This window comes from Triticum aestivum, chromosome 2A (genome assembly GCF_018294505.1).
Source record: "Triticum aestivum cultivar Chinese Spring chromosome 2A, IWGSC CS RefSeq v2.1, whole genome shotgun sequence".
NCBI classification, from domain to species: Eukaryota; Viridiplantae; Streptophyta; class Magnoliopsida; order Poales; family Poaceae; genus Triticum; species Triticum aestivum.
In genome coordinates, this window is record NC_057797.1 from 327790235 (window position 1) to 327934413 (window position 144179).

The 144179-nt window shown below is 45.1% G+C and overlaps 1 protein-coding gene across 1 annotated transcript; it reads right to left on the reverse strand.

Annotated features, from left to right (window-relative positions):
- Positions 1–47325: 47325 nt before the first annotated feature.
- LOC123188617 (growth-regulating factor 11) lies at positions 47326–49830 on the reverse strand. The gene is made up of 3 exons (XM_044600790.1): positions 49438–49830; positions 48394–48618; positions 47326–48092 (listed from the first exon to the last, which is right to left on the reverse strand). The coding sequence occupies exons 1-3, from the start codon at positions 49691–49693 to the stop codon at positions 47776–47778; spliced, it is 798 nt and encodes a 265-aa protein (XP_044456725.1). The 5' UTR covers positions 49694–49830; the 3' UTR covers positions 47326–47775.
- Between the last annotated feature and the right edge of the window lie 94349 nt (positions 49831–144179).

The window sequence follows — 144179 nt, forward strand, 5'->3', positions numbered from 1 at the left end:
TTATTCAAGTATCCTTTTATCGATGGGAAGTCTCTCCATTCTTTTCCGTCAATGTTCTTATCCGGTGATTCTCAGGAAGATACTAACGGAGCTTCAAGTTCATCATTCTTCATTCTTTTCTTCTCCAGTGGATTCAATTCAAGCTTTCAGTGTTGATCATTCCTTTCATTGTTTCAAATGCTTCCCCATGCTGGTGCACCTCTTATTCATCCACTTCTCGCCATTTATTTGTTCAGGAGTGCTGAAGATATCCCAGAAGATTCAAGTTTTCATTCTTATTCCTTCCAAGCTATTTCAAGCTTGTTACCTCGTTAAAGACGTTCAAATCAACAGGTGCATTATCTCTTCCTAAGAAATTGTTCAACGGTGTATTCTAGAGTGGGCCCTAACCCACAGGTATTTTCCCAGGATCTTACCTGACTCTTCTAATTTTCCCGGAGTTACTCTCAAATTCTTCTCCAAGTTGACGTAAGAATGAATTATCATCAGTCATATGTCTTTCTCCAAGATCTTTCAAATTCTTTCCATCGTTTGGTTCAACCTTTCTAATTTTCATCCCGGAGTATCTCAACAATTCATGGTGGTGTTTCTCATCGTCATTCTCAACACTTGAAGACCGAAGAAGAGTTTCTTTCAAATCTTGGTCCGTTCTCTCGAAGATGCGTAGTTCAAGCTTGATGCCATCCTCTCATCATTGTTTTCGATTGTGAGAATTCTTTTCACCCATCCGAAACAATTCAGGAGTCTTTTCAGTTTGATCCTCCGAAGGCCATCATTTCAGGTTTATTCATTCTCAGCTTTCAGCTATTGTTCTCCAAATCTTACCGGTGCATCGTCCAAATATTCTCTAATTAGTTCATGATCTCTTCGTTCTCATTTATCTAAATCCGGTCAAGTGTCTTCATTCGTTCTCTAATTCTTCCCTGTGTTTCTTTATCTTTTCTTCGGTCATTTTTAATTCTTACGGCGGGTTGTTCAAGATTCCTCCTTCTATGTTCTCACAATAATTATTTTGTTCTTCTCAAACCCGACCGGTGGATCATTGAGGACCTTATTAAAGTTTGCACTATATCTATCTTAATCCTTTCTACGAGAATAAGTTGTATGCAATCCGCTTCTTGTCATCAATTTAAATTCGTGAAGGATGCGCATAACATAGTTCTTATTCTTCTTTCAGCCAAGTGATTAATTCCTTCTTCCGGAGTTTGTTCATGATGAATAAATTCTCGTTTTCAATTGTTTCATCTTTTCTTTTCTCGGAGTTCCAAGATCTCATCATCACAAAGATCCATCTAATCATTGCAAGGCTTTAACCTTATTCTTTTCATCCTTCATTTCGTTTGGTCTTTCTTTTATTACCGGAGTTCTTCATGGAGGATCTACATGGTGGTTCATCAAGGATTCCTTTCATTCTTCAATTGTTCGTCAAGATTTCTCTCGAAGCTATGATCCGCCAAGCTATACTTCAAGTATTCCTCATCTTGCATTCAAGTGCAATTATTTCTACCTTATCTTTTGAGGTGGTGTTATGTCATTCTTGACAATCTCCCTTCGTTGTTCATGATTCATAAGTTGTCCGGAATGACATATTTTAAACCCATCATTTTCAATTCGTTCATGAGATCCTTTGCAGCCCATCAATCTCTTCATTGGAGTTATCTTGGGTTATATTTCACCTAAAGCCTATCCTAAGGATGGTTGCGATTGTGGCGTTTATCAATGATCCAGTTTTCTCCTTCCTATCTCGGTGAAGAAGTTTTTCATCTCTTATTTGTTCCCGATCAATCATTATTTTTGGTGGTAGAACTTCACCTCAGTTTTGAGATGTTTTCCATAAGCCCACTACAAGGTTATTGGTTTCGTTGTTGGTCTTTCCAACAACTCCGTTTTAACCTTCTTGGAAGGATGCTTTCAAACTCATTCGACATAGAAGATGTTGTTTTCTTCTTCGTTACTTCCAGTCCGTTCTATCTTTTGTTCCGGAGGCATTATGATGTTGCACACTTCGATCCATCATCCCATTTTTGTCAAAGATCGTGTACTTTCCTTTGCTTATCCATTAACCGGAGTGTCGTGTTTTAATTCAAGCTCTCTCATCTTATGAAGTTTTACCTCCCTTCTCAACCGGAGTGCTTGCATGTACTTCTTGTCCATTGCAACCTTTTCGTATGTCTTTCAACATACAAGGTTCTAGTTATGTTCCTTGTTCCTCTTTTCTAACGGAGTGTTTTCAACTTTGTTCATCTTCGTCGTATTCTTTCTTTCAATTTGTTCAACCTCTCAAGGTTCTTTGGTTTCACTCGTTTGTCAAAGAAGCAGCTTAGTTTTACCTTTTCTCTTCCTCTTTTGTTTCATCCGGTGTGATCCTAGATCTCGAGACGAGATCCTCTCGTAGTGGTGGAGTGTTGTGACGCCCTAAGACCAATGCTCCAGATGCCTTCCATGTCTTGCGTGTCAGCTGTGTTATTTATTTGTTTGTTTGCATTCATCATGTCATCATTTGCATTGCATCGGCACTCGTTGTCGTCATTGTTTTTAAACTTGCATCCGCTCATAGCTGTCGCGTCCCCCCCTTGCTTTTGTTGATCGTTCGAAGACCAACCTTGTTCTTCGTTTTCCCTCTTGCCTAAACCAGAGTCTCTTTACACATTGCATCAACCCCTGCATTGTCTCTTTCTCAACTTCATCTTCTTCTACACCCACAACCATGCTTGATCATCTTCTTCTCCTTCTTCGTTAATCCATTTAAATTGTGGTATTCTATTTCCTGCACCAATTTAATGTTCATTATTTTCCTATAATTTTTGGACCATGCCACTTACCTCTCGGCCTAATCTCATCTTTTCTGAGTTGTTTTGGTTGGGTTCAAAAATGGCTCAAGTATGAATTTAATTCAAACTTGAATTATTTTTCTATCTCTAAAATGTCCAAAACATATTAATCAAATTGTGGATATTACCAGGACTCCATAAATATCTTCATCTCTGCCAAATTCCATCACTAACCCTCTCCTTCTATTTTTCTTCTTCTATCTATTTTCTTTTCTTTTAATGGTTAAGAGAAGAGAGTAGAGAGAGTAGAGAGAGAGCCCAGCCAACGAGGCCCAACCAACAACTCACCCATACCCGCAGGCCGCAAACCTGCAGCTGGGCCGGCCTTTAGGCCCAGCCACCCCACCTACACCTAACCCTAGCGAACCCCTAGGCCCGACCGAACCCTCGTTCCCTCGCGCCGCCTCCTACCCGATCGATCTCTCCCTCTCCCTCGTCTCCACCCCATCGCCAGGAGAGCGCACCCACATCGCTCATTCCCCTCCTTCTCTCTTCCACCTCGACCGCTCACTTTTCCCCTCATCCTCCCTCCAGCGCCATGCTGCGCCCGAACCCCTCGTCCTTCTCCTCCGGCCACTACAGCTTTCCTCGCGGCATCCCTTGCCGCCGCCTAACCTTGCCCGACCTGCTCCTCTCTGCTCCTTCGTGGGAGTCGTCCCGAGCTCGCCGCGCTGCCGCATCGCCAGGGACGCCGAGCGCCACCTCGCAACTCCGCCGGTGACTTCGACCTCCATGCCTCGTCCTCGGCGCCTCGTACCCGAGCTCCGAGTTGCCACCGCCTTGCTCCTCCCTCGCCGTCATCTCGCCGGTGAGTAGCACCAGTAGGTTGTCCTCGCCGCTGCCGCGACCAGTAGGAACTTGTCCGCCTCTGCCCCTCCTCTGTTCCCGCCTAAACGCCTCCACCGTCGCAGGACCTTCTCGCTGCCAGCAAGCATCCGCACCTCCGCCTCGTCGTCGCTCCTCCTCCCTCTCATCTCCGACGCCAGGAGCCCGAGCCCAGACCACCTGCGACCCTGCCTCCACTAAACGTCCCCAGATAGGAGCAATTTTGAACTACCAAGTACCCTTGGATTCGTCAAGACCGCCAAGTACCATGACCCGCAAGACCAACGACGCCCGAACGAGTGCTCCCAACCGAGACATTTGTGCTGCTACGTTTTGGACACGCCAAGTCCCTCGGGTCGGATGCATCAAGACCGCCCCGATTGTTGCGAAGTACCACGACGTCCGGAGTCCTCGGATCCATCAAGTTCCACTATGAGATGTACAACTACTGTCGACCCCGAAGACCTCGGATTCACCAAGTTCCCACTAGGACAAGTGTAACCCGTCGGACCTCCAAGTTCGGTTACCGTCGCAACCATGTACAACTACTTCCACGAGGATACCAGAACAACTACCGCTGTTGAAGGTCGTTGAGTGAACAAACTACCGACGACGTGTACGACTACTCCGTGAACGTGTACCACTACCGGCAGGATTGATAGTACCACTACTTCTATGATCATCGCGGAACGACTACTTCCTCTACTTCCCTCGACGAACTCGAACCCTCCCATTTGCACGCTTTGAAGGTATAACCGTGAGACGACGCCCGTGAATGAATGAATGCATGTTGTATGAGATGCACCCTTGTTCGCCTCAAGTCCGAACTATCAGTGCACGTTGCCCCTCTTTTGCCTTGCAACCGACATGTGGGACACCGGGTATCCGGGATCACTCCACGTCACTCTTGCACGTTTCGTGCACCCACACTTGCTCCTTTGCACCAGCATTTCAATTGAGTTGCCGGCTCACCGGAATGTTGCCATGTTAACATTTTCGTTTTGCCGTCGTGGCACCCCTTTTTCCTTCCCCCATGGCGACAAATGCCTCATATCTTATCATGTCAACATTTCCATAAAAGTTTCATAAACCTGCACATGTCATCCGCATCATGATAATAACATTTAAAATGTTTAAAATTGTTGTTGCATTAAATTGCTAATGCACATGAGGATTTGCCAGAATTTTTGTTTGATGCTTCCGGCCTCATTTAAAATGCCTAACTGTGTATTTTATTTATGCTTCATCTCTTGCCATGTTTAACAACATTTAATATTGATGAATACATAACCGAGAGAGAACTAAATAAGTCATGTGTTGTTTCGTCAATATGCAACTCGTTGCATATTGAGATCCACTTAACTTGTAGTTTTGCTTGTGCACTTTGCCATGCCATGCCTCATTAAACCGGACATGCATCATACTTGGTTGCGCATCATGCCATGTTATGTGATGGTTGTTTACTATGTTGCTTGCTTCTTTCCGTGTTGCTTCTCTCGTTAGCTTCGGTTTCGTTCTGGAGTTGTGAGGATTTGTTCGCCTACGTCTGTTTGTCTTCTTCATGGACTCGTTCTTCTTCCTTGCGGGATCTCAGGCAAGATGACCATACCCTCAAAATAACTTCTATCTTTGCTTGCTAGTTGTTCACTCTATCGCTATGTCACGCTACCTACCACTTGTTATATAATGCCTCCCATATTGTCATGTGCAGCCTCTAACCCTCCTTCCTAGCAAACCGTTGTTTGGCTAAGTTACCGCTTTTGCTCAGCCCCTCTTATAGCGTTGTTAGTTGCAGGTGAAGCTGAAGTTTGTTCCATGTTGGAACATGGATATGTTGGGATATCACAATATCTCTTATTTTAATTAATGCATCTATATACTTCATAAAGGGTGGAAGGCTCGGCCTTATGCCTGGTGTTTTGTTCCACTCTTGCCGCCCTAGTTTCAGTCATACCAGTGTTATGTTCCTTGATTTTGCGTCTCTTACGCGGTTGGGTCTTATGGGAACCCCTTGACAGTTTGCTTTGAATAAAACTCCTGCAGCAAGGCCCAACCTTGGTTTTACATTTTCCTAACAACCTAAGCCTTTTTCCCTTGGGTTTCCGGAGCCCGAGGGTCATCTTTATCCCCCCCCCCCCGGGGGGGGGGGGGCAGTGCTCCTCTGAGTGTTGGTTCAAAATAGAGCCCCTTGCAGCGCCACCTCGGGGGAACTTGAGGGTTGGTTTTAGTTGTACGGACTGCTCATCTGGTGTGCCCTGAGAACGAGATATGTGCAGTTCCTATCGGGATTTCTCGGCGCATACGGGCGGCTTTGCTGGTCTTGTTTTATCATTGTCAAAATGTCTTTTAACCGGAATTCCGAGTCTGATCGGGTCTTCCTAGGAGAAGGAATATCCTTCGTTGACCGTGAGAGCTTGTGATGGGCTAAGTTGGGACACCCCTACAGGGTTTGAACTTTTGAAAGCCGTCCCGCGGTTATGTGGCAGATGGGAATTTGTTAATATCCGATTGTAGAGAACTTAACACTTAACTTAATTAAAATGCATCAACCGCATGTGTAGCCGTGATGGTCTCTTCTCGGCGGAGTCCGGGAAGTGAACACGGTTCTTGTGTTATGCTTGAACGTAAGTAGCTTCAGGATCACTTCTTGATCACTTCTAGCTTCACGACCATTGCGTTGCTTCTCTCCTCACTCTTATTTGCGTATGTTAGCCACCATATATGCTTAGTGCTTGGTGTAGCTCCACCTCATTACCATTTTCCTACCCATAAGCTTAAATAGTCTTGATCTCGCGGGTGTGAGATTGCTGAGTCCTCGTGGCTCACAGATACTTCCAAACAATTGCAGGTGCCGATGATACCAGTGTAGGTGACGCAACCCAGCTCAAGTGGGAGCTCGATGAAGATCTTGATCGTTGTTTTGTTTCGTTTCTTGTTGATCAGTAGTGGAGCCCAGTTGGGACGATCGGGGATCTAGCATTTGGGGTTGTCTTCCTTTATTTTGGTTCCATAGTCGGACCTTGATTGTATTCTGGTTGATGTATGTTTAACTTGTATTTGTGTGAAGTGGCGATTGTAAGCCAAATCTTTATCCCTTTCTTATTCAGTACATGGGATTGTGTGAAGATTACCCCTCTTGCGACAAACCTACCATGCGGCTATGCCTCTAAGTCGTGCCCCGACACGTGGGAGATATAGCCGCATTGTGGGTGTCACACCCGTACGGCCCATCTTCACCAACAAGCATTCAAGACCCTTGCGAGGGGCCAAGCCTCGTGAGGCGGATAACACAAGACCTCCAGGCCGGCTCACGAGGGGCGGAGAGATCAAGGCCAGGCAAACCTCACAAGGTTACAATGATGTGAGCCATGACGATCGAGACCAGGCGGGTGCCAGGCAGGCGCCAGCGCTCACAGTGTCCTTGTTTCCTCTTTGGTGCTAAGGGAGCAAGCGCAGATGGAGAGTACCGAGGCGTCAAGCAAAGGTTTCCATATTGGTGCAGTGAGACCAAGACCAGTAGGATGGCAGGACGGAGGTCACCGTGGAGCCCAAGATGGCGTCACCACCAGAGCCTTTGGTAGGCGAAGACTACTTTTGTCAGGATAACTTGTACTAGTTGTACCCTTTCAAATTGGCCGGTGTTGGCTCCCTTCCCGCTCAATATTTGGGGAGAGGACCAGGGCCTCTATAAATAGGATTAGCCACCACCATAGGAAAGAAGAAGCTGAGAGAGATCCTAATCCACACACTAACCAAGCACAATAACACCTCACCTCAGGAGGTTGTTCTTCCCTTTGTATTGTTCATCATCAGCCCAAGAGACAATCCACCATACCACACTGGAGTAGGGTATTACACCGCAACGGTGGCCCGGACTAGTATAGATCTTGTGTCTTTTGTGTTGAGAGTTCGTCGAGCTAGGCTTAGAGATCGCGAAGTGCTTGAGGGCGTGGTCGGTGAGGGAGAGATCTTCACGCGCACCCCAGTGTTCGAACCTTAAGGGTTTTGCCCGAACCCGAAATCTGACATTTGGCGCGCCAGGTAGGGATGCGTCGAAGCCTTCTTCTTCGTCGACCCATGCTTTGTCACTATGCCAAGCTCATGGCCGGCGCTCGCCGAGCTCGTGCTGAGCGCCGGGCCGCCCTCGCCGCCAGTGTTGCTTAGACGGCTCCCATCGACGGGCCTCCCCATCGTTCTCCGTCACCCACCACCAACGCCATCACCGGTCCGGCGGCGAACGAGCAGCAAGCCTCTTCACTGCATCCCTCCGTGCGTCGGGACGGCCACACCGCCACCCCGTCACTGACTCAGGCCGGCTCGTCATTTCACGCTCGCCGCGCCTGCACGGACGCGCAGGCAGCGCTGCTCATGGCACGCGAGCTCCTGCGTTATCGCCCGGTCGACGACCTCTACGAGGACTGGCTAGACCGCATCGCCGAGCTCGTCAGCACCGCGGGAGGCTCTCCTGCACCATCCCTCTCGCTGCCTCACCCTCCGCCAGCTGCGGGCGACATGGCTCACGGGGCGCCTCTCCCTCCTCCACAACAAGATGGCGCCCTTGCGCTGAGGCGTGTGGCTCAAGGAGCACCTCAGCCTCCCCCGCGCCAGGGTGGCGTCATCGCTGCAAGATGCGCGGTCCAGCGGCGCGACCCGCTGCGCCACATGCCAGCGCACGAGGAAAGAAGCTGCCAAGAGATTCTCCATCCCCAAGGAAGTGCTCCACCAATCCCAGCTCCGCTACGCTAGGATTGCTTGCTACGACAGGGCCATGCGCCACGTGCCACGGCAGCGCAGGGGCACCACGACCAGGCTCCACCTCCAAGGCGAGCCCCGGTGACCACGGCCGGCTGCCGCGCCTTCACCCCCGAGTTGAGTAGCATCGCCTGGCCAGGCAAGTTCAAGCCAGACCTGTCTCCACGCTACGACGGCACCCCCGACTCCGCAGAGTTCTTACAGCTCTACGAGCTGAGCATCGAGGCGGCCAGCGGCGACGAGAAAGTCATGGCGAACTGGTTCCCCATGGCTCTCAAGGATGGTGCCCGCTCCTGGCTCCTGAACCTGCCTCATGGCTCCATCTCTTCCTGGACGAGATGCGCGACCGTTTCGTTGCCAACTTCCAGGGCACTCGCGACCGCCCCCCGGCCGTGGGTGACCTGCGCCGTGTCAAGCAACAACCAGGGGAGACCCTCCAGAAGTACATCCAGCGCTTCAACAACGTTCGTCTCAAGATCCCCAAGGTGACGCACGAGGCCATCATTTATGTGTTCTCCGATGGCATCCGTGACATCAAGATGAAGGAGGAGCTCGCCATCCATGAGGAGCTGTGCACATCCCTAGAGCTGTTCAACCTGGCGACCAAGTGCGCCCGGGCTGAGGAAGGACGCCTTTCTCTCCTCGAGCTCCTAGCTGCCGACTCGGAGGAGAAGAAAGCCAAGGCCAAGGAAGTGAAGCGCAAGGGAGTCGCCGTGCTTGCGGCAGAGCCTGACATGAAGCGCAGCAGGGACCAGCCTGAGTCATCCAAGGGCAGCCGACCGTTCTGCGCCTTCCACAACGTACACAGCCACAACACCAACGATTGCCAAGAGCTCAGAGCCATGTGTGACGGACGCTTCGGTCGACACCCCGAGCACAACGACTTAGGCTACGGCCGAGGAGGAGGACGCGGCGGAGGATGCTGGGATGACCGGGGCCCATGCCAGGAGTGGCACGACTGGCCTCATGAGGACCGCTGGCAGGATCAGCCTCGCGAAGGTGCCTGGAGGCCTCAGCCTCGCGAGGACCATCCTCAGGGCAATGCTGGGCTTCCTCCACTGTCGCCACCAAGAAGGAACGACCACCACCACCAAGACGAGGGGGATGGGGGCTTCCAGGAGCCGCGTGCTATCGCCTGCAACTTGGGCAGAGCTCAAGCCCCAGCCTCACAGCGTATCTTCAAGCAGTTTGCTCGTGAGGTGAACGCAGTCCTCCCCAAGATCGAGGCTACACGCCCACTCAGGTGGTCCAAGTGCACCATTACCTTCAGCTCAGTAGATCAGCTCAAGTGCGCGGCCACCGCCGGTTTCTCTCCCAATGCTTTGTTCACCCGTCATCAGCAACGTGCAAGTCACCAAGACCCTCATCGACGGCGGTGTAGGGCTCAACATCTTGTCCATTGAGACGTTTGACAACCTTTAAGTGCCATACAATCAGCTTCAGCCTACCAAACCTTTCTCGAGAGTGACCGACGGCTCCACCACGCCGATAGGTCAGGTCCGCCTCCTAGTCACCTTCGGAGAATGCAACAACTACCGCACCGAGCTCATCGACTTCGACGTCGCCCACATTCGTCTGCCATATAATGCCATCCTCGGGTATCCGGCCCTGGCCAAGTTCATGGCAGTGACGCACCATGGCTACAACGTCCTCAATATGCTAGGAAGCGGCGGGATCATCATAGTCCCCTGCAAAGAAAGATATGTGGTGTGCTCCCTCGAGCGTGCTTTCCAAGCAACGTCAATCGAAGACCCCGGCCACAATGCAGCTCGGTACACCCCTGAGGTCGTCCCCAAGAAGAAGAAGTGGCTACTCCGTTCTGGACCTTAGGAGGGCAGCGCCGCAAGTGGCACCTCGTCAGGATCAGCGCCCGCACCTGGGGCGGCTTCCTCTGTCGCATAGGAAGGCGCGCCCAGCGCCCTCCTCGGGTAGGGCTTGGGGGCTCTCTTCTAGAGGGCCTCGGACCTTGCCAACGTCACAAGGGAGGCGCTCGGGCACCACTTGGAGGTGTGTTTCGCGGCACGTCTCCCTCAGGAGGACACTGGGCAGGGAGCGCCCGGTGCTCAGAAGTTCATCACCAAGGTATCTCAGGAGCTTCAGGAAGCAAGAGCAATACACGGCGACCGCCGCCCACCTGGCGTTGCTCCCCACCCAGGCGAGGGTGGTGAGCTGCGTGTCTGCATCGACATACCATGGCTCAACCGACCCGCGTCTCAGGAGCGCTTCTAGCCTTCACGTGTTGGGCGCTATGAAGGTCCACCTCACAGCTACGTTCGCATGTTGTTTGGCCTACCGAGCGTGGCTGCTGCCTTCCAACGCAACCTACGGAGCGTCATGGAAGGTCAGGAGGCCAGGCACCACGCAGTCCTGGCGGAGATGGCGACGGTCCTCAAGGAACCGCCTGGACCCCCAGAGCCTCCAGAGGCTCTAGGCCCCGGTGGCTCGTGAGGAGCAACCCCTTCACCGCGTACCTTCAGCTACCTCAACACCCCTTCATCAACGGAACCAGGTGACATTTTTCAAGTTCATTTAGCTGGGAGCGCCCAGGGGGCTGCATTATTCCCAGGCCGTGTGGTTATGTCCATGTGGCATGTATCCCTTCTTTTTTATGCCTTTAGCTTACCTTGATGGGGGCGCCCCTCGGGCTACATCATCCCCAAGCCGCTTGGACCAGATCTAGTGGCGCATATCGTTCATGCGTTTACCTGAGCTAGTTTACCTTCCATGCTTAATCTATCTATGGTCATCACCTGCTTGATTGTCGCCCATTGCAGGAGCCGCGCGCCGGTCGTCTTTCTTCAAGACCCTTAGCGTGAGAGGGTTAGGCACGGCGTCTGTGCTTGGGTCCGTCCCTACAGCGTCGATAAATCCAACGGATGAGCTCTATCTTGCGGGCCGGCCCCGTTCACATCACCTCCTAGGGCCGTTGGTGCTTGGCTTTCTCACGTGATAACCTCAGGAGATTCGTTCGGTGCAGGTTGTCTGACCACCTCGGAGGACCGACACAGCGAACAAGAATCAAGACCAGGCGCAACCCGCCTTGAGGTAGGGCCTCGTGAATCCCGTGCTGGCTCGGAGTGCCCAGCCACACCTTGTCTAGCCCTGTCGTGCAAGCCATGTGTCAGGGCGGGGCTGTACACGCCCCGGGGGATCTCCGCAGTAGGGAGTCCCCTCCCACGTACCAGTGGAAGCACCATGCTCCGCGCTGGCAGTCGACACTGCCGAGGAGCGGCTATGCCCGTGCAAGTGCGGAAGCGCCATGGTCCGTCCTGGTGATTAACAACTGAGGGCGGCCTCGCGGCCGTATCCACCCCAGAGAGCGTCCGGGCTCGGTGTCTGGCCTCAACGCAACGCCTCCCCTTGGGAGAGCCGCGCGAGGGGGCTACGCTCGGGTCACGCCCAAGCGTACGCCACCCCGCCAGGTCCCTTAGACCTGTTCGTCGCATGCCTTCCCAAGCGGAGCCAAGGTATGAAGGTCATTTGAACGTCAAGGGGGACTCCTGAGCATCGCGACTCGGGACCCTAACTGATCACGTAGCCCCTCACTCCTTGGCCCGTCTTGGTGATCAGGTCGGACCAATGGCGGTTGAGGTATGCACGGGGTCGGGTCGTGCCGACGTAGAACACAAGACCTACCATCGCATCTCCTTTCCACAAGCTGTTTGCGCATCAAGGGGGACTCCTGAGCATCGCGACTCAGGAGCCTAATTGACCACGTAGCCCCTCACTCCTTGGACCATCCTGGTGATCCGGTTGGCCCAACGGCGGCTGACGTATGTGTGGGGACGGGCTCTGCCAACGTAGAACGTAAAGCAAATGGGATGGAAGTCGCAAAATCTCAAAGCAAATATTACAAGACGTATTGTTCTTCGAATATCAAACACGAGTTTAAACGCCTCCACGAGGCACGCTACATGCTGCAAGAGTTTCAACAAGAAAGGAGCTGCAAGCTAGTCATCCCTCGATACCGTCGGCACCTGCAAGAGGTGCCCCCTCCTGGGTGGCGTCGCCTTCAGCTGCACCACCAGTCGAAGGCGCGGGGGCGAAGACATGGAACTTCTCCAGCAGGGCTTCCACCTGACCTTTCACGGCTGCGCAGTGTTCATCAGCCACGGGCTCCACCAGCTCGTCAAGGCGGGTGGAAGGATCGCGAAGATGGAGGTGGCTAAAGACGCGCGTCAGCGCGACTGAAGAAAGGACGTGAGCCTCTACCTCTGCCATGGGGTCGATGCCGCGCACGACTTCCTCAAGCGCATCGACCAAGTAGGGAAGCAGCTGGGCGGGGCTGCCCTCATTGGTGGCCAGAGGCTTCTCCAGGCCCTTCTCATAGAGTGACTTCAGGGCCTAGCGAGACCTCTTCTCCAAAAGCGCGAAGGTTGCGCGGTCCTCGGCCAGAACCTTCGCCTTGGCATCGAGTTCAGCCTTTTCAGCCTGCACCTTTTGCTCCAACTCCTCTAGCCGGCCGCGCTCAGCAGCCTGCGCTTGCGCCAGTTGCTCCAGCTAGGCGTCGCGACCCTTGACGGCGTCCTCTCAGGCCTTCATCCTCTCTTCCTCCGCCTTATGGCCGCGGGCAGCTTCAGAACGCTCATCACGCAGGATCTTCAGCTCGGCCTCCAGCACCTGGCAGCGACCTTGGGCGGCCTCGGCATCCTTCAGTGCCGCCTCGCGAGTAGCTGCTGCCTGAGCTGCGGCTCGCTTCTCCCCCTCAGATGTCACCGCAACCTGGTGCAGCGCCGCCCGAACGGACACATCATAATGGAGCCAACCAGAGACCAGCTCCAGGCGACCAGCCGCCAGAAGGGGTTCGGCACTCTGGAGATCTTCTCGCAGCCGGGCCATCTCAGAAAGGGCCCGCTCCAGGACGTTGGGAGAAGCAGAGAAACCTGGGGTCAGCAACATGGCAGAAGAAGGACGAAGAGGCATCATCATCACCATCGCCTGGGAGGCAGGAAGCTCCTGAGCCTCCTGGACCTTAGCACCCGAGCCAGACGCTGGCACCTCCTGAGTCAGCGGCGCTTCGGGGGCTGACTCCTCCCAAGGCTACTCCACCTAGCCTTGCGAGGATGATTGGGCTGGAGAAGCACGAGCACCATCCCCACCTTTGCTCGTGCAAAGGGGCGCGGTCGCAGGAGGTGGCCCGGACTCAAGCGGCACCACCTCGCTCTCCCTTCTCCTCTTTGTCGCGGGCGTCAGCCTAGTTACACAACATGGAGAAAGAGTCGGAAACACGCATCAACAGCAAGAACAAGGCAGGACGGGGACACTTACTGATCTGCCGCGACATAGCCCCTCCGCTTCGGGAGCTTGAAGCCGGAGAGCTTCGCAACCCGAGGCACGGGCGCGCCAGCTCCGGAAGCAGAAACAAGTGCGGCAGCTGGGCCAGAAGCGGCTCCAGGCAGCATCGGAGCAGAAGCAGCGTCTCGGGAGAGCAACGTCGATCGGTCCCTCGTCGGGATGGCGGGCGGCTCTCCCTTCTCTGGGCGGGCGTCAGCCTCGTCGTTGTCAGGAAGGGTGCGGAGGATGTCAGCTTTGCTCAAGGGGGATATTTCCCCCGTCCCTTCAGGGGTCACCTCCGAGTCTTCCTCCTCCTCTTCCTCCCCGCGGGACTCACCAGAAGATAGCTCCACCGGTGTCGGTGCCGCAGGGGCCCCGGTGGGCGCCAGAGGCACCAGTCCACGCCCGTCAAAGGTCGGCTTGGAGGCCACGACCAGCGCCCCGTTCTTGAGGCGGAACAAGGGAATGAAGACATTCGGTGGGTACTCATGGTCGTCCCCGACCAGGATGCAGAGAGCCACAGCCAGCTCATCATCGGACAAGGCTTTCGGGCTCAGGCGAACCTTGTCCTCTTCATCCCCAAGCTCCCACAAGGGGCGTGTACGCTCCTGAAGCGGGGCTATGCACAGCATTGGGAGTTCCCTCAGGAGCATGGCCCCTGTCACCTTCACCGCCTTCGCGTTTCCCGGCTTCAGGTCGGTGTTCATCTGCTCCAGCACCAACATCGCCTGCTCGTCAGTGAGCTTCGCGCGAGACCACCCCTTGTCGGACTGGGGCACCTCCGTCGGCAGCATCAAGCGTGGGTGGGCACACTTGGCGTCCATCATGGCCCACTTGCTCCTAAAGTCATCGGCCTTCTTCCCCGTCTTCGAGATGGAGTTGGCTTGCCGGCTGCAATGAAATTGGCACACCCGGAGGTACGGCCATTGTTGATGTGGAGGAAGAAGAAGTGGCGTGGCAGAGCCACAGATGGCATCACGCTAAGGTACGCCTCACAGTAGTAGGCGAAGATCAACAAGAGAAGGATAGAGTTGGGATGAAGATGTAGCGCCTGAAGCATGTAGTGGTCGAGGACCTCGAAGAAGAAGTCAGAAAAGGGGGGAACCAGCCCCGCGATGATGCTACTCGTAAAGAAGGGGAAGAAGGTGCTTCCCTCGGGCTCCGGTGTGTCGGAGCCGGCCCGAAGCCCGGTCTTCCCCTTCTTGTTGCTTCCCCCCGCCGTCGGCAAGCACGTGACAGCGAGGTTCTTCTTCGAGACGTTGGGCGTCTCGAGGGCTGGCTCATACCAAGCCGGCGACGAGGCGGGCTTGACCCTCCGGGGTGCCATTGGTCGCTGATGCAGGAAAGGAAGGGAGTAGATCTGGAGATTTCGGAAGCAGGGTGCAAGAAGGGGGTCTATGCCAGCCTTTTGACAGTCGGGCAGTTGCCGAGGCTACGTGGGGAAGCGGAGACGCCCATGTCCAATCAACCGCCACGCGTCGACCAAGGCCGCATGCTATTGGGGCTCGCGACGCTCCGCACTTGCCCCTTGGCCTCGCCTCGAAGCGAAGCTCGAGTGTGCCTTGGGCCCGGGGGATACTGTCGGTCTTCTAGAAACGGGGGTCCCCAGACTTGCCTGCCTGCGGACCACGACGTGGCTCTGCCAGTGGGCCCGTACGGCCCATCTTCACCAACAAGCATTCAAGACCCTCACAAGGGGCCAAGCCTCGCGAGGCGGACGACACAAGACCTCCTCGGGAGCGGCCTCACCAGGCCGACTCACGAGGGGCGGAGAGATCAAGGCCAGGCAAACCTCGCGAGGTTACAATGACGTGAGCCATGACGATCGAGACCAAGCGGGTGACAGGCTCACAGTGTCCTTGTTTCATCTTTGGTGCTAAGGGAGCAAGCGCAGACGAAGAGTACCGAGGCGTCAAGCAAAGGCTTCCATATTGGTGCAACAAGACCAAGACCAGCAGGACGGCAAGACGGAGGTCACCGTGGAGCCCAAGACGGCGTCACCACCAGAGCCTTTGGCAGGCGAAGACTGCTTTTGTCAGGATAACTTGTACTAGTTGTCCCCTTTCAAATTGGCCATTGTTGGCTCCCTTCCCACTCAATATTTGGGGAGAGGACCAGGGCCTCTATAAATAGGATTAGCCACTGCCATAGGAAGGAAGAAGCTGAGAGAGATCCAAATCCACACACCAACCAAGCACAAGAACACCTCACCTCAGGAGGTTGTTCTTCCCTTTGTACTGTTCATCATCAGCACAAGAGGCAATCCACCACACCACACTGGAGTAGGGTATTACACCGCAACGGTGGCCCAAACCAGTATAAATCTTGTGTCTTTTGTGTTGAGAGTTCATCGAGCTAGCCTTAGAGATCGTGAAGTGCTTGAGGGCGTGATCAATGAGGGAGAGATCTTCGCACGCACCCCAGTGTTCGAACCTTAAGGGTTTTGCCGGAACCCGAGATCCAACAAAGTCGCTTGGCGAAGATGCCAAGGGAGATGGTGACATCGTTGAGCGGTTGTTGGTGTTGAGCTCTTGACCTTCACGTTCGTGGTGGTGATGGTGTCGATGCCGATGTGATCTTGCCGGAGATGGTAGCTCGGAAGGATGTGCACATGAGCGTCTCCGCGGAGATGAAGAATATCTCTTGTAGGACTTGATGAGGGCCTTGATCTCTTCCATTTGAGCTTGCATCTTGGCGTCGGTGGAGCTTTTCGTGGCATCGAACTCGTCATTGTTGTTGTAGATCGAAGGTGAAATGCCTTGCATATCCATCACAAGACTCGAGTAGAGGAGAGTAGGAAATGAGATAAACAATACCAAGTTACCTTTTCCCAAAGTTGAGGATGTATCCCGTTTCACTCAATGTGAGATGAAAGAATAGTGGAATTGTTACCGGACTTGTTCACTCACACCTACAGACTAAAGCTTATGGAGTAGCTCGGTGAGGATACCGGCACAAACATTTAATGCAAAATGCTAGCAAGACTCAATAATGTTGAAAGAGATTCACAAATTCGCAAGTGAAACAAGTAGACCAATAGCAAAGAATGGCACATGGAAACACACACACGGATAGATAAATGGGGTCATGCAACCAAGGAATGAGCACAAAATGTGGAATCCATGGAAAACGCTCGTGTTGCATGATACGTCTCCAACGTATCTATAATTTTTTATTGCTCCATGCTATATTATCTACTGTTTTAGGCAATATTGGGCATTATTTTCCACTTTTATATTATTTTTAGGACTAACCTATTAACCGGAGGACCGGCCCAGCTTTGCTGTTTTATGCCTATTTCAATGTTTCGAAGAAAAGCAATATCAAACGGAGTCAAAACGGAACGAAATCAACTGGAGAAGTTATTTTTGGAACGAAAGCCACCGAATAGACTTGGACTCCACGTCAGGGGAGACACGGGCTGCTCACGAGGGTGGGGGCACCCCCACCCCCCTAGGGCGCGCCCCCTGCCTCGTGGGGCCCTCGTGGCTCCCCTAACGTACCTCCTGCACCCATATATACCTACGTAACCTAAAACTTCCTGGACGAAGATTAGATCGGGAGTTCTGCCGCCATAAGCCTCTGTAGCCACCGAAAACCAATCTAGACCTGTTCCGGCACCCTGCCGGAGGGGGCAGTCCTTCTCCGGTGGCCATCTTCATCATCCCGGTGCTCTCCATGACGAGGAGGGAGTAGTTCTCCCTCGGGGCTGAGGGTATGTACCAGTAGCTATGTGTTTGATCTCTCTCTCTCTCTGTCTCGTGTTCTTGAGATGATATGATCTTGATGTATCACGAGCTTTGCTATTATAGTTGGATCCTATGTTTCTCCTCCCCCTCTTCTCTCTTGTAATGAATTGAGTTTCCCCTTTGAAGTAATCTTATCGGATTGAGTCTTTAAAGATTTGAGAACACTAGATGTATGTCTTGCCGTGGATATCTGTGGTGACAATGGGATATCACGTGACTAACTTGATGTATGTTTTGGTGATCAACTTGCGGGTTCCTCCCATGAACCTATGCATAGGGGTTGGCACACGTTTTCGCCGTGATTCTCCGGTAAGAACTTTGGGGCACTCTTTGAGGTCCTTTGTGTTGGTTGAATAGATGAATCTGAGATTGTGTGACGCATATCGTATAATCATACCCACAAATACTTGAGGTGACATTGGAGTATCTAGGTGACATTAGGGTTTTGATTGATTTTTGTCTTAAGGTGTTATTCTAGTACGAACTCTAGGGCTGTTTGTGACACTTATAGGAATAGCCCAACGGACTGATTGGAAAGAATAACTTTGAGGTGGTTTCGTACCCTACCATAATCTCTTCGTTCGTTCTCCGCTATTGGTGACTTTGGAGTGACTCTTTGTTGCATGTTGAGGGATAGTTATGTGATCCAATTATGTTAGTATTGTTGAGGGAACTTACACTAGCGAAAGTATGAACCCTAGGCCTTGTTTCAACGCATTTCAATACCGTTTACGCTCACTTTTATCACTTGCTACCTTGCTGTTTTTATAATTTCATATTACAAATACCGTTATCTACCATCCATATACCACTTGTATCACCATCTCTTCGCCGAACTAGTGCACCTATACAATTTACCATTGTATTGGGTGTGTTGGGGACACAAGAGACTCTTGGTTATTTGGTTGCAGGGTTGCTTGAGAGAGACCATCTTCATCCTACGCCTCCTACGGATTGATAAACCTTAGGTCATCCACTTGAGGGAAATTTTCTACAGTCCTACAAACCTCTGCACTTGGAGGCCCAACAACGTCTACAAGAAGAAGGTTGTGTAGTAGACATCAAACTCTTTTCTGGCGCCGTTGCCAGGGAGGTTAGTGCTTGAAGGTATATCTTTAGATCTTGCAATCGAGAAGAAAACTAAAAAAATGGAATTAAGTTTGTCTCATACGCTTCACCTTTTTAATATCTTTCGTGAGTATGATGGAAAGGATAATTGTGCTCAAGTGCTAGAAGAAGAAATATATAAAATGTTTGGCACTAAATATTTGAATGATGAGCATGATTGCAATGTTGTTAGTATGAATTCCTTGAAAATCCATCATGCTAATGATATGCAAAGCCACAAGCTTGGGGAAGCTATGTTTGATGAAGATGATATTTTTTGTCCCCCAAGTTTTGATGAGCAAATTTATTATGATGGAAGCATGCCTCCTATCTATGATGATTATTGTGATGACACGTATGCTTTAAAGAATAATGATAACCATGAAACTTGTCACCTTGATCTTAATTTTCAGTCACATGATAGTTATTTTGTTGAGTTTGCTCCCACTATTATTCATGAGAAGAATTTTTCTTATGTGGAGAGTAATAAAATTTCTATGCTTGTAGATCATGAAAAGAATGCTTTAGGTACTGGTTATATTGTTGAATTCATTCATGATGCTACTGAAAATTATTATGAGGGAGGAATATATACTTGTAGGAATTGCAATAATATCAAGTTTCCTCTCTATGTGCTTAAAGTTTTGAAGTTATGCTTGTTTTACCTTCCTATGCAAGTTGATTCTTATTCCCACAAGTTATTTGCTCACAAAATCCCTATGCATAGGAAGTGGGTTAGACTTAAATGTTCTAGTCATATTCTTCATGATGCTCTCTTTATGTTCAATTCTTATCCTTTATGTGAGCATCATTGAAATCATCATGCCTAGCTAGGGGCATTAAACGATAGCGCTCGTTGGGAGGCAACCCAATTTTATTTTAGATCCTTGCTTTTTATTCCTGTTTAATAATAAATAATCCATCTAGCCTCTGTTTATATGTGGTTTTATGTTTTTACTTAGTGTTTGTGCCAAGTAGAACCTTTGGGAAGACTCGGGGAAAGTCTTGTTGATCATGCTGTAAAAAACAGAAACTTTAGCGCTCACGAGAATTGCTGCCATTTTTATTTGGAGAGTGCTATTTAGTTAATTATTTTTTCAGATGATTAGTAGATAAACTCCTCAGGTCCAGCAATTTATTTGAGAATTTTATGAGTTCCAGAAGTATATGTTTGATCCAGATTACTACAGACTGTTCTGTTTTTGACAGATTCTGTTTTTCATGTGTTGTTTGCTTATTTTGATGAATCTATGGTTAGTAAAAGAGTTTATAAACCATAGAGAAGTTGGAATACAGTAGGTTTAACACCAATATAAATAAAGAATGAGTTCATTACAGTACCTAAGTGGTGATTTATTTTCTTATACTAACGGAGCTTACGAGTTTTCTGTTAAGTTTTGTGTTGTGAAGTTTTCAAGTTTTGGGTAAGGATTCGATGGACTATGGAATAAGGAGTGGCAAGAGCCTAATCTTGGGGATGCCCAAGGCACCCCAAGGTAATATTCAAGGATAGCCAAGAGCCTAAGCTTGGGGATGCCCCGGAAGGCATCCCCTCTTCCGTCTTCGTTCATCGGTAACTTTACTTGGAGCTATATTTTTATTCAGCACATGATATGTGTTTTGCTTGGAGCGTCAATTTATTTTGTTAGGATTTGCTTGATGCTATTCAGAACAATGTTTTGCATCTTTTATTTCAATAAAAGTGGCATTGATAGCCTTTACTATGCCTATGTTACAAGTATACATGTTGCTGTTTGAAAACAGAAAGTTTACCGCTGTTGCAATAATTCCCTAGAAAAGTCAGCATGTGATAAAATGTTGAAACATTTTGCATATTAAGCTCTGATAAATTTACTACAGTGGGAATTTTCTTTCATAATTTTTGGAGATAGGGAAGTATGGATGTTGCAGCATTCTTTATAGACTATCCTGTTTAGGCAGATTGCTGTTATGTTTGCATTGTTTGCATATGTTTGCTTCTTTAATGATTCTATTTGAGGACAGGACTATTAAATATGAAGAGGCATTTAGTATGCAATGTTGAATAATAATTTTAGTGATTTTCTACAGTAGAGTATGATAAGGTTTTTGCAATGGTTTATACTAACTTATCTCACGAGTCCTTGTTGAGTTTTGTGTGGATGAAGCTTTTGAGATTTAGGGAGACCGTGATATGAGAGGAATTAAGGAGACACAAAATCTCAAGTTTGGGGATGCCCAAGGCACCCCAAGATAATATTTCAATAAGTCTCGAGCGTCTAAGCTTGGGGATGCCCCGGTTGGCATCCCACCTTTCTTCTTCAACAACTATCGGTTAGTATCGGTTGATCCTAAGTTTTTGCTTCTTCACATGATGTTTGCTATTCTTAGAATGTCATTTTATTTTGCTTTGCTTGCTGTTTGAATATAATACCAAGATCTGAAATTATTAAATGTTATAGAGTCTTCACATAATTGCATAATTATTAAACTACTCATTGATCTTCACTTATATCTTTCGGAGTAGTTTGTCATTTGCTCTAGTGCTTCACTTATATCTTTTAGAGCATGGTGGTAGTTTTGTTTTGAAGAAATAGATGAACTCTCATGCTTCACTTAGATTATTTTGAGAGTCTTAAATAGCATGGTAATTTGCTTAAAATCCCAATATGCTAGGTATACAAGGTTAATAATAAAATTCTCTTATGAGTGTGTTGAGTACTAAGAGAAGTTTGATACTTGATGATTGTTTTGAGATATGAGGATTGTAATATTAGAGTCATGCTAGTTGAGTAGTTGTGAGTTTGAGAAATACTTGTGTTGAAGTTTGTGATTCCCGTAGCATGCACGTATGGTGAACCGTTATGTGATGAAGTCGGAGCATGATTTATTTATTGATTGCCTTCCTTATGAGTGGCGGTCGGGGACGAGCGATGGTATTTTCCTACCAATCTATCCCCCTAGGAGCATGCGCGTAATACTTTGCCTTGATAACTTGTAGATTTTTGCAATAAGTATATGAGTTCTTTATGACTAATGTTGAGTCCATGGATTATACGCACTCTCACCCTTCCACCATTGCTAGCCTCTCTAGTACCGTGCAACTTTCGCCGGTAACATAAACCCGCCATACGCCTTCCTCAAAACAGCCACCATACCTACCTATTATGGCATTTCCATAGCCATTCCGAGATATATTTCCATGCAACTTTCCACTGTTCCGTTTATGACACACTCCATCATTGTCATATTGCTTAGCATGATCATGTAGTTGACATTGTATTTGTGGCAAAGCCACCATTCATAATTCTTTCATACATGTCACTCTTGATTCATTGCATATCCCGGTACACCGCCGGAGGCATCCATATAGAGTCATACTTTGTTCTAGTATCGAGTTGTAATCATTGAGTTGTAAATAAATAGAAGTGTGATGATCATCATTCAATAGAGCATTGTCCCCAAAAAAAGGGCCATAAAAAAAGAAAGGCCAAATAAAAAAAGGGGAAAGACCAAATAAAAAATAAAAAATAAAAGGGACAATGCTACTATCCTTTTACCACACTTGTGCTTCAAAGTAGCACCATGATCTTCATGATAGAGAGTCTCCTATGTTGTCACTTTCATATACTAGTGGGAATCTTTCATTATAGAACTTGGCTCATATATTCCAATGATGGGCTTCCTCAAAATGCGCTAGGTCTTCGTGAGAAAGCGAGTTGGATGCACACCCACTACTTTATTTTGTTGAGCTTTCATACATTTATAGCTCTAGTGCATCCGTTGCATGGCAATCCCTACTCACTCACATTGATACGCCTAGTTGATACGCCTAGTTGATGTGAGACTATCTTCTCCCTTTTTGTCTTCTCCACAAACACCATTCTATTCCACCTATAGTGTTATGTCCATGGCTCACGCTCATGTATTGCGTGAATATTGAAAAAGTTTGAGAACATCAAAAGTATGAAACAATTGCTTGGCTTGTCATCGGGGTTGTGCATGATTTAAATATTTTGTGTGGTGAAGATGGAGCATAGCCAGACTATATGATTTTGTAGGGATAGCTCTCTTTGGCCATGTTATTTTGAGAAGACATAATTGCTTAGTTAGTATGCTTGAAGTATTATTATTTTTATGTCAATATGAAATTTTGTCTTGAATCTTATGGATCTGAATATTCATATCGCAAGTAAGAAGAATTACATTGAAATTATGCCAACTAGCATTCCACATCAAAAATTATCTTTTTATCATTTACCTACTCGAGGACGAGCAGGAATTAAGCTTGGGGATGCTTGATACGTTTCCAACGTATCTATAATTTTTGATTGCTCCATGCTATATTATCTACTGTTTTAGGCAACATTGGGCTTTATTTTCCACTTTTATATTATTTTTGGGACTAACCTATTAACTGGAGGCCCAGCCCAGATTTGTTGTTTTATGCCTATTTCAGTGTTTTGAAGAAAAGGAATATCAAACGGAGTCGAAACGGAACGAAATCAACTAGAGAAGTCATTTTTGGAACGAAAGCCACCGGATAGACTTGGACTCCACGTCAGGGGAGACACGGGCTGCTCACGAGGGTGGGGGCGCCCCCCTAGGGCGCGCCCCCCTGCCTCGTGGGGCCCTCGTGGCTCCCCTGACGTACCTCCTGCACCCATAAATACCTATGTAACCTAAAACTTCCAAAACAAAGATTAGATCGGGAGTTCCGCCGCCAGAAGCCTCCGTAGCCATCGAAAACCAATCTAGACCCGTTCCGGCACCCTACCGGAGGGGGCAATCCTTCTCCGGTGGCCATCTTCATCATCTCGGTGCTCTCCATGACGAGGAGGGAGTAGTTCTCCCTCGGGCTGAGGGTATGTACCAGTAGCTATGTGTTTGATCTCTCTCTCTCTCGTGTTCTTGAGATGATACGATCTTGATGTATCGCGAGCTTTGCTATTATAGTTGGATCCTATGTTTCTCCTCCCCCTCTTCTCTTTGTAATGAATTGAGTTTCCCCTTTGAAGTAATCTTATCGGATTGAGTCTTTAAAGATTTGAGAACACTTGATGTATGTCTTGCCGTGGATATCTGTGGTGGCAATGGGATATCACGTGATTAACTTGATGTATGCTTTGGTGATCCACTTGCGGGTTCCGCCCATGAACCTATGCATAGGGGTTGGCACACGTTTTCGTCGTGATTCTCCGGTAGGAACTTTGGGGCACTCTTTGAGGTCCTTTGTGTTGGTTGAATAGATGAATCTGAGATTGTGTGACGCATATCGTATAATCATACCCACGGATACTTGAGGTGACATTGGAGTATCTAGGTGACATTAGGGTTTTGATTGATTTGTGTCTTAAGGTGTTATTCTAGTACGAACTCTAGGGCTGTTTGTGACACTTATAGGAATAGCCCAATGGATTTATTGGAAAGAATAACTTTGAGGTGGTTTCGTACCCTACCATAATCTCTTCGTTCGTTCTCCGCTATTAGTGACTTTGGAGTGACTCTTTGTTGCATGTTGAGGGATAGTTATGTGATCCAATTATGTTAGTATTGTTGAGGGAACTTACACTAGCGAAAGTATGAACCCTAGGCCTTGTTTCAACGCATTGCAATACCGTTTACGCTCACTTTTATCACTTGCTACCTTGCTGTTTTTATAATTTCAGATTACAAATACCGTTATCTACCATCCATATACCACTTGTATCACCATCTCTTCGCCGAACTAGTGCACCTATACAATTTACCATTGTATTGGGTGTGTTGGGGACACAAGAGACTCTTTGTTATTTGGTTGCAGGGTTGCTTGAAAGAGACCATCTTCATCCTACGCCTCCTACGGATTGATAAACCTTAGGTCATCCACTTGAGGGAAATTTGCTACTGTCCTACAATCCTCTGCACTTGGAGGCCCAACAACGTCTACAAGAAGAAGGTTGTGTAGTAGACATCATTGCACAACTCAAGAGAGATGCTAGCACGATTGCTCAATAGGCGGATACGACACTTGTGCACAACCTATAAGATGCAAAATGGATAAACTTTCTATCCCAAGTATACTATTATGTATGGTTCCCGGTGTTTCGCACACGATGATCCAAGATGGTCAATATGGTAGTATGATATGAAATGTGGCGATGCTATGGCTATTGCTTAAAAGATATTTGTTTTCTCTTTGCTTAAAAGCTTATTCTCTTTTTTTGTATGGCCACTATGCAAAATGCACAAACCAAGATAGCAATTGTGTATATGCGGGAACAATCTTGTGACACAAGAGATGATATGATCATACCAAGGTGCGAATCACTAATGTGAACAAGTAAAGTTGCCGGCAATACTCAAATGGCTAGTCTTGATAGGCAAGTGATGCAAAATGGCTAGGGGTTAACAAAGCAATGGCAAGAAAGAATGTACAATGATGGGATTCCACGATACCAAGATGATATAGAGGTTACCGTTCTTGCTTACGGTTAGGGTGTCAAAATGGTGAAGGTGGACGATGTCGAATCCTTATTGAAGTTGAGCGGCGGTGTTGTCAAAGTTGAACCATTCCTAGTTAGCCGAAACACCCTAGGAAATGGAAAAACCGCAAACTCAAAATCTCCAACGGAAAATGTCAAATGGTGATAGCGGAATGTGATGGTGGTTCCGGAGTTGACAATGCGGAAGTGGTGGTAGTGGTTGATGAAGACGCAATCGTCCCTAAGTAGATGGAACACCTTAGGAGACTCAAGTCACCGCTCAAGCAACCACAAATGCTATATGGATCAAAATGGGTTAGGTTGAGGAAAGCTATGGTGGCTTTGCGGATGATATGGTGGAGGGCCTAGGCAAAGATGTCAAAATGTCAAAATTTTGATGGAGTCAAATGATGTTGGAACATATCTATATGTATGGGGGATGTCAATAGCTACTCAACGAGCTAAAGAACGTCAAAATCGGACTCCGAATGTGGAAGATATGACCGAAACAAGAAATCAGCTGAAGCCGTTTTTGAACTAGCGGACAGTCCGTTCCTGGGTAGCGGACAGTCCGGTCTTCATCTGAAAACTTTTTATTCGAGCGGACAGTCCGACATTGGGGAGCAGACAGTCCGGTCTATGAGCGATTTGCTCCTGATGCGAGCGGACAGTCCGGTACGGGGGTCCGGACAGTCCGGTGCGGGTTGGGAAGGCACAAAATTGAAATTTTTTGGGGCGGAAATGGATGATTTTGGGGGTCAAAATTGAGGAGATTTCATGGATGGAAGGTGGGGTAACTTGTGGGGAAGCTAGATCCACTCGAAACACAACAAATCCATGGGTCCAAATCAACAAAACATCATCAAACCAACAAATCACAAAAAAAATTGGGGCTATTTTTTGTGAGGATTTTCAGATTTAGGACGAAATCAAGCAAAACAAGGCTAGAAAACGGTGGGGAGACTCCAAATTTGTGATCAACATGGCTCGTGATACCAAGATGTTGTAGGGTGGAGACCCTAAGCGTAGATATTTCATGAATTGGAGGGGAATCCATGAAGAACACAAAGAACAAGAGGGGAAAACACAAGAGGAAAACACTCAAGAACAAGTCCAATCACACATCCACTAGACTCACAATCACACAAGATCCACAAAGGTACAACAAAGGGAAATATACAAGGTAAAGTTCATCCCGAATCCAAAGGAGATGAGGTCTTGATGATCCTATGATGGGGATCCTTCTCCAAGAGGAGGCCTTGTTATCCACAAGAGGATCTTCTCCAAGAGGAGGGCTTGATCTCCAAGAGGAGCTTCTCCAAGACGAGGTCTAGATCTCCAAGAGGAGGAAGATGAGCAAAGCTCTCTCTTTGTCTATCAAATACTTTGCTAACCCTAAAAACTGAGAGGACCATGGAATATATAGTCTAGGGGCGAAGGGGTATGGGCCTCGGTGGTTACATGGGCTTTTTAGCCCAATTCGTAGCGAAACTGGGCCTACCGGACAGTCTGGTGGTAAGGACCGGACAGTCCGGTGAGGACAGATGAATTTTCGCGTGCCACCGGACTGTCCGCTGTGGGGACCAGACTGTCTGGTAGTGCAATTTCAGTGTGACCGGACTGTCTGCTATGGGGACTGGACTGTCCGGTAGTGTAATTTCTGCACGCTTCCTTTGCTTCATCTTGATGCTTCCGGTCAGCTCTTGGGTCTTGGGGTCCTTCTCCTTGGCCTCCGGAAAGCTTCCTAGCTGCTTGGTGGTGGTTGCCTTTGTACCTAATGATGCACAACGTTCCATGGTGAGGTAGCACCCAAGTCCAATGGATATTCATGTAAATCTCAAAGAGGAGCGGGTTCACCTTAAGTCCGGTGGTCCACTTGGGACTTGAGGGACTATGAAGGTGTACATGGAGATCACCGTAGGATGCTCCGCATCAAGAGGACATTTTGCGAGAGAATGCAAATCTCAGCGTGTGATGATTGCTACTGAGGATGGTGGGTATGAGTCCTCTAATGACTATGATGAGGAGACTTTGGCTCTTATTACACATGAAGAACACGGTGGAGATAATTCTGATCATGAGACACAATACATGGCTGCTGAAGATGCTGACGGGTATGAATGTTTAGTTGCTCAACGTGTTTTGAGTCTGTAGGTTACACAAGCTGAGCAAAATCAGAGGCATAATTTGTTCCATACAAAGGGAGTTGTGAAGGAACGTTCTATTCGCGTCATCATAGATGGAGGGAGCTGCAACAACTTGCCTAGCATGGAGATGGTGATGCGGAGCATCCCACATTCATCCGCATGTACACTCCGACTACTCTCCAAACCCCAAGAGGACATATGACGAGACCTCGAATATACGCCATGGGACGCAAGGTGAACTCGCTCCTCTCTGAACCTTCACTTTCTACATGTGAGACATGGCTACTACCTCCAACTTGTGTGCTATGCATGATCAGGTACTTAGAGGAAAGCCACGGAGCCACCACATCCAACGAACGAGCTAGCGAGGACGCCAAGTACAAGGACCAAAGAAGCTGCCCGAAGTCTTCAGCCACCGGACAACCCTGGACGTCCGACGCTTGTACACTCAACCATCCAGGAGGGCCAGCCGACAGAAGCTACAGTGGCCGGACGACCGGCAAGTACCGGGCGTCCGACATACCCTAGGCCCCGGGCGACCGAGCGCCACCGGACGACCGGCGCCACGGCGACAGAACGATATCTACGGAAGTCCGAAGACTTTCGGACGTCCGGACCGTCCCGAGCCTCCGGATGTCCGACACCCACCGGACGTCCGACGCCTGTCTGTGCACAGAGATCGGGCCCGAGGCCCATGTATCCCCCACTTACCCCTTCGTGTCCCTAGACTATATATGCTCCTTCCCCTCATCCTTTCTAGGGTTAGCAAAGGATTAGCTCCTATTTGTGTGAGAGCTTTGCTCATCCACTTGGTTACCTTCTCCTCGGAGATCGTGCCTCCTCAGAGAAGATCCCCCAAGCGGATTCAAGACCCCTTTACGGGAAGAACCTCAAGACCTCCTCACGGAGAAGATCGTGCTATTTGTATCGTCCTTAGTTGATCGTGGACCGTGTGATCTCTATGTGTACTCGGATCTAGCATATGTGTGACTATTTCTTGTTGGTTTTAGTGATTCTCTCGTGTTCCCCTCATGATTTCCCTCGTTTTTTCCCTCGTGTTCCTCGTGTTCTTCGCGGGATCCGCTCCTTTCGTGAAACATCGGCCCCTAGGGTTTCCACCCTACATCATCTTGGTATCATGAGCCACGTTGATCACGATTTCGGAGTCTCCCCTTGTTGTTTTCTAGCCTAATTTTGTTGTGTTCTTCCCCAATTTTGAAAATCCCCACCAAAAATAGCCCCAATTTTTTTTGTGATTTGTTGGTTTGAGGAAGTTTTGTTGGATTTGATCCATGGATTTGCTTGGTTTCAAGTGGATCTCGCATTTCCCCAAGTTTCCCCATCTTTCATCCATGAAATGTCATCAATTTTGACCCCAAAATGTCCATTTTCCGCCCAAAATCGCGTCCCGGATCTTAAATCCCGCGTTGACCCTGATACACCGGACGACCGTCACTTTTACGGAAATCCGGAGCCCAGGAACGACCGGACGTCCGCAACCTTCCGGACAACCAGAACCCCCTAACCCGAGCAGAGTTTACGGATTTCCGAGCCCTCCGGACGTCCAGTCCCCAGACATCCATCCTTTTACGGACATCCGTAACCTGTAGTTTCAGACTTCGGCTGATTCTTATTTCGGCCATAACTAATTCATCCGAACTCCGATTTTGACGTTCTTTAGCTCATTTTGAAGCTCTTGACATCCCCCTACCCACAAAAATACCACCAACATAATTTGACTTCATCAAATGTTTGGAACTTTGGCATCTTTGCCTAGGGCTTCCATCACATCATCGGCTACACCACCATCGACTTCTGCAACCTAACCATTTTTGTTCCCCTTCGCACTAGTGGTTGTTTGAGTTGTGATTTGAGTCCCCTAAGTTGTTTCGGCTACTTTGGGACGGTTGCTTCCTCATCAACCACCACCACTACTTCCGTATAGGCTTACCCACCATACATTTCCACCTCCTCAATTAACCCAATTTTGTTTGTGTTGTGAGTTGTGTCTCCTAAGGTGTTTCGGCTACTTAGGGACCATGCTTCCAACTTCGACACCGTGTATAGTCCACCACCTTACCCTCCACTTCCGCATTGCGTCTTGAAACCCATCATTGCATTTCCGCAATTCCTTTGAGCTTCCACAACCACCACCGCATTCCCGCTACCACCATTTGACATTTGAGATTTTGAGTTCGTGGTTTTTCCGTTTCCTAAGGTGTTTGGCTACTTAGGGATGAGTCTCAATCATCTTGGTATCTCCATCAAGTTCACCGCCACTCATCATCGCCAAGGACGGTAACCTCCATATCATCTTGGTATCGTGGTATCCCTCCATTGTATATTCCCCTTGCCATTCCATTGATAACTCCTAGCCTATTTTGTGTCACTTGGCTATCGAGACTAGCCATTTGAGTATTGCCGGCAACGTTACTTGTGCACATTAGTGATCATCGAGCTACACCTGCCATTGCATACATACCATACCATATCGGTATCATCTTGGTATCAAATCATCTCGTGTGCCTCAAGTTTGTTCCGGCATATTTACAATTGCTATCTTGGTTTGTGCATTGTGCAAAAGTGGCCATACACAAAAAACAGAATAAGATTTTAAGCAAAAGAGAAAGAGGAAAGAAGCTTGTAAGCAAGTGCCATAGCATCATACCTTTGCATATAAGATTGTCATATCCGATCATCTTGGATCATACCACCAGAACATCATACACATAGCATACTTGGGATAGAAAGCTCATGCATTTTTGCATCTTATAGGTTGTGCACAAGTGTCATATCCGCCTATAGAGCAATCGTGCTAGCGTCTCTCTTGAGTTGTGCAACACGAGCGTTTTCCGTGGATTCCACATTTTGAGCTCATTCCTTGGTTGCACTTAGGGCTGCAAACGAGTCGAGTTCGAGCGAGTTGGACTAGGCTCAACTCAAATTATACTAAAATTCGAGCGAGCTCAAACTGAGTGAAGATCAAGGTCGAGCCGTAGAAAGTGGATCATGCTCAGCTTGTATCGATCTCGAGCTAGTTTCGAGCTAAATAATCAGATGATTTTATGAATAATCTAAGGCAATTTTTCAAACTTTATAGCCAGCAACACAACATAGAAAACCACTATAAAATTTGACATATTCTCTCTCAACTAAAGACTAGCACTTGACAAATAGGGATCAATGATCTAGAAAGATAAAAAATGAAGGTGCAACTGCTCTTAAACTTTGGCTGAGAATAATAGGATATTTGACACATGACTGACCACACACCATATTGAGGCTAAATTTCTCCTGCTTAATAGGCCTCATGTTTCCTACTAGGTAAAAATGAGAAAACTTGGACACAACATATATGGCAATAAATTATACTATTTTCTTTAAATATACATCAAGATTATTTAATATAATTATATGACATTGAGCTATCGAGCTAAAATCGAGCGAGCCAGTGTTGGCTCAAGATTAACTCGTTTCTCTATCGAGCTACATAAAGTGTTCATACTCAGCTCATTTCTTTTCGAGTCGATCTCAAGTCGAGTCAAAATACGAGTCGATCTCGAGCGGCGCACGAGCCTCGAGCTTTTCTTGCAGCCCTAGTTGCACTACCCCATTTATCTATCTGTGTGTGCGTTTCTGTGTGCCATTCATTGCTATTGGTCTACTTATTTCACTTGCGAATTTGTGAATCTCTTTCAACATTATTGACTCTTGCTAACATTTTGCATTAAATTGTTGTGCCACTATCCTCACCGAGCTCCACCATAAGCCTTATTTGTGTAGGTGTGAGAAACCGACAAGAATTGGTACCAATTGTGCTATTTCCTTGTTACATCATTGAGTGATCATTGATCCATCTTCAACATCGGTCAAGGTACATTTGGTATAGTTCTTCTCCTTTCTCCACTCATATTTGCTCGAGTATTGTGATGGATAGGCAAGGCATTTCATCTCCGGTCTTCGACAACAACGACGGCGTGAACAACTACATCACCAAAGCGTCAATCTTCGATCTACAATGACAAATGCAAGGCATACAATCAAGATTGAGATATGCATCGAGAATCTCTCCATTGACGTTCGCCACTTCGAAGCGAGGAAAAGGGACTACATCGACAACAAGCTTTCTGATGAGCACATCAATACCATTGTTACACCCACAGCCCCTGCCGCTATACATATTGGACCAATTACTAGAGCTCGCGCATGCCAATTGAATTATCAAGTACTTTCGTCTCTTGGTAAGATTCTAATGTTCATGAGAATATGATGCTGCCTAAATTGGATACATTTGTTTTGCTTACAAATGAAGGGCCTAGCTTGGACAAGAAAGATGAACCTTGGAACAAGTTCAAGCATGGAGATGATTTCAGGACTTTGAAGCCACCATAAGGAGTGCATGAAGCCTTGGACGAAATATACAAGATGCCACTTCATAAATTTAGTTCAGAGGCTATTTTAGTTGGACAAGAAAGATGAACCTTGGAACAAGTTCAAGCCTTGGACGAAATATACAAGATGCCACCTTATTATTGGGCCAGGCCCATGTATTTTTGAAATACTTAAGTATAGGCTGTTTTTAGAGTCCGTATGTGTGGGGAAACAAGAGTTAGGGTTGGTTTCGGACCCCTCCTCCAAGGGCCACGAAATCCCCCCTCTTCCTCCATATATACAACCCTTAGGGCGTCGTTTAGACTTTGGGTTTTGTTTAGATTAAAAGTTCGTCATAGCTGCAACTTCCCGTACTTCGTTTGTGTCCAACGACCAGACCAAGACGTCACAGAACCCCACCTTGATCAATAAATCTGTCATCTTGTATTCGCGATATCCATATTGTAATCTCAGTTTCTTGCTTGTTCTCCATTTGCTCGCAGGAAACAGACCCTCGTGGTCAGGTTGATCGTGCTCCGGCATGGTCCATAACCCCTCGGAAGTTGGTTTAGCGATTGCTAAGGCGCGGCGTCTCGCATGTTCGTAGTCGGATCGTCAAGGTCGACTCCCACAGAAACGATAGCCACCATCTCATCGAAACATCGGGACACCTTCGCCTCTATCAAGTGGTATCAGTTTTCAGGTTGCTCGGTGAGATTTTACAGTTTTTCGTAGTGTAGATCGAGTCTGTTCTTCATACCTACAGTCCACGAAAAAAGCCAAAAAATTAGGGTTAGTTCATCATATCCGAACCAATCTGAGCCTTTGCATAGTCTTTTCAGTATTTTGCTTTGTTGAATTTGTGGTTGCATCATCGTGTCTAGTTGCTGGTCTTAGAGTCTAGTCTTTTAGAGTTTCGAGTTCTGGTCATAAGTTGTCACGTCGCCGCCGCACCATCATCATCGCCCCTGCCATCTACCACCACCGCTTATCCGACATCGATCCGTCTCCATGTACCATCACCAATCCGTATCCATATACCACCACCAATCCGTCTCCATATAACATCACCAATCCGTATCCATATACCACCACCAATCCGTCTCCATATACCACCACCAATCCGTATCCATATACCACCACCAATCTGTATCCATATACCACCACCGCTGCCATATCCTACCATCATATATCCACCACCAATCCGAGTTCCTTTCATATTAGGTTTGTTTTGGAGGTCCGTCTAATTTCCGATTCGTGTTTCCTTGCCTGAGTAGGTTTTGAAAAAAAAAGTCTGGAGACCCCCGGGCAGTTTTTAGGCCAAAATTTTCACAGGCAAAAATATTTTTTCCCTATCCTATTTTTAGGCTTTTCTGAGTCTTTTGAGCCATGTGCCATCATAGTGATTTTTTGTCTCACTTTTTTGTCGTTGCTGCCCTGATTTTGGGAAAAAAAGTCAAAAAAAATCCGTGCCCATCTTGTCAGTTTGACGAGGAAAGAGTTATGAGACACTCGCCATTATAATGATTTTTCGCAAAAAAAAGAGGAGCGCAAAAAAAAGAGGAGCGCCAAAAAGAAGAGCGAAAAAAAAGTTCAGAGTGTGCTTTTCCCTTGTTTACGTGCAGCGCCGTGATTTTTGTTAGTGTTCTAGGCTCGCGTCTCTAGCACGATCTAGCCTACGACCAGCACAATACCGTCGTTGAACGTTTATTCAACTTTGCATCTCTGGATTGATTATTGCTGACCCTTTTTGCTATCATATTATAAGCCTTTCCATCTCCACATACATCTACATCGTGCGTTTGACTCTCCCTGGTAATCGCTCTAACCAAGCTTTGAGAGTTTTGACTACGACGGTTGCCGATCACCGCCTGTTGTTAGGTAAGAACTGGTAAGAATTTGAGATTTGCTTGACGAATATGTGACATCCACCACCACCTCTTGTTAGTAGTCTGTAGGATCATATTCTTGTGTGTTTCTATTGCTGCTAACCATGGCAGGATCACAAGCCGACGAGACTGACTGGGAGAACATGACAAATAAGGATTTCCATGATAAATTTCAGCAAATGATGAGTGAACAGGTGCAAGATGTGCTAAACAGATTTGAAGAGGCCATGGAGAAGATAGATGGCATGGAGAAGACGTTCGAAACAAAGCTCGATAAGAAGTTTAATGAATTGCTCGCGCGTCTTCCACCACCACCACCGGCTGCCCCTAACGCACCTCAACAACAACAACAACAACAACAACAACAACAACAACAACAACAACAACAACGTCGCTTTCCAAATCAAGTGGGACGAGCACAACGCGTTCCCATTGACCCTGGGCAAAATTCTGGTGCCGTCGTTGATGCTTCTGTCGCTCCTACTGCTACTGCAGAGGTGGAGGACCATTACGAGGATGAGGTTGACCAAAATCAGAACTACGTGCAACCACCAGCACCACCACCACCAGGTCGTCCTCATGCATATCATCGCAACGGTAGGGCTGCACCACCACCTGAGGTACATGACCATCTTCCTAAACTAAAATTGAATATTTCACCATTTGAGGGTAGATATGTTCCTGATATATATCTTACTTGGAGTTAGAAACTGAACAACGATTTACATGTTTACAATATCCTGAGGAGAGACGTGTTCCTGCAGCTGTTTGTGCTTCCACTAGCTTTGCATGTGTTTGGTGGTCTGAACATTGTACATTATATCCTATTCCAGCTACTTGGGCTGCTTTGAAAACTGCTATGCGTACTCGTTGGGTTCCACCATATTATCAACGTGAATTACTTCAAAAATTGCAGCGTTTAAGACAAGGAAAAAATTCTGTAGAAGAATATTATCAGGAATTACAAACTGGCATGATTAGATGTGGTATTGTTGAGGAGAATGAAGCTATGCTTGCACGTTTTATGGGTGGATTAAATAGAGAGATTCGAACCATTCTAGAGTATAAGGAGTATACTAATATCACTCGTTTATTCCATCTTGCTTGTAAAGCTGAACGTGAAGTGCAGGATCGACAGGCATTGACGCGAACTAACTTTTCTGCAGGTCGATCTTCATCATGGACACCACGTGCATCCTCTACTTCCACTCCACCAGCACCTCCATCAGGTGCCACCTCTAGCCGTGATTCAAGAAAGCAGGCACAACCACCACTATCTGCCAAGAGCACACCTGCCGGGCCTGCGCAGAGCTCTTCTTCTTCCATGGCATCAACAGGGCACACAAGTGATATTATTTGTCGTCGTTGTAAGGGAAGAGGACATTTTGCGAGAGAATGCCAATCTCAGCGTGTGATGATTGCTACTGAGAATGGTGGGTATGAGTCCGCTAGTGACTATGATGAGGAGAGTTTGGCTCTTATTACACATGAAGAACACGGTGGAGAGGATTTTTATCATGAGACGCAATACATGGCTGCTGAAGATGCTGACAGGTATGAATGTTTAGTTGCTCGACGTGTTTTGAGTGTGCAGGTTACACAAGTTGAGCAAAATCAGAGGCATAATCTGTTCCATACAAAGGGAGTTGTGAAGGAACGTTCTGTTCGCGTCATCATAGATGGAGGGAGCTGCAATAACTTGGCTAGCATGGAGATGGTGGAGAAGCTATCTCTAACCACAAGACCACATCAACATCCTTACTACATCCAATGGTTCAACAACAGCGGCAAGGTTAAGGTAACATGTATTGTTCATGTGCATTTTAGTATCTCTACATATGCTGATTATGTTGATTGTGATGTGGTACCTATGCAAGCATGTTCCTTATTACTTGGTAGACCATGGAAATTTGATAAAAATTCTGTACACCATGGTAGAAACAATCAGTATACTCTTGTTCATAAGGATAAAAATATTACTTTGCTTCCTATGACTTCTAATTCCATTTTGAAAGATGATATTAATAGAGCTAATAAAGCAAAACAGGAGAAAAATAAAAGTGAAAATCAGATTGTGGCAAAAGAATTTGAGCAACAAATGCAGCCTAATAATAAACCATCTAGTGCTGCTTCTGAAATTAAACTGAAAAGTGCATGTTTACTTGCCACCAAATCTGATATTGATAATTTAGATTTTAGCAAATCTGTTTGCTATGCTTTTGTGTGCAAAGAGGCATTATTTTCATTCGAGGACGTGCCTTCCTGTTTGCCTCCTACTGTCACTAACATTTTGTAGGAGTTCGCTGACGTCTTTCCACAAGACGTGCCACCGGGATTACCACCTATTCGAGGGATTGAGCATCAAATTGACTTAATTCCTGGTGCATCATTACCCAACCGTGCACCATACCGTACCAATCCAGAGGAGACGAAGGAGATTATGCGTCAAGTACAAGAACTGCTCGACAAAGGTTATATACGCGAATCCCTTAGTCCTTGTGTTGTTCCTATCATTTTAGTGCCGAAAAAGGATGGTACGTCGCGTATGTGCGTTGATTGTAGAGGCATTAATAATATTACTATTCGTTATCGTCATCCTATTCCTAGGCTAGATGATATGCTTGATGAATTGAGTGGCTCTACAATATTCTCCAAAGTTGATTTGCATAGTGGATACCATCAAATTCGTATGAAATTGGGAGATGAATGGAAAACAACATTTAAAACTAAGTTTGGATTATATGAGTGGTTAGTCATGCCTTTTGGGTTAAGTAATGCACCTAGTACTTTCATGAGGTTAATGAACGAAGTTTTACGTGCTTTCATTGGACGATTTGTGGTAGTTTACTTTGATGACATATTGATTTATAGCAAATCTTTGGAGGAACATTTACATGTTGTTTTTATTTCTCTACGTGATGCACGTTTGTTTGGTAATCTTGGAAAGTGCACCTTTTGCACCGACCGAGTATCTTTTCTTGGCTATGTTGTTACTCCACAGGGAATTGAAGTTGATAAAGCCAAGATTGAAGCTATTGAGAGTTGGCCGCAGCACAAAACGGTCACACAAGTGAGGAGTTACCTTGGCCTCGCTGGTTTCTATAGGCGTTTTGTGAGAGATTTCAGCACCATTGTTGCACCTCTCAACGAGCTTACAAAGAAGGATGTGCCTTTTGTTTGGGGTACCGTACAGGAAGAAGCCTTCACGGTATTGAAAGATAAGTTGACACATGCTCCTTTACTCCAACTTCCTGATTTTAATAAGACTTTTGAGCTTGAATGTGATGCTAGTGGAATTGGATTAGGAGGTGTGTTATTATAAGATGGCAAACCTGATGCATACTTTTTTAAAAAATTGAGTGGGCCTAGTCTGAACTATTCTACTTATGATAAAGAATTATATGCTCTTGTTCGGACCTTAGAAACATGGCAACATTATTTATGGCCAAAGGAATTTGTTATACATTCTGATCATGAATCTTTGAAACACATTAAAAGTCAAGCAAAACTAAACCATAGACATGCTAAATGGGTTGAATTCATTGAGACTTTCCCTTATGTCATTAAACACAAGAAGGGTAAAGAAAATGTTATTGCTGATGCATTGTCTCGTCGTTATACTATGCTTTCACAACTTGACTTTAAAATATTTGGATTGGAGACCATCAAAGATCAATATGTGCATGATGCTGAATTTAAAGATGTATTGCAGAATTGTAAGGAAGGGAGAACTTGGAACAATTTCGTTCTTAACGATGGATTTGTGTTTCGTGCTAACAAGCTATGCATTCCAGCTAGCTCCGTTCGTATTTTGTTGTTGCAGGAGGCGCATGGAGGAGGATTAATGGGACACTTTGGCGTCAAGAAGACGGAGGATATACTTTCTACACATTTCTTTCGGCCAAAGATGAGACGGGATGTTGAGCGTTTTGTTGCTCGCTGCACTACATGTCAAAAAGCTAAGTCATGACTCAATACTCATGGTTTATATATGCCTTTGCTTGCACCTAGTGTTCCTTGGGAGGATATATCTATGGACTTTGTTTTAGGTTTACCTCGAACAAAGAAAGGGAGGGATAGCATATTTGTTGTCGTGGATAGGTTCTCGAAAATGGCACACTTTATACCATGTCATAAAAGCGATGATGCTGTTAATGTTGCTGATTTGTTCTTTCGTGAAATTATTCGCTTGCATGGTGTGCCAAATACTATTGTTTCAGATCGTGATACTAAATTTCTTAGCCATTTTTGGAGATGTTTATGGGCTAAGTTGGGGACTAAGCTGCTTTTTAGTACTACTTGTCACCCCCAAACTGATGGAGAAACTAAAGTAGTCAATAGAACATTGTCTACTATGCTTAGGGTTGTTTTCAAGAATAACAAGAAAATGTGGGAAGAATGCTCGCCTCATATTGATTTTGCTTATAATCGTTCATTGCATTCTACTACTAAGATGTGCCCTTTTGAAATTGTGTATGGTTTCCTACCTCGTGCACCTATTGATTTGTTCCCTCTTCCATCTTCGGAGAAGGTTAATTTTGATGCTAACGAACGTGCTGAATTGATTTTAAAAATGCATAAGTTAACTAAGGAAAACATTGAGCGTATGAATGCTAAATATAAACTTGTTGGAGATGAGGGTAGAAAACATGTTGTGTTTGCACCTAGAGATCTTGTTTGGTTACATTTGCGTATGGATAGATTTCCTAATTTGCGCAAATCAAAGCTAATGCCACGTGCTGATGATCCTTTTAAGGTGTTAGAGAAAATAAATGATAATGCTTATAAACTTGAGCTGCATGTAGATTTTGGGGTTAGTCCCACTTTTAACATTGCAGATTTGAAGCCTTATTTGGGTGAGGACGATGAACTTTCGTCGAGGACGACTTCATTTTAAGAAGGGGATGATGATGAGGACATCAATACCATTGTTACACCCACAGCCCCTGCTGCTATACATACTGGACCAATTACTAGATCTCGCGCACGCCAATTGAATTATCAGGTACTTTTGTTTCTTGCTAACGATTCTAATGTTCATGAGAATATGATGCTGCCTAAATTGGATACATTTGTTTTGCTTACAAATTAAGGGCCTAGCTTGGACAAGAAAGATGAACCTTGGAACAAGTTCAAGCATGGAGATGATTTCAGGACTTTGAAGCCATCATAAGGAGTGCATGAAGCCTTGGACGAAATATACAAGATGCCACTTCATAAATTTCGTTCAGAGGCTATTTTAGGTGCTGCGCCACCTTATTATTGGGCCAGGCCCATGTATATTCGAAATACTTAAGTATAGGCTGTTTTTAGAGTCTGTATATGTGGGGAAACAAGAGTTAGGGTTGGTTTCGGACCCCTCCTCCAAGGGCCATGAAATCCCCCCACCCCTCTTCCTCCATATATATCAACCTTAGGGCGTCGTTTAGACTTTGGGTTTTGTTTAGATTAAAAGTTCGCCATAGCTGCAACTTCGCGTACTTTGTTTGTGTCCAACGACCAGACCAAGACGTCACAGAACCCCACCTTGATCAATAAATCTGTCATCTTATATTCGCGATATCCAGATTGCAATCTCAGTTTCTTGCTTGTTCTTTGTTTGCTCGCAGGAAACAAACCCTCGTGGTCAGGTTGATCATGCTCCGGCATGGTCAATAACCTCTCGGAAGTTGGTTTAGCGATTGCTAAGGCGCAACGTCTCGCACGTTCGTAGCCGGATTGTCAAGGCCGACTCCCACAAAAACGATAGCCACCATCTCACCGAAACATCGGGACACCTTCGCCTCTATCACTTTCCGCACAAAAGGAGGAGCAAGATGCAAGGATGGAGGAGATTCGGACAGTGTTGATCAATCGTTCTTCCCCTTCATCATCCTCAAGGCGGCGACGTTCAAGTCACAAGTCTTCGCAGCGCAAAAATGATGCAAGCGCAAGTCGTTCACGTCCACATCTCCATGGCGACCACCATCATGTTCGTGATCCACACCGTCATGAACAGCAAGTCACCTCCAAGCAACATGTGCACGACAACGACGAACGACATCTACTACGAGCTCAAGTGCGACAACGCCAACATCATCATGATGATGCTCACCAAGCGCAAATGCACAAGTCCCAACAAGCCCTACTTCACATCAAGGCCAACCTTCATGAGCATAAGACTGCGAGACGAGCACCACCAAGACAGAGCTACTCTACAACAACCACTTCGGCATCTTCGCTAAGTGCTATCAAGGCATCTTCACCTTTGGACGTGCGGCATCTTCGCCTACTTCCTGTGAATTCGCCTACATCGACATCATCAAGTACAAGGCGACCACCTACGAGCGAGGGCGACACTTCCATCTTCGGAAGCCCCCCAAGGAAGATGGCCGAGCATGGGACATTCCCTTCGGTCATGGAGACGAGCTACGAGGTGCCACATCATATGGGCCTCCAACAACAAGTCGGTGACAAGAAGATCAAGTAAGGGCCATCCCCTTCAACCATGGCGACGAGCATGAACCTCTTCAACAACATGAAGACGGCGCACATATTGGACTCATACTCTTTGTCAAGCTACGAGACCGCACATGAGACCTTATATTTGGTCTTCGAGGAGAGTGATGATGTGCCATCTTCGGACTTCATCCATAGCCACGACTACGACATGATTGACCATGGAGACATTTGCACCTACATCTCTCCAACACCCACATATCATGAGATGACACAATTGCCATGTAAGGAGAGCCACCACCCCATGAGTGAGATGAGTGACTCCATCATATGTGACATTGAGTGCATTTCCTATGAGAGGATGAGTGCGACCATCACTAGCCCAACACATGAGAGCATGCCACACACCCTATGTGAGGTTGAGAGCCATTTGAGTGACTCCACCAACCACACGAGTGAGAGCATCCAAGACGGAGTGAGTGATCCACAACACTTAGTGAGTGAGGTAGTTGACACAGCATGTGAGGCCACTATGATTTCTAACAGCATAACCTCTACTCCTAGTGTGTTTTCTTCTTTGGTGCTAGGTCTCCTACATGACGACATGTCTATCCTCGGCGAGTCCATACCTCCAATGGAGACGACAATGGTCATGGTGGACGATGATGCACCCCCCACATGGTTCCATCGAGATGAAGATGATCACGCCTTGGTCTTCGACACCTCACCTACAACACATGAGCGATGCTCTAAAGGTAATATAGGTGATGGTGCTTCTCTTGTCCCACTAGTGGACTAGCTCACCAATGATTGCTTGCATGATGTTGATCCACCTATTCCCATGCTTCATGCTAGTACGAATTCTTCATGTCATGACTTACCAATTTATGATGAATATGATGATGATCATGTTGATTTGCCTAGTTGTGATGCTATGCTCTATAGGATATCATGTGAAAATTCTATTGGTCACATCATGTTTGAAAATCCTTTGAACTTGTCATATGCTATGAGTGAGATCTCCCATATTGCATCATTTCAATCTCAACATAGTAGCTATGCATTCCCCATTAACATAAATCTCATTTGCACTTATGGCATAGGTGACGAGATGATGGTCATTGCTTTTGTTTTTCATGTGATGATATCGTCATGCTTCATTTACATGATTTGTGTGATTCATCTACTATGCCATGCCATGATCACATAGAACCAAATATGCATTGTTTTGGATGTTGTCAATATTCTCCATGTGATGTTTCCATTAATTCTCATGAGGAGACCCACATAGTTTTCTCATACATATTAGGAGATTTTGATGCATTCCATACTTTACATGATTCTCATAATTGCTTGCACCGTATGCATTCCACGCACAACAATGCTCTAGATATTTCTTGTGATGCATTACATAATTTGAGTCTCCATTATGCTATACATAACAACAAACCAATCATGATGGATGACATGTTTCTATATCATGCATCTCACTTATTTGAGCATTGGCTATTTTGTGCTAATCAACATTTGCACGTGCGCATCATGATGGATGATGTGTACATATACCACGCACACACAATTTTCCCTTTGTCTTTGATTTGTGTAGGTACTCGCGTATACCCGTCAACCTCTCAGTACCAAGAGTTGATGAAACGAGCTCTTGAGAGCGATGATTTGGGATCCCATGGACTATCCTTATCACCGTTCCTTTTGCGCAAGGACTACGCGCATCTCTTCTACTTGGTTCTCACATGGCTATGGGTTATATACTACTTGTTCATTTATACCCATCGTACCATGTTCACTTTGCATGTTATGCCTATTTCTATGTCTTTGCCATGCAATTGTGACCCTTGCTTGCACTTACCCATGATTCACCATTTTACTACTCCTATGTGTATTTGCATGCTTGGTTAAGATACTTGTTGCTATTGGCATGTTTATCATGTGCCTCATGCTATTGTTGCTTGTTGTGTTGGGAGAGTCTTGATGTCCCATTACTATTTTACAGCCTGAGATCGAGCCAACTGAAATGTGCCTGATCAACATGTTTGTAACAGTTCTCACCAGGTTTTTCGTAATTAACAAGCAACTCTTTTGTTTTTACTCCCTCCGTCCCGAAAAACATGTCGTGCCTGTAGTTCGTTGCTAATTTTGCAAAAAAGCCCTCATAGTTTCAAAACCGTCACAAACAAGTCCCTCCACCCTGTCTTCTTCCTCGGTCGTCGCCCGTGCGTCGCCAGGGGCTGTCACCGCCAAGCTGCGCGATTTGTCGCCCATCAGGAAGTGCTTCGCCGTCGTCGTGCCTCCATCGCCACGTACCTTCAACATCGCTGTTGTCGCCAAGTACCTGCTCCGCCACCGCCGCCCTGACCTGCCGCCGCCGCGATCCCCTCCCGCCACGACTACCTGTGGGCGTCTCCGGAATTTCCCACCACGATCCGGTGGAGCAGGAGCTCCCTCTCATCGTCCTCGAGCTACCGCGAGTCCTCCTCGAGCTCCCACGAGTCCACCTTGAGCTGCCTCCCATGCGCCACCGTGATCCCTCCCGCCGTGATCCCCTACGGGCATCGCCGGAACCAGCCTCCACGATCCGGTGGATAGGAGCTCGCACGCGTCCTCCTCTATCTCCCGCGAGTCCTCTTCAAGCTCCCACGCGCAGTTGTGCTCCTACTTCTCCTCTGCCCGCGTGCCCGCACGACTGTTTCTCCTCTGCTTCTCCCCTGTCGCCGGTGGAGCTGCTGCTGCTGCTGCTTTGCCCGTGTTGATGCTGCTGCTCCTCTGCCCGTGACCGTGTTGCTAATCCAACTGACCGTGCTACTGCTGCTGCTCCTCTGCCCGTGTTGATGCTGCTGATCCTCTGCCCGTGTTGTTGTTGCTGCTACTAATTGCAATCTGAAGAATTGCTACCTAAAAATTCAGAGACAATATCATCAGAGAAGGTATTCCATCAGAGTAAAATTGCTACCTGGAAATTTGTCAAATTGATTTACTGTTAACTGAATCAGTAGCATCACCCAACATCCATCAGTACATGCTACGGTGAGGTAATTATGTACTGTAGTGGGTTAGAGAGATTCAGTTAAACTGTAGGTACAGATCTTTTAACTTAGGACATTCTTCCTAAGATCAGCCTTAAAACTTCAACAGTGTTAAAACAGAGTCATCTCTCTTTTTTTTGCTTGTTGGTTGGTTGCAGACAGATTGTTGCTTTAGTTTGACTTCAGAAATCAAAATCTAGGAGGAAATCAAGAGGAGTTGGAGACTTTTGGCAGAACATGGACACCCGCACAAGGGCTTGTAACTAGTCAAGCTGTTTTCCATATAGGATGGTCAATCTCCACAAAATTCAATTTTCTGAGTAACAACATACAGTATATCCCCACTTGCCGATGGAACCCAAATGATGTCAGTGATGTCAGTGAAAACATCACCAGACTGTTAAAATTCAGTTAAAAGATCTGTACCTTGATGCAGACTAAAGGGAGTAGGTTAACTCATTTAGTCCTGTGGCTGGTCAAACTGTACCATGCCAAAGTATTTCCTGTAGAGAGAAAAAACAAAAATAAGCAAACATAAATTGATTGGAATGTGTTGTAGTTTCACTAGGAGTAGTTTATATGCAAAGGTAATAAATCAGTTTTGATTCTATTGACAGGAGTATATTTTTCTTGACACTTTTCTACCATAGGCATGGTACTATGAGCAAGTAAAATTCAGCAAAACTACTCTAACTAGAGTAAAATTATGTGAACTACTCTAACTAGAGAAAATGGCTTATGGTTAGAGCAAAGTGTTTGGCTGCCATGGCAGCCTTTCTATAAATGGTGCCATGGTAGCCATTTGTAGAAATGGTCCCATGGCACCATTTCTTGTTGGGTACCGTGGCAACCAAACTAGAAATGGTGCCATGGCACCTATTTCTTGTTTGACTTGCATACTCATTTTGTGTGTGTATATTCTTGTTATGGTACCATGGTGTACTCATCTTTTGTCATTGATGGTAGGAACACATAAATATGGATTTGAACTTGATGCCTCAAGAGGAAGAACATGAAACCATTGATTTGAACTTGATGCCTCAAGAGAAAGACGATGAAGGTATTAATTTGAATTTGATGCCTCAAGAGGAGGAACCTCAAGTGGCAGAGAATGTAGCTATGGATTTGAACTTGATGCCTCAAGAGGAAGACGATGAAGATATGAATTGGATGCCTCAAGAAGATGAAGGGAAAGAGGATGAAGCTCAAGAGGAAGAGGATGAAGTTATGAATTGGATACTTCAAGAGAAGAGAAGAGAATTGTTAGATAAGGAGAGGCATGGTGTTTACTTCGCCTTGCTGGTAATCGAGCTCAGAGATGGGTCTGTTCAACCAGACGACAAGCTGCTAGTCTCAAACCTGTTGGACATAAGTGTACGATCTGTTGAAAGAATCTGGGAAGACGCCAAAAAGCAAATTGCCGATGGCAAAGAAGTAGATGTCTCAAGCAAGAAGCCAGGAAGATCTGGCCGAAAGAGAAAGGAGCTGGATCTAGAGAGGACCTCAACAATCCCACTGAATAAAAGAAGAACAATTCGATCTCTGGCACGGTCTCTAGGTGTGGCCCGATCGACCCTACATAAGAGGTTCCAGTTGAATGAGCTCAACCGCATCACAAGCACCGTGAAGCCTCACCTCAAGCTAGAGAACAAGCTTGCGAGATTGAAATTTTGTATGTCCATGGTCGATGACAATTCGATCTCAACTTCTCGGGCTATGTTCAAACCAATGACGAATATGGTTCACATCGATGAGAAGTGGTTTGACATGACGAGAGTGAAGAATAGTTACTATGTACTTCCAGGAGAACCTGAACCGAAGCGCACCGTGTCAAACACTCACAGCATTGGGAAGGTAATGTTCCTAACAGCTGTTGCCAGGCCTCGATATAACAATGAGGGGGAGCTAACATTCGATGGGAAGATCGGCATTTGGGCATTCGTCGAAGAGATTGAGGCGAAGCGGACAAGTCAGAACAGAACAAAGGGAACAAAAGTGTTGACATCAGTGAAAGTAACCAGGCCCGTGTGCAGAGATTATCTAATCAATAAGGTTATCCCAACAATTCAGGATAAGTGGCCTGACGATGATGAGGGAGCAACAATATTCATCCAACAGGATAACGCAAAGCCTCATGTCCTTCCCAATGATGTAGCTTTTCGAGAAGCTGTGGAACAAACTGATCTTGACATCCGATTGCTACAACAGCCCCCAAATAGCCCTGAGTTAAATTGTTTGGACCTCTGCTTCCATAACTCTCTCCAGTCTCTAACCGACTGCAGGTCACCTACAAACATCCAGGAACTGGTACAGGGTGTGGAAGAGGAATTCGAGAACTACGATCCCGACAAGTTGCACAAAAGCTTTATCACATTAGAAGCAGTTATGTTTGAAGTTATGAAAGACAAAGGAGGAAATCAATATAAGTTGCCCCACTTGCACAAGGATCGCTTTCAGAATGCTGGAATGGAAATAACCAGTGTATATTGCGACAGTCGGGTAGTTGTTGATACTAGGGCCGTTATAGAAGAAATGGAAATTGCAATAGGAAAAGAAAATGAAAGGAAAGAATTAGCTAGAGAAGGTAAAAGAAAGAAAAGTAAAGGGAAGGGAAGGGAAGAAGTGGCCAAAGAAAGTAAAAGAATGTAGTCAAGAGGGGACAAAGAGGCCCTTATGTCATGTAGTTAGGTGCTCCTTGTGTATGTCTTGTGTAATCTTGTGTCAAGAGGGGACAAAGATGCCCTTATGTCATGTGTAATCTTGTGTCAAGAGGGGACAAAGAGGACCTTATGTCATGCCCTTGTGTATGCCTTGTCTAATCCTTGTATATAAACTCCTTGTTGGAATATATTGGAATTTGGGTTATTTGGAATTTGAATTGATTTGGATTAATTTAGTTATTTGAATTAATTTAAAATATTTGGATTAATTTGAATAATTTGGATTAAAACTGAATATTTGTGCTAACATAATGTTTGCCATTTTAGAAATGCACTAATTAAATTTCTAAAATGAAGCCATAGATATACAGTGTTCTGTTCTGACAGTAGCTAGGTACTGTAGATAGGATAGCTGAACTTTCAGAACTGAGGAGAAGGAAGAAGTAGGAAGAAGTAGGAGTATCTTTATGTTGCAATCCTTGGGTTTACGAAGGAGCAAATGGGACTTGAAGAGCACTTGCAGTAAGGGAAATTCAGTTAAAAAGGCCTTAAGTAAATTCAGTTAAAGATGCATTAACAACAAGGCCTTGAGTAAACTTAGACTTCCTAACAGCATGTTCTGATCCACTAAGAGCAAGTCTAAGCTTTTTCCTACACCACACACACATGTTTCAAAATTCCACAAAAATTGCCCAAAATGGAGTGATTCACATGTGAGTACAGTACTAAAATTTTCATTTTTGACATTTTGGGGATTCAGGCAAGCATCCTCACCTTCGCTCTGTAGTAGTGGATGAGGTTGACGGCCAGGTGGACAGTGGTGGTGGCTGCTGGGCGGCGAGGCAGCCATACGGCGAGGAGGGGGTCGACGAAGGGCAGTGCCAGCTCCGTCTCGCCACCCTCGGGGAAGGACGGCTCCGTCGAACGGAGCGCCGCTGGTGGAAGGCACCGTCTGCGGATTGGAGAAGGGACACCCGTGCTTCCCAGTGCTCGGGTCAACGGCGTCCATGGAGGGGCGAGCTTCATGGTCGACAGTGAGGAGGTGATTCACGACGAGCGCAGGCGGAAGGAGAGCGAGGATTGCAGACGGTGGTCTCCAAAATTGAACCTTCGCGGGCGGCGGGCGTAGGGGAACAAGGCGGCGGGCGTAGGGGAACGAGGCGGCGGTCGGAGGGGAGGGGAACAAGGCGCCGGTGTGGGGAGGCGGGAGGGAAGCAAGGCGGAGGCGGCGTGGGCGGGGCGACCAAATCGGCCGGCGTCGGAGAAGGCTGAGGAAGGACGAGGACAGCGAGTTTGGTCAGGAGAACGACAAGGACTAAACTGAAAAAATGACATCACGACATGTTTTTTGGGACGGAGGGAGTACTTAACAGATTGAGCCTAAGGTTCTGGAATAAAAATGAAATCTTTCAATGCAACCACATGTCTTGCCCCACGCGGCCATTTGGAAATCAAATCAGGCTTCATTACCTGGGAATCAACTAGTACCGGGCATAAAAATAGATCCTGATGATTCCATTAACTCTAGCGATCAATCTAAGAAAAAGAGTGATATCATATCATTTGATTATTAAGTATAAGAAAGCCTCCGAGGAATTCAACCATGCAAACTGAAATTCAAATGGCTCCACCGCCATTTGATTAGTACCCAGACATTATCCAATGATAGACCAAATACCAATCAGTGGAAGCATCAAAACATCCTTAGCAGTATCCATTAGCACATCATTACATCACACATGCATTCAAATCATATCAGAGCACCTCAGGTTGTTAGAACTTACATTAACAAATAGCATGTTGAAACTAAAGATATGTATTCTCATAACTGAATCTCCATAGGGTCTAAAATTGTATGGATCTTCCAATTGTTATGCAACTGACAAACAACACAATTGTGAAGGCCAATAAAAGCACACAACAAATAGTATCTACTCTCTGCAGATTCATCCACCAGTTTCTTGAGTCACAATGCGACTTATCAGTGAGGGAAGACTTATCCAATTATGCCGCATCACCTGCCCAAAGGCCGAAAGCACGACCAAGCTAATTCAAACTATACACCTAAACTGAAAGATTCAGTGACAGCTAAATAGGGGTTTTTGTGGCTTCTTCCGACAAGACATTTTGCTTGCTTAATGAGGTTATAGCTAGACAACACTAAAGTCTTTTGAGGATTACAATAACGGAACTCTAATTGCCATGGCGGTTACGCTCTTCTTGCACCTTCCAAATGCTGCATCATCAATCATGTAAACTCCACAGCAGCTGGTGCTGCCACTGCAAGCTTCTTGCTACTTGAACTCTTGTCGTCAGTCTTCTTGCCTCCTTCAGTGACTTTGCCAGATGACGATTTTGACCCTGATGCGGAATCAGGCTCGTCATCCTCAACAATAACCTGTACAGGACGCTTGCGACCACGATGCATATGGCGTTCACAATATTTCTCGTTTGGGATTGTTTTTCTCCAGCACCGCCACTTTTTTCCATCTGTTCGCCGGCACCTTCCTGGTTCTGGTTCTGGGCTCTTCCCGAAGTCCAAGCAGAGTGTTGCCAATCCCATCACTGCCCAGTCCAGCAATACAAATCAGTTAGAAAGCCTCAAATAGCTCTGAAAAATAAATGAATAAGAAATGTCCAACTTTTCAGGGGGTTCTTGATCATTCCCATCATTTCAACAGCTATTGCATGTCGTTGGAGCTTTTATTTGCTATAAAACCAACTAGGTATGACATCCAAGGACCTTACTGCACTGCCCTAGATACCGCAATCAACTAATATGAATATTTTCTGATATCTACCAAATATTCAATAAATTCTGACATCAAGGAACATATCAACGATGACACAGATTACAAGGGCATACATGTAGGGTAATTCTGCGCGCCTTCAGAGGATGCACCGGTAACACTCTTCCAGATGGGGAAGACGAGATGGGTAGGCACAGGCACACGGGCAGCCATATACTGGTATACACGAGACTGCTGCTCTAGCTCCTGCAGCTGCATCGCAGTAAATGATGCCCCAGCACCTTCAGGGACAGACGCGAAAAGCGCTCTCATTTCTTCCTGAAGTGCTGCAGTTGCTACCGCTGTCAACCAAACAAATACAAACAAATTAATGGGCTCAAGTAAGTATTATGTGCAGTACAGAAATCTACTCGACACTTACATAGCTCGGCCTTGTACATAAAGACAACAATGACAGCGAAGCAATGGTAAACCCAAAATCTAATGTTTTGTGCATCGTCAGTATTAAGAAAAGCTAGCATAACAATGAATAAATCAGATTTTCCATGCTTAAAGAACCCGACGTCAGATTTGTAGCGGAATCCTGAAAACATACAGTTTCTTGCTAAATTGTAAGTCAATGTACAATGCAAAGGAGTTAAGAACGACAGGAAGCAAAAAAAAAACATGCCTGACAATAAACTGGAAAATAAAAATATCTGACAAACAAGAAACCCCTCAAGCTTTATGTCATTTCTTTCTTCTTAGCAACTAAATAATTCTCTTCAAACAGCCATAAAGAAACAAAAATAAACTAAATCCCAAAATAACTAGCAAAAAAGAAAGGCACCCCTATGTGCGTAGTTAAATGAACAACGTATTATATATATACAGCGTGGAAAACTGAAGAGACACTATTTGTCCTTGTATAACAAAGCATCCTTTGTATAGTTAATTGTTAAATTAAAAATTAGCACCATCCGAAACCAGCTATACTGTTTCTTCTGCAACTATTCCTACGCAAAAACACCATAGAACTTCTATTGTATTATTGCATCTTACAGTTGAACACTACCAACAGTCAGCTAATAGAGCCAAATAACAGCACAGAAAAGTTTCTTGCGTGATTAACGATGGACGGAACAAGTTCTTGCATGCGACCGCCAGAGAAGTACAGGTACCTTCCTCTGGATCCTCGACCAGGACAGGGTCCTCTACCAGGACCAGATCTTTACACCCACTATCTTCCTTCCCAGCGTCGTCGCCGTTCCCCTCTCGATCTGCGCTCTCCTCCACCTCGCCCTCCAATTCTTGACCGGGCTCTTGCCCTACCGCCTGCAGAATCGCCTCCTCCGCCGCCTCCAGGGTGTTCTCGCCGCCGCCGCCGCCGCCTCCAACGGAATTAGCATCCTTCTTGTCCTCCCCTTCCGCCGCCATGGTAGCGAAAGGGCCGCGCAAGAGAAGAGGGCAAAAGGTATCTTTGGGATTGGATCGGGGGGGAGGCCGGCGATACGGAGCTTTCGCTTTGAGGGGGAAGGAGAAGGACGTGACAAAAGATTGGGGGGGGGGGGGGGGTATGTGTGTTATCGGGGACCAAGATAATTGAAATTGTGCCCTTAGTTGTGTCCCACTCGACTGATTTGCCCCTGAATTTGAAAAACTCATGGTCCTACCCAAGTGCGTTTGGTCCCCTTGTGTTTTCGTCCTTCCGTCCCAATTTCGTCCAGTCAAAGGCGTTTGACTGTTAGGGAGACATTTTTCTAGACCATTTTGCCCCTCCTTACAGGTTCAGTGAAAAATCAAAGAAAAAACAAGTTACACTTACATGTGGGACCCAATTAAATACAAAATAAAAGAAGCCTTCCCTCTTCATATCTTCTTCCTACCCAACTCATCCCCGACCTCCATCCTGGCCATGGCGCCCTACGCCCCACCGCTGACTACCAGTCCCTCCCCGACCTCCATCCGGCCGGATCCAGTCCAGCCGATGCCTCCCACGCCGGATCCGCCGTCTTTGTCGCGTCCCCAGGCCTCGCACCAATCCAGGCCTCCCCTGCATCACGTTGCCGCCCCCATGCCCCAGGATCAGTGCCGCCGTTGATCCCTCGATCTGCTTTGTCTTGGTGGCTCCGGCCGATTTGGCTGCAGGAGGCGCGGGCACTCCGGCCACCTACCTCGGCCACCTAGCTGGACGACGACCTTGACGGCATCGCATGATGCAGGGCTCCCGGTGTGGCTGCGAGGCAGAGAGGCAAAGGTGCGGGTGCTCCGGCGACCGGACCAGCGAGGCACTGCGGGGATGTGGATGTGGCCGAGGCAGGGTAGAAGATCCAGCGACGGAGGCGAATTCCAAGGGTGGCGGCAGCGGCGCTCTGCACATCCGAGGGAGAGAGAGGAGTTATGGGAGAGAGAGAACCCATGGGAGAGAGGAAGGAACCGGGCCGGGAGGGCCGGATCTGGGCCATGACAAGCCGATGTGGTGATGGTTGGCTGGGGAAGCACCAAGCTGCGAGGGCAAAAAGGTCCAGGAAAAAGTCCCCCTAGCAGTCAAACGCCTTTGACTAGACGGAATTGGGACAGAAGGGCAAAAACACAAGGGGACCAAACGCACTTGGGCAAGACCATATGTTTTTCAAAATTAGGGGCAAATCAATCGAGTGGGACACAACTAAGGGCACAATTTTAATTATCCCAAAAAAAATTATGGGACCCAAAGTTTTCTTTTTTAGGGACCCAAAGTTGTTATGTGCACCCAGGGCATCTCGGGCATGTGCTTGCATTATTCTTGGATTTATTTTAGGCCTTTTGGCAATGCGTTTTCAGTGGGAGAAAGTGTTCCCATCGACGACGAGGCATCTAAATGATTTCGTAAATCTAAAAATGATATATCGGCTCAGTCTCTCGAAGGAGCTCCTAGGGGTAGGGTGCGCGTTCATATGGGTGAGTGTATGCGCATATGTATGAGCGCTTTTGCATCTGTACTGTGTTAAGAAATAAAGACACGCTATGTGTCCGTGGACACACATATGCGATCCAGCCATCCAAACATTGCACTAAGTAAACCCAAATGTTGCGCCGTGCGTGTGCGTTATCAAGCGCGCTCGAGCGGCCGCACAAGAACCGTCCATCTATTGTAATATCGAGACACGTGGAGAGGTGGACCGACCAAGTGGACAGGAACGAGACAGTGGTTTTTTGTTGCTTCCCCTTGGAAATTTGGGAAGACACGCCCGGTTTTTTTCCAGTCCCCTCATTCCCCTTACCCACTCCCTCTCTGTCCGGCGACAAGAGGGGGAGAGAAATCCACAAATCCCTCATCCATAGAGCTTCACGGCGAGCGTGGCCGAGGTGACAGATTAAGCAGCGGAGAAGGTAACGGACCAACGGAGTGGCGGAGCGGCGGAGGCGGGAGGATTCGAGCAGTTTTGATGGGATAGGAGTCGCGCGCATGGACGGAAGGAGAAGGAAGTGAGGGAAGATGGTGGCTTGCGCGAGGCGAAGGACGACCGAAGAGGAGAGATCCCTCTCCATCAATGATTTGAGGTCAGTTTCTCCGACATTTTTTCGCTCGCACATCACGTGGTTAGTGGGGTTTCTTTGCCGACACCTCGTCGTCATCAACAGCCACGGGAGGACGCAAGGAATGGCGGTGGATGTAGACCACGAAGCAAATCATTTTCATGGGGGTACATGCACCAAATCGAGGCTATGCTCGCGGGGATTTTCAGTTCATAGGTTATTTGGGGGTAGTTGGATTTTCACCAAAGGATCCCAGGCAGTTGGGGTGGTGGTGCTCCAGAGTTTTTCACGGGGGGCTTGATAGAGGCAAGGGTCTCTCGATCTTTCGATGAGATGATAATGTGGAGATGACTTTGATGATCCGACTACAAACATGCACGACGTTGCGCCTTAGCAATCACTAAACCAACTTCAAGAGGTTATTGACCACACTGGAGCACAATCAACCTGACCACGAAGGTCTATTCCTGCAAGCAATCAAAGAGCAAGAAAGAATATGATAAAGCAATCTGAATATTGCAAATATCGATGAAGTATTGATAATGGCCAGGATCCGAAAGCGGTCCTGGTCTGGTCGTTGGACACAAACGAAATACACGAAGTTGCGTTGGCTAACTTTTAACTAAACAAATCCCAAGGAAAAAGCTACTAGATTGATCTACTTATATAGGAGCAAGGGGTGGCGGCCAAGGAGGTGGGAGGACGTCCCAAGGCAGCCTAAAACTAACCCTGGGTCGTACAAGGCCCATGGGCCCAAGTGAGATGATGCAACACTTTTGGACTTGTAGTTTGACTCGAATTCTCCTGCAGAGTCAGATTGTTTCGTCAATATCTCAACGCTCCGGACGAATATGAAGGTGAATCCAATTGGGTTGGAAATAGCACAAAATCTACTTTCCAAGAAAAAAAGAATCACCTAATTCAAAATCCGGATGAAAGAGATCTTGGCATTTTGAGTCAGGTATGTTTGTGCAGTCCAAATCTGAGTCCAGAACATGAGAGACTTGGACTCTATCTTCTCTTGGCCCAAAAATGACATGAGAGGACTTTTTGAACAACACCTAAACTTCTCTTTTTCCCTTATCTTCATATGTGGATTGTAGAAATGTCACATACACCTGCAATTAGGCATGACATAGAAGTCTGTGAAGTATTTTTGTTCTGCATAACATAAATAAATTATTACGACACAAAAGTCTATGAAGTATTTTTGTCCTGCATAACATAAATAAATTATTGCATAGTTTGCATTAGAAATCACCTCACAAATATGCATGTATGCAACATTTTTGGTCGTATTCAAGGTAGGCATATCCTTCTCATCCTCTCCTTCTTGAAAACAAAGCCGTCCTCGGCGAATGTGGACAACAAAAGAGCCAAGGTGTACATGTTATATATGTATATGTCATCCATTTTTACTTCCCTTGGTTGTTGCACATATGACACATGTATACATGAGTAACTTTCATAGTTTATAAAATATAAAGCCAAAATATTATCACAAGAAGTAGAAGGCATGGAAATATTGCAACTCAGTTTGCACATATAAGTGAAGCTCTTATTCATATTAAAAAATTGACAATGTTCATCATTAAACCATCCCAACATTGGTGAATAAACCTTAATTGCATCAAATTTACATGCTACAACATGCTTAAATCAGCAAACATGCAATAAGTCATTTGACACAGAATCATCACCAAGATTAGAGGTCATACCAAAATGATTAAACATTGGTTTTTTTGCATCAACAGTTAATTCAATGGGTCCACTCAAAATTGTTGATATTTCAGTTGTTTGATCACATGACGCATTCATGACAGTAACACGATTATCTAAAATATGTGGGGTGCTCAAATCAACAGGCAACTCAACACATGATGTACACGTGATGCATTCAAGTTAACTAGGCATGCATCATTCTCATGTGAAGTTATATCATCAATACCTTTATTGTTACCTTGTTGCAAATACGTAGCTGATGTAGGTATGAATGATGACAATGTACCATACACTTGAGATGTTGTCACGCTCACAATCTGAGGTGTGGCTGCTCTAGTAGGTACAATGGTGGAGGAACCAACCGATGCTGGTGTGCATGAACTGGAATAGTTGTTGTTGTAGTCAACCATTGCATCCTCCTGTATTTGTCTCTCAAAGGTACAAGCACGGACATACATACTAGTAATGCAACGAGGAATATACAGAAATCTTGTGCGAATATCATGGTTCAAATCACCAAAAAATCTATTCATTATATCTTCCTCAGATTCTTCTATGTCACAATGATGCATATAAGATTTGAACTCTTGGTAGTAAACATGAACATTGTTACTACCTTGTTTTAATTGTTCCAATTTGCAAAGCAATTCATGACGATAGTAAGGAGGAAAAAATTGTTGTCTCATTACAGCTTTCAAATCTTTCCAAGTTGTGGGTTGGTTATCAATGTTTTTCTTACAATGTACACTCCACCATACAGAAGAAAAACCAGTAAATGCACCAGTGGCAGCTCGTACTCTCTCAAGTTCAGAAAAATCATGGTGACTGAAAACTTGTTCTACTTCAAGCTCCCAAGGTAGATAAAAAGAAGGATTAAATCTACCCTCAAATGACGGTAAAGAGATAACCTGACCATGTGCTTGTGTGTGTTATCCCACCTCTCGTGATGGTGAAGATGTATCCGTCGTCCAAGAACATCTATTTCCGAAACCTGTCATGATTAGTAGAAACAAGAAACAAAATCCAAGTATAATGTTCCTATAAACTACTAGGATGTGGTAGTAAAGCACATACAGTAGAGCAAAAATCAATATCTTACAAGTTCTTACCATGAAGTAGGTGACGACAAGCAATCAGCGGTGTCAAATAACTCCAAACATTAAGTAAAGAGATTGCTAGGGGAACACACGTATACACAGTGTAGAAATATGTGGAGCGTGGAAGGCTTAAATATTTGGTAGCAAAATATTAGCAATAATCAATTTAGAGATGCAATATTGAATAAACACTCAACGACGGTATTGTGCTTGTCCTAGGCTAGACCGGACCAGAGACGCGAGCCTAGAACACTAATGTGGTCATGACGTAGCACAACTAGCATCAATAAAGGATATGAAGTAGCTCTGGACAGCAAGATATAAGTAAAGATCACAACGGCGATAAACATAATGGTGAGAAACAACTGCCAAGCAGGATATACCAACAACTCTCCCTCCAACTTTCCTTTGCAAAAGTTTGTGCCAATTTTCTGATAATTTTTCTACAAAATGCTACTGACTCAAACTTTCCAATGCAAAAAGAATTACTAGATTCCAAGTTGATATGAAGAGTCAAAAAGAATTCTAAAACCGGCCTAAAAACTGGAACAAGCTGTGTTTGCGAACTTCGGAGGGTAAAAAGTCCTATTTCGAAGCCAATTTTGAGGTGTGAAATAGCTTCTGCAACTATTCAGAAGTGGCTCATCGCTAGATTTAATTTGAGTACTCGTCGTGCCAAAACAGACTTCGTATGAGGAAGATATGCCTATTTTACTGAACAGTGCGCAAAACAGATTCAAATCTAAATTCAGGTACGAGATTGAGTCTAGATAGATCTGAATTTTGTTTTTTTCTCTTTTTTTCTCACACTTTTTTCTTTTATTTCTCTCCTTTTTCTCTCACTTTATTTTTTACCTTTTTCTCTTTTTTTCTCTCTCCCTCTTTCCAAGACAAACTAGATACGATGCAGATTGGATCAAGCGAAGATGTGAACGACCTCAACTATGATTATGACAACAAACGATGGGTAGCACGTGGTGGAAATTGATGGACGGGGTGGTGGACAGCAGAAGGGATAATAATGTAGCAGCGACGTGACTAATGTGAACAAAACTCGAAACTCTAAACGAGCTAGACACTAAGACCAGCAACTCGACACGACAAGACAATGCAACCGATAATTCAACTATGCAAACAGTGAAAAGAAAATTGCAACGGCTCAGACTGGCTTGGATAAAGGATGAATATATCTAACTTTTTATGGCTTTTTCTTGGACAGTACGTAAGAAAATAAAATCTAATCTACGGATAACTGGAAATTCTCACCGAGCAAACTGAAAACTGATACCACTTGATAGAGGCGAGGGTGTCCCGATCTTTCGATGAGATGATAACTATCGATTTAGTGGAGATTACTTTGATGATCCAACTACAAACATGCACGATGTTGCACCTTAGCAACCGCTAAACCAACTCCGAGAGGTTATTGACCACCACTACAAAAAAACCACTTCCATGATGATATGTGTTTGTCATAGTAGGTCACGTTTTGTGTCATGCATGTACATCCATGACGATTTTATGATAAAATCAAGATAGTCATGCATGTGCTGTCGTAGAAGTGTTCCATAACATTAGCAAAATTATCATCACGGAAGTGTCCACTTCCATGGCGATAAATGGCGCGTCATGGAAGTGCTTTCGTCAAGGGTAACCGACACGTGGCATCCACCGTAACGGGTCGCCCTTAAGCTATCGGGTCCGATTTTGGATCCGATTAACCCATTAACAGCCCGGACAAATAGGGATTTTCTACGTGTAAAATTCTCAATGGCCAAAGGAACCACGTGTCGGCTCACCATAGGGACAGATGTCATCCACTCATTGGACCGGAGGCGCCTATGATACGTCGACACGTGGCACGTCCCAACAGAGGCCCATTCCGGTGAAAAGGCCGACCCATTTGACTTGGTCAAATGGTAGTGGGCCGGCCCACGGAAAACCTGTTAACGGGCTATTCGCATATAGCCCATTTACAACCCGCTAACTCACAATCCGTTACGGCCTATCCGAATTAGGCCTAGTAGCGTCATCTAGGCCGTCCAATATGATTCTAGCCCGTTGTAACTTCCGGGCCATGTATGGCCCATGACGTCTTTCAGCCCATATGAGGCCCTTTGTAACTCTTGGCCCATTTAACGGCCGCCCGTAATGAACATTGTATCGCTTTATACCCATTAACGGCACATTATTCAATTGAGCCATTTCCAGCATGTGTTATCTTTTGGCCTTCTCAGGGCCCATTTATTCTTGGGCTCATTTCCAACATTCGGTTACGTACGGCCCGTTATTGGCCTTTTCTGCTTGTGGGCCAAATTCTGCTCGTGGTTATAGTCGGCCCGTTTGTGGCCCGCCATTGGGCGTTTTCGTAGCGTCATCAAATACGGCCAATTAATGACGGCCCGTTATGGGCAGCCCATGAACGGACGATTCCAACTCTAGCCCATTTTACAGCCCATAATGTGGTCCGTTATTGGCCCATGTTTGGCCAATCAACCATACGACCCGTAGAAGGCCCATTGATGCTACGGCCTATAGAAGGCCCATTGTTTCTACGGCCTGTAGGAGGCCCATGGTCACTACATTAAATATGGAGCCCATGGTTATTGTGGCCTAGTTTTAAAAAATAGGTTATTACGGCCACTAGCAAACCACGGAAAAAGAACTGCACTAACTACAAGCAAACAAATAAACAAGACAACAAGGAAATAAATAAGCAAGCAACTTATGCTTGGCTATCACGACTATTACACATATTACATCCACTGGGCATCAAAGTTCGCCACCAGGGAAAATATAGGGAACAAAGCAGTATATCACATACACAGGTTGTCAAAGTTGGCGACTAGTGCAAATAAACTCCGCAGCAAAACAAGTCCAGAACTGAAACCACTTTAGAAGATCTCAAGAAACAATATCTTGGGTACCCATAATGCTGGCAAGATGCTTAGCAAGCTTATTAACTTTCTCTTGTTTGGCTCTTAAATCTTCTAGCGCTTGATGTTGCACTAGAAAGTATGCATCTGAATTCTGCAGGGATTTCCTCAGTCCTTCGGCTTCATGTCGCAGAACATTTGATCAATTTATTTCAACTTGAAGTTGAGACTCAAGAAGCCGAACGGATTCAGGCAGCGAGTTCGAAGAGCTGGTGCCAGCAGTTGTGGCCAGTAACTCGAATACTACATCAAGATAGGACTTTGGGGTTGTCTCAGTGTCTTCAATATAGGTTTTATCATCTTTCTTGGAGACCAATAGGGATGTCTCACTATCTTGAACCTTATCTGCATTACTTCATTTACCATTGCATAACGGGTTAATCTTCTCCAATATTTTATCCGCATTCTAAAAGAGAAACAAACAGACACATCACAGGTTTACCATGTTGTATATGAAACTCATTTTGGTAAACCAGCTCAGTAGTAGGGTGGACATGATAACAACATGAAACAAACATATATCTATGTAGTATGATCATTGTATGGTCTATATCATTCTAGTTTATGTTGCCAAATCAAGATAGAGATAGTTCAAATCATATCTATTTAAGACAAAGCAACATAAACAGAATATAAGTGTGGGAAACTACACAACAATAACAACACTTGTAATGTGCATGGCATGAAAACATAACTATTTATTCAATTGAAACATAAATCAACATAGAGAAATTTGCAACAGCAAACACATTAAAGAAACAGGTTTAAAACATACCTGTTGCGCCATTGGAGTTTCAGTTGCATCCTTCAAATTTGAAATTAGTTGGTATGAGTAAATACAATGATGCAAGAGTAAAGGAGTATGAACCATAGCTATGGAACCTGATCTGAGAACAATCCTTCTTCTGCTTTAAGCGTTGACTTGGGGTTCAGAGTGGTGGTCCTCGTGTTTTGAGCACTGCAGTTGCCTTACTAATTGCTCGTGTTTGGGTGCTCTTTGGTGGAGACGGTGTTGTGTCAACTAGAACTGGGTTACTATCTGCTGGGGTTGGGGTTAGAAGGGGTGTAGATGGCTCTCTATCCAACTGGGTAGGGGTACAATCTGCATGAGTCTGGGTTATGTGTGGTGGGGCTGGTTCTTGGGCAAGTACAACCATGGTTCTATCTGCATCGACAGGTAGCATGATCATTTCTAAAGACCGTGTTTTTACTCCCATAGATACTGCCATCACCCCCTCCAATTCAAATGGATGATAAAGAAGAAAAGTAATTGAATGCACAAACATTGTAAGATAGACATGTGCAATGGATAGTAGGGAAGAAAACATGGCATGAAATAATTCACATTTATGTTGTCTAACCAAACAGAGTAGCGTGACATAATTCCACATATATGATGGCTAATTAAACAGGATAGCATGACACAATTTCACATGTATGATGGCTAACTAAACAGGACATATGACATACTTCAAAATATGATGACTATGTAAACATGATGACATGATATAACTATACGATGTGTCTATTAAAGTGGTTGGCATGCCACATGCCATCTATGGAAACATGATGGCATGATATAATTCACGGATAGAATGACATAATTCAAAATATGATGACTATATAAACATGATGAGATGATATAACTATATTATGTCTTTAGAAAATGGGTTGGCATGCCATAATTCAGATACATGCTGTCTATGTAAACATCATGGCATGATATAATTCAAATATATGATTTATACTAAGCAAAGTGAGCATAGGGCAATCACATATATGATGTGTCAACTAAGGAGATGGCATTCAATATTGTGTATATGATGTAAAAACTAAGCATTGCAAGACAACATATGCATGATATGAATAATATAACCCTGCCAAGTTTGAGCATACACCTCAGGGGGATAATAGGACTGGTCATCTGCCTCTGAATCCTCCTCTGAGAAGCTATCTGTAACCAGCAAGATATCTGCTTCAGCAGGTAACATTGTCTGCTCTGAAAACCTTGTTTTCACTCCAGATTTCTCCATCACCAATTCAAATGGCTGATGCACAGGAAGAGCAGTTGAATATACAAACATTGTCGACAAATGCAATGAGTAATACAAAAAAGGATGGCATGATATAATTCACATATATGACGCTTCGCTAAACAGCATGGCATTGCATAATTCACATACATAATGCTTTGCAACAAGATAGCATTGCATAATTCACATATATAATGTCTTGCAACAAGATGTCATTGCAAAATGATAGAGGCGAAGGTGTCCGATGCTTCGATGAGACAGTGGCTATCGTTTTCTGTGGGAGTCGACCTTGACGATCCGACTACGAACGTACGAGACGTCGTGCCTTAGCAATCGCTAAAGCAACTTCCGAGGGGTTATTGACCATGCCGGAGCATGATTAACTTGACCATGAGGGTATGTTTCATGTGAGCAAATGAAGAACAAACAAGAAACTGAGATTGCAATCTGGATATTGCGAATATAAGATGAAAGCTTTATTGATCAAGGTGGGGTTCTGTGACATCTTTGTCTAGTCATTGAACACAAACAAAGTACGTGAAGTTGCAGCTATGGCGAACTTTTAATCTAAACAAAACCCAAAGTCTAAACGATGCCCTAAGGGCTGTATATATGGAGGAGAGAGGGGGGAATTTCGTGGCCCTTGGAGGAGGAGTCCGAAACCAACCTCAACTCTTATTTCCCCACACATACGGACTCTAAAAACTGCCTATAATCAAGTATTTCGAAATTACATGGGCCTGGCCCAAAAATAAGGTGACGCAACACCTAGAATAGCCTCTGGACGAAATTTATGAAGTGGCATCTTGTATATTTCGTCCAAGGCTTCATGCACTCTTTATGGTGGCTTCAAAGTCCTGGAATCATCACTTGTAACTCCGTTCTTGTTCCCCTTGCGCATGCCATCATCTCCATGCTTGACCTTGCTCCAAGGTTCATCTTTCTTGTCCAAGCTAGGCCCCAAAACAAATGTATCCAATTTAGGCAGCATCATATTCTCATGAACATTACAATCGTTACCAAGAAACGAAAGTACCTGATAATTCAATTGGCATGCACGAGCTCTAGTAATTGGTCCAGTATGTATAGCAGCAGGGGCTGTGGGTGTAACAATGTTATTGATGTCCTCATCATCCTCCCCTTCTTGAAATGAAGTCGTCCTCGATGAAAGCTTATCTTCCTCACCCAAATAAGGTTTCAAATCTGCAATGTTAAAAGTGGGACTAACCCCAAAATCTGCAGGCAGCTCAAGTTTATATGCATTATCATTTATTTTCTCTAACACCTTAAAAGGACCATCAGCACGTGACATTAGCTTTGATTTGCGCAAATTAGGAAATCTATGTAACATCCCAAATTTTCAATTTGGAATGTTATACATTAGATCATCATTGCATATCATATTTTATTTTGCATTTTGGTTGATCCTAGAAATTTTACGCAACACAAGGACCCACGGAGAGAGTTGGGGATTTCGTTATTTTCATATTTGAGTTCTCTCAAATTTTGAGAATAGGATCATTTGATTTTATTTATTTTATCATCAATTATTTCTATTACAAAAATATGAGAGAGGGAGTAAAATGACTTTCCCAAAATAAAGAAATATTGAGTATTTAATAATAAAATCAAATAAGATTTTATTTCGGAGTTTTTCGGTATTTTATTTGAATTTAGGAAAAAAGTGCGTTTTTCAAAATTGCATTTAGGTCCCAAATAAATGTTCACCTTGTGCGGCTTGATTTTAGAAGCCCGTGAAAATTTATTTCGGAATTTTTGGACACCGTTTAGTATTTCTTTTTATTTTTCTTCCGAGCGTAATTATTTTAAAAAAACGAACCAACCTAACGGGCCGTGTCCGACTAGGACTCTCGCCCGACTAGGCAATATAAGCCGGCCCAGCCCCCGGGAGAAAACCCTAGCCAGCCCTGCCACCCGCGCCGCCGCCCGCCGCGCCGCCGGACGCCGCCGCTGCCGAGGTTCGCCGCCGCCTCGACTTCCGTGCCATCGGTTTTTTTTTTAAATTAGATCGGTTTTTTTAGATTCGGTTTTTTAAATAGATCGGTTTTTCCGGTTTATTTAAATAGCGAGCGTTCGTTCGTTCTAGCGAGCGTTCGTCGTTTTTCTTTTTCTCGGATTAAATCCGCGATTTTTCTGATCGCGATTCCTGATCCGATTTTCTTTTTAGTATAACTTTTCGCTCGTTTATCGGAATCAGGCGATTCAAGCGCCTAGAGTTTCTTCTCGAAACCCTCTATCCGTTTAACCAACTTAAACAAGATTTTTCTACTGTAAAATTTGCCCTAGATCCAGATTTGTAGAACGAAGTTGTTTTCTTTCGCCGTTTGACTTCGTTGCTTTGTTCGATTTGATTCTTTTTGCCAACCGGAGTTCTTAAGTTGAACCTTCTGGTTAGATCTCTTATTTGAGTTTTACCTGTGCATTAGATGAGTACTTATTGTATGCTTGTTTGTTTGTCTACGATAGAATACCCGGAGTGCGCCGCGTGTTACTTCGAATCTCTAGGTTTCGCGGATCATCAGCAAGGCAAGTAACACTTTGATCATACCTTTTCTACTACCCAGTTTTATTGCATTAGATCAATCCTCACACATTGCATGGTTAGGATCTAATTAAATTGTGGGATGGGAAGTAGTTGAGGTAGAACCTATTACCTGTTTATCAAACCTTTGGGAGTTACTTCTACGTTTGCTTATTATGCCATGCTATGCTAGTAGACGTGGATTGGGTGAGAGATATCCATGACAGATGTGAGTTTTGTTAATTAATGGTTTATCTAAGGTGGCAACTTAAACACACATCTGGGTGGATTGAGGCACCTGGGTATTCCAGGACTTGCCTGTTTTCTTTTGGACCGCCACCCAGGCTCAAAGAGATCATGAGACTATTCATACTAGAAACTTCCTTGTGCAGCCACAAGCTATTATGGGCTCTAGCATAGTTGACTAAGTTGTGCGAACTCTTACAGTGGTAGACTAGCAGATGTAGGGGATGTAGGTGGTACGGTCTACCCGATCGTAAGGTGCTAGCGCTTCTGAAAGACTATGTCTCGGTCATCCGTCTTCTCAAACACCATGTAGTGCGAGAAACCAAACGGAGGCGATCGAGTCTTGTGGGGAAAAGTGCGCAAACCTCTGCAGAGTGTAATAAACTAATCATGGTTAGCCGTGTCCCCGGTTATGGACATCTTGAGTATCTAGTACTTGGATTATCATGTGAATATCAACATGTTACTCTAAATTAATTTTGTTGGGTTATGTTTAATGATGATGAGTAATTGGGATTGAGAATGTTGTCAACCATTCTCAATGTTTAACAACTACCATGATAGTTAAATAAATTTTATTCCTTTGAAGTAGGGAAAAATTGGCTTTACGCAAAACTATAACCATAGAGCTTTCCACCAGCCAAATATGCATATAGTATAGCTGTTTCATTCCATTACTCTCTGTGTGTTACCTTGCCAGCATATTCCATGTGCTGACCCGTTTCGGGCTGCAACGTTAATGTTGCAGACTTTTTAGATGACGATTAAGGAGTTTTAGGTCGTGGTTCTATACTCAGTGATGCCGTTGGAGTTGATGGACTCACTTATCTTCCAAGCCTTTCGCTGTTATCGTTATTAGATGGCCTTAAGCCATATTTATTGTAATAAGTTCTCTTTTGAGACACTCGATGTAATAAGTGTGTGATTGCTACTCTGCTATAAATCCTCCGAGTACTGTGTGGTGTCAGCATTACTGATCCAGGGATGACACTGGAGCACAGAGATCAGACTGTTTGAGGTCTGGTCGCTACAGGGATGGTATCAGAGCACACGCTGACTGTAGGACACGACCACTAAGCTAAAAGACCTAGATCACTATTCACTCTCTTCTCTTCTGACCTCTCATCTTTTCTACTCTTTAGGATGGCGGATGCAAGGAACAAGTTCACGCAACCGGATGAAGATACACCCTTTGGACATCGCTTGAAGGAAGTCACTAGATACCTGAACATAGGAGTACCAAGCTTCACCGGAACCTACAACGCCACTTTACCTGAAGAGGAGCGCTGGATGATTCAAGTTCAAGTTCTAGGAAGGACGTTCATGCCAGTCACTGAACCCATAGAGTTTTCTTTTGATGCACCAACTTGGAGTCTAGGACAGAGCATGGCAGCTCACATCGCCATGGGACGCATTGGAGAAGTCTACCACAAGGATCTCAAGGATACTATCTACCAGATTTGTGGGCACCGAGATGAACACTGGGAGATGATCAACACCAGGAAAGATAGATCAATCGCAGCCTTTATCCAGGAGCTAAACCAGCACATTCGATGACAGGAGAACCAGATGTGCGCCGACATGATAGATCTGAAGAAGAACTCAAGGCTACACGTGAAGATTATGAAGAAAAAATTGAAGTATTGGTGGAGAAGAATGACGACCTGATCAAGAAGATTGGAATATTTATGGGAGGCCCTACGCCAGTAGATGAAGACGAAGAACCCAAGGAGATTAGCTCGGAAGACTACATCATCATCGACGACACCGATTCGGAACCAGATAGTAGCGATGATGACTATGTTGATGAAGCTGGAGCAGATATCATGGAGTCTACAACCGAAGAATATTTCTAGTAGACCACCTCATCAATAGTAGTAGTCCACCATGTAAATATAGTACTCCGAGCACTTTTGCGATAGATAGATCGATTGTATGCCCTTGTTTGATTGAATGAAGTGAATTGTTTGATTTTGCCTCATGTGCATATGGGTAGTGTTTTCTCTTTAGACCCCCTCTATTCTTACATCTCATCTTTTTTAAACCCTCAGATGCCTCCAAGACGTGACCCCGGATTTGCCTTTCCACCGGAGCTCACCCAGTTGATCCAGCAGCAGAACACATTGATGCAGTTGCTAGTCCAGAATCAGAATCAAGGGAACAACAACAACAACCCACCACCACCACCACCTATTGATCACTTAGCCCGTTTTCTTAGGATAAATCTGCTGGTGCTTTCCAGTAGCACCGAGCCGATAGTAGCAGATGATTGGCTCCGCAAGACCGCTAGGGAGTTGACCACAGCAGGATGCACAGATGCGGAGAAGGTGAAGTTTGCCGCACATCAGTTAGAAGGACCCACAACATCATGGTGGGAGAATTTCACAGCCACTTTCCCAGTCGACACTGTCAATGGGACCAGTTTCAGCACGCTTTTCGTACTGCACATGTTTCAGCAAGAGCTATGGCCATGAAGAAGCGTGAGTTTCGCAACTTACGCCAAGGAGGACGGACAGTTGGCCAGTATGTGGAGGAATTTAGTAAGTTAGCACGTTATGCCCCAGATGACGTCGCTACGGATGCAGCTAAGTAGGAGAAGTTTCTGGAAGGACTGAATGATGAGTTGAGCATGCAGTTGATGGTAGCAACCTTCAACAACTACCAGGAGTTGGTAGATCGTGCTCTTATGATTGAAGGGAAGCAGCAGCAAATTGAGAATCGCAAGAGGAAGTATGGACAAGGGAAGTACAATTCTGGATCTCAGCAGAAGCCACGTTTTACCCCTAGACCGGGAGGACATTTTAAGCATACCCATGGAGGAGGTAGCTCGCACAATCACAATGGCACTAAGAATGGTAATGGAAATGGAGGAAGCAACAGCTAGAACCGCACCAACCCATCAACCCCAGCCAAGAAGGACCTGAGCCAAGTCACTTGCTTTAAGTGTTTGAAGACCGGACATTATGCCAATGAATGTCCTGAAGGCCAAAATGGCAATGGAAGTTCTGGGAAGAAGCCAAACCCTTTCAACAGGGGACAGGTGAACCACGTTAGCGTGGAGGAGGTTGAAGCTCAGCCCGATGCAGTAATAGGTAAGTTTTTGGTTAAGTCATTTACTGCACTCATTCTTTTTGATACTGGTGCATCGCATTCATACATCTCAAGGGGATTTTTGGATAAGTATAACCTATCAACCCAAGCCCTTAGGTCACCCATGTTAGTAACCTCGCCTGGAGCAGAGTATGTGGCTAGTCTATGGTGTGATCGGTTACCATTAAGGATTGGTAACTATGTTTTTCCCTCAGACCTAATAGTATTGGAATCGCAAGGATTGGATGTGATATTAGGCATGGATTGGTTATCAAAGTATGAAGGTAATATTGAATGCGCTAGTAAGTCAACAATTTTGCTTACCACCCCAGAAGGGAGAAGGATCAAGTATGTATCCCGACATGTGCCGAAGAGGACTCAAGTAAATTGCTTAACAGGAGTTGTGCAGGAGGAAGTACCAGTGGTAAGGGATTTCCCTGAAGTATTTCCAGAGGAGTTGCCAGGCATGCCACCGGATAGAGATATTGAGTTTTTGATTGAGCTATTGCCAGGCACGGGGCCAATATCAAAGAGACCATATAGGATGCCAACAAAGGATTTGGTGGAAATTAAGAAGTAGATTAAGGAGTTACTGGATAAGGGATATATTCGCCCAAGTTCTTCGCCTTGGGGATCGCCAGTACTTCTAGTGGGGAAGAAGGATGGATCGTTAAGGATGGTTGTAGATTATCGGGGATTGAATGAAGTAACGATCAAGAACAAGTACCCACTACCAATGATCAATGATCTGTTTGATCGATTGCAAGGAGCTATGGTATTTTCCAAGATCGATCTGCGATCAGGATACCACCAGTTGAAGATTCGAGAACAGGATATTCCGAAGACAACTTTTACCACCAGGTATGGGCTGTATGAGTATACCATTATGTCATTTGGTCTGACTAACGCACCTGCCTATTTTATGAACATGATGAACAAAGTGTTTATGGAGTTTCTGGATAAGTTCGTCGTAGTGTTCATTGATGATATCCTGGTTTATTCGAAGAATGAGGAGGAGCATAAGGAGCATTTGCGTTTGGTACTTGGAAAGCTCATAGAACATCAATTATATGCCAAGTTCAGCAAATGTGAGTTTTGGTTGAAAGAAGTAGGATTCCTCGGACACGTTATATCTGGAGAAGGTATAGCAGTTGATCCCGCTAAAGTTGATACCGTGACCAAGTGGGAAGCCCCAACCACAGTTGGAGAGATCCAGAGTTTTCTTGGACTCGCAGGATACTACCGGAGATTTATTGAGAATTTCTCAAAGATTGCGAAGCCTATGACTGAGTTGTTGAAGAAGGATACCAAGTTCATATGGACGGAGGAATGTGAGGCTAGTTTCCAGGAGTTGAAGAAACGCTTGGTTACTTCACCAGTGTTGATTTTGCCAGATCAGACCAAAGATTATGAGGTGTATTGCGACGCTTCACGTCGAGGACTTGGAGCAGTGCTTATGAAGGAAGGGAGAGTTGTTTCATATGCCTCAAGACAACTGAAGCCTCATGAGTTGAATTATGCTACGCATGATTTGGAGTTAGCAGCCGTAGTGCATGTTTTGAAAACATGGAGGCATTTCCTCATCGGAAACCATTATGAGGTGTACACGGATCATAAGATCTTGAAGTACATTTTCACACAGAAGGAGTTGAATCTCAGACAAAGGAGATGGTTGGAGCTTATCAAGGATTATGATATGAAATTGCATTATCACCCCGGAAAGGATAATGTAGTAGCTGATGCATTAAGCCGTAAGAGCCATGTCAATACGTTAATGACGGGAGAAATACCCAAGGAGTTAGCAGAAAATCTTCGTGAACTATGTTTAGAAATAGTTCCGAGAGGCTATGTAGCAGCATTGGAGATTCAGTCAACTTTGATGGATAGAATCAGGGAAGCTTAGAAAACTGACAAAAAGATTGCCGCTATAAAGGAGAAACTGAGCAAAGGAAAAGCTAAAGGATTTCGTGAGGATGAGCACGACACCCTATGGTTTGAAGACCGTGTTTATGTGCCCAATAACCCGGAGATCAGGAAGTTGATTCTGCAAGAGGCACACGATTCACCATATTCAATTCACCCAGGAAATACCAAGATGTATTTGGATTTGAAGGATATTTTCTGGTGGACTGGAATGAAGAAGGATATTGCGGAGTATGTAGCAGTTTGTGATGTATGTTAGAGAGTAAAGGAAGAGCATCAGAAGCCAGTAGGAGTGTTACAACCATTGCCGATACCCAAATGGAAGTGGGATAAGCTAGGCATGGATTTTATCACGGGATTACCTAGGACTCATTCAGGCTATGACTCAATTTGGGTTGTAGTAGATCGATTGACAAAAGTAGCTCATTTCATCCCAGTAAAGACCACTTACACCAGTGCTAAGTTGGCCAAGATATACATGACAAGGATCGTATGTTTGCATGGAGTTCCGAGGAGTATTGTATCAGATAGAGGAACCCAGTTTACCTCAAAGTTCTGGAAGCAGTTGCACGAAACTTTGGGAACCAGGCTAGAATTCAGTACAACTTTTCATCCACAGACAGATGGACAAACCGAGAGAGTCAATCAGATTTTGGAGGATATGCTGAGAGCTTGTGCGCTAGATTACGGATCTAGTTGGGACGACAATTTGCCATATGAAGAGTTCTCTTACAACAACAGTTACCAAACCAGTTTAAAGATGGCCCCTTTCGAAGCCCTGTACGGAAGGAGGTGCAGGACACCGTTGTTATGGGACGAAGTTGGAGACTGCCAGTTGTTTGGACCTGACTTGATTAAAGAGTCTGAACAGAAGGTGAAGTTGATTCGCGATAGGCTCAAGGTAGCCCAGTCCAGACAGAAAAGTTATGAAGATTCCAAACGCAAGGAGACAGTTTACGAAGTTGGAGACAGAGCTTATCTTCGAGTATCTCCACTTCAGGGAACAAAGCATTTTGGAGTAAAAGGGAAGTTAGCACCACGATTTGTAGGACCGTATCGAGTTTTGGAGCGTATGGGAGAAGTGGCCTACAAGTTGGAAGTGCCTGAAGGATTGTCAGGAGTTCATGATGTGTTCCACGTTTCTCAGTTAAAGAAATGTCACGCGGAGATGGCTGACATACCATTGAGAGATACAGTGCCTTTGGAAACTATTCAGTTGGATAACGATTTGACGTACGAGGAGAAACCAATTAAGATTCTCAAGTTCGCCAGTCGAGTTACCCGCAGCAAGGTTATCAAGTTTTGCAAAGTTCAGTGGAGCCACCACACGGAGGATGAAGCCACCTGGGAATGAGAGGAAGATTTGCTCAAGGACCACCCTCACCTATTTTCTAGCCAACCCGAATCTCGAGGGCGAGATTCATCTTAAGGGGGGTAGGTTTGTAACATCCCAAATTTTCAATTTGGAATGTTATACATTAGATCATCATTGCATATCATATTTTATTTTGCATTTTGGTTGATCCTAGAAATTCTACGCAACTCAAGGACCCACGAAGAGAGTTGGGGATTTCGTTATTTTCATATTTTAGTTCTCTCAAATTTTGAGAATAGGATCATTTGATTTTATTTATTTTATCATCAATTATTTCTATTACAAAAATATGAGAGAGGGAATAAAATGACTTTCCCAAAATAAAGAAATATTGAGGATTTAATAATAAAATCAAATAAGATTTTATTTTGGAGTTTTTTAGTATTTTATTTGAATTTAGGAAAAAAGTGCGTTTTTCAAAATTGCATTTAGGTCCCAAATAAATGTTCACCTTGTGCGGCTTGATTTTAGAAGCCCGAGAAAATCTATTTCAGAATTTTTGAAGTCCGTTTAGTATTTTTTTTATTTTTCTTCCGAGCGTAATTATTTAAAAAAAACGAACCGACCTAACGGGCCGTGTCCGACTAGGACTCTGGCCCGACTAGGCGATATACGCCGGCCCAGCCCCCCGGGAGAAAACCCTAGCCAGCCCCGCCACCCGCGCCGCTGTCCCATGCCGCCCCGCCCGCGCCGCCGCCCCGCGCCGCCGGACGCCGCCGCCGCCGCCGAGGTTCGTCGCCGCCTCGACTTCCGTGCCATCATTTTTTAAAAAAAAATTAGATCGGTTTTTTAGATTCGGTTTTTTAAATAGATCGGTTTTTACGGTTTATTTAAATAGCGAGCATTCGTCCGTTCATTTGTTCTAGCGAGCGTTCGTCATTTTTCTTTTTCTCGGATTAAATCCGCGATTTTTCTGATCGCGATTCCTGATCCGATTTTCTTTTTGGTATAACTTTTCGCTCGTTTATCGGGATCAGGCGATTCAAGCGCCTAGAGTTTCGTCTCGAAACCCTCTATCCGTTTAACCAACTTAAACAAGATTTTGCTACTGTAAAATTTGCCCTAGATCCAGATTTGTAGAACGAAGTTGTTTTCTTTCGCCGTTTGACTTTCGTTGCTTTGTTCGATTTGATTCTTTTTGCCAACCGGAGTTCTTAAGTTGAACCTTCTGGTTAGATCTCTTATTTGAGTTTTACCTGTGCATTAGATGAGTACTTATTGTATGCTTGTTTGTTTGTCTGCGATAGAATACCCGGAGTGCGCCGCCTGTTACTTCGAATCTCTAGGTTTCGCGGATCGTCAGCAAGGCAAGTAACACTTTGATCATACCTTTTCTACTCCCCAGTTTTATTGCATCAGATCAATCCTCACACATTGCATCGTTAGGATCTAATTAAATTGTGGGATGGGAAGTAGTTGAGGTAGAACCTATTACCTGTTTATTATCAAACCTTTGGGAGTTACTTCTACGTTTGCTTATTATGCCATGCTATGCTAGTAGACATGGATTGGGTGAGTGATATCCATGACAGATGTGAGTTTTGTTAATTAATGGTTTATCTAAGGTGGCAACTTAAACACACATCTGGGTGGATTGAGGCACCTGGGTATTCCAGGACTTGCCTGTTTTCTTTTGGACCGCCACCCAGGCTCAAAGAGATCATGAGACTATTCATACTAGAAACTTCCGTGTGCAGCCACAAGATATTATGGGCTCTAGCATAGTTGACTAAGTTGTGCAAACTCTTACAGTGGTAGACTAGCAGATGTAGGGGATGTAGGTGGTATGGTCTACCCGATCGTAAGGTGCTAGCACTTCTGAAAGACTATGTCTCGGTCATCCGTCTTCTCAAACACCATGTAGTGCGAGAAACCAAACGGAGGCAATCGAGCCTTGTGGGGAAAAGTGCGCAAATCTCTGCAGAGTGTAATAAACTAATCATGGTTAGCCGTGTCCCCGGTTATGGACATCTTGAGTATCTAGTACTTGGATTATCATGTGAATCTCAACATGTTACTCTAAATTAACTTTGTTGGGTTATGTTTAATGATGATGAGTAATTGGGATTGAGAATGCTGTCAACCATTCTCAATGTTTAACAACTACCATGATAGTTAAATAAATTTTATTCCTTTGAAGTAGGGAAAAATTGGCTTTACGCAAAACTATAACCATAGAGCTTTCCACCAGCCAAATATGCATATAGTATAGCTGTTTCATTCCATTACTCTCTGTGTGTTACCTTGCCAGCATATTCCATGTGCTGACCCGTTTCGGGCTGCAATGTTAATGTTGCAGACTTTTCAGACGACGATTAAGGAGTTTTAGGTCGTGGTTCTATACTCAGTGATGCCGTTGGAGTTGATGGACTCACTTATCTTCCAAGCCTTCCGCTGTTATCGTTATTAGATGGCCTTAAGCCATATTTATTGTAATAAGTTCTCTTTTGAGACACTCGATGTAATAAGTGTGTGATTTCTACTCTGCTATAAATCCTCCGAGTACTGTGTGGTGTCAGCATTACTGATCCAGGGATGACACCGGAGGACAGAGATCAGACTGTTTGAGGTCTGGTCACTACAATCTATCCTTACGCAAATGTAACCAAACAAGTTCTCCAGGTGCAAACACAACATGTTTTCTACCCTTATCTACAACAAGTGTATATTTAGCATTCATACACTCGATGTTTTCCTTAGTTAACTCATGCATTTTTAAAATCAATTCAACATGTTCTTTAGCATCAAAATTAACCTTCTCCGAAGATGGAAGAGGCAACAAATCTATAGGTGCACGAGGTAGGAAACCATACACAATTTCAAAAGGGCATGTCTTAGTAGTAGAATGCAATGAACGATTATAAGCAAATTCAATATGAGGCAAGCATTCTTCCCACATTTTCTTATTATTCTTCAAAACAACCCTAAGCATAGTAGACAATGTTCTATTGACTACTTCAGTTTGTCCATCAGTTTGGGGGTGACAAGTAGTACTAAAAAGCAGTTTAGTCCCCAACTTAGCCCATAAACATCTCCAAAAGTGGCTGAGAAATTTAGTATCACGATCTAAAACAATAGTATTTGGCACACCATGCAAGCGAATAATTTCACGAAAGAACAAATCAGCAACATTAACATCATCATCGCTTTTATGACATGGTATAAAGTGTGCCATTTTTGAGAATCTATCCACGACAACAAATATGCTATACCTCCCCTTACTTGTTCGAGGTAAACCTAAAACAAAGTCCATAGATATATCCTCCCAAGGAACACCAGGTACATGCAAAGGCATATATAAACCATAAGGATTGAGTCGTGACTTAGCTTTTTGACATGTAGTGCAGCGAGCAACAAAACGCTCAACATCCCGTCTCATCTTGGGCCAAAAAGAAATGTGTAGCAAGTACGTCCTCCGTCTTCTTCACACCAAAGTGTCCCATTAATCCTCCTCCATGCGCCTCCTGCAACAACTAAAGACGAATGGAGCTAGCTGGAATGCATAGCTTGTTAGCACGGAACACAAATCCACCATTAACGACGAACTTGTTCCACATTCTTCCTTCTTTACAATTCTGCATTACATCTTTAAAATCAGCCTCATGCACATATTGATCTTTGATGGTATCCAAACCAAATATTTTGAAGTCAAGTTGTGAAAGCATAGTATAGCGACGAGACAATGCATTAGCAATAACATTTTCTTTACCCTTCTTGTGTTTAATGACATAAGGGAAAGTCTCAATGAATTCAACCCATTTAGCGTGTCTACGATTCAGTTTAGCTTGATTTTAATGTATTTCAAAGATTCATGATCAGAATGTATAACAAATTCTTTGGGCCATAAATAATGTTACCATGTTTCTAAGGTCCGAACAAGAGCATATAATTCTTTATCATAAGCAGAATAGTTCAGACTAGGCCCACTCAATTTTTCAGAAAAGTATGCAACAGGTTTGCCATCTTGTAATAACACACCTCCTAATCCAATTCCACTAGCATCACATTCAAGCTCAAAAGTCTTATTAAAATCAGGAAGTTGGAGTAAAGGAGCATGTGTCAACTTATCTTTCAAAATGGAATCAGGAGTTATAGGAAGCAAAGTAATATTTTTGTCCTTAAGAACAAGAGTATACTGATTGTTTCTACCATGGTGTACAGAATTTTTATCAAATTGCCATGGTCTACCAAGTAATAAGAAACATGCTTGCATAGGTACCACATCACAATCAACATAATCAGCATATGTAGAGATACTAAAATGCACACGAACATTACGTGTTACCTTAACCTTGTCTCTGTTATAGAACCATTGGATGTAGTAAGGATGTGGATGCGGTCTTGTGGTGAGAGATAGCTTCTCCACCATCTCCATGCTAGCAAAGTTGTTGCAGCTCCCTCCATCTATGATTACGCAAACAGAACATTCCTTCACAACTCCCTTTGTATGGAACAAATTATGCCTCTATTTTTCTCAGCTTGTGTAACATGCACACTCAAAACACGTTGAGCAACTAAACATTCATACCCGTCAGCATCTTCAGCAGCCATGTATTGCGTCTCATGATCAGAATCATCCCCACCCTGTTCTTCACTTGTAATAAGAGCCAAAGTCTCCTCATCATAGTCACTAGCGGACTCATATCAGTAACAATCATCACACGCTTAGATGGGCATTGTCTCGCATAATGACCTCCACCCTTGAAACGACGAGAAATAATATCATGTGTTTGCCCTGTTGATGCCATGGATGAAGAAGAGCTCTATGCAGGCCTAGAAGGTGTGCTCTTGGCAGATAGTGGTGGTTGTGCCTGCTTTCTTATATCATGGTTGGTGGTGGCAGCTGACAGAGGCGCCGGTGCAGCAGAACGCATGGAAGTAGAGGATGCATGCGGTGTCCATGATGAAGGTCGACCTGCAGAAAAGTTAGTTCGCGCCAATGCCTATCGATCCTGCACTTCACATTCAGCTTTGCAAGCAAGATGGAATAAACGAATGATATTATTATATTCCCTATACTCTAGAATGGTCTGAATCTCTTTATTTAATCCACCCATAAAATATGCAAGCATAGCTTCATTATCCTCAACAATACCACATCTAATCATACCAGTTTATAACTGATAATATTCTTCTACATAATTTTTTTCCTTGTCTCTAACGCTGCAATTTTGAAGCAATTCACGTTGATAATATGGTGGAACCCAACGAGTACGCATATCATTTTTCAAGGCAGCCCAAGTAGCTAGAATAGGATATAATCTACAATGTTCAGACCACCAAACACATGCAAAACTAGTGAAAACACATACAGCAGCAAGACCACGTCTCTCCTCGGGATATTGTAAACATGTAAAACGTTGTTCAGTTTCTAACTCCCAAGTAAGATATATATCAGGAACGTATCTACCCTCAAATGGTGGAATATTCAATTTTAGTTTAGGGAGATGGTCATGATCTCGTACCTGAGGGGGAGCCCTACCATTGCCATTATTTGCATGTGGACGACCTAGTGGTTGTGGTGCTGTTGGTTGCACATAGTTCTTATTTTGATCAACCTCATCCTCGTAATCTCCCGCATAATCATCCTCCTCCACATCAGCAGTAGGAGCCACAGAAGAATCACAGCAGCACCAACAGTTTGGCCAGGCTCAAGAGGGACACGGCTCGCTCGGTGGAGGGCTGTTTCGTGACGTGGAGGTAGTCATTGTTGTTGCAGAGGTGCGGCAGGTGCAGCAGGTGGTGGTTGTGGAAGATACGTAAGAAGTTCATTAAATTTGTTATCGAACATCTTCTCAAAGATAGTTATCTTATCCATGGCCCCTTCAAAATTGTTCAGCACATCTTGCACCTGTTCAGTCATCATTTGCTGAAATTTATCCTGTAACTCCTTATTCGTCATATTCTCCCAGTCAGTCTCATCACCTTGTGATCCTGCCATGGTTAGCAGCAATAGAAACACACAAGAATATGATCCTACACACTACTATAAAATGGCGGTGGTGGGGTGTCACAAATCCGTCAAGCAAATCTCAAATTGTTACCAGTTCTTACCCAACAACAGGTGGTGAACGGCAACCGTTGTAGTCAAAACTCTCAAAGCTTGGATAGAGCGATTACTAGGGAGAGTCAAACGCACAACGTAGATGTATGTGGAGCCGGGAAGGCTTATAATATGGTAGCAAAAGGGTCAGCAATAATCAATTCAAAGATGCAAAGTTGAATAAACGCTCAACGACGGTACTGTGCTGGTCCTAGGCTAGACCATGCTAGAGACGCGAGCCTAGAACACGAACAAAATCACGGCGCGACATGTAAACAAGGGAAAAGCACACTCTGGAATTTTTTCACTTTGTTTTTTTGCGCTCCTTTTTTTGCAAAACATCACTATAATGGCGAGTGTCTCAAAACTCATCCCAGGTCAAACTAATAGGATGGGCACAAAAATTTTTCGACTATTTTTTTCGGAAATCAGGGAAGCAGTGATGAAAAAATGCGACAAAAAATCACTATGATGGCACGTGGCTCAAAAGACTCAGAAACGCCTAAAAATAGGATAGGGAAAAAATATTTCCGGTCGCCGAAATTTTGGCCTCAAAACTGCCCGGGGGTCTCTAGACTCTTTTTTTCTAAAACCTATGCAGGCAAGGAAACACGAATCGGAAATTAGATGGATCTCGAAAACAAACCTAAGATGAAAGTAACTCAAATTGGTGGTGGATATATGGTGGTAGGATATGGCAGTGGTGTTTGTGATGAGGACATGACTACCTTGGATACGACCAAAAATATTGCATACATGCATATTTGTCAGGTGATTTCTAGTGCAAACTATTCAATAATCTATTTATGTTATCCAGAACAAAAATACTTCACACACTTTTGTGTTTTGTCTAATTGCTGGTGTATGGGATATTTGTACAATCCACATATGAAGATAAGGGAAAAGGAGAAGTTTAGGTTCTGTTCAAAAAGTCCTCTCACGTCACTTTTGGGACAAGAGAAGATAGAGTCCAAGTCTCTCACATTCTGGATTCAGATTCGGACTGCACAGACATACCTGACTCAAAACGCCAACAAAATTTTCATACGGACTCCGAATTAGGTGATTCTTTTTTTGTTGGGAAGTAGATTTTGTGATCTTTCCAACCCAATTGGATTCACCTTAAAATTCGTACGGAGTATTGAGATATCAATGAAACAATCTGACGCTGCAGCAGAATCCGAGTCAAACAACAAGTCCAAAGGTGTTGCATCACCTCCACTTGGGCCCATGATCCTTGTACAACCTAGGGTTAGTTTTAGTCTACCTTGGGATGTTCTTTCACCTCCTTGGCCGCCACCCCTTGCTCCTATATAAGTAGATCCATCTAGTAGCTTTTTCCTTGGGATTTGTTCAGTTAAAAGTTAGCCATTGCAACTTCATGTACTTCGTTTGTGTCCAACGACCAGACCAAGACCGCTTTCGGATCCCCACCTTTATAAATACTTCATCTATATTCGCAATATTCAGATTGCATTATCATATTCTTGCTTGTTCTTCGATTGCTTGCGGGAATAGACCTTCGTGGTCAGGCTGATCGTGCTTCCGGCATCGTCGGTAACCTCAGGAGATCGGTTTAGCGATTGCTAAGGCACAACGTCGTGCACATTTGTAGTCGGATCGTCAAAGTCGTCTCCACCAAATCGATAGTTATCATCTCATCGAAAGATAGGGACACCTTTGCCTCTATCAAGTGGTATGAGTTTTCAGGTTGCTCGATGAGAATCTCCAGTTTTTTCTAGATTAGATTTATTTTCTTACCTATTGTCCAAGAAAAAGCCACAAAAAAGTTAGATCTATTCATCCTTTGTCCAAGCCAGTCTGAGCCTTTGCAATTTTATTTTCATTGCTGGCATAGTTGAATTATCGGTTGCATCGTCATGTCGAGTTGCTGGTCTTAGTGTCTAGTTCGTTTAGAGTTTCGAGTTCTGTTCACATTAGTCACGTCGCCGCTGCATCGTTATCCCTTCTTCTATCCACCACCCATCCATTAATTTCCACCACGTGCCACCCATCGTTCATTGTCACAATCATAGTTGAGGTCGTTCACATCTTCTCTAGATCCAATCTGCATCTTATCTAGTTTGTCTTGGAAAGAGGGAGAGAGAAAAAAAGGCAGAGAAAAAAAGAGAAAAAGGAAAAAAAATGTCAGAGAAAAAAAGGAGAGAAAGAAAAAAAAGTGTGAGGAAAAAAAGAGAAAATAAAACAAGATTCAGATCTATCTAGACTCAATCTCGTAGTTGAATTCGGATTGGAATCTGTTTCGTGCACTGTTCAGTAAAACAACCATAACTTCCTCATACGAAGTCCGTTTTGGCTCCGCGAGTACTCAAATGAAAGCTAGCGACGAGCCACATCTAAATAGTTGCAGAGAAAATCTCAATATTTGGCACCTCAAATCGGCTTCTAAATAGGTCTTTCTGCCCTCCGAAGTTCGCAACACAGCTTGTTCCAGTTTTTCACGCCAGTTTTAGAATTTTTTGACTCCTCATATCAACTCGGAACTGAGTGATTCTTTTTGCATTTGAAAGCTTGAGTTAGTGCCATTCTTGAGAAAAATTACCAGAAAATTGGCACAAACTTTTCCAGAGAAAAGTTTGAGAGAAAGTTGTTGTATATCGTGCTTGGCAGTTGTTTTTCATCATTATCTTTACTGCCGTTGTGATCTTCACTTATATCTTGCTGTCCAGAGCTACTTAGTATCCTTCATTGATGCTAGTTGTGCTACACCATGACCTCATTAGTGTTCTAGGCTCACATCTCTAGTCCGTTCTAGCCTAGGACCAGCACAGTACTGTCGTTGAGCGTTTATTCAACATTGCATCTCTGAATTGATTATTGCTAATCTTTTGCTACCATATATAGCCAACCCAGCTCCGCATATTTCTACACCGTGTATACGTACGTTCCCCTGGCAATCGCTTTACACAATCTTCGGAGTTATTTGACACTGCTGGTTGCCTGTCACCACCTGCCGCATGGTAAGAACTTGTAAGATATTGATAGTTGCTTTACTGTGAGCACTTTACAACCACATCCTAGTAGTTCATAGGAACATTATTCTCAAATTTTGTTTCTTGTTTCTATTAATCATGATAGGTTCTAGAGATAGAAGTTCTTGGACGATGGACACATCTTCACCATCACGAGAGTTGGGACAACACACACAAGCACATGGTCAGGTTATCTCTTTACCGTCATTTGAGGGTAGATTTAAACCTGCTATTTATCTAGCTTGGGAGCTCAAAGTAGAACAAGTTTTTAGTCACCATGATTTTTCTGAACTTGAGAGAGTATAAGCTACCACTAGAACATTTACTGGTTTTGCTTCTATTTGGTGGAGTGTACATTGTAAGAAAAACATTAGTAACCAACCCACAACTTGGAAAGATTTGAAAGATGTAATGAGACAACATTTTTTTCCTCCTTACTACCATCGTGAATTGCTCTACAAATTGGAACAATTAAATCAAGGTGGTAACACTGTTCATGCTTACTACCAAGAGTTCAAATTTTATATGCATCAGTGTGACATAGAAGAATCCGAGGATGATACAATGAATAGATTTTTTGGTGGTTTGAACCATGATATTTATGCAAGATTTCAGTATATTCCTCATTGCATTACTGATATGTATGTTCACGCTTGTACCTTTGAGAGACAGATACAGGAGGATGCATTGGGTGACTACAACAACTACTATTCCAGTTCATGCTCACCACCTGATGAGGACATCAATACCATTGTTACACCCACAGCCCCTACTGCTATACATACTGGACCAATTACTAGAGCTCGTGCACGCCAATTGAATTATCAGGTACTTTCATTTCTTGGTAACGATTCTAATGTTCATGAGAATATGATGTTGCCTAAATTGGATACATTTGTTTTGCTTAAAAATGAAGGGCCTAACTTGGACAAGAAAGATGAACCTTGGAGCAAGTTCAAGCATGGAGATGATGGCATGCGCAAGGGGAACAAGAACGGAGTTACAAGTGATGACTCCAGGACTCTGAAGCCACCATAATGAGTGCATGAAGCATGGGACGAAATATACAAGATGACACTTCATAAATTTCGTCCAGAGGCTATTCTAGGTGCTGCGTCACCTTATTATTGGGCCAGGCCCATGTATTTTCGAAGTACTTAAGTATAGGCTGTTTTTAGAGTCCGTATGTGTGGGGAAACAAGAGTTAGGGTTGGTTTCGGACCCCTCCACCAAGGGCCACGAAATTCCCCCTCTTTCCTCCATATATACAGCCCTTAGGGCATCGTTTAGACTTTGGGTTTTGTTTAGATTAAAAGTTTGCCATAGCTGCAACTTCGCGTACTTCGTTTGTGTCCAACGACCAGACCAAGACGTCACAGAACCCCACCTTGATCAATAAAGCTTTCATCTTATATTCGCAATATCCAGATTGCAATCTTAGTTTCTTGCTTGTTCTTTGTTTGCTTGTAGGAAACAGACCCTCGTGGTCAGGTTGATCGTGCTCCGGCATGGTCAATAACCCCTTGGAAGTTGGTTTAGCGATTGCTAAGGCGCGACGTCTCGCACGTTCGTAGTCGGATCGTCAAGGTCGACTCCCACAGAAACGATAGCCACCATCTCATCGAAACATCGGGACACCTTAGCCTCTATCAAGTGGTATCATATTTCCAGGTTGCTCGGTGAGATTTTATAGTTTTTTGTAGTTTAGATCGAGTCTTTTCTTCGTACCTATAGTCCACGAAAAAGCCAAAAAAATTTAGGGTTAGTTCATCCTATTCGAACCAATCTGAGCCTTTGCATAATCTTTTCTGTATTTGCTTTGTTGGATTTGCGGTTGCATCGTCGTGTCAAGTTGCTAGCCTTAGCGTCTAGTCCTTTAGAGTTTCGAGTTCTGTTCACAGGTTGTCACGTCGCCGCTGCCATATATCACCACCGCATCATCATCATCGTTGCTGCCATATACCACCACCACACCAACTTCATCGTTGCTGCCATATTCACCACCACATATACACCACCAATCCGAGTCCATATACGCCACCACATATCCGCCGCCATCACGCCAATCCGAGTCCACCTGCAACATATATCCGCCACCAGTCCGATTTCCACCAGATTCATCGCCGCCACCAGTCCGAGATTCCACCAGATTCATCTCCGCCACCAGTCCTAGTCCGAGTCCAGTAATTGTTGCTTTGTTTTCGATTTCCAGATCACGCGATACTTCGAGTCGTGACAGAGTAGGACTCCTGAGATTCCGTGCTACCCGCAGAAGAAAAATAGTTCCAAACTAAAAAAACTAAGTCTGGAAAATTCTGGCTAGGCAGTTTTTAGACCATTTGTAGACTTTTTTCAAATTTTTTTTGTTGCGGAGCAAAAAAAGAGGAAAAAAAGTGCAAAAAAAGTGACAAAAAAAATTCAGAGCGTGCTCCTCCCTTGTTTACGTGCAACGCCGTGATTTTGTTAGTGTTCTAGGCTCGCGTCTCTAGTACGGTCTAGCCTAGCACCAGCACAGTACCGTCGTTGAGCGTTTAGTCAACTTTGCATCTCTGAATTGATTATTGCTGACCCTTTTTGCTACCATATTATAAGTCTTCCCAGCTCCACATACATCTACGTCGTGCGTTTGACTCTCCCTGGTAATCGCTCTATCCAAGCTTTGAGAATTTTGACTACGACGGTTGCCGATCACCCCCTGCTGCTGGGTAAGAACTGGTAAGAATTTGAGATTTGCTTGACGGATTTGTGACACTCCACCACCGCCATTTTCTAGTAGTCTGTAGGATCATATTCTTGTGTGTTTCTATTGCTGCTAACCATGGCAGGATCACAACCCGATGCGATTGACTGGGAGAACATGAAGAATAAAGAGTTACATGATAAGTTTCAGCAAATGATGAGTGGATAGGTGGAAGATGTGCTAAACAGATTTGAAGAGGCCATGGAGAAGATAGATGGCATTGAGAAGGCGTTCGAAACAAAGCTCGATAACAAGTTTAATGAATTGCTCGCGCGTCTTCCACCGCCCGCTGCACCTGTCGCACCTCTACAACAACAACAACATCGTCTTCCAAATCAAGTGGGACGAGCACAACGGTTCCCATTGAGCCTGGTCAAACTTCTGGTGCTGCTGTACCTACTGTTGGTGCTTCTGTCGCTCCTGCTGCTACTACAGAGGTGGAGGACCATTACGAGGATGAGGTTGATCAAAATCAGAACTACGTGCAACCACCAGCACCACCACCACCAGGTCGTCCTCATGCATATCATCGCAACGGTAGGGCTGCACCACCACCTGAGGTACATGACCATCTTCCTAAACTAAAATTGAATATTCCACCATTTGAGGGTAGATATGTTCCTGATATATATCTTACTTGGGAGTTAGAAACTGAACAACGATTTACATGTTTACAATATCCTGAGGAGAGACGTGTTCCTGCTGCTGTTTGTGCTTTCACTAGCTTTGCATGTGTTTGGTGGTCTGAACATTGTAGATTATATCCTATTCCAGCTACTTGGGCTGCTTTGAAAACTGCTATGCGTACTCGTTGGGTTCCACCATATTATCAACGTGAATTACTTCAAAAATTGCAGCGCTTAAGACAAGGAAAAAATTCTGTAGAAGAATATTATCAGGAATTACAAACTGGCATGATTAGATGTGGTATTGTTGAGGAGAATGAAGCTATGCTTGCACGTTTTATGGGTGGATTAAATAGAGAGATTCAGACCATTCTAGAGTATAAGGAGTATACTAATATCACTCGTTTATTCCATCTTGCTTGTAAAGCTGAACGTGAAGTGCAGGATCGACAGCATTGGCGCGAACTAACTTTTCTGCAGGTCGATCTTCATCATGGACACCACGTGCATCCTCTACTTCCACTCCACCAGCACCTCCATCAGGTGCCACCTCCAGCCGTGATACAAGAAAGCAGGCACAACCACCACTATCTGCCAAGAGCACACCTGCCGGACCTGCGCAGAGCTCTTCTTCTTCCATGGCATCAACAGGGCACACAAGTGATATTATTTGTCGTCGTTGTAAGGGAAGAGGACATTTTGCGAGAGAATGCCAATCTCAGCGTGTGATGATTGCTACTGAGGATGGTGGGTATGAGTCCGCTAGTGACTATGATGAGGAGACTTTGGCTCTTATTACACATGAAGAACACGGTGGAGAGGATTCTGATCATGAGACACAATACATGGCTGCTGAAGATGCTGACAGGTATGAATGTTTAGTTGCTCAACGTGTTTTGAGTGTGCAGGTTACACAAGCTGAGCAAAATCAGAGGCATAATTTGTTCCATACAAAGGGAGTTGTGAAGGAACGTTCTGTTCGCGTCATCATAGATGGAGGGAGCTGCAATAACTTGGCTAGCATGGAGATGGTGGAAAAGCTATCTCTCACCACAAGACCACATCCACATCCTTACTACATCCAATGGTTCAACAACAGCGGCAAGGTTAAGGTAACACGTATTGTTCGTGTGCATTTTAGTATCTCTACATATGTTGATTGTGATGTGGTACCTATGCAAGCATGTTCCTTATTACTTGGTAGACCATGGCAATTTGATAAAAATTCTGTACACCATGGTAGAAACAATCAGTATACTCTTGTTCATAAGGATAAAAATATTACTTTGCTTCCTATGACTCCTGATTCCATTTTGAAAGATGATATTAATAGAGCTAATAAAGCAAAACAGGAGAAAAATAAGAGTGAAAATCAGATTGTGGCAAAAGAATTTGAGCAACAAATGCAGCCTAATAATAAACCATCTAGTGTTGCTTCTGAAATTAAATTGAAAAGTGCATGTTTACTTGCCACCAAATCTGATATTGATGATTTAGATTTTAGCAAATCTGTTTGCTATGCTTTTGTGTGCAAAGAGGCATTATTTTCATTCGAGGACGTGCCTTCCTCTTTGCCTCCTGCTGTCACTAACATTTTGTAGGAGTTCGCTGACATCTTTCCACAAGACGTGCCACCGGGATTACCACCTATTCGAGGGATTGAGCATCAAATTGACTTAATTCCCGGTGCATCATTACCCAACCATGCACCATACCGTACCAATCCAGAGGAGACGAAGGAGATTATGCGTCAAGTACAAGAACTGCTCGACAAAGGTTATATACGTGAATCCCTTAGTCCTTGTGCTGTTCCTATCATTTTAGTGCCGAAAAAGGATGGTACGTCGCGTATGTGCGTTGATTGTAGAGGCATTAATAATATTACTATTCGTTATCGTCATCCTATTCCTAGGCTAGATGATATGCTTGATGAATTGAGTGGCTCTACAATATTCTCCAAAGTTGATTTGCGTAGTGGATACCATCAAATTCGTATGAAATTGGGAGATGAATGGAAAACAACATTTAAAACTAAGTTTGGATTATATGAGTGGTTAGTCATGCCTTTTGGGTTAACTAATGCACCTAGTACTTTCATGAGGTTAATGAACGAAGTTTTACGTGCTTTCATTGGACGATTTGTGGTAGTTTACTTTGATGACATATTGATTTATAGCAAATCTTTGGAGGAACATTTGGAACATTTACGTGCTGTTTTTATTGCTCTACGTGATGCACGTTTGTTTGGTAACCTTGGAAAGTGCACCTTTTGCACCGACCGAGTATCTTTTCTTGGCTATGTTGTTACTCCACAGGGAATTGAAGTTGATAAAGCCAAGATTGAAGCTATTGAGAGTTGGCCGCAGCCCAAAACGGTCACACAAGTGAGGAGTTTCCTTGGCCTCGCTGGTTTCTATAGGCATTTTGTGAGAGATTTCAGCACCATTGCTGCACCTCTCAACGAGCTTACAAAGAAGGATGTGCCTTTTGTTTGGGGTACCGCACAGGAAGAAGCCTTCACGGTATTGAAAGATAAGTTGACACATGCTCCTTTACTCCAACTTCCTGATTTTAATAAGACTTTTGAGCTTGAATGTGATGCTAGTGGAATTGGATTAGGAGGTGTGTTATTACAAGATGGCAAACCTGTTGCATACTTTTCTGAAAAATTGAGTGGGCCTAGTCTGAACTATTCTACTTATGATAAAGAATTATATGCTCTTGTTTGGACCTTAGAAACATGGCAACATTATTTATGGCCAAAGGAATTTGTTATACATTCTGATCATGAATCTTTGAAACACATTAAAAGTCAAGCAAAACTGAACCGTAGACATGCTAAATGGGTTGAATTCATTGAGACTTTCCCTTATGTCATTAAACACAAGAAGGGTAAAGAAAATGTTATTGCTGATGCATTGTCTCGTCGTTATACTATGCTTTCACAACTTGACTTTAAAATATTTGGTTTGGAGACCATCAAAGATCAATATGTGCATGATGCTGAATTTAAAGATGTATTGCAGAATTGTAAGGAAGGGAGAACTTGGAACAAGTTCGTTCTTAACGATGGATTTGTGTTTCGTGCTAACAAGCTATGCATTCCAGCTAGCTCCGTTCGTCTTTTGTTGTTGCAGGAGGTGCATGGAGGAGGATTAATGGGACACTTTGGCGTCAAGAAGACGGAGGATATACTTGCTACACATTTCTTTTGGCCAAAGATGAGACGGGATGTTGAGCGTTTTGTTGCTCGCTACACTACATGTCAAAAAGCTAAGTCACGACTCAATCCTCATGGTTTATATATGCCTTTGCCTGTACCTAGTGTTCCTTGGGAGGATATATCTATGGACTTTGTTTTAGGTTTACCTCGAACAAAGAAGGGGAGGGATAGCATATTTGTTGTCGTGGATAGGTTCTCAAAAATGGCACACTTTATACCATGTCATAAAAGCGATGATGCTGTTAATGTTGCTGATTTGTTCTTTCGTGAAATTATTCGCTTGCATGGTGTGCCAAACACTATTGTTTTAGATCGTGATACTAAATTTCTTAGCCACTTTTGGAGATGTTTATGGGCTAAGTTGGGGACTAAACTGCTTTTTAGTACTACTTGTCACCCCCAAACTGATGGACAAACTGAAGTAGTCAATAGAACATTGTCTACTATGCTTAGGGCTGTTTTGAAGAATAACAAGAAAATGTGGGAAGAATGCTTGCCTCATATTGAATTTGCTTATAATCGTTCATTGCATTCTACTACTAAGATGTGCCCTTTTGAAATTGTGTATGGTTTCCTACCTCGTGCACCTATTGATTTGTTGCCTCTTCCATCTTCGGAGAAGGTTAATTTTGATGCTAAAGATCATGCTGAATTGATTTTAAAAATGCATGAGTTAACTAAGGAAAACAATGAGTGTATGAATGCTAAATATAAACTTGTTGTAGATAAGGGTAGGAAACATGTTGTGTTTGCACCTGGAGATCTTGTTTGGTTACATTTGCGTAAGGATAGATTTCCTAATTTGTGCAAATCAAAGCTAATGTCACGTGCTGATGGTCTTTTTAAGGTGTTAGAGGAAATAAATGATAATGCATATAAACTTGAGCTGCCTGCAGATTTTGGGGTTAGTCCCACTTTTAACATTGCAGATTTGAAACCTTATTTGGGTGAGGAAGATAAGCTTTCATCGAGGACGACTTCATTTCAAGAAGGGGAGGATAATGAGGACATCAATAACGTTGTTACACCCACAACCCCTGCTGCTATACATACTGGACCAATTACTAGAGCTCACGCACGCCAATTGAATTATCAGGTACTTTCGTTTCTTGGTAACGATTCTAATGTTCATGAGAATATGATGCTGACTAAATTGGATACATTTGTTTTGCTTACAAATGAAGGGCCTAGCTTGGACAAGAAAGATGAACCTTGGAGCAAGTTCAAGCATGGAGATGATGGCATGCGCAAGGGGAACAAGAACGGAGTTACAAGTGATGACTCCAGGACTCTGAAGCCACCATAATGAGTGCATGAAGCATGGGACGAAATATACAAGATGACACTTCATAAATTTCGTCCAGAGGCTATTCTAGGTGCTGCGTCACCTTATTATTGGGCCAGGCCCATGTATTTTCGAAGTACTTAAGTATAGGTTGTTTTTAGAGTCCGTATGTGTGGGGAAACAAGAGTTAGGGTTGGTTTCGGACCCCTCCACCAAGGGCCACGAAATTCCCCCTCTCTCCTCCATATATACAACCCTTAGGGCATCGTTTAGACTTTGGGTTTTGTTTAGATTAAAAGTTCGCCATAGCTGCAACTTCGCGTACTTCGTTTGTGTCCAACGACCAGACCAAGACGTCACAGAACCCCACCTTGATCAATAAAGCTTTCATCTTATATTCGCAATATCCAGATTGCAATCTCAGTTTCTTGCTTGTTCTTCATTTGCTCGCAGGAAACAGACCCTCATGGTCAGGTTGATCGTGCTCCCGCGTGGTCAATAACCCCTCGGAAGTTGGTTTAGCAATTGCTAAGGAGCGACGTCTCGCACGTTCATAGTCGGATCATCAAGGTCGACTCCCACAGAAACGATAGCCACCATCTCATCGAAACATCGGGACACCTTAGCCTCTATCACCACCACTGGTTGGTTCCTCCACCGTTGCACCTACTAGAGCAGCCCCACCTCAGATTATGAGTGTGGCGGCATCATCTCAAGAGTATGGTACATTGTCATCATTCGTATCTACATTAGCTACGTCTTTACGACAAGGTAACAGTAAAGGTATTGACGATATAACTTCACATGAGAATGATGCATGCCTAATTAACTTAAATACATCATGTGTTGAGTTACCTGTTGATTTGAGAACGCCACCTATTTTAGAGAATCATGTTACTGTCATGAATGCATCATGTGATCGAACAACTGAAATACCAACAATTTTGAGTGCGCCCATTGAATCTGTTGATGTCAAAGAACCATGTGAATCAGGAAATAATCCAGATTTGGATCAAATACATTTTAAAATAATTGTGCCAATGTTTAATCATTTTGATATGAACTCTAATCTTGATGATCATTCTGTGTCAAATGACTTATTGCGTGTTTTCTTATTTAAGCATGTTGTAGCATGTAAATTTGATGCACGTAAGGTTTATTCACCAATGTTGGGATGGTTTAATGATGAATATTGTCAATCTTTTGATATGAATAAGAGCTTCACTTATATGTGCAAACTGAGTTGTAATATTTTCATGCCTTCTACTTATGATAATATTTTGGCTTTATATTTTATGATCTATGAAAGTTACTCACGTATACATGGGTCGTATGTGCAAAAATCAAGGGAAGTAAAAATGGATGACATATACATATACAACATGTACACCTTGTCTTTTTGTTAGCCACATTTCAGATTAAGCAACGCCGAGGACGGCTTTGTTTTCAAGAAGGGGAGGATGATGAGGACATGACTACCTTGGATACGACCAAAAATATTGCATACATGCATATTTGTGAGGTGATTTCTAGTCCAAACTATTCAATAATCAATTTATGTTATCCAGAACAAAAATACTTCACACACTTTTGTGTTTTGTCTAATTGCTGGTGTATGGGACATTTGTACAATCCATATATGAAGATAAGGGAAAAGGAGAAGTTTAGGTTCTGTTCAAAAAGTCCTCTCACGTCACTTTTGGGCCAAGAGAAGATCGAGTCCAAGTCTCTCACGTTCTGGATTCAGATTCGGACTGCATAAACATACCTGAGTCAAAATGCCAACAACTTTTTTCATACGGACTTCGAATTAGGTGATTCTTTTTTTGTTGGAAAGTAGATTTCGTGCTCTTTCTAACCCAATTGGATTCACCTTAAAATTCGTCCGGAGTATTGAAATATCGACGAAACAATCTGACGTTGCAGCAAAATCCGAGTCAAACAACAAGTCCAAAGGTGTTGCATCACCTCCACTTGGGCCCATGATCCTTGTATGACCTAGGGTTAGTTTTAGGCTGCCTTGGGGCATTCTTCCACCTTCTTTGTCATCACCCCTTGCTCCTATATAAGTAGATCCATCTAGTAGCTTTTTCCTCGGGATTTGTTTAGTTAAAAGTTAGCCATTGCAACTTCGTGTACTTCGTTTGTGTCCAACAACCAGACCAGGACCACTTTCGGATCCCCACCTTTATCAATACTTCATCTATATTCGCAATATTCAGATTGCATTATCATATTCTTGATTGTTCTTCAATTGCTTGCAGGAATAGACCTTCGTGGTTAGGCTGATCGTGCTTCCGGCATCGTCGGTAACCTCAGGAGATTGGCTTAGCGATTGCTAAGGCGCAACGTCGTGCACGTTTGTAGTCGGATCATCAAAGTCGTCTCCACCAAATCGATAGTAATCATCTCATCGAAAGATCGGGACACCTTTGCCTCTATCAGTTTGTATATGGCAGCGATGATGGTAGCGGTGGTGGTATATGGATACAGATCGGTGGTGGTATACAGATACAGATCGGTGGCGGATAAGCGGTGGTGGTAGATGGCAGGGGCAATGATGATGGTGCGGCGGCGACATGACAACTTATGACCAGAACTCGAAACTCTTAAAGACTAGACACTAAGACCAGCAACTAGACATGACGATGTAACCGCAAATTCAACAAAGCAAAACCCCTAAAAAGATTATGAAAAGGTTCAGATTGGTTCGGATATGATGAACTAACCCTATTTTTTGTGGCTTTTTCATGGACTGTAGGTATCATGAACAAACTCGATCCAAACTACGAAAAACTGTAAAATCTCACCGAGTAACCTAAAAATCTGATACCACTTAATAGAGGTGAAGGTGTCCCGATGTTTCGATGAGATGGTGGCTATAGTTTTCTGTGGGAGTCGACCTTGACGATCCGACTACGAACGTACGAGACGTCGTGCCTTAGAAATCGCTAAACCAACTTTTGAGGGGTTATTGACCACATCGGAGCATGATCAACCTGACCATGAGGGTCTGTTTCGTGCGAGCAAATGAAGAACAAGCAAGGAACTGAGATTGCAATCTGGATATTGCGAATATAAGATGAAAGCTTTATTGATCAAGGTGGGGTTCTGTGACGCCTTTGTCTAGTCGTTGAACACAAACGAAGTACGCGAAGTTGCATCTATGGCGAACTTTTAATATAAACAAAACCCGAAGTCTAAACGATTCCCTAAGGGCTGTATATATGGAGGAGAGAGGGGGGAATTTCGTGGCCCTTGGAGGAGGGGTCCGAAACCAACCCTAACTCTTGTTTCCCCACACATCCGGACTCTAAAAACTGCCTATAATCAAGTATTTCGAAATTACATGGGCCTGGCCCCAAAATAAGGTGAAGCAACACCTAGAATAGCCTCGGGACAAAATTTATGAAGTGGCATCTTGTATATTTCACCCAAGGCTTCATGCGCTCATTATGGTGGCTTCAAAGTCCCGGAATCATCACTTGTAACTCCGTTCTTGTTCCCCTTGAGCATGCCATTATCTCCATGCTTGAACTTGCTCCAAGGTTCATCTTTCTTGTCCAAGTTAGGCCCTTCATTTGTAAGCAAAACAAACGTATCCAATTTAGGCAGCTTCACATTCTCATGAACATTAGAATCTTTACTAGGAAACGGAAGTACCTGATAATTTAATTGGTGTGCGCGAGCTCTAGTAATTGGTCCAGTATGTATAGTAGCAGGGGCTGTGGGTATAACAATGGTATTGATGTCCTCATCACAAAATTCACATACATGGTAATTAGACACTAAACATGTGGCATTCACACAAAGCATGTCTAAACTAAGAAAATGACATGCCAATGCAAGACACCATATGCACGATATGAGCAATATAACCCTGCCAAGTTAGAGCATGCACCTCGGGGGGGGGGGGCTAGGACTGCTCATCTGTATCTGAATCCTCCTCTTAGGAGCTATCTGTAACTAGCAAGACACACGCTTTGTCAGATAGCATTGTCTGCTCTGAAGACCTTGTTTTCACTCCAAAATTTTCCATGTCTGTGTTGAATGGCTGATGCACAGGAAGAGTAATTGAATGTACTAAAATTATTGAAAAATTTAATACGTAATAAAAATGATGGCATGATATAATTCATAGATAAGATGACTGGCTTACCAGGGTGGCATTGAAAAATTCACATATATGATGCCTGGCTAAACAAGATGGCATTGCATGATTCACATATATGATATAGAAACTAAATAGATGGCATTCAGACAATGCATGTCTAAACTAAGTAGATGACATATTTTATGTATAAAGTAAGCAATGCAAGGCACCATATGCATGAGATGACCAATATCAGCATGCCATGTTAGATCAAAAGACCTCAGGGGGTAAATAGGAGTGGTCTTCTCCCTCGGAATCCCCCTCTGAACTATTATCTTCCTCTTGATTACAGTCTGGAATGGGGGGAGGGGGGATTGGTTTTGTGCCGACCATGGAGCCACATCTCCATGAAATTTTATTGCCATGCAAGGCTCGCCTCTTTTTCTCTACATGTTCAGTACTATTGTGTACAATAACTAACATGCATAGGAATAAAATATAGTGAGATTATGTAAGGAGTGCATGCACAAATCCAGAGTGATGGTAGCAAATTGTGGATAGACCCAAAACCAATGATAGCAGGCAGATAATAGCTTTAGTTAAAAAATACAGATAATGACTCCTTTAATGTCTGTTTCCACCTAACATGAAACTCATAGTAGACACCCAAGATTAACCAGATAGTATTGATTGTTTCCCCAATATGTACCCCACAACCATTTAAAAACTCAAGTTTGAGCATTAGTTTGGACTTGACTCAGAGTCTAATTGGTGAACAGGATGATAAAGTAGCATGTCATCATATTAAGCGATGCATAACGTAAGCAAACATGAAAGAGTGCGACCTCTCTTGCGGACCCGTGTAGTCCTCAAGGTCATCTGCTCAGTTGATGATGGTAATGCAGTTGTCGTGGGTGCCGACGGCGGGGAAGAAGATCCAAGGCGGTGAAAGATAGTCTGGAGGGCGGATCCCTGCTATGGTGAACCCTTTCGTTGTTGGAGCAGCTTAGCTGGGGTGGAACACAGTGCAACAGGAGCGGGACAAACCACACAAGTTTTTCTTTGACACATATCTGTAACAGAAGTAATTGTGTAAGGTCTTGTTTGAATTTGAGGTTTCTAACAATGCAGTGATAGGAAATACACAGGAATAGGATAGGAATGCACGTGCAAAACAGAGAACTGAAAACACAGGATTTCTGCCAATCTGGGTGTTTGGTTCACAAGAATTGGAAGATCACGGGACACAAAGAAGCATGGTGAGATTAAGTCAAAGCATAAGAAAATGTACGGTTATAGTGTTATTATGCTCCTATCTCTTAGTCTTATGCTTCATGAATAGGAATTTGAAAAGGAGGACAAGTGGATATTAAAATTCCTACGGTTTTTCTTTCAAGGAAACACTAAAGGAACAAATCCTACAGTTTTCCTTTGCTCCATTCCTTTGAACCAAATGCATGAATAGTATTACCATAGGAAACTTTCCAATTCCTATGTTTTTCCTTCACCTTTCCTTTCAAGCAGGCGATTCTAGTAGGCAGGCTTGAACAGGGAAAAGCCTACACTCAAAAAATGTTTTTGGACCCAGGCCACTGCCCTACTAGCTCAACTCTCAGGCCCGCCTACAAATGCACAGCTCAAACACGCAGAGATAAGTAATGATGGCGTTCAAGAGAGTCCATCACGGATAGCTAAGTTGCCTGGTACCTCACTTCTTGTCATATAGTAGGAGAAACTAATCATATATCACATTACTACGTGTGCTTAGTGGACAATATATCTAACATGTAGAGTAAAAAAACGACGCAACAAGTGTGCAACCTCTTTGGTGAAGCCATGTCGATCTCAGCGTGATTGAGTTGGTCGGTGAGGATGCTCCAGCTGATTTGGCTGTCGGAGGAGGGGAAGAAGATCTTAGGCGTCTGGAGATGGAGCCGGGGGTACTGCTCCGCTGTGATGGAGGGTTTCTTCATTGGAGTAGCTCCGGTGAGTTGTAAGATGGCGAGGCTGAAGCAGAACAAGAGAGACAACATTAACCTGAGTGGAATTCTAACATCATCTCCAATAGATGACGTAAAATACATAACCACAAAGTGCTAGATGTAAAATACATCAGCCGCTCAGCTCTGAACTTAACTCTCAAAATTGAATTTAACTATCAAAACTGAATTTTGCTCTAGAAACTGAATTTTACTGTCGAAATTGAACGCACTAGTGGCAAAAAGGCAGCAGCAGTAGGAGCGCCTGGAGCAGCAGCGCGTGCGAGAGCCGGGGTAACTGGTCATGTAGCAGCATCTCGAGTAGCAGCTGCAGGGGCTCGAGCGAGAGTAGGATCTGCTGCTCGTGCAGCAGCAGCGCGCGCAAGAGTAGAGCAGCAGCACAAGCAAGAGCAAGAGCAGACCAGGCAGGGGACCGAGAGTAAGAGAAGAGCAACAAAGCGAGTGAGAGCCAAAGCAACAACAACTCCTACTGATGTGGACGTCACCGCCGAGGGAGCGACGCTGTAGAGGAAGTGGCCCGCGATGCCGCCGTAGATGGAGTCGCGCCATGTTGGCTCGGGACCGAGCACCGGCAGCACCGTGAGATCGAATCAAAAAGAAAATGTTGTGATTAGTGTGGAACCTCTTTGGTGGCGCCGATTAGCCCTCAGCTTCATCTGACGAATTGGTGATGATGCTGCTCTTCCTGTGGTGCAGGTGAAGACGGCGGTGTGGGAATGGAGGTGGCGTGAAAGATGAGGTGTAACACCCCGGATGTAACTTTCCATATTTGTAACTCCGACTCTTGCCATTTTCGGCTATGTGATATGATATTCCCTTCGTGGTTGGGTTTTGTTTTCGTTTTGCATTTTGTTCATGTCATGATTTCTTCTAAGTCTGAAACCTGCTTCATATCTTTTACCATGTTTGCATGGGTGCTACATCATTTTCCATGCCTCTTAGGGTTATGATCAGTAAGGGAGTTTTGTTCTATGCATTTAGTAGAAGCAAGCCATGCCTTTGTTTGCTATGATATATTTCTATAGCATGTTGTTTGCTTTCTCTAAACATTGCTTCCTAATGCTGTTTTTGACGCTGTTTTTGACATGTTAGTATTTTCTCTAAGTCTGTGAAAGTGACATCTTTTGCACTTTTGCCATGCTTGTTTGAACCTGTTCTAGTGTGATTTAGCCGTACCTTAGTGTTCATGTTTTGTCAAGAATCTCTTGTACATCACTGACATATACTTTGTTGCTATGTTGGAGTGTAGTAGCTTAGTTTCTTGTTGCATTCTAAGTGCTATCATGCTGTTAATCGTAGATTTGCATCATCCTTGTATTGCTTGTCATTTGCAAACCGTGCATCCGTTTCCGGTGATCCTTGTATTGATTTCGACCGAAATCACCTCATCTTTCCAGCGACATACTTGGTTTGCCAAGTTGATGCCTTGATCATTCTTTCCCTTCCAGAGCACACATATTGATGCGGAGCATCCTACGATCATCCCCATGTCCACTTCGACCACTCCCCATGACCAAAGGATACATAAGACGAGACCTCGAACACACGCCATTGGACATAAGGTTAACTCGCTCCTCACCGAACCTTCACTTTCTACATGTGAGACATGGCTACTACCTCAAACGTGTGAGCTATGCATGTCTAGGAACCAGGAGGAAGGCCATGGATCAGCTAGGAGCATTGGACAAGACGGCGAGGACACCAAGCGCGAGGAATGAAAGAAATGGATGACAACAAGTCATACCACCGGGCGACTTGTCCTTACCGGACGTACGATGCCTGGAGGTTCAGCTTGCCAGAACAGCTATAGCCGAGGAACTCTTCAGCGACCGAACGACCGACCGAGACCGGACAATCGACTGAGACCGGACGTCCGACACCTCCCAGATCCCGGCGACCGAGCGCCACCAGACTATCGGTGCCACGGCGACAGAAGGAAAATAGCAAAAGTCCGAAGACTTCCAGACGACCAACCCTTCGTGAGCCTCCAGACTCCCGACACCCACCGGACGTCCAACGCCTGTCTGTGCACAGTGTGGCAAGCCGAAGTGTAACGCCCCGGACACACCCGCAGGTGGTCGTTACTCCTGGCGGGATCTAGACTGGCCCCATAGATAAATACTAGTCTTTTCTGCGCACCTTGTCCTCACTCGTGCGCACCCGGGAGCAACTTCCCGGTCGGTCACCCATCCTGACACTACTCCAAGCTGAGCACACTTAACTTTGGAGTTCTGTCCGAATGAGCTCCCGAAAAAGAAGGAATTCCTTATTGATATGAGTAGTCTATCATCCCTAATAAGCCAGGCCATCACATACACCCCCACTCAGAGGAACCGACATCCTCGTCGGGCCACAGGAACATTCCCTCTTGGCACATACGTCTGTGCATCCAGTCCGGTACATATGCCATGCCGGGTGCCATGACGGGTCACAAACATCATGAACAACATGACCGTGCACCTGTCCGCAAACATCCATGTAACCGCGATGGTCGGCTCTGATACCAACTTGTAACGCCCTGGACACACCCGCCGGTGGTCGTTACTCCTGACGGGATCTAGAGTGGCCCCACAGATCAATACTAGTCTTTTATGCGCACTTTGTCCTCACTCGTGCGCACCCAGGAGCAACATCCCGATTGGTCACCCATCCTGACACTACTCCAAGCTGAGCATGCTTAACTTTGGAGTTCTGTCCGAATGGGCTCCCAGAAAAGAAGGAATTCCTTATTGATATGAGTAGTCTATCATCCCTAATAAGCCAGGCCATCACACGAAGCCCATGTACCCCTCACTTACCCCTTCGTGTCCCTAGACTATATATACCCCTCCACCTCCTCCTAGTTAGGGTTAGCAAAGTAGTAGCTCATTTAGAGATAGAGCTTTTCTCATCCATTACGGATTTACTCCACGAGAGAGACCGCGGACCCTCTTCGGAGAAGATCCCCTTGGATTCAAGACCCCCTTTTGGGTGGCCCCCATTAAGACCTCCTTTGGAGAAGAACCGGTTACTGTGTATCGTCCCTTGTTGACCGTGGATCATGTATCTCCCTTTGTGTTCATGGAAATAGCGTATGTGTAACCGTTCTTGTTGGTTTGAGTGATTCTCTCGTGTTTCCTCTCGTGTTTCCCCTTGTGTTCTTCGTGTTCTTCGCGGGATCCACTCCTTTCGTGAAAGATCGGCCATCTAGGGCTCCACCCTACATCATCTTGGTATCATGATCCATGTTGATCATGATTTCAGAGCCTCCCCTCTTCGTTTTTAGCCTAATTTTGTTGTGTTCTTCCCTAAATTCGAAAATCCCCACCAAAAATAGCCCCAATTTTTTTGTGATTTGTTGGTTTGAGGAAGTTTTGTTGATTTTGATCCATGGATTTGCTTAGTTTTGAGTGGATCTACCATCTCCCAAAGTTTCCCCATCTTTCATCCATGAAATCTCATCAATTTTGACCCCAAAATCTCCATTTTCCGCCCAAAATCGCGCCACGGATCTCGCATCTCACGTTGATCCCGACCCATCGGACGATCGACGTTTTACGGATGCCCGGAGCCCAGGAAAGACCGGACATCGGCAACCTTCCGGACGACTGGAAACCCCTAACCCGAGCCAAATTTACAGATTTCTGAGCCCTCCGGACGTCCGGCCCCCGGACATCCGTCCTTTTACGGACGTTCGTAACCTGTAGTTTCAGACTTCGGCTGATTCTTGTTTCGGCCATAACTAATTCATCTGAACTCCGATTTTGACGTTCTTTAACTCGTTTTGAAACTCTTGACATCCCCCTTCCCACAAAAATACTACACCCATCATTTGATACCATCAAATTTTGTGAACTTTGGCATCTTTGCCTAGGTCTTCCACCACATCATCTGCTACACCACCACCGACTTCCGCAACCTAACCCATTGTGACCCATATAGCATTAGTGGTTGCTTGAGTAGTGATTTGAGTCTCCTAAGGTCTTTCGGCTACTTAGGGATGGTTGCTTCTTCATCAACCACCACCACCACTTCCGCATAGGCTTTCCCACCATACACTTCCACCACCCAACATAACCAAATTTTGTTTGACCTTGTTTGAGTTGTGTGTTGTGTCTCCTAAGGTGTTTCAGCTACTTAGGGACGGTGAAATCAACTTTGACATCGTGTATAGTACACCACCTTACCCTCCATTTCCGCATTGCCTACTCGCAAAACCCATCATTGCATTTCCGCAATCCCATTGAGCTTCCGCAACCACCACCGCATTCCCACTACCACCATTTGACATTGGTCTTTTGAGATTTTGAGTTCGTAGTTTTTCCGTTTCCTAAGGTGTTTCAGCTACTTAGGGACGAGTCTCCATCATCTTGGTATCTACATCAAGAACACCGCCACTCATCATCGCCAAGGACGGTAACCTCCATATCATCTTGGTATCGTGGTGTCCCTCCACTATATATTCCCTTGCCATTGCATTGTTAACCCCTAGCCCATTTAGAGTCACTTGCCTATCGAGACTAGCCATTTGAGTATTGCCGGCAACGTTACTTGTGCACATTAGTGATCATCGAGCTACACCTTCCATTGCATACATACCATACCATATCGGTATCATCTTGGTATCATATCATCTTGTGTGCCTCAAGTTTTTTCCCGCATATACACAATTACTATCTTGGTTTGTGCATTGTGCAAAAGTGGCCATACAAAAAAAAGAGTAAGCTTTTAAGCAAAAGATAAAGAGCAAATAAGCTTGTAAGCAATAGCCATAGCATCATACCACATTGCATATAAGATTGTCATATCTGATCATCTTGGATTATACCACCGGAACATCATACATAGCATACTTGGGATAGAAAGTTGATACATTTTGCATCTTATAGGTTGTGCAGAAGTGTTGTGTCCGCCTATAGAGCAATCGTGCTAGCATCTCTCTTGAGTTGTGCAACACGAGAGTTTTCCATGGTTTCCACATTTTGTGCTCATCCTTGGTTGCACGACCCCATTTATCTATCCGTGTGTGCATTTCCGTGTGCCATTCATTGCTATATGGTCTACTTGTTTCACTTGCGAATTTGTGAATCTCTTTCAACATTATTAACTCTTGCTAACATTTTGCATCAAATTTTTGTGCCACTATCCTCACCGAGCTCCACCATAAGCCTTATTTTGTGTAGGTGTGAGAAACCGATAAGAATTGGTACCAATTGTGCTATTTCCTTGTTACATCATTGAGTGATCATTGATACATCTTCAACATTGGTCAAGGTACATTTGGTATAGTTCTTCTCATTTCTCCAGTCATATTTGCTCAAGTATTGTGATGGATAGGCAAGGCATTTCATCTCTGGTCTTCCACAACAACGACGGCGTGAACAACTACATCACCAAAGCGTCAATCTTTGTTCTACAATGAGAAATGCAAGGCGCATAACCAAGATTGTGAGAGCGCATCGAGAACCTCTCCATTCACATTCGTCACTTCGAAGCAAGGAAAAGGGACTACATTGACAACAAGCTTTTCGTGCACAAGGAGGAGCAAGATGCAAGGATGGAGGAGATTCGGACTTTGTTGGCCAGACGTTCTTCCCCTTCATCATCCTTAAGGCGACGGCGAGCAAGTCAATCATCTTTGGAGCACCCAAACGATTCAAGCGCAAGTCATCCATGTCCACATTTCCATGGCGACCATCATCACGTTCGTGATCCACATCATCATGAAGGCGAGTCACCTCCAAGCAACATGTGCATGATGACGACGAACGACATCTACTACAAGCTCAAGTACGACAACGACACCATCATCATGAAGATGCTCACCAAGTGCAAACTTACAAGTCCCAACAAGCCCTACTTCACGCCAAGTCCAAACATCATGAGCATACGAGAAGACCGCGAGACGAGCACCACCAAGACGGAGCTACGGCTACAACAACCACTTCGGCATCTTCGCCAAGTGTTATCAAGGCATCTTCGCCTTTGGACGTATGTCATCTTCGCCTACTTCCCGTGAGTTTGCCTACATCGACATCATCAAGTACAAGGCGACCACCTACGAGCGAGGGTGACACTTCCATCTTCGGAAGCCCCCCAAGGAAGATGGCCGAACATGGGAAATTCCCTTTGGTCATGGAGATGAGCTACGAGGTGCCACATCATATGGGCCTCCTACAACAAGACGACAATAAGAAGGTCGAGCAAGGGCCATCCCTTTCGACCATGACGACGAGCACGAACCTCTTCAACAACATGAAGACGGCGCCCATATTGGACTCATACTCTCAGTCAAGCTACGAGACCGCACATGAGACCTTATCTTTGGTCTTAGAGGAGAGTGATGATGTGCCATCTTCGGCCTTCATCCACGGCTACGACTACGACATGATTGAGTATGGAGACATTTGCACCTACATCTCTCTGACGCCCACATATCACGAGATGCCCCAATTGCCATGTGAGGAGAGCCACCACCCCATGCGTGAGATGAGTGACTCCACCATACGTGATATTGAGAGCATTTCCTACGAGAGGATAAGTGTGACCACCACTAGCCCCACACATGAGAGCATTCCACATATCCTATGTGAGGTTGAGAGCCATTTGAGTGACTCCACCAACCATACGAGTGAGAGCATCCATGAGGGAGTGAGTGAGCCACAACACTTAGTGAGTGAGGTAGTTGACACAACATGTGAGGCCACTATGATTTCTAATGACTTAACCTCTACTCCTAGTGTGTTTTCTTCTTTGGTGCTAGGTCTCCTACATGACGACACGCCTATCCTCGACGAGTCCATACCTCCAATGGAGACGACGATGGCCATGGTGGACGATGATGCACCCCCACATGGTTCCATCAAGATGGAGTTAACCACGACTTGGTCTTCGACACCTCACCTACAACACACGAGCGATGCTCCAAAGGTAACATAGGTGATGGTGCTTCTCTTGTCCCACTAGTGGACTATCTCACCAATGATTTCTTGCATGGTGTTGATCCACCCATTCCCATGCTTCATGCTAGTGCGACTTCTTCATGTCATGACTTACCTATTTATGATGAATATGATGATGAGCATGTTGATTTGCCTAGTTGTGATGCTATGCTCCATAGGATATCTTGTGAAAATTCTATTGGTCACATCATGTTTGATAATCCTTTAAACTTGTCATATGCTATGATTGAGATCTCCCATATTGCATCATTTCAATCTCAACATAGTAACTATGCATGCCCCATTAAAATAAATCCCATTTGCACTTATGTCATAGATGACAAGATGATGGTCATTGGCTTTTGTTTTTCATGTGATGATATTGCCATGCTTCATTTACATGATTTGTGCAATTCATCTACTATGCCATGCCATGATCACATTGTTCCGAATATGCATTGTTTTGGATGTTTTCAATATTCTCCATGTGATGTTCCCCCATTAATGCTTATGAGGAGACCCCATAGTTTCCTCATACATAGTAGGAGATTTTGATGCATTCCATACATTGCATGATTCTCATAATTGCTTGCACCGTATGCATTCCATGAATAACAATGCTCTACATATTTCTTGTGATGCATTACACTTTGAGTCTCCATTATGCTATACATAACAACAAACATATCATGATGGATGACATGTTTCTATATCACGCATCTCATTTATTTGAGCATTGGATATTTTGTGCTAACCAACACAAACACGTGCGCATCATGATGGATGATGTGTACATCTACCACACACACACAATTTTCCCTTTGTCTTTGTTTTGTGTAGGTACTCACGTATACTCGTCAACCTCTCAATCCCAAGAGTTGGCGAAACGAGCTCTTGAGATAAACGACGATTTGGGATCCCGTGGATTGTCCTTCCCATCGCTCTCTTCGCACAACGACTACGAGCATATCTTTTACTTGACTCTCACACGACTATGGGCTATTTACCACTTGTCATCTTATGCACATTATATCGTGTTCACTTTGCATGTTATGCCTATTTCTATGTCTTCGCCATGCAATTGTGACCCTTGTTTGCATTTACCCATGAGTCACCATTATACTACTTCTATGTGTATGTGCATGCTTGGTTGAGATCCTTGTTGCTATTTCCATGTTTACCATGTGCCTCATGCTATTGTTGCTTGTTGTGTTGGGAGAGTCATGATGTCCCATTGCTATTTACATATGGCCTCTCACCAGTACATTGATGATATTTTGCTCATATCTTGCCTTCATGATTGTGATATGTCTTTTGCATTATTGATGACCACCATTTGCACACATGACATGCTTGACATGATTCCTTCTAGTACGTTGCATCTTCGCACTACTAGCTTTCTTGACTTGATCACTATGATTGCTTGCTTTGTCGCATCCCCCATGTTCCACTATTACTCGCTTTCTTGGGTTCATGACATATATGTTCATGCCCCTCACATGATATATCTTGTTCATTGTCACTTGCCTCCAATTATTGCATCTATGCTTATTAATCATGGAGACTTGGACATATTACTTGTGATGCATACTTCTTTGATTGAGCCTATTGTATTTGGTTGTTTTCGCATCATATGCCTCCATACTATGAAATGCTCCCTTGTCCGTTCTTATGATGAGCATGATGCATACACTTGTTGGGTATCTTACCACACGAATGATAGGTTTTGCAATTCCGCTAACCTCATTTGTTTTTCCAAGTGGTTGTCATGTTCTTTAATTTTGGAAGATTCACAAGGCGGTGCCGTTATGCGACAACTTGGTCATGCGAAGGCATACACGATGTGCAACACCAACATTTGTGAGAATCTCCTAAAGGTGAACTCCTTCCCTTTGAGCCATCCTCAAATACGCATATTGGATGGGGTCACTCTTTCATTATTGTCTCCTTCTTGTTGTCTACATGATACATCTCGCAAACGGAGGAGCAACATTGGAGATTGGTTCTATGGACCTTCAAAATGAGGAGCGCTCGTACTTATTGGATACACCTTCTAACCTCCACTCATGCCCCGACATCGAGCATTGGTACACCAACACCTCCATATTTGTTGATTGTGCTCACACATGTCATGCTCGATGGACATATCATACACATGAAAACTTTGCATCTTATGCATGGATTGACTCACATTATGATTGCCTTGTTGCATCTTGTATTCCCATGTCAACCATGATATATGAGCTTGTGCATTTCCTTATCAAATTTGTTGTGATCTTTCTTGATGGCATCTTCATACATCATGATCATATTGCCCATCATCAATTGCATGATCACGTACTCATATTGAGAATCCATTACCATATTCATGCTATTGATAAACCGTCTCACTATGACATCATTTTGCACCGTGGTTGCATTGATCATATTCACAACACATTTGTGTGCATTTTGAATGCTTTTGCTCCCATGAATGCTTTGCATATCATTCTATATCATCTTCATAAGCTTCATGCGCTTTGTCACGAAGATTCTTGCCGCACGGACTCATACTTACTTGATGGACACTTTGTGTGCACTAACCATTGTATTTCCAAGTGTACTTTGTGTTTGCTCATTTTGCATGTACCACATACCACATACCGGAGACACCTTGGAGTACTTGGTTTGCACCATTCCTTCAACTCCGTCCAACTACAAGTCCATCCACGACAACCGTTTCCATGGTGATGAGGATCATGATCCGAGGTCGGATCTTTCCCAAGGGGGGAGATGATGCGGAGCATCCTACGCTCATCCCCATGTCCACTTCGACCACTCCCCATGACCCAAGGGTACATAAGACGAGACCTCGAACATACGCCATTGGACACAAGGTTAACTCGCTCCTCACCGGACCTTCACTTTCTACATGTGAGACATGGCTACTACCTCAAACGTGTGAGCTATGCATGTCCAGGAACCAGGAGGAAGGACATGGATCATCTAGGAGCATTGGACAAGACGGCGAGGACACCAAGCGTGAGGAACAAGAGAAATGGATGACAACAAGTCACAGCCACCGGACGACCGGTCCTTACCAGACGTCCGACGCCTGGAGGTTCATCTTGCCAGAACAGCTACAGTCGAGGAAATCTTCAGTGACCGGACGACTGACCGAGACCGGACGTCCGACACCTCCCAGGTCCCAGATGACCGAGCGCCACCGAACGACCGGTGCCACGGCGATAGAAGGAAAATAGCGGAAGTTTGAAGACTTCCGGACGACCGGCCCTTCGTGAGCCTCCGGACGTCCGACACCCACCGGACGTCTGACGCCTATCTGTGCAGTGTTGCGGGCCAAAGCCCATGTACCCCTCACTTACCCCTTCGTGTTCCTAGACTATATATACTCCTCCACGTCCTCCTAGTCATGGTTAGTGTTGGGGATATAACTATTAGGTATGACCCGCCCAGGAGGGGCCGGGTCATCCCTATAACGATCCATCTCAATGAAGCCCAAGAGCATATGGTGGTTCATAGATAGGCTTGGTAGAGGGCCTAGACCCGAAGGTGTCTTAAGGCCCATGATTATAAACCACCATGTATGTAAAATTGTATTATAAGGTATATGAGAAAGGTCACCGAGCCCGATACGTTGTATAAACCGGACGGGACTCTGTGGGCCGCAGGACGTCAACCCGTGTATATAAGGGGATGACCTGGCGGAGGCTTAGGGAAAGAAACAACAAATCGAGAGCCGTGTCAAGCGTATTTGCTCCCTGCTCATTGAAACCCTAGCAATACCATCTACAAACTAGATTAGGCTAAACCTTCATCGTAAGGGGCCGAACCAGTATAAACTCCTCGTGTCCTTTGTCCTGATCAACCCCTTTAAGCTAACCTCATCGCGATGGCTCCACGACTAAGTCATCACACTAGGACATCTGCCGTGACAATTCCACGATAGTTGGCGCCCACCGTGGGGCTATCACACGATGGTTTCAAGTTCTTAGAGGGCAACTTCAAAGGGATCAAGGGATACGTTGTGGGCCGGATGACCAAGAGTCGCTGCGGCAAGCTCTACATGGACGACACAGGCTGGGGCCCCAAGGCCGACTCAATTGAGTACGGGTACCGGGTCCCCTTCGGCGGAATTCACGTCTTCATCGGCAAGATCGGCGAACCAGGCCCTGAGCCGGACATCTGCACCGACGTCGTCGAGACGGCTCAGCGTGCGAGACCCGCCCGGGTTCGGCCTGCCATGAATCGTGCCTTCATGGGATTTATCCATGGAGTGGAATCTGAGGACAGACTGACATCTGGTGATGAGACCATCATTTACTCTGATGGCGAGTCATCCACCGGTGAGACAGAGTCATTGTATCAACTGCCAGACGGCCAACTTGGGGGCTATTCTGACGATGACAGTATTTCGGACCCCTGTGAGCCGCCGAATCGGGTTGCAATCTTCATGGCCGGTACACAGCCCGTGCAACATTCATCAAAGGCAGCAGTGTTGATTTCCGGGTCAGCAGCGGCAGCGGCTGCTGGGGCAGGAGGCCCTGAGTGCCCGCCGGCTCAGGTCTTAACCGACTTACTGGACAAGTTGACAACATTGTTAATAGCGGTGGTTAACCCGGTGGATCAAGATCAGCATAATGCGGCAATCACAAAGCTGTGTGATGAGATAGCGCAGGCCAAGGATGAGCTAAACGCAAAAAACGCTAGGATGGCCGAGGAGCGGACCGCTTTGGATGCTCAGGCTCAACGGATTCAGTCACAATCTTACCGGATCATGTTAGATCAGAACGCTACCAATGAAGTCATGAGGAGGAGGCATCAGACTCGTCTGCCTTCAGTTTATGAGGCAAGGAATCTCTTTAACACGCCAGGAGCAGGAACCAGTAACCCGACAGTAGTAAACCGGGTCGAGGCGCCTGAGATGGGTGTGTCGGTTCAGCCACGTACAACAGACCCTCCCCGTCAGAGCAATAACCCGCCGTAGCACATGCCAACACCGTTGGGTCATTATTCTAACCCTTTGGATAACATGATCGCTGCGGCGTCACGATTGGCAGCTCTCCCGGTTGATGGTGAGTCACCAACGGCAGTTGAGACATGGAGGGCCAGAGAGCTTCTCCAGATGGCATTAACTCAGCAGCAGGCTTATTCTTACAGTCGTGATAGGATTCATAACCCTAGCCGAAGTTACAGCAGACATCTTGATGAGCCGGCGGTGTCAAGCAGTGGACGGAACCATAACCCTCCACGCGGGCATAACCCGGCAGGCTGTGGTGCTGATGCTCAGAATGTGGTGGATCAAGGAAGAGCCCGTCGAGAGGCCAAGTTAGCGACACAGTATGCGTCCCATCAACCCACTCTGGTTCGTCCAACCACTTCTGTGGAGCCAGGTGCAACCTTCAGAAATTTGGGCGTGCCATGCTTAGTGCCGGATCTGCGTAATGAGCGCCTACCCAAGGATTTCAAAGGTCCTCGTAAGGTGCCTAACTATACAGCCGATTTAAGTCCTGAGGCGTGGATCGAGAGTTATGAGATGGCTATGGAGTTACTGGATGTCAGCGAGGCTGCATGTGCTAAATATTTCCCTCTGATGTTGGAAGGAATGGCCCGTACTTGGTTGAAGGGGCTCCCTGCTAATTCCATCGGGTCATGGGCCGAGTTAAAGGCCCAGTTCATCCAGAACTTCAAAGACACATGTAAACAACCCATGTCAATTGTGGATCTGGCCTCCTGTGTTCAAGAAGAAGGTGAGTCAACAACCCATTAGGCGCATCGGGTCTCAACATCTTGCACTCGTCAGATCGCATCAATGCCGACTCAGCAGTGTTGATGTTGGAGAACAATTGTTGTTTTACACCCTTAAAGAAGAAGCTAGGGCGGCTCAAGCATCATTGCAATGACATGTGGACACTCATGGCAGCTCTGGTTAAATATGTTGACTTTGATAGTACCAAGGACCCTGAGTCTGATGATGAAAAGCTGGGGAGGGTAAGAAAGAGCAGCAACACTAAGGGGCAACAACATAACCCGGTGAACCAGGGAGGCAATGGTAAGCGCAACGCTGATAATAGTTTTGAATTTGTGGCTAACACCAATGCACAGAATAATGGTCAGCATCGCAAGGGTAAACCGCCCCCACGAGCCGGAGGATCCGGTATCAACCTTGAACAGATGTTAAATCAGCCCTGCCCAAGACATGGTACGAGGGAAAGACCATCCGGGCACCTCTGGAAAGATTGTCACATTATGAAAGAGTACACGAATTCCAATCTTTTTCAAGACAGTCATGGGCCAGGTGGCGGTTCTGGACCCGGCTTTCACGGTCCAGGTTATGGTGGTGGTGGTTCTAACTCTGGATTCCAGGGAAATCAAGGTAATCACGGCAATCAGGGTGGTTACAACCAGCAGAGTAATCAGGGGGGGGTCAACAACAACAATCTGGTTATCAGAGCAACCCGAAGAAGTTGAACAGTGGGCAGTATCATGTTTTTACCACTAGCTTGTGTAAATGTGACCAGAAGCTTCATAGAAGGCCAGTCAATGCCGTTGAACCGGCGGCTCCTCGTTATCTGCACTGGTCTGAGCAGCCCATCGTGTGGAGTCGGGAGGATCACCCACCCCGGGTTGATAATCCGGGTCATTTGGCTTTGGTGGTCGCACCTCAGGTCGGAGGGTATAAGTTTACCAAAGTACTCATGGACGGAGGGAGCAGCATCAATATCCTTTATTATGAAACTTCCCGTCGCATGGGGTTGACTAATAAAAATCTTAAACTGTCAAACACTGTTTTCCATGGCATGGTGCCTGGTAAGTCGGCATATCCAGTTGGTAAGATAGCTCTGGAAGTTGTTTTTGGAGATGATCATGACTCTTGGTCAGAGACATTGACCTTTGAAGTGGTTAAGATCCACATCCCATATCATGCTCTGTTTGGATGGCCGGCTTATGCCAAGTTCATAGCACGACCGTGTTACGTGTATCTGCAGCTCAAGATGCCGGGTCACAAAGGAACCATTACAGTGCATGGGAGCCGTAAGATAGCTCTGGAATGTGAAGAAGGGGATGCAGCTTATGCTGAGTTAGTTTGTGCAACGGAGGAGTTACAATTTTACAAGGGCAATGTTGACCCGGCAGATATGACATCTTTGAAAAAGCCAGCCACAGAGTATGATCCGGTTTTAAAGTTTAAATCAGCAGATGCTACCAAGATGGTTGATTTTGTTCCTGGAGACTCATCCAAGCAGTTCAGCATTAGTGCTAATCTGGATCCGAAATAGGAAAGCACGCTCATCGAGTACATCTGTGAGAACCGGGACATCTTTGCATGGAAGCCTTCAAACATGCCGGGTGTACCGAGAGAATTCGCTGAGCACACTCTTAACATTGATCCAAAGTTTAAGCCGGTCAAACAGTTTCTTCGCCATTTTAATGAGGAGAGACGGAAGGCCATCGAGGAAGTAGCCCGACTCTTGGCAGCTGGGTTTGTCCTCGAAATTTTCCATCCTGAGTGGTTGGCTAACCCGGTGCTGGTACTTAAGAAGAACGACACCTGGCGTATGTGTGTGGACTACACGGATTTGAACAAGGCTTGTCCGGCTGATCCTTTTGCTCCCCCGCGTATTGATCAGATTATTGATGCTACGATGGGTTGTGAGTGTTTGAGTTTTTTGGATGCTTATTCTGGTTATCATCAGATCAAGATGGCAGTTAAGGACCAGGAGAAGACAACTTCCATAACTCCTTTTGGAGCCTTCTACTATGTGTCTATGCCTTTTGGGCTCAAGAGTGCCCAGGCAGCTTATCAGAGATGTGTGCAAAATTGCCTTCATAATCAAATTGGACGTAATGTTCATGCTTATGTGGATGATATTGTGGTGAAGTCCAGAGATAAAGAGACATTGATAGATGATTTGAAGGAAACCTTTGATAATCTCAGGGTTTATAAGATGATGCTTAACCTGGTCAAGTGTGTTTTTGGTGTGCCGGCAGGCAAGCTCTTGGGTTTTCTGGTGTCTAACAGAGGCATTGAAGCTAATCCAGAGAAAATCAAGACCATTACTTCTCTAGCTAAACCGGTGTGTGTCAATGATGTGCAACGTCTGGCGGGCCGTATTGCGGCGTTAAGCTGGTTCATAAGCCGGTTGGGAGAGAAAGCTATCCCTCTGTATCAGATGATGAAAAAGACAGATAATTTTGTCTAGAGTGATGCTGCTAATGAAGCGTTGGAGGATTTGAAGAAACAGCTGGCTGAGCCGCCCGTGATTGCTGCCCCTGTCGATAAGGAGCCTTTGCTGTTATATGTGGCTACTAATAGCCGGGTTGTCAGTGTAGCCATTGTGGTAGAAAGGAAGGAGGCAGGCAGGGAACATCTGGTTCAAAGGCCAATTTACTATATCAGTGAGGTGCTTATTGAGTCCAAGCAGAGATATCCGCATTGGCAGAAGCTTGTATATGGAATGTTCTTAGCATCCGGAAGCTTAAACACTATTTTCTGGGTCATCCCATCACTGTGGTTAGCTCTGCTCCTTTGGGAGATATCATCCAAAGCAGGAAAGCAACTGGCCGGGTTGCTAAGTGGGCTATTGAGCTTGGACCTCATGGATTAAAGTATGTGCCTCGCACAACCATCAAGTCTCAGGCGCTGGTGGATTTCATCAATGATTGGACAGAGCTACAGATGCCGAGGAAAAGACAGATAACATGTATTGGACTATTCACTTTGATGGGTCCAGAATATTGGAAGGCTCGGGGGCTGGAGTTGTGCTTGCTTCCCCTCGAGGTGATAAATTTTGTTATGTTCTCCGTTTGATGTTTCATTGCACTAACAATGCAGCTGAGTATGAGGCCTTGCTCCATGGTCTTCGGATGGCTAAGGAGATGAACTTAAGCCGGGTTAGGTGCTTCGGCGACTCAGACTTGGTGGCTCAACAAGTCTCTGGTACTTGGGATTCTAAGGATCCACTCATGGCGGCTTATCGACGAGAGGTGGATGTTATTGCTAGTCACTTCAAGGGTTATCAAGTTGAGCACGTTGATCGAAGGAAAAATGAAGCGGCGGATGCTTTAAGCCAGTTGGGTTCTCAATGTAAGCTGGTGCCGCCTAATATTTTTCTTGATGTTTTGCATAACCAGTCGGTCAAGTTACCTACAGAGGAGGATTTGGCTATCCCCGGCCCGGAGGCTCAGTTGGTGGAGGCTCTTCTTGTAATTCTGGATTGGACAGTTCCTTATTTGGCTTATATGACCCGGGGCAAGCTACCTGAGGATGAAACCTTAGCCAGACAGATAACCCGACGGTCTAAGTCAATGACAATTGTTAATGGAGAATTACATCATTGCAGTATCACAGGAGCATTTCTACGTTGTATTTCCCTAGAGGAGGGCTGTGAAATCTTATGAGAGATTCATGAAGGAGATTGTGGTCATCATGCCGGTTGAAAATCCCTCGTGGCTAAAGCTTTTCGTCATGGGTTTTATTGGCTAACAGCTCATGCTGATGCGGAGGACCTCATCAGCAGGTGTGATGGATGTCAGAAATTTGTACGACGAGTCCATGTGCCAGCTCAAGAATTAAGGATGATTCCAATTGCTTGGCCATTTGTAGTTTGGGGGCTTGATATGGTTGGACATTTCAAAAGATCCAAGGACAAGAAGACCCACCTTTTGGTGGCATTTGATAAGTTCACTAAGTGGGTAGAGGCAGAGCCAGTCAGTAAGTGTGATGCGGCAACGACAGTTCAATTCATGAAGAAGGTGATCTTCCGTTTTGGCTTTCCACACAGCATCATAACAGATAATGGCACTAATCTCTCTAAAGGTGCTATGGAAGAATTTTGTCAATGAGAGCACATCCGGCTTGATGTGTCGTCAGTGGATCACCCTCAATCTAATGGTCAAGCGGAGAGAGCCAATCAAGAGATCTTGAAAGGCATCAAACCCCGGCTTATGGTTTCCCTGCAGAGAACGCCGGGTTGTTGGGTGGAGGAGTTACCTTCCGTGTTATGGAGCATCAATACCACCCCTAACAGATCTACGGGATATACGCCTTTCTTCATGGTTTACGGAGCAGAGTCAGTTCTTCCCAGTGACATCCGCCATGAGTCACCTCGTGTGGCGGCTTATGTTGAAGCTGACAATGAAAGAGCACGCCAAGAAGCACTTGACCTGTTAGATGAGGAGTGTGACATCGCAGCGGCTGGTTCGGTGATTTACCAGCAAGATCTATGCCATTACCACAGCCGCCGGGTTAAAACCAGAACTTTCCAAGAAGGCGATCTGGTGCTCCGGCTTATCCAGGATCAGACGGATATACACAAGTTATCCCCACCTTGGGAAGGACCCTTTGTAGTCAGCAAGAATATAAACAACGGGTCATATTACCTTATTGACGTTCAAGACCACAAGGACTCACGCACATCGGAGGAAGAGACCCGCCGGCCCTGAATATTGCTCACCTTAGGCCTTACTACACTTGAGCCACCGGCTCTTCTGATGTACATATTTTGACAATGTATATATTATGATCGATATAATAAAGCCAGCATCCCTACTAAAGCAGGGCCTCTGCCGTTTTTTCCTCTTTACATAATGAGTTTTTGGTCACATGGGGGCTTCTGCTTTATACATCAAAGTTATGATTACCCTTTGATTCGGCTTATAAGCCACATAGAAAAAACTTAGGGGCTTGCTACCCAGGTGGACCAAAGAGAGTTTGTTGCAAAAGCACAACTCAAACATAGGTACCCCTTGAGCACAACTCAAATATTTCTTCGGGGCTCTTTTGTTCTAAAGAACAAAGAGTCTATAACCTTGTGATAGGCTATAAAAGCCAGGCTTGGAAGCCAGGTATATTTACCTAAAACCCCGGGTTATCTTGCCTTTTTAAGTAAGTCACTCCGCCCAGGTAATCCTGGAAAGATCCTTCGAACGTTTGACAAGTCAATCTTATACAGACCCTAAACTTGTCAAAGTTAAAATGATGATTGGTTAATGTGAGGTCCATCTTAAAAGGTTTGTAAAATGGTTTAACTCAGTGGCCTGGCAGCCCATGAAAAGCCTCGTTTTGGGCCTGGCAGCCCATGAAAAGCCTCACTTCTCGTTTGTTTTTAGTAGATTCTTTCTTTGAGGTTTATTTGATAAAGTTTATAAAGTTTTATGATTATAATTCACCGGTGTTTATTGACCCGACCTGGTTTTGACTATAAGTCGCCAGTATGAGATAACATCCGGTGTTTATTGACCCGGCCTGGTTTTGACTATAAGTCGCCAGTATGAGATAATATCCGGTGTTTATTGACCCGGCCTGGTTTTTGACTATAAGTCACCAGTATAAAATAAAGATAATATCCAGTGTTTATTAACCCGGTCCAGCTTTGTTCATAAGCCGGTAATCTCTGATAAGTACCAGTGCTGGGAGCTTTGGGCTATCACCCTTACTGCACTGGCTTCATAAACCAACAAGCATGATAAAATATCACAGGTATGACATATTTTTAATCATATATGATTATTATTTCATCCAGCCTTGGTTATAAATCATGATAAGTTCATATTGGGGCATTATAACCCGTCCAGCGGTAAACCGACAGGACACTTTTCATCTGTTATATGCAAGAACAAATTCAAAATTGAGAATATCATAAGGCATATATGACATATCTTCGCATGGCAATAAATAAGTATCATAAACATTACGATGGCATATCAGAACAAGAAGTTTGAAGCTAGCCTATTACAAGGCGCTTGGTGCCCAAAAGGATAATTGTTTTTCAGTCTCGCATACAGCAGATGATAAAACGGCCCCGATTTATGAATCTTGGCTTGGTTGACTTGAAGGTTGCGACTCATCCCTTGCCGGTTCGTCCTCCTCCACCGTCTGAAAGTTGGGTTTGGACCAGTCAAAGCCACGTAGGGCGGCGAATTCAGCCTTGTCATCAATCAGATCAGAAGGATCAATATCAGGAGCGAATCTCCTTGACACAAGCAGCAAAGTCTTGTTGGTCAAAAGGAGCTCCATCTTCCTTGAGACTGGGATATCCACTGGTTACGTCCGCCGGGTCTAACTCCGCTACCCAGGCTTTGGCACAGCTCAAAGCTGTCACAGCTCCGGCTCTAGCACAAGATCGCTTGATTTCTTGGAACCTAGTGGGCAAGATGGACAGCTTCTTCAAGACATCCCTTAATAAGTTTGGTCCTTGATTCACTAGGGAGATAGTGTCAAGAGTCCGCTGAGCTCCAGTATATAATTGTTCAACAAGCGTGTAAACCTCCTTGAGCTTTACCAGTGTATCTCGGCTCAAATTACTACTCCCGGGACCTGTAAAGTTTACACAAATGTTTAAGCGACGGTCTATATCATGATGACAAATAATCACTTTGGGTAAATAACATGGTGACTTACCGAAGATTGGAGAAACCATCTGAGACACATGGTTCTTTAAACCGGTGAGTTCAGTGGTAACCTCTTCCAGAGCCGCCTCGGCTTTCTCAGCACGCTGCGTCAAGGCAGTCTTTGCATTTGCCCAAGCCTCTTTCTCCACAGTAAAGCTGGTCTTCAATTTTTTTTTGCTTCAGACACACTCAACTGGAATTTGGATTCAGCCTTTTTTTCTCAGTCTCCTGAGCCGCCCGCCGGGTCTTGGCCTCGGACAATTGAGTTTCTAGTTCTGTGGTCGCAGCCTGCATACAACATAAGTTCGTTAAGTTTCATGGCAGATTATAAAATATAAGTCCCAAGTGCTTTGCAAGCAACAACACTTGGCACTTGGGGGCTAATGTCTGACAATGCAATTTTTGAAGGAAACGACTCTTTCTAAAAAAAGTCCCAAGTGCTTTGCAAGCAACAACACTTGCCACTTGGGGGCTAATGCACATTGCTTGTTTTCTTTTTAAAGATGAGCCGGGTGCGCTGTTGACAGTCCCAGCCGACTCATGGGGGCTATGCAGTTAAGATCTGTTTTCTTTTACACAATGTTTAAGAGGACCAGCTCATTCATACTGATTAAACCGGCCCTTGGGGGCTACAGATGCAAAATTATGCTATCATCACAATCCGGTTTAAAGTTTTTTAACCGGACTTGGAGGGAGTCTAGAATAGAAGCTTATAACCATTTCAAGTCTATAGATCATTCAAGTTTATCATAATCAGAAGACTTGGGGGCTGGCAAGATATGGATATAAGCTGGATGACGTACCTCATACTTCTGGTGCATTTGCTTCACCATTTCAATCTCTAAGTCATGGCTGGAATGCACTTGACTGACATAGCCAGATAAAACTTCACTAATACTCAGGTGAGCATAGTGGGAGATATCAAACCTCACTTTCTATCTTTCCATAACTTCTTGTTTGGCGGAGTGTCTTGCTAGTATAGTTGGATTTCCCGGCTCAACGAATCGGGTGCCAGTGATCAAAATGTCATCACCATGAGTTTCTAGCAGGTTAGCTGAGCTTGACGGTTAAGTAATGGATGGATTAGTAGTGGTTTCATCAATAGATGGCTCAGGTAAATCCGGTCGAGCGTTGACAGCGGGATATTCCAGTTGCTCAGTGTGTTCTGGTACAAGGGTTGACTGATCCAGTTCAGCAACTTTCGGATCCTCGGCCGACTTGGTCACCTTTGCTTTTTGGGGCTTTGCTTGACCGCTAAAAAGGATTTGGATAAGTCAGTATAATGATAAAGGTATAAAGGTACAGAAGAAAGACATTTATTATTACCCAGGGGCAGTCTTGAAAGCCGGCAGTTGATTTTGTGATGAATCGCCAGAGGAGGAACGGGAAATCTCCTGCAAGGATGGAATCAAATTTGAGTGATTAATAAAATTAACTCGTTGGTAAATACAAGGGTTAAGGTTAAAAAGAACTTCATTTTGGCGTTTCCGAGGACTGTTTGGTAAGCCGAAGGATAAATCGTCATCTCCACCGGTCCGCGTCTGGCGGCGGCTCTCATGTTGCTGTCGTTTCAAAAGAAAATGAGGATCCAAATAAGCCAAGGGGTGTGAAAACCTTACTTTCCGGGTTACTCGCCGAAGTTTCTGCCTTGGTAAAGGTTCTGAGTCGGAGGAAATAATATTTACCTCTTCTTCGACTGCCTGGGTGGCCCCCATGTCATCCTCGCAATAATCAGTGTCAATAAGGTTGTTAAAAAACAGGCCAAGATAGTCAAGGTCTACCTCCGACTCGGAGGTATTATCCATCTTAAGCAATTCAGAGGCACTTGGTTTCTTCTTAGACTTCCTGACGGTCTTTTTGGCGGCTCTTGCGGCAGTTTTAGCCTTTCTGGCAGCCTCGTGATCATATTTGTTCTTCCAGAAGTCAGATTTAGCCTATAGAAGGATAACATGTTGAAGTTCATGCAATGTTTAAACTGCTAAAGGAAAAAGAAGTCAAAAGATTTACCTCTGGCGCTGGATTAAGCTTGCAGAAAGGATTCAAACCTACTTGGCTGCAGTCTTCATATTTGCTGTTTACAAGCGTGGTTGCCATCTCAACGATACCCTCTTCAGTTAGACGCAGATTGCTATGACGTAAAGGATCATCTGTTCCTCCGGTGTATGTACACATTAAGCCGGATCGGCGACTTAAAGGTATGATCCGCCATGCGACCCAACAGCGGATTAAGTCGACTCCAGTCAAACCATTTCCTAGCAAGGCTTGAACTCTTCTGATTGTGGGGACAAGTTTCTTGCGTTCGGCAGGGGTAAGTTTATCAGGAAGTTGGTACTTTGCATAGAGACGCTCAGCATGATAATCCGGCATCAGATTTTTATCATACGGCGAGATATCTTTGTAGTAGAACCATGTTTGATTCCAGTCCTTGGGATGGCTTGGCAGGACTACTTGAGGGAAGATGGCATCTCGTCTGCGTTGAATTGAAATCCCACCAAGTTCCAAGCTAGGACCATTGGTGTATTCGTTCTGGCGGTTCAGATAGAAGTATTCTCTGAAAAGCTCGACACTAGGTTCTTCTTGAAGGTATACTTCACAAAAAACCTGGAAGTTATAGATGTTCGATACGAAATTGGGTCCAATATCTTCCGGATGGAGCTTGAAAAAGTGCAGGACATCCCTAAAGAATTTTGAGCCGGGCGGTGAGAAGCCCCGGATCATATGATCAGTAAAGACAATGACTTCACCATCTTTTGGCTGAGGTCTCTCTTCAGCCGGGTCAGGAGCACGATAATGCATGACACTTTTCTCTGGTAAATATCCAACAGTGACAAAATCGTTCAAAGTGCTCTCGGTCACTGTGGAAGGAACCCAGTCGCAAGTTGTCATCATCTTCGACGGCATGGTGAAAGGACAATCTAAAAGGAAATAATTTGCCAGCTCAAGTTAGTTGGTGGGATTGCAAGTTAACAATTACAGTGCATGTTTATAATGGCGGCTTAAGCGAGGGCTAATGATATATGAAGTAAAGATAAGCCAGCAGAGTAAGTCGCCATGACTAAGATATTCAAGAGTTACCGAAAGCAAAATTTGCTAAGTATTGGGACAAACAGGTTCCACAGATTGAGGTTACAAATTTGGATCTACCACTGTTCCAAAAAAAGGAAATAAATTTGAAATCTACATAGGTGACAGTGGAAAAGCAGAGGTGCCCTAGAGGAGATCTATCACGGTGGGGATATATTCTAGTGTTAAAACATGTGCTAAAACTACTACCGCGCAAGATTCCTATGGTTTTTGCATCTAACCCATGGATCTACATGAAGAGAAATAAGGATGGTGATGAACGCTGATGAACACCGATAAAACCTAACGACATATCTATGATGAAGGAAGGAAGGCTTACTGATGCTGTTAGGACAATGGAATGGCACCGCAGTTTTCTGGTCTACTCAGGGCGATGCAGCGGCTGGAGTGAGGTTGAGGACGGAGGTCGACATTGGTGAGGTCTGTGCGGGATGCATTGCAAGGAGGAAGAAAGGAGGAGAAGAATGGAAGATGACCCTATGGTCCTATTTATAAGGAGACAGGAAAACAGGCAGGTGCAAAAGATGAGGAGGCCAAATGATGGTTATCCAGCTAATTGGACGCCTCAATTTTCGGGAAGACATTAAGATAAAGATCCGTTAAAGATGACATCGTGGCGGGTTTCCAAAATTCTTAGAGATGATGTCATGGCGGGTTACAAGGTTTTTGCAGCAGAGGTGGAAGGATTTTACTAAGTCTTGAAGATTGACATGAACAAGTTCAAATCAACCTGGGGCCTAATGTTGGGGATATAACTATTAGGTATGACCCGCCCAGGAGGGGCCGGGTCATCCCTATAATGATCCATCTCAATGAATCCCAAGAGCATATGACAGTTCATAGAGAGGCTTGGTAGAGGGTCCAGACCGAAGGCGGCTTAAGGCCCATGATTATAAACCACCAAGTATGTAAACTTGTATTATAAGGTATATGAGAAATGTCACCGAGTCCGATATGTTGTATAAACCGGCCGTGACTCTATGGGCCGTAGGACATCAACCCGTGTATATAAGGGGACGACCTAGCGGCGGCTTAGGGCAAGAAACAACAGATCGAGAGCCGGGTCAAGCGTATTCGCTCCCTGCTCATCGAAACCCTAGCAATACCATCTACAAACTGGATTGGGCTTTTACCTTCATCGTAAGGGGCCGAACTAGTATAAACTCCTTGTATCCTTTGTCCTGATTAACCCCTTTAAGCTAACCTCATCGCGATGGCTCCATGACTAAGTCATCACACTAGGACATCTGCCGTGACAATTCCACGACAGTTAGCAAAGTAGTAGCTCATTTAGAGATAGAGCTTTGCTCATCAATTACGGATACTCCACGAGAGAGACCGCGACCCCTCTTAGGAGTCAAGACCTCCTTTGGAGAAGAACCGGTTATCGTGTATCGTCCCTTGTTGACCGTGGATCATGTATCTCCCTTTGTGTTCATGGATCTAGTGTATGTGTGATCGTTCTTGTTGGTTTGAGTGATTCTCTCGTGTTTCCCCTCGTGTTCTTCGTGTTCTTCGTGGGATCCGCTCCTTTCATGAAAGATCGGCCATCTATAGTTCCACCCTACATCACATATGCATTGCATATCATATCTTGCATATCATGCCATGTATTACATCATATTGCTTGTGCATTGTACCATGATTGATTGTTGTTCCGTTGCTTGTGTTCTTGCTTTGGGTAGAGCCGGGAGATGAGTATGTGAACGAGGAACCTGTTGAGTACGCTAACGAGGATCAAGCTTTCGACAACTCAGAGAACTTTGCAGGCAAGATGACCATACCCTCGATATCACTTCTATTTTTGCTTGCTAGTTGTTCGTTCTATCGCTATGTCGCGCTACCTACCACTTGTTTTATCGTGCCTCCCATATTGCCATGTCAAGCCTCTAACCCTCCTTCCTAGCAAACCATTGTTTGGCTAAGTTACCGCTTTTGCTCAGCCCCTCTTATAGCGTTGTTAGTTGCAGGTGAAGCTGAAGTTTGTTCCATGTTGGAACATGGTTATGTTGGGATATTACAATATCTCTTATTTTAATAATGCATCTATATACTTGGTAAAGGGTGGAAGGCTAGGACTTTTGCCTGTTGTTTTGTTCCACTCTTACCGCCTTAGTTTCTGTCATACGGGTGTTATGTTCCTTGATTTTGCGTTCCTTACACGGTTGGGGTTATGGGACCCCCTTGACAGTTTGCCTTGAATAAAACTCCTCTAGCAAGGCCCAAACTTGGTTTTACATTTGCCTACCTAAGCCTTTTCCCTTGGGTTCTGCAGACTCAAGGGTCATCTTTATTTTAACCCCCCGGGCTAGCGCTCCTCTGAGTGTTGGCCCGAAATGGGCAGCCTGCGGGGCCACCTTGGGGAAACTTGAGGGCTGGTTTTACTCGTAGCTTGTCCCATCCAGTGTGCCTTGAGAACGAGAAGCGTGCAACTCCTATCGGGATTTGTCGGCACATCAGGCGGCTTTGCTGGTCTTGTTTTACCATTGTCGAAATGTCTTGTAACCGGGATTCCGAGACTAATCGGGTCTTTCCGGGAGAAGGAATGTCCTTCGTTGATCGTGAGAGCTTGTAATGGGCTAAGTTGGGACACCCCTACAGGGTATAAACTTTCGAGAGCCGTGCCCGCGGTTATGTGGCAGATGGAAATATGTTAATATCCGGTTGTAGAGAATTTGACACTTGACTTAATTAAAATGAATCAAACGCGTGTGTAGCCATGATGGTCTCTTTTTGGCGGAGTCCGGGAAGTGAACGCGGTCTTGTGTTATGCTTGAATGTAAGTAGTTTCACTATCACTTCTTCATCACTTCTAGCTTCACGACCGTAGCGTAGCTTCTCATCTTACACCTATTTGCGTATGTTAGCCACCATATTGCTTAGCGCTTGCTACAGCTCCACCTCATTACCTTATCCTACCCATAAGCTTAAATAGTCTTGATCTCGCGGGTGTGAGATTGCTGAGTCCTCATGACTCATGAATACTTCCAAACAGTTGCAGGTGCCGATGATACCAGTGAAGGTGATGCTACCGAACTCAAGTAGGAGTTCGACGAGGACCTTGGTCGTTACTATGTTTCGTTTCCTGATGGTCAGTAGTGGAGCCCAGTTGGGACGATCGGGGATCTAGCATTTGGGGTTTATCTTCCATTTCTTTTGGATTTGACCGTAGTCGGTCTATGAGTGTATTTGGATGATGTATGAATTATTTATGTATTGTGTGAAGTGTCGATTCTAAGCCAACTCTTTATCCCTTTCTTATTTAGTACATTTGATTGTGAGAAGATTACCCCTCTTGCGACGAAACCACCATGCAGTTATGCCTCTAAGTCGTGCCTCGGCATGTGGGAGATATAGCCGCATCGCGGGCGTTACAGGGACGAGGGGAACGTCGGGGAAGCTCCTTGGAGGTGGAGGACAGGGTGGCTGAACCGGCGAGATGACGATATCGACGACGAATCCTCATCCGGTGTGGTGGATGAGGGACGACGAGGTGTTGCTGTGGACGACGTCATCGGGGAAGAGGCTCCGACTGGGTGGGTGGACGAAGGAGGGTGTGGGGCTTCACGGGTTTTCGCGACCTCAGTGTACGAATGGGGGTGCGGAGGGGATGGGAGGGGGGAACCTTGGATTAGGGACGCACTTGTTCGAAATGTGGGGTGAGTTATGAAAGTAGCCCCACTGATTTGAACTAGGTGGTTCTTTCGGTTCAGGGGTATCACGGGAGATTTGTGTGTCGGGATTTGGCAGGAGGTGGGAGTTTTCGTGCGCGTTGTAATTTTGGGATAACATGGCGCGGGTTGAGATGGAGGGAGTTTCCGGAGCACAACGAGACAAAGAGATATATTAAAATTTCGGGGTAACAAGGGGCAGGTTGAAGAGGTGGGAGTTGCGCAACACGATAGACACAAATGCTAGCTTGAAATTTCGTCATAACAAGGTACAACTTGAAATTTTGGGAGAACAAGCTTAATGTGTACAAAAAAAGACAATTCACACCTCACTAGAGAGAGCCATGTCCCGTTTTACTATATTACTAGAAATGCATTCAAATACAACAACAAAAAAACTAAAAAAATCGGGACAACAAAACATAACGTGTACAATACCAAATCAATTTGCACTTCCCTCAACAATGAAAAAAAGAATTCGTGTTGTCTAGCATATGGACTAAATTTGAGTACATTTTCCCTGTTTGAATGGGATTGTACTCGGGTTAGTTATACAACCATCTAAATATTATCTTCACAACACATGGCATGAATATAGGAGTAGTAAATTCCTATATAAATATGAACTACATGTACATACGATCTCAAATTCAAATATATGTATCCATTTTATGTTGAATTCAAATCATAGTACATGTATGCTCTAGTTAGATGTTCAGAATCTAAACCATGTATAATACTACATACAATGTGTTTAACATGCACAACACACACACACACACAAACACCATTTAGACTAGTAAGGTACACGTGCATTGCACGCATGAGATTTGGCAACCAAATTATGAATAAATACCACATTATAGCATGTAAGCTTTGAGTCATATATGCATGATGTAGATGTTCGTTTAATTCTTATAGTTTATCTCATTCAAAATCAATTAGTTTTTATAAAAAAGCTAATCTATTTTAAGATTCATGGAATTGTGTGTTGTAAAGCATAAAGTAAAAACAAATAATGACAATTCATGTAGAAAAAATTGGGCAATTATGATGCGGAAGACTCTAGAACAAAGGAGAAGTGCTTGTGTTTTGAGGTTTGTGCATTATGCTTAAGTTCAACCATGGAGTCTTCTTGATTGTACATGTGGCAAAATCTGGTGGAATGTAGACGATATCCAACGGCCAGTAGTGCTCGAACTTTCCATCTCTGCACCTTCGGATTGTCTTCATCCAACGACCATCTTTCAAAGTTATTCACACACTATATAGGGGTATAGATATAGATATGTGATGCGAAAGCCACCCATCATCTCCAATTTGAATAGTGTGTCCATGCACGGAGGCAATGTGGCCAAACGATGTCTGTCATCCGTATCTCAAATTCAAATCAGTATCACCTTGTTCAATGTGTATATACAGTATAGCATGCTCGTTTCTAAACCACACCGCACATATCTCAGTTATATTCATGCATGCATGGGTTCCAAACATCATGATCTCTTATTCAAGTATTTGAATTCAACTTTACATTGATTATGACCTTACCTAGTCTTTTACACCCACACAGTCGTCTTCTCTTTATAATTGTACCACTAACTTTCTCTCGTGCATGCATGCACACACACTACCACTCGGCATTATCCATCGCACACATGCAATCTTTTTGTTCAGGTTGGTCTCCCATGCATGCACACACACACACACACCTCCCCCTCTTCATCACTTCGGCCATTCTTTATCTCTCACATGCACGCGCAACGATCGACGTTCCTCTATGTGTGTGTGTATATAGCTAGGTCTTTCCCAGTTTTCCACACAAACCGATCGATCTATATATCTAGTCAGGTCTCACCCTCTTTCCCACGTACACATCGATCAATCTATACCTCTCCATATAGGATTACATAGCTAATATACCCACATTACATATCCAACGTCCCCCTCTCATCATCCATGCCTTCCGCTTCATCTCTCAGACCCGCACACAATGGCGAAGACAGGGGGCAGCAAGGGCCCTGGGCCCCCCCTAACATCACTATATATTGAGGCTAATATGAATGTGATTAGTAGATCAACTACTGGTAAAATGGTTTAACTTGATGAATTGCCCTCCTCATAAAGGATTAGCAATGCTTGCCCCCTAGCTCATTTATTTTTCATGGCTCCGCCACTGTGCGCAACCGCGCACGTTCTCGCCCCCTCTTTTTAAATATCGATCTCGCACTTGTGCATACCTTTATAGTCTCCCTCAACTTGGCCCCTCACACCATCTTCCAGCCCCCACTAGATTCTGCCACATGTACAATCTAGAAGACTCCATGGTTCAACTTAAGCATAATGCACAAACCTCAAAAGACAAGTACTTCTCCTTTGTTCTAGAATCTTCCGTATCATAACCGCCCAAACTTTTTTCTAGTTGAATTGCCATTATTTGTTTTCACTTTATTCTTTACAATGCACAATTCCATGAATCATAAAATAGATTAACTTTTTATAAAAACTAATTGATTTTGAATGAGATGAACTATAAATTTAAACGAACGTTTACATCATGCATATATGACTCAAAGCTTACATGCTATAGTGTGGTATTTAGTCATAATTTGGTTGCCAAATATGATGCGTGCAATGCACGTGTACCTTGCTAGTACTTACAGTATGTGCAAACCATGTAAATTAGAATTCCAATGGCACACTATGCAGTGTCTCTCCCTTTTTCAGTTCATGAAGCCACGTGGCACATGTGGAGGTGTTGTTGCAACCTTCTTGTGTGGATTGAATACAGTGACGTGCTGCTGGTTCCAGAAGAATGATGGAGGCGCGGGTCCCGATCTTTCGATGAGATGATAACTATCGATTTGGTGGAGTCGACTTTGACGATCCGACTACAAACGTGCAAGACGTTGCGCCTTAGCAATTGCTAAACCAATCTTCTGAGGTTACTAACGATGCCGGAAGCACGGTTAGACTGACCATGAAGGTCTATTCCTGCAAGCAATCGAAGAACAAGCAAGAATATGATAAAGCAATCTGAATATTGCGAATATATATGAAGTATTGATAATGGTGGGGATCCATAAGCGGTCTTGGTCTGGTCGTTGAACACAAGCGAAGTACACGAAGTTGCAATGGCTAACTTTTAACTAAACAAATCCCAAAGTCTAAACGACGCCCTAAGGGCTGTATATATGGAGAAAGAGGGGGGGGGGGATTTCGTGGCCCTTGGAGGAGGGGTCCGAAACCAACCCTAACTCTTGTTTCCCCACACATACGGACTCTAAAAATACTTAAGTATTTCGAAAATACATGGGCCTAGACCAATAATAAGGTGATGCAACACCTAGAATAGCCTCTGGACAAAATTTATGAAGTGGCATCTTGTATATTTCGTCCAAGGCTTCATGCACTCCTTATGGTGGCTTCAAAGTCTTGAAATCATCACTTGTAACTCCGGTCTTGATCCCCTTGCGCATGCCATCATCTCCATGCTTGGTCTTGCTCCAGTTTACATCCCTCTTATCCATGCCAGACCCTTCATTTGTAAGCAAAACAAATGTATCCAATTTAGGCAGCATCATATTCTCATGAACATTAGAATCATTACCAAGAAACTAAGGTACTTGATAATTTAATTGGCGTGTGCGAGTTCTAGTAATTGGTCCAGTATGTATAGCAGCAGGGGCTGTGGGTGTAACAATGGGATTGATGTCCTCATCAGAGCACGAAATCTACTTTCAAACAAAAAAAAGAATCACCCAATTCGGAGTCCGTATGAAAAAGTTGTTGGCGTTTTGAGTCAGGTATGTCTGTGCAGTCCGGATCTGAATCCAGAACGTGAGAGACTTGGACTCTATCTTCTCTTGGCCCAAAAGTGACGTGAGAGGACTTTTTGAACATCACCTAAACTTCTCCTTTTCCCTTATCTTCATATGTGGATTGTACAAATATCCCATACACCTGCAATTAGACATGGCACAAAAGTTTGTGAAGCATTTTTGTCCTGGATGACATAAATAAATTATTGCATAGTTCGCATTAGAAATCATCTCATAAATATACACGTATGCAATATTTTTGGTCATATCCAAGGTAGTCATGTCCTCATCAAATAATGTACTCGTCCTCTCTCACGCACAGTGGCATTACATGCATGACGCGAAGATGTGCACGCACGCACACGCGGGTACACGGTGGGATGCATTTCTGTACGGAGATCCACCCCATGTGATAATTTGATGCATGTAAAGTCCTTCACTTCATTGATGGTCAATTAATACAGTGCATGCAAATTGAGTGGATGTGAGGGACGAAGTAGTTGAGAAAGACATTACTACTCCACTGCATGCATGCGAGTAGTTAAATCATGGGTTGCTACTTCCGTTGGTCTCTTTCGTATTTTGTGCCAAACCATATTTTAAGTAACATAATATTTATGCATGTCATAAAAAGTAATACCATCAAATGCATTTGAACACACTCATATGGTAAAAAACTAGCACACAAAAAGGGGCCAATAAACCAGGACGCATGCAACATGACCTATTTTTGCCTGGGCTACTATTGCTGGCCATTGTATTTAAATATGGATGGAGTGGAGTAGTACTATCTTTATCTTAGCCTCGTAGGGCTCTCCCAGCACCTAGGCTCGCCTCCCCGCCTCGCCGACCGCTTCCATTGAACTTGGGCATGGTGAACTTTAGCTTGCCGTAGCGTTGCCCTTCATTGTGTTCGGGTCGTGGATGATGACGTCCTAGACAAGGAGGATCGTCTCTCACAACTTGCTCTTACCGTGGAGGATTTCCATTGTCTTCTTGTTCATGTTGAACTTGATGTTCTTGGCGAGCTTGTGGAGGAACTTGACGAGCTTGACGTTGGACGCGAGCTTGATATCTTCGTCCGTGAACTTCTTCGCGAAGTGCTTCTTCATGTTCACGAGCTCATCGGCCTCGGTTGGCTACGACTCAACTTGATTCTTGGAGGGCTTGTTGCGCCTCAAGTGCTTGAGCATCTCGCAATTGTTGCTCTTGACGTTGTCCCTCGGCATCTTGTGTTTCTTGGTGTAGACGCAGTCGCTCTTCCTCTTCGTGTTGGCGTTGTCATTGCCGTTCTCGTTCTCGCGCAAAGGTAGCATGGTTTTGACGATGTCGTTGTTCCTGAGAGTTGTTGTCATGTAGAGGGTTGCGGTTGGCTTGACGATCTTGGTGCACGGCATGACAAAGAGTATTCGATGTCGGTGTACTCGAGCCGGAGATGGTGTAGTGGGAGTGTCGACTTGAGCGACTCCGTCTTGATGAGAACGAAGTGGAAGAAGAGCGGTTGAGCAACAAAGCACGAATCTCGTCCATTCTTGCATTGTTCTATTGCTTGTGGTCGTCGAGCTTGTGGTCGAAGTAATCCCTTGTACGTTGCTCGGAGAGTCGCAAGTCGGTGGCGAGGTTGTCGAGGCGTTCGCTCATTGCTTGTTGCTCTTGATGCAAAGCATGTTGTGCACCAAAGAGGTGGCTCTTTGTGACACAGGAGTTCATGTCGTCGTCTTTCCCGATGAAGAGTGGGTTGGTAGAAGTACTTGGCCTATCCATCATTCCAAGGGTATGTGAGTGGTAGAAATAGAGGAACTTATACCAAATGTACATGTTGAAGGTGAATCAAAGATCACTCCAATGTGGAACAAGGAAATAGCACAATTGGTACCAATTCTTGTCGGTTTCTCACACCTACACAAGTAAAGACTTATGGTGGAGCTCGGTTAGGATGATGGCACAAAATTTGATGCAATTGTTAGTGAGCTTCAATAATGTTGGAAAAGACTCGCAAGTTTGCAATGCAACAAGTAGACCAAGCAAAATAAGGTACACGAAACACACATGCAAAAAGATAAGTGGGGTCGTGCAACCAAGGATGAGCCAAAATGTGGAATCCACGAAAATGCTCTTGTTGCACAACACTCGAGAGATGCTAGCACAATTGCACAAAAGGCGGATACGAGGACTTGTGCACAACCTACTAAGCAAAAATGCAATGACTTCTATCCCAAGTATGCTCTATGTATGGTGTTTCAATGATATGATCCAAGATGATCTAGTATGACAATCTTAATGTTGTATGATGCTATGGTTCTTGCTTAAAAGCTCTTTGCTTATCTTTCCCTTTTGCTTAAAAGCTTGTTTGGCTCTCTGTTGTTTGAGCTCTTTTCTCATTCAATGCTTCACGAACCAAGATAGCAATTGAGTATGTGATGACACTTTGTGACACAAGAGATGATATGCACCAATGCTATGTATGTATGCTATGGGAAGTATGATCACTAATGTGCACAAGTCACATTGCCGACAATACCCAAAGGCTAGTCTCGATGGGTAAGCGACGCAAAAGAGTGAGGCTATGATGGCTATCAATGTAATGGCAAAAATGATGTATCCGATACCAAGATGAGGTTACTGGTCTTGCTTATGGTATGGTGTCAAAATGGTGTAGCGGTTGTCATCGATGACGCGTACGGTGGCGAAGATGATCGGTGGTGATGTTGATGTCGAACCGTACCTAAATAGCCGAAACACAATAGGATACAGAACCACAACTCAAATTCTCAAAGCACAATGTGGAAAAAATGTAGCGGAGTGCGAAACAAGTAAGCAATGGTGGTTGCGGAAAGTGGTGGAGGTATGGGTATGTGTATGCGGAAGTGGGGCGGTGGCTGCAATTTTCGGGGGGTGGGGGGAATTCAGTTTCGTCAGGGTTTTACGGACGTCCGAGGGTTTATGGTCGTCCGGTCGTCGGACGTCTGGGGGTTGTCGGACGTCCGGTGCCAGGGCGAAATTCATGCACGGGAAGAACAACTAGGGTTCACGACGGGGAGGACGAAATTCGTCGAATCCGGGTGATTTCGTGGATGGAAAAGGTGGAGACGAAGGGGAAAAGCTAGATCCACTCAAGGCAAAGCAAATCCACAGATCAAATCCAACAAAATTTCATCACACCAACAAATCACAAAAAAATTGGGGCTATTTCTGTGGGGCATTTTCGAATTAGGAACAAAATCAACAAAAATAAGGATAGAAACACAACGAGGAGGCTCCGAAATCGTGATCAACGTGGCTCTAGATACCAAGATGATGTAGGGTGGAAATCCTATGGGCCGATCTTTCACGAAAGGAGCGGTCCCCGTGATGAACACGAAGAACACGAGGGAAACACGAGGGGAAATCACAAAGGGGCACAAAGAGAAACACTCAAACCAACAAGATTAAGTCACACATGTGCTAGATCCTCGAAACACGAGAGGGGATACAAAATAGAAAGTCAACAAGGGACGATACAAATGGTAACCGGTCTTCTCCGTGAGGAGGTCTTGATGGTCTTCTCCGCGAGGAGGTCTTGAATCCAAGTGGATCTTCTCCGAAGAGGGGCCGCGGTCTCTCTTGTGGAGTAGATCCGGATGGATGAGCGAAGCTCTATCTCACAAATGAGCTAACACAACGCTAACCCTAACTAGGAGGAGGAAGAGGTCTATTTATAGTCTTAGTGCAAAAGAAGGGCGAAGTGGAGGGGTACATGGGCTTAGACCCGAAACTGGACGCAGCGAGGGTCCGGTCATCCGAGAGGCGCCGGTCGTCCGGAGGCTCGCGGTGGTTCGGATGTCCGTAGATCCTCGGATATCCGTGGATTAGGTTCTCTTGCCACGGCATCGGACGTCCATAGGTGTCCGGCCGTCCAGTCGCCGGTCATCCGGTCTTCCTCGGACTTTCGCTAATTTTGTTCTGTTGGCGTAGCGTCGATCGTCCAGAGGGGTTCGGTGGTCTGGAGCCTGGGAGTCATTGGACGTCCGGTCCAGGTCAGACGTCCGGCCGCTGTAGCTTTCGTAGCCCTGAGTTCCTTGGGCTGGCGTGACCTCCAGGGGTCGGACGTCCGGGATGGGCCGGTCGTCCGGTGCCTGTAGCTTTCGTGGCATCTCTTCTTCTTGTCCTCCGCGCTTGGTGTCCTCGCCGTCTTGTCCATTGGATGTAGAAGTTCCATGGCTTTCCTCCAACTGACCAATCACGCATAGTGTTTCCGCTTGAGGTAGTAGCCATGTATCATGTCTAGAAACTGGTAGTTCGGAGAGGAGTGAGTTCACCTTATCTTCGATAGCCTTTGCTCGTGCCCTTGTCATTGGTCCAAGTGGTGTCGTGGGAGACATAGGTTGGTCCATGGGGATGATCTTGGGATGCTCCGCATCATCTCCCCTCCCTTGGGAAAGATCCGACCTCTGATCCAATTCTTCATCACCATGGTAGGGCGATAGATCCTTGACATTGAAAATGTCACTCACGTTGTACTTGTCGCGCGGGAGGTCGATCTTGTAAGCGCTGTTGTTGTAGCGTGCAAGGACCTTGAAGGGTCCATCCGCTCGTGGTAGAAGTTTGGACTTGTGTTCGGTTGGGAAGCGGTCCTTGCGAAGGTGTAGCCACACAAGATCACCAATGTTGAATACCATGAGGTGCTTGTTGATGTTGAGCTTGGTCGCAAGATGTTGTACTTGGCGCTCGATGGTGTGCCTTGTATATTCATGCACCTTCTTGAGATGGTTCACACGTGCACTTGTGTCCATATTGATGCGCTCTTGGAGTGGTAGAGGAAGAATGTCCAATGGTGACAATGGGTTGAATCCGTAGACGACCTCGAAGGGGGACTTGCCGATAATTGAGTGTCTTGCGCGGTTGTAGGCGAACTCAGCGATAGGTAGACACTCCTCCCACTCCTTGATGTTCTTCTTGATTAGCACGTGAAGTAGAGCTAAGAGTGTGCGGTTGATCACCTCCGTTTGGTCGTCGGTTTGTGGATGGTTTGTGGATGGTACGCGAAGTAGACGCAATATTTCCCTACAAAAGAGTGTGGCAACATGTGAAGCATCGTCTATCTTGTTGCATGGTATGAAATGTGCCATCTTAGAGAATCGGTCCACAACAACAAATACGGAATCCTTTCCATTTCTAGTCCTAGGCAATCCAAGTACAAAATCCATGCTAATATCTTCCCATGGTTGATATGGAATTGGGAGAGGCATGTAAAGGCCATGGGATTGAGCTTTAGACTTAGCTTTGCAACATGTAGAGCATCAGTTGGTGAAGCGGTTGATGCCGCGAAACGTCTTGGGCCAATAATAGTTCTTGGAGAGCGTAGCAAAAGTCTTGTTGCGGCCAACATGTCCCATTAGTCATCGTCCATGAGATTCCCGCAAAATCAACAAACGAAGAGAAGACTCGGGGATGCAAAGCTTGTTAGCTCTCATAAGATATCCATTTTTTATGTAATAGCGTTCCCCAGAGGTATTCGTCAAACATTTGGCATAAGGAATAGCAAAAGTAGGATCATGCTCATACAAGTCATTTATGTGCTCAAAGCCAATGCCATCCAATTCAAGTTGAGTACCAAGCATGCATATGCGGGAAAGAGCGTCTGCCACAACATTTTCCTTACCTTTGATGTACTTGATGATATAAGGAAAAGACTCAATGATTTCACTCCATTTAGCATGACACTTGTTCAACTTAGTTTGACCCTTAAGGTATTTAAGCGTTTCATGATTGGTAATGATGAATTCATGAGGGCGAAGATAGTGTTCCCATTCATGCAAAACTCGCACTAAAGCATATAACTCTTTGTCATAGATGGGGTAATTAAGTTGTGCTCCGGAAAGTTTCTCACTAAAGTAAGCTATGGGGCGCTTCTCTTGCGTTAACACACCTCCTATGCCATTACCTCTAGCATCACAATGAATCTCAAAGGGCTTGTCAAAGTTGGGTAACGCAAGCACGGGAGCATGAGTAAGCAAATTCTTAAGCTCATTGAAAGCGGTATCTTGGGATGGTCCCCAAACAAAAGGCGCATTTTTCTTGCTCAAAGCATGCAAAGGCGAAGCAATTGTGCTAAAGTCCTTCACGAATCTACGGTAACAATGGGTTAAACCAAGGAAACTATGCACTTGTTGCAAATTGGTTGGTTGGGGCCAAGTTTTAATAGCATTGATCTTAGATTCATCAACATGCACACCCTTAGAAGATACTACAAAACCCAAGAAAACGAGCTTGTCGACGCCAAAAAGGCATTTTTCCATGTTAGCATAGAGACGCTCTTTTCAAAGAGTTTGCAAAACGGTTCGAACATGGGTGACATGATCTTTAAGAGATTTGCTATAAACAAGGATATCATCGAAGTAGACCACAACAAACACACCAATGTAAGGACTCGGTGCTTCCGATAAACCCATAGGCATGACTAACCACTCATACAAACCAAACTTTTTTTTGAAAGCAGTTTTCCATTCATCACCCTCTTGTATGCGTATTTGATTGTAACCACTTTTAGGATCAATTTTGGAAAAAATAGTGGCACCACTAAGTTCATCAAGTATATCATCAAGGCGTGGAATGGGGTACCTATAGCGAACGGTGATAGCATTGATAGGTCTACAATTGGAACACATGCGAAAGCTACCGTCTCTTTTAGGCAAAAGAATGAGCGGAACGACACAAGGACTCAAACTTTCACGCACGTGTCCATGGCCTATGAGATTCTTTACTTGCCTTTGTATTTATTTGGTTTCTTCGGGGTTGACGCGGTAGGGAGCTTTGTTCAGAAGTGGTGCTCCGGAGATGAGGTCGATGCAGTGCTCGATGCCTCGTAGTGGAGGTAGTCCCAGAGGTAACTCATCAGGGAAAACATCTTGGAATTCTTGCAAAAGAGAAGACAACACTAAAGGTAGAGTGTGAGAGGTGTTAGCTTTTGGTGTGTTGTCCTTGCACAAAAGGATGTAGTGTATCACACTAGATGGGTTCTCACACACTTATCTTATCTCACGTTTGGTGGCAAATAGAAATAGGTTCTTCTTTTCGCTCATCCTGGAGGCACTCGATTTAGGCTTGTGGCGCTCACTCTCTTTTTGGTGGTTCGCTCTCTCACTATTCTCTCCATGATGGGTGGCTTGCTTGTCGGCGATCACATGGTTTGGAGACACAGGGCCAAGTACATACTCTTTCCTTTCATCTTGAAGGTGTAGTGATTCGTTCGGCAGTTGTGGGTGATACCTCTATCAAATTGCCATGGCCGTCCAAGAAGAAGGTGGCAAACGGTAATTGGAACGACTTCACACTCCAAAGTGTCTTCATAAGCTCCGATTTTGAAGGAGACTTGCACTCTATGCTCGTCTTGAATAGTGCCGGAGTCGCTTAGCCATTGAACTTTGTAGGGATGTGGGTGCTTCGTCTTGGGCAATTGGAGCTTGGAGCAAAGTTCTTCACTTGCTAAGTTATGACAACTCCCACCATCGATGATGACCTTAACGGACCTTCCGTTGATGCTGGCCTTGGTATGAAAGATATGGCATCTTTGGTCTTCTTCTTGTTGATGTTGGAGAGTCAAGACCTTGGACACAACAAGAGCGGGACTGGAATCTTCATCACAAAAGACTTGTTCCTCTTCATTGTTCACTTGCCAGTGCATGGCGACTTGCTCAAGTGCTTCGGTTTCTCCTTCACTCATGGAGTCGTATGTACCATCGTCGTTGTGGATCATGGTCCGCTTGTTGGTACACTCAAAGGACTTATGGCCTCGGCCTCCACATGTGGAGCATTTGAAGGAACTTGTCTTGACGGTCTCATCGGTTGGGGTAGATGATGATGAAGCTCTCGGCTTGAAGTTGCTTGTTGTAGGAAGATGACTTGATGTTGATGAAGCTTTCTTGTAACTCGACTTGTCAACGTTGCTTGTGGAAGGATTTGTTGATGTAGACGGTGTTGGAGTCGTTGAAGCTTGGGTGTTGGAGAAGCCGTATGACTTGGATGAGAACTTGGCATACTTTAAGTCATCTTGCACTTGACGTTCCACTTTGGTAGCTTGATGCACTAGCTCGATGAGGTTCGAGTATGGTTGGAAGTCAACGATCTTCTTGATGGGGTGATTGAGTCCATTCAAGAAACGTGCCATAGTTTGCTCATCATCTTCCGTAACATTGGCTCGTATCATTGCAATCTCCATTTCCTTGTAGTACTCTTCAACGCTCTTGGTTCCTTGTAGTTGGGGTTTCTTGAAGAGGTCGCGGTTGTAGTAGGTAGGCACGAAGCGTGCTCTCATGACATCCTTCATTTGTGCCCAAGTAGTGATGGGTGTCGGATTTCGGGTTCCCGCAAAACCCTTAAGGTTCGGACACTGGGGTGCGCACGAAGATCTCTCCCTCACCGATCACGCTCTCAAGCACTTCGCGATTTGAAAGGCTAGCTCGACGAACTCGCAACACAAGAGACACAAGATTTATACTGGTTTGGGCCACCGTTGCGGTGTAATACCCTACTCCAGTGTGGTGTGGTGGATTTCCTCTGGGGCTGGTGATGAACAGTACAAGGGGAACACTTGAGATGAGGTGTTCTTATGCTTTGTTGGTGTGTGGATCTAGATCTCTATCTACCCCTGCCTATGGTGGTGGCTAATCCTATTTATAGAGGCACTGGTCCTCTCCCCAAATATTGAGCGGGAAAGGAGCCAAAAATGGCCAATTTGAAAGGGGACAGCTAGTACAAGTTATCCTGACAAAAGCAGTCTTCGCCTGCCAAAGGCTCTGGTGGTGACACCATCTTGGGCTCCACGGTGACCTCCGTCCTGTCATCCTGCTGGTCTTGGTCTCGTTGCACCAATATGGAAACCTTTGCTTGACGCCTCGACACTCTTTGTCTGCGCTTGCTCCCTTAGCACCAAAGAGGAAACAAGGACACTATGAGCGCTGGTACTCGCCTAGCACCTGCCTGGTCTCGATCATCATGGCTCATGTCATTGTAACCTCGCGAGGTTTGCCTGGCCTTGATCTCTCTGCCCCTCGCGAGCCGGCCTGGCGAGGCCGCTCCTGAGGAGGTCTTGCATCGTCCGCCTCGCGAGGCTTGGCCCGTCGCGAGGGTCTTGAATGCTTGTTTGTGAAGATGGGCCATACGGGCCCGCTCGCAGCGCCACCCGTGGGCCGCAGGCAGGCAAGTCTGGGGACCCCCGTTCCCAGAACACCGACAGTAGCCCCCGGGCCGAAGGGTCAAGCCCCCTCGTCGCCAGCTTGGTATGAGCCAGCCCTCGACGCGCCCAATGTCTCGGAGAAGAATCTCGCCTCCACGCGCTTGCTAACGGCAGGGGAAAGCAACGAGAAGGGGAAGACCGGGCTCCGGGCCAGCTCCGACATGCCAGAGCCCGAAGGAAGCACCTTCTTCCCCTTCTTTACGAGCATCATCGTCGCGGGGCTGGTTCCCCCTTTTCTGACATCTTCTTTGAGGTCCTTGATCACTACGGACTGCAGGCGCTGCATCTTCATCCCAACTCTATCCTCCTCTTGTCGATCTTCGCCTACTACTGTGAGGCGTACCTCGGTGTGATGCCATCCATGGCTCTGCTGCGCCACTTCTTCTTCCTCCGCATCAATGATGGCCGTACCTCCGGGTGTACCAATTTCATCGCGGCCGGCAAGGCCAACTCCATCTCGAAGACGGGTGCTACCTCTAGAGCACTTCATTGGTTTTCCCCGAAGAGGAAGGGATGATGCTACAAACTAGCGTAAGTATTTCCCTTAGTTTTTGAGAACCAAGGTATCAATCCAGTAGGAGGATATGCGCGAGTCCCTCGTACCTGCACAAAACAAATAAATCCTCGCAACCAACGCAAATAGGGGTTGTCAATCCCTATAAGGCCACTTACGAGAGTGAGATCTGATAGATATGATAAGATAATATTTTTGGTATTTTTATGATAAAGATGCAAAGTAAAATAAAGGCAAAGTAAATAGCAAAGGAAATAACTAAGTAGTAGGAGATCAATATGATAAAGATAGACCCGGGGGCCATAGGTTTCACTAGTGGCTTCTCTCGAGAGCATAAGTATTCTACGGTGGGTGAACACATTACTGTTGAGCAATTGACAAAATTGAGCATAGTTATGAGAATATCTAGGTATGATCATGTATATAGGCATCACGCCCGAGACAAGTAGACCGACTCCTGCCTGCATCTACTACTATTACTCCACTCATCGACCGCTATCCAGCATGCATCTAGAGTATTATGTTAAAAACAAAGTAACGCCTTAAGCAAGATGACATGATGTAGAGGGATAGACTCATGCAATATGAAGAAAATCCCATCTTGTTATCCTCGATGGAAACAATACAATATGTGCCTTGCTGCCCCTACTGCCACTTGGAAAGGACACCGCAAGATTGAACCCAAACCTAAGCACTTCTCCCAGTGCAAGAAAGATCAATCTAGTAGGCCAAACCAAACTGATAATTCGAAGAGACTTGCAAAGATAACCAATCATACATAAAACAATACAGAGAAGATTCAAATATTATTCATAGATAGACTTGATCATAAACCCACAATTCATCGGTCTCAACAAACACACCGCAAAAGGAAGATTACATCAAATAGTTCTCCACAAGAGAGGGGGAGAACATTGTATTGAGATCCAAAAAGAGAGAAGAAGCCATCTAACTACTAACTATGGACCCGTAGGTCTTAGGTAAACTACTCACACTTCATCGGAGAGGCTATGGTGTTGATGTAGAAGCCCTCCGTGATTGATGCCCCCTCTGGCGGAGCTCCGGAACAGGCCCCAAGATGGGATCTCGTGGATACAGAAAGTTACGGCGGTGGAATTAGGGTTTTGGCTCCGTATCTGATCGTTTGGGGGTACGTAGGTATATATAGGAGGAAGGAGTACGTCGATGGAGCAACAGGGGCCCCACGAGGGTGGAGGGCGCGCCTGGAGTAGGCAGGCACGCCCCCTACCATGTGGCCTCCTCTTTTCTTTCTTGACGTAGGGTCCAAGTCTCCCGGGTCTTGTTCGTTGGCTGGGCCTCCGGTTAATAGGTTAGTCCCAAAAATAATATAAAAGTGGATAATAAAGCCCAATAATGTCCAAAACAGTAGATAATATAGCATGGAGCAATCAAAAATTATAGATACGTTGGAGACATATCAAGCATCCCCAAGCTTAATTCCTGCTCGTCCTCGAGTAGGTAAATGATAAAAACAGATTTTTTTGATGCGGAGTGCTACTTGGCATAATTTTAATGTAATTCTTCTTAATTGTGGTATGAATATTCAGATCCGAAAGATTCTAGACAAAAGTTCATATTGACATAAAAATAATAATACTTCAAGCATACTAACAAAGTAATTATGTCTTTTCAAAATAACATGGCTAAAGAAAGTTATCCCTACAAAATCATATAGTCTGGCTATGCTCTATCTTCACCACACAAAATATTTAAATCATGCACAACCCCGATGACAAGCCAAGCAATTGTTTCATACTTTTGACATTCTCAAAACTTTTTCAATCTTCACGCAATACATGAGTGTGAGCCATGGATATAGCACTATAGGTGGAATAGAGTGGTGGTTGTGGAGAAGACAAAAAGGGAGAAGATAGTCTCACATCAACTAGGCGTATCAACGGGCTATGGAGATGCCCATCAATAGATATCAATGTGAGTGAGTAGGGATTGCCATGCAACGGATGCACTAGAGCTATAAGTATATGAAATCTCAAAAAGAAACTAAGTGGGTGTGCATCCAACTTGCTTGCTCATGAAGACCTAGGGCATTTTGAGGAAGCCCATCATTGGAATATACAAGCCAAGTTCTATAATGAAATATTCCCACTAGTATATGAAAGTGATAACATGAGAGACTCTTTACTATGAAGATCATGGTGCTACTTTGAAGCACAAATGTGGTAAAAGGATAGTAACATTGTCCCTTCTATCTTTTTCTCTCATTTTTTCTTTTCTTTTTTCATTTGGGCCTTTTCTCTTTTTATGGCCTCTTTTCTTTTTTCTTTTTTTTCGTCCGGAGTCTCATCCCGACTTGTGGGGGAATCATAGTCTCCATCATCCTTTCCTCACTGGGACAATGCTCTAATAATGATGATCATCACACTTTTATTTTTCTTGCAACTCAACAATTACAACTCCATACTTAGAACAAAATATGACTCTATATGAATGCCTCCGGCGGTGTACCGGGATACGCAATGACTCATGAGTGACATGTATGAAAGAATTATGAATGGTGGCTTTGCCACAAATACGATGTCAACTACATGATCATGCTAAGCAATACGACAATGATGGAGTGTGTCATAATAAACAGAATGGTGGAAATTTGCATGGCAATATATCTCGGAATGGCTATGAAAATGCCATAATAGGTAGGTATGGTGGCTGTTTTGAGGAAGGTATATGGTGGGTGTATGATACCAGCGAAAGGTGCGCTGTATTAGAGATGCTAGCAAAGGTGGAAGGGTGAGAAAAGTGCATATAAGCCATGGACTGAACATTAGTCATAAAGAACTCATATACTTATTGCAAAAATCTACAAATTATCAAAGCAAAGTATTACGCGCATGCTCCTAGGGGGATAGATTGGTAGGAAAAGACCATCGCTCGTCCCCAACCGCCACTCATAAGGAAGGCAATCAAAAAATAAATCATGCTCCGACTTCATCACATAACGGTTCACCATACGTGCATGCTACAGGAATCACAAGCTTCAACACAAGTATTTCTCAAATTCACAACTACTCAACTAGCATGACTTTAATATCACCATCTCCATATCTCAAAACAATTATCAAGTATCAAACTTATCATAGTATTCAACATACTCATAAGAGAATTTTTTTATTCTTGAATACCTAGCATATTAGGATTTAAAGCAAATTACCATGATATTAATACTCTCAAAATAATCTAAGTGAAGCATGATAGATCAATAGTTTCTATAAAACAAATCCACCACCGTGCTCTAAAAGATATAAGTGAAGTACTAGAGCAAAATTATATAACTCAAAAGATATAAGCGAAGCACATAGAGTATTCTAACAAATTCTAAATTATGTATGCCTCTCTCAAAAGGTGTGTACAACAAGGATGATTGTGGTAAACTAAAAAGCAAAGACTCAAATAATACAAGACGCTCCAAGCAAAACACATATCATGTGGCGAATAAAAATATAGCTCCAAGTAAAGTTACCGATAGAAGTAGACGAAAGAGGGGGTGCCTTCCAGGGCATCCCCAACCTTTGGATTTTAGGTGTCCTTAGGTTATCTTGGGGGTTCCATGGGCATCCCCAAGCTTAGGCTCTTGCCACACCTTGTTCCATAATCCATCAAATCTTTACCCAAAACTTGAAAACTTCACAACACAAAACTTAAAGTAGAAAATCTCGTGAGCTCCGTTAGCGAAAGAAAATAAAATACCACCTCAAGGTACTGTAATGAACTCATTATTTATTTATATTGGTGTTATACCTACTGTATTCCAACTTATATATGGTTTATAAACTATTTTACTAGCCATAGATTCATCAAAATAAGCAAACAACACATGAAAAACAGAATCTGTCAAAAACAGAACAGTCTGTAGTAATATGTAGCTAGCGCAAGATACGGAACCCCAAAAATTCTAAAATAAATTTCCGGACGTGAGGAATTTATCTATTATCATATGCAAAAAGAATTAACTAAATAGCACTTTCCAAATAAAAACGGCAGTAGTTCTCATGAGTGCTAAAGTTTCTGTTTTTTACAGCAAGTTCAACAAGACTTTCCCCAAGTCTTCCCAACGTTTCTACTTGGCACAAACACTAATTAAACACAAAAAAAACAACCAAAACATAGGATATATAAATTATTTATTACTAAACAGGAGAAAAAATCAAGGAATAAAAATAAAATTGGGTTGCCTCCCAACAAGCTCTATCGTTTAACGCCCCTAGCTAGGCATAACAAGCAAGAATAGATCTAGGTATTGCCATCTTTGGTAGGCAATCCATCAGTGGCTCTCATAATAGATTCATAAGGTAATTTAATTTTATTTCTAGGAAATTGTTCCATGCCTTTCCTTAATGGAACTTGGAATCTAATATTTCCTTCCTTCATATCAATAATTGGACCAATCATTCTAAGGAAAGGTCTACCAAGAATAATAGGACATGAAGGATTGCAATCTATGTCAAGAACAAAAATCTATGGGCACATAATTCCTATTTGCAAAAATAATAAAATCATTAATTCTTCCCATAGGTTTCTTAATAGTGGCATCCGCAAGGTGCAAGTTTAGAGAGCAATCATAAAAATCACGGAAACCTAACAAATCACACAAAGTCTTTGGAATCGTGGAAACACTAGCACCCAAATCACATAAAGCATAGCATTCATGATCTTTAATTTTAATTGTAATAGTTGGTTCCCACTCATCATAAAGTTTTCTAGGGATAGAAACTTCCAATTCAAGTTTTTCTTCATAAGATTGCATCAAGGCATCAACGATATGTTTAGTAAACACTTTATTCTGAGTATAAGCATGAGGAGAATTTAGCACGGATTGCAACAAGGAAATACAATCAATCAAAGAGCAATTTTCATAATTATAGTCCTTGAAATCCATAATAGTGGGTTTAGCAACATCTAGGGTTTTAATTTCTTCAATCCCACTTTTATCAAATTTAGCATCAAGATCAACAAATTCTGAATTCTTGGAACACCTTCTAGGTAAAGGTGGATCATATTCAGTCCCATCATTATCAAGATTCATATTGCAAAACAAAGATTTAATAGGAGACACATCAATAACTTTTAGATCTTCATCTTTATTTTCATAGGAACTAGAAGAACATGCTCTTATAAAGGCATCTTTCTTATTACGCATCCTAGCGGTTCTTTCTTTGCACTCATCAATGGAAATTATCATGGCTTTGAGAGACTCATTGATATCATGCTTAGGGGGAATAGATCTAAGTTTCAAAGAATCAACATCAAGAGCAATTCTATCAACGTTCCTAGCCAAATCATCAATCTTAAGAAATTTTTCTTCAATCATAGCATTAAAATTCTTTTGCGAGGTAATAAATTATTTAATATTAGATTCAAAATCAGAGGGCATATTATTATAATTTCCATAAGAATTGTTGTAGGAATTACCATAATTATTAGAGGAATTACTAGGATAAGGCCTAGAGTTGAAATTTCCTCTATACGCGTTGTTACCAAAATTGTTCCTACCAACAAAATTCACATCCATAGATTAATTATTATTCTCAATCAAAGTAGACAAGGGCATATCATTAGGATCATAAGAAACACTCTTATTAGCAAATAATTTCATAAGTTCATCCATCTTTCCACTCAAAACATCAATTTCTTCTATCGCATGCACCTTTTTATTAGTAGATCTTTCAGTATGCCATTGAGAATAATTAACCATAACATTATCTAGGAGTTTAGTAGATTCTCCTAAAGTGATTTCCATTAAAGTTCCTCCCGCGGCAGAATCTAAAAGATTTCTAGAAGAAAAATTCAATCCGGCATAATTTTTTTGTATAATCATCCACAAATTTAAACCATGAGTAGGGCAATTACGTATCATTAATTTCATTCTCTCCCAAGCTTGTGCAACATGTTCATGATGAAGTTGCTTAAAATTCATAATATCGTTTCTAAGAGAGATGATCTTAGCGGGAGGAAAATACTTAGAGATAAAAGCATCTTTGCACTTGTTCCATGAATCAATACTATTTTTAGGCAAAGACGAAAACCAAGCTTTAGCACGATCTCTAAGCGAAAAAGGAAATAGCTTCAATTTAACAATATCATTATCCACATCTTTCTTCTTTCGCATGTCACACAAATAAACGAAGCTATTTAGATGGGTAGCGGAAACTTCACTAGGAAGGCCGGAAAACAGATCTTTCATGACAAGATTCAGCAAAGCAGTATTAATTTCACAAGATTCAGCATCGGTAAGAGGAGCAATCGGAGTGCTAATAAAATCATTATTGTTGGTATTGGTGAAGTCACACAATTTAGTATTATCTTGAGCCATCGTGACAAGCATGCAAACTAACACAAGCAAACAGAAAGCAAATGAGCAAAAAGAGGCAAATAGAGAGGGAGAGGGAGGATAGAGAGAGAGAGGGCGAATAAAACGGCAAGGGTAAAGTGGGGGAGAGGAAAACGAGAGGCAAATGGCAAATAATGTAATGCGGGAGATAAGGGTATGTGATGGGTACATGGTATGTTGACTTTTGCGTAGACCTCCCCGGCAACGGTGCCAGAAAGCCTTCTTGCTACCTCTTGAGCACTGCATTGGTTTTCCCCGAAGAGGAAGGGATGATGCAGCAAAGTAGCGTAAGTATTTCCCTTAGTTTTTGAGAACCAAGGTATCAATCTAGTAGGAGGCTACACGCGAGTCCCTCGTACCTGCACAAAACAAATAAATCCTCGCAACCAACGCAAATAGGGGTTGTCAATCCTTATAAGGTCACTTACGAGAGTGAGATCTGATAGATATGATAAGATAATATTTTTGGTATTTTTATGATAAAGATGCAAAGTAAAATAAAGGCAAAGTAAATAACAAAGGAAATAACTAAGTAGTAGGAGATCAATATGATAAAGATAGACCTGGGGGCCATAGGTTTCACTAGTGGCTTCTCTCGAGAGCATAAGTATTCTACGGTGGGTGAACAAATTACTGTTGAGCAATTGACAAAATTGAGCATAGTTATGAGAATATCTAGGTATGATCATGTATATAGGCATCACGTCTGAGACAAGTAGACCGACTCCTGGCTGCATCTACTACTATTACTCCACTCATCGACCGCTATCCAGCATGCATCTAGAGTATTAAGTTAAAAACAAAGTAACACTTTAAGCAAGATGACATGATGTAGAGGGATAGACACATGCAATATGAAGAAAATCCCATCTTGTTATCCTCGATGGCAACAATACAATATGTGCCTTGCTGCCCCTACTGCCACTGGGAAAGGACACCGCAAGATTGAACCCAAAGCTAAGCACTTCTCCCATTGCAAGAAAGATCAATCTAGTAGGCGAAACCAAACTGATAATTCGAAGAGACTTGCAAAGATAACCAATCATACATAAAACAATACAGAGAAGATTCAAATATTATTCATAGATAGACTTGATCATAAACCCAAAATTCATCGGTCTCAACAAACACACCGCAAGAAGAAGATTACATCAAATAGTTCTCCACAAGAGAGGGGGAGAACATTGTATTGAGATCCAAAAAGAGAGAAGAAGCCATCTAGCTACTAACTATGGACCCGTAGGTCTGAGGTAAACTACTCACACTTCATTGGAGAGGCTATGGTGTTGATGTAGAAGCCCTCCGTGATCGATGCCCCCTCCGGCGGAGCTCCGGAACAGGCCCTAAGATGGGATCTCATGGATATAGAAAGTTACGACGGTGGAATTAGGGTTTTGGCTCTGTATCTGATCGTTTGGGGTTACGTAGGTATATATAGGAGGACGGAGTATGTCGGTGGAGCAACAGGGGGCCCACGAGGGTGGAGGGTGCGCCTGGGGTAGGCAGGTGCGCCCCCTACCTCGTGGCCTCCTCTTTTCTTTCTTGACATAGGGTCCAAGTCTCCCGGGTCTTGTTCGTTGAGAAAATCACGTTCCCGAAGGTTTCATTCCGTTTGGACTCCGTTTGATATTCCTTTTCTTCGAAACCCTAAAACAGGCAAAAAACAGCAATTCTGGGCTGGTCCTCCAGTTAATAGGTTAGTCCCAAAAATAATATAAAAGTGGATAATAAAGCCCAATAATGTCCAAAACAATAGATAATATAGCATGGAGCAATCAAAAATTATAGATACGTTGGAGACGTATCAACGGGGAGGAAGGCCGATGGCTTCAGGAGCAAGTGGCTATGATGGACGCCAAGTGCGCCCACCCACGCTTGATACTGCCGACGGAGATGCCCCAGTCTGACAAGGGGTGGTCCCACGCGAAGCTCACTGATGAGCGGGCGGCGTTGGTGCTGGAGAAGATGGACGCTGACTTGAAGCCGGGCAACGCGAAGGCGGCGAAGGTGACATGGGCCATGCTCCTAAGGGAATTCCTAATGCTGCGCGTAGCCCCACTCCAGGCGCGTACACGCCCCTTGTGGGAGCTTGGGGACGAAGAGGAAAAGGTTCTCCTGAGCCTGAAAGCCTTGTCCGATGATGAGTTGGCTGTGGCTCTCCGCATCCTGGTCGGGGACGACCAGGAGTACTCGCCGAATGTCTTCACTCCCTTGTTCTGCCGCAAGGACGGGGCGCTGGTCGTGGCCTCCAGGCCGACCTTTGACGGGCGCGGACTGGTGCCGCCGGCACCCACCGGGGCCCCTGCGGCGCCGACGCCGGTGGAGCTGTCTTCTGGTGTGTCCCACGGGAAGGAAGAGGAAGAGGAGGAAGACTCGGAGGTGACCCCTGATGGTACGGGGGAAACCTCCCCCTTGAGCAAAGCTGACATCCTCTGCACCCTTCCTGACGACGACGAGGCTGACACCCACCTGGAGAGGGGAGAGACGCCCGTCATCCTGATGAGGGACCGATCGACGTTGATCTCCCGAGATGCTGCTTTTGCTCCGACGCCGCCTGGAGCCGCTTCTGGCCCAGCTGCCGCTCCTGCTTCTGCTTTCGGAGCTGGCGCGCCCGCGCCTCGGGTTGCGAAGCTCTCTGGCTTCAAGCTCCCGAAGCGGAGGGACTATGTCGCGGTGGATCAGTAAGTGTCCCCGTCTTGCCTTGTTCTTGCTGTTGATGCTTGTTCCCAACTCTTTCTCCTTGTTGTGTAACCAGGCTGACGCCTGCGGCGAAGAGGAGAAGGGAGAGCAAGGTGGTGCTGCTTGAGTCCGGGCCGCCTCCTGCAACCGCACCCCTTTCCACGAGCAAAGGTGGGGATGGTGCTCGTGCTTCTCCAGCCCGATCATCCTCGCGAGGCTGGGTGGAGCAACCTCGGGAGGAATCAGCCCCCAAAGCGCCGCTGACTCAGGAGGTGCCAGCGTCCTTCTCGGGTGCTGAGGTCCACGAGGCTCAGGAGCTTCCTGCCTCCCAAGCCATGGTGACGACGACGCCTCTTCCTCCTTCTTCTGCCATGTTGCAGACCCCAGGTTCCTCCGCTTCTCCTGATGTCCTGGAGCGGGCCCTTTCTAAGATGCCCCGGCTGCGAGAAGATCTCCAGAGCGCCGAACCCCTCCTGGCGGCTGGTCGCCTGGAACTGGTCTCTGGTTGGCTCCATTCTAACGTGTCCGTTCGGGCGGCGCTGAGCCAGGTTGCGGCGACCTCTGAGGGGGAGAAGCGAGCCGCAACTCAGGCAGCAGCTGCTCGCGAGGTGGCGCTGAAGGACACCGAGGCCGCCCAAGGTCGCTGCCAGGTGCTGGAGGCCGAGCTAAAGATCCTGCGTGACGAGCGTGCTGAAGCTTCCGGTGGCCGTAAGGCAGAGGAAGAGAGGATGAAGGCCCGGGAGGGCGCTGTCAAGGGTCGCGATGCCAAGCTGGAGCAGCTGGCGCAGGCGCAGGCCGCTGAGCATGGCCGGCTAGAGGAGCTGGAGCAAAAGGTGCAGGCTGAAAAGGTCGAACTCGATGCCAAGGCGAAGGTTCTAGCCGAGGACCATGCGGCCTTCGCGCTTCTGGAGAAGAGGTCTCGCGAGGCCCTGAAGCCACTCTATGAGAAGGGCTTGGAGAAGTCGTTGGCCACCAATGAGGACGGCCCCGCCCAGTTGCTTTCCTACTTGGTCGATGCGCTTGAGGAAGTCGTGCGCGGCATCGGCCCCATGGCAGAGGCAGAGGCTCGCGTCCTTTCTTCCGCCGCACTGACGCATGTCTTTAGCCACCTCCATCTTCGCGATTCTACTGCCCGCCTTGACGAGCTGCTGGAGCCCATGGCTAATGAACACTGCGCAGCCGCCACCGCAGCCGTGAGAGGTCAGGTGGAAGCCCTGATGGAGAAGTTCGACGCCTTCGCCCCCGCGCCTTCGACCAGTGGTGCCGGTGAAGGCGACGCCACTCAGGAGGGGGCACGTCTTGCAGGTGTCGGCGGTATCGAGGGATGACTGGCTTGTGGCTCCTTTCCTGTTGAAACTCCTGCAACATGTAGCATGCCTCGTGGAGGCGTTTAAACTCGTGTTTGATATTCGGAGAACAATATGTCTTGTAATATTTGCTTTGAGATTTTGCGATTTCCTTCCCATTTGCTTTACGTTCTACGTCGGCAGAGCCCGACCCCGCGCATACCTCAGCCGCCGTTGGGCCAACTGGATCACCAGGATGGTCCACGGGGTGAGGGGCTACGTGGTTAGTTAGGCTCCTGAGTCGCGATGCTCAGGAGTCCCCCTTGACGCGCGAACAACTTGTGGAAATGAGATGCGATGGTAGGTCTTGTGTTCTACGTCGGCACGGCCCGACCCCGCACATACCTCAATCCCTATTGGTCTGATTAGATCACTAGGATGGGCCAAGGAGTGAGGGATACGTGATCAGTTAGGCTCCTGAGTTGCGATGCTCAGGAGTCCCCCTTGACATTCAAACGACCTTCATACCTTAGCTCCGCTTGGGAGGGTGCATGACGAGCAGGTCCGAGGGACCTGGCGGGGTGGCATACGCTTGGGCGTGACCCGAGCGCAGCCCTGTGCCCAGCCCCCTCGCGCGGCTCTCCCGAGAGGAGGCATTGCGTTGAGGCCAAACACCGATCCCGGAGGCTCCCTGAGGTTGATACGGCCGTGAGGCCGACCTCAGTTGTTTATCACCAGGACTGACTATGGCGCTTCCGCACTTGCACGGGCATAGCCGCTCCTCGGCAGTGTTGACTGCCAGCGCGGAGCATGGTGCTTCCACTGGTACGTGGGAGGGGACTCCCTACTGCGGAGAGCCCCCGGGGCGTGTACAGCCCTGCCCTGACACGTGGCTTGCACGACAGGGCTGGACGAGGTGTGCCCGGGCACTCGTGAGCAGCGCGGGACTCACAAGGCCCTACCTCAAGGTGGGTTGCGCCTAGTCTTGATTCTTGTTCGCTGTGTTGGTCCTGCGAGGTGATCAGACAACCTGCGTTGAACGAATCTCCCGAGGTTATCGCATGAGAAAGCCAAGCACCAACGGACCCAGGAGGTGATGTGAACGGGGCCGGCCTGGCAGACAGAGCTCAGTCGTTGGATTTATCAATGCTGCAGGGACGGACCCGAGTACAGACGCCGTGCCTAACCCTCTCACATGAAGGGTCCTGAAGAAAGACGACCGGCGCGCGGCTCCCGCGGTGGGCAACAATCAAGCAGGTGATATCATAGATAGATTAAGCATGGGAGGCAAACTAGCTCAGGTAAATGCATGAACGATACACGCCACTGGGTCCGGCCCGAGCGGCTTGGGGATGATGCAGCCTGTGGGGCGCCCCCAGCAAGGTAAGCTAAAGACATAAAAAGAAGGGATACATGCCACAGGGACGGACCCATGCGGCCTGGGAATAATGCAGCCCCCTGGGCGCTCCCAGCTAAATGAACTTGGAAAATGTCACCTGGTTCCGTTGATGAAGGGGTGTTGAGGCAGCTGAAGGTACGCAGTGAAGGGGTTGCTCCTCATGAGCCACCAGGGCCCTAAGCCTTGAGAGGCCCTGGGGGTCCAGGCGGTTCCTTGAGGACCGTTGCAATCTCTGCTAGGACTGCATGGTGCTTGGCCTCCTGACCCGCCATGACGCTACGTAGGTTGCACTGGAAGGCAACAACCACGCTCGGTAGGCTGAACGGCATGCGAACGTAGCTGTGAGGTGGACCTTCGCAATGCCTAACACGCGAAGGCCAGAAGTGCTCCTGAGCTGCGGCTCGGTTGAGCCCTGGTATGTCAATGCAGACGCGCAGCTCACCACCCTCGCCTGGGTGGGAGCAATGCCAGGTGGGCGGCGATCGCCGCGTATTGCTCTTGCTTCCCGAAGCTCCTGAGATACCTTGGTGATGAACTCCTGAGCGCCGGGTGCTCCTTGCCCGGTGTCCTCCTGAGGGAGACGTGCTGCGAAACACGCCTCCAAGTGGTGCCCGAGTGCTTCCCTCGTGACGTTGTCAAGGTCCGAGGCCCTCCAGAAGAGAGCCCCCGAGCCCTGCCCGAGGAGGGCATCGGGTGCGTCTTCCTATGCAACAGAGGAAGGCGCCCCAGGTGCGGGCGCTGATCCTGACGAGGTGCCACTTGTGAAGCTGCCCTCCTGAGGTCCGGCACAGAGTAGTTGCTTCTTCTTCTTGGGGACGACCTCAGGAGGGTATCGAGCTGCATTGTTGCCGGTGTCTTTGATTGACGCTGCTTGGAAGGCACGCTCGAGGGAGCACGCCGCATCTCTTTCTTCGCAGGGGACTATGATGATCCCGCCGCTTCCTGGCATCTTGAGGACTTTGTAGCCGTGGTGCGTCACTGCCATGAACTTGGCTAGGGCCGGATACCCGAGGATGGCATTGTAAGGTAGAAGAATGTGGGTGACGTCGAGGTCGATGAGCTCGGTGCGGTAGTTGTTGCGTTCTCCGAAGG

Coding starts and splice junctions, on each gene's coding strand:
- LOC123188617 (XM_044600790.1), bottom strand. CDS start 49,693: ATGGCGGCGGAAGGGGAGGACAAGAAGGATGCTAATTCCGTTGGAGGC. Junction 48,619..49,437: donor GGTCGAGGATCCAGAGGAAG/GTACCTGTACTT, acceptor TTTGGTTGACAG/CGGTAGCAACTGCAGCACTT. Junction 48,093..48,393: donor CGCGCAGAATTACCCTACAT/GTATGCCCTTGT, acceptor TGGACTGGGCAG/TGATGGGATTGGCAACACTC.